Consider the following 144,179-nt stretch of genomic DNA (forward strand, 5'->3'; position numbering starts at 1 on the left):
CAATCCTCAGGAAAGTGAACCTTAAGACTGCGTACATGCATATGAAACCTAACCAAATGAAGAGCAGCATTGTCTTTCTTTTCATCTTTGAATATTGGAAGATCATCTAACCAATCAACCTTTGGCATAGGATTTGGAAAACCAGGGATATGAGACTGATTCATAGGAGCATACCTGGCATTCATTCTTGCAGTGGAACTCATCTTGTAACTTCATCAAGCTACTGATCTTCTAGCAGTGGAGTCACCTTCTAATTTGTTATTTGCTGTGTGGAGTCGCCAAGGTAGTTTTGCAGCCTCAAAAAGATGTCTGAGCTCCTGCTACCTTCAGAAGTTCAGCCTCTAAATTTCGGGAATGAATAGACTTCAGGCTCCCGGCAGACGCACCAAAATGTTATCACAAAATCAGGTACTAAGGGCTGCCACTTAGCAAGATCTTATGTAACTATTTCAAACCAGGCTTTAGACTAAGGCTTAGCCTCCTTAGTCAGAGAGGGCTCTCTCACAGATTATGAATATGGATTAATGACAAGGAAAGATGGCTAACTCTTTAAAAAACACATGAAAAATAAGCTGGTTGGACAAATATCAAATTAATCTCCATTGGGCTTATGGAGTCTCACACATCTCAGCAAACAAAAACACTATCTTTTCATGGAAATCAAGGCTCTTTACATCAGATGTTCAAACATACTTTACATAAAACACAGCTTGCAAAGCATACAGGAAGTCAGAGCATGAAACATGAATTCTGAGTGATTATGCTGTAACAAGACTGTAAAAGAACACTAAGAGAATAAACCACCATACATTTGAACAATAAGATCTATTGAGAATCTTGAGAAGAAACAACAGCTGTTTGTATTACTGAAATCTGCTTTTTTTACATAAACCAAAATAGACTTGTTCTTTATCAAAATCTCCAACCCCAATTACATCCAAGTCTGATCCATATATAGGAATATATGCTTAACCACCTCGAGCTTCCTCCTCCAGCATGAGGGGAGCATCGAAGGCTACTATTAACTATCCCTATCTACTGTGTAACTAATTCATTAATTACATAAGTGCTGAACTATAATTACAAAAGGTCCTAATTTATACAAAACTCAAATCTGTCCTCCTCGTAGCATGATCACTTTCTGATTCTTGACACCTGTATACTTTCTGTTTTGGCCGAGATAAGTTGGAGGAGAATACACTGAACAAGCTGGCTTTGGATACTGGCTGCGTAGATGGCTCATTAATCAATTAAGATAAGTGCCCTGTTTTCACGGTCCTTGTCTCCCACTATTCTTCACTACTTAAAGAACATGTTCCCAGCTCTTTAATTCTTCAAAAACAACGCATATCACCATATTCCCAATGAGCTGGAAGCCTTGTGGACTGAACAGGTGTACAAACCAAATCACCGGAAACCATAACCAGAACCCTAACAATTCGGTCATAAAGTACCTTTAACAAAGCTTTAGCTAAAGACAAAATATTTCACCTTTTCTCCAAAAAGTACACTTGTCACTCTCTGAATAGCTAGGAGAGTCTTGTATGGTCTCCCTTACGTTCTTGAGGCATTTCATTCAAAAATTCACTGACCCCATCATTAAACTCTTTGTTTTTCTTATAAAACAGCACCTACAACAGTTTCGTAGCGCGCTACGAAACTGCTGTTTTTGCTAAAACAGAGTGCATTTGTCTTAAGGCATTCTTTGCTTGAATTTCTGACTCTTTAGACTTCTTCCACAGGTATCAAAGACTTATATGACTTCAAAATAATGGAGCTTAAACAAAATTGACCCAAAACTAAGAATGGCACCTTTTTCTTCAAGTTAGTGAGCTAGTTGACCTAGCTGTATCTTCAAATTTACAACCTCCTTCTTCAAGGCTTTGTTTTCAGCTCTCAGGCTCACATTCATTGTCATCAAGGGTATCTTCAACAACAGCTTTAGTAGCACTATCATTTGAGAAAACTTCCTTCACTTCAGCTTCATATTTAACCCATAAATCTGCAATCGAACCAACTATTCCCATATGTTCTGGCTGAAAAATATGTCTTGAGACAGAGCTCGTAATTTCTCACAGAAGACGTATTTGGAAAAACTGAAGGAGGTTTTTGTGAAACAATCCGTACTTAACAAAAACATCTTTTGGTTTTTTTAAAACACTACTCCAGCTGCCCAGAATCTGTCTTTGAAGAAGATGTGTAAAACATGAAATTAAAAACTGCACCTACAGCAGTTTCGTAGCGCAACTTTAGTCACTCGTTTCTCCCAGCTCATAATCAATTTGAAGAAACTGAAAGAGGTTTTTCTAGTTCAGTATGTTAGCAATAAAAACCTCTTTCAATTTTCGAAAATATTCTTTCAGCTGCTCTAAATACCTCCTGGAAGTTGACAACTTAAAACAGAGAAATATGCCTTATTTGCCTTGTTTCAATATCATGATGACAGGTATTGCATGTGGTTACAAATGCAGGTGCTGTAGGATTATGTAAGTGATAAAGAACCATCATGGAAGAATGCTTGGCACGTGGCAAGGTATCATATTGATAGTGATTTCCTTGACAAAAGCTAAGAAAGGCCTGACGGGTATCAAAGGATTCACTCTCCACAATTTCATCTTTGTCCCTAGTATCTGCAGGAACATCTGTGACTTCAACAGAATTAAATAAATGATTTTTCCCTACTGTTGACAGGATGTCACTCCCTTTCATCAAGCTTTTGTTGTGCCTCGTAACAAATATCACATAATTGTCAACTCTTACATTGGCTGCAAGCCCAGCGTTTGCCAGAAACAATGAAGTGACAACAATGAGAACATGCATATTGCAAACGAACCATAATAAAGTCTTTTTTCATTGGAGATATGGACTCCCCGAGCTTTTGCATTAATAAAGCATCCTTTGAGGTATTGCTTGCAAGCTCAGCTTGTGATGCAACTTCTGATGCTCTTTTGGTTGCATCTTTCTTGGTCTTTCCTTTCGCTTGTTGAAGTTGCATTATCATATCTTTTGCAGCGCCTGGCCAATAATCACCATCAAAATATGACAAGCTTGACAAACCTCGTTTCCTGCAGTATTTCCATCAATCCGCTTTAAATATCTGTCATTTCCCAATTTCGTAGCGCAGCCAGTGCAAAATATGAATTATGCGCTACGAAATCACCTAAAACAGGTTGCGCTGCGAAACTGCTAAAGGATTTATGCGCTGCGAAAACACTTTGTCCTTAAGCTAGTCTGAGCAATTTTGGCAACAGAATTTTCAGTGATAACAGACTCTTCCAGAGAAATTCATGCACCAAGGAGACCTCATAAGAGTGGAAAACATAATCGAGAGGAGCCTACTTCACTTGCCGAGTTGTTGGCTTGTCCTCTTGCTGTCACATGCTTCCAACACCAACCTTGTTATCAGTTTTGTGAGATGGTGGAAAGAGTCAACTACCACCATGAGCTTGCCAGACTATTTGTGCTCCATCTTCACTGTGGCCAAGTCAATTTGGCAGGTGTGACATTCACCTTGACACCTGAGGCTATAGCTCAAGCAACCAATATTCCAAATGTAGGTGAGCAGTGGAATAAGGGGCAACTGGTAGACAGAGATCATTATGAGCCTTATATCAAGGCTGGTTTTCAGAGACATGTCAGTAGGGTCTTCCCATTCAGGTACCTATAGGACACATATGCTCCCTTGATGAAACTCATAATCAAATACTTCAGCTGTGAGGGCAGATTTTCTCGTCTGTACACCTATCATATCAGATTTTTGATGCACTTTACTAGGGTGAGGATGATGAACCTCCCCTATTTCATTTGCTGGAATTATTGAGAAGATGACCTCATTGGCGCAAAGGAAGCCTCCTCATCAACAGTATAACAACATCTATCGCTTTGCACTAATAAAAATTGTGGTTTTGCATCAACTTAGTCTACTGAATGTTTCATGGGAGGATTTCATTTCACGTGAGGTCTTCACAGGTCCTCAAGTTCCCCCATCAGTTTTTCATGAGGTAGGAGAGCCTTCACATCAATAGGAGGTGCATGAGACACAAACCACTAGTGTGCCGGTGTTTGTCACATACCAAAAGGGCACTAGGAGATTATTTGCAGTAGCAAAATGAGTACTATCTCCACCCGGGGTGGAAGGGGTCTTGTTTCCTCCATCAGCAGAGCAGGTACAGGACAAGGGTAAGTATCCATTACATGATGATGGGCCTTTAGGAGGTCAAGAGGCAAATTTCATTCTTATTCAGGATGATGACACTGATTTGAGCTTAAAGCTCAAAGAGATCATTCGGGAGGAACAAGATGACATTCATCATTTGTCTTTTAACCTGGAAAGAGCCAAGTGGATAATCAACTATTTGGAGCAGAGAAACAAACAGTTGGAGGATCAGCAAACCATTATGGAGCTCCAAAACATAAGGGCAAAGCAAGCTGCCAAGACGAGGAAAACCAAGTTGACATCACTAGAACAAGAAATTCAAGCTGATCGTGAATCTTGGCTTGAGAGGATAAAATTGCACTTGGAGAGGATGCTGGAGAAGGCCAAAAGAGAGAAAAAGATGTTGAGGCACATGGCCTACCACTACATGGTGAGAAACCAGGTGTGCAAAGCGAGAATTAGGACTTTGAAGGCCAAGTTGAGGAAAGCATTGAGGAAGAGAAAAGAGAAAGATAGACTCCAGATCTTGGCTGAGGCTTCCTTAGCTCAACACAACACTTGATGAAGGACACTCAGGAAACTTTTTGTAAATTTTGAATTTTTGGACTAAAAAACAGGTTTTTCTACCTGGTGCGTGCTTTTGCTAGGGACCTCATTTTGAGGAAAACTCAGTATTTTTGGATTACTCATGGAAAAATATGAATACCCTCACATGGCCAAGAAATTTTAACAAGTTTTGAGCTTCCAAAAAGGTCAAAAACACCTCAAAAATGACCTTTCTGCCCCTTTTTGACCACATAGGAAGCAGTGTTGGGAGAACTCATTTTTGGAGTGGAAAATGGAGAACAAATTAAGAAATTCTACTTGTTTTGGAAAGTAGATAGGTATACCTTTCTAACAAGCCCACTTGGAGAAAATTTGGTGCACGGGAAGGCCTCCAAAATCAGCTCCAAAGTAGCGTGGTGCACAGGGACAGGAGCACGGTGCACATGATGAAATTTTCTCATTTTGGCAAAAAAACTCTGTTTTTCGCCTAGTTTCTTCTCAGTTTGAATTTTCTCTTTCTAAAAGTTAAAATCATGATGAAATTTGATGTAAATATATGGATTTTGATGTAAATATGCCAAAATTTCACTCATGGAGGTAAATACATCATAAAAAGGTAGTTTGAAACTAAATGAATCAGTTTCCTAGGTTTTAGAGGCAAGCTCTTCCACTGCCTACTTTTCGGTTCTTAGTTTAGATTTTGTTGAAACAGCTCCTAAACTCATGAATTCGACCCCTAAGGCCTAGCATGAATTGTTTTTTGCCTATATCTAGTAGTTTTTCAGTCATTGGTAAAGGTTGGACTCTTGTGAATGTTTTGAGCATTATTGTACATTCATTTCAGCAGTTTGGCAAAGGAATAGACCAGGGTTTGCAGCACTTTATGGGATTCTTGTGGCAACTTGATTTGGTATTGTTTTTCCTTCTGTAATTGCAAGTCTACATGTGTTTTATGTATGCCATCATCTCTCTCTGTTCATCTTAACTAAATGAAACAAGGATAAAGGTAGAATTCATTGAAGTTGCAGTGCTCTACCTAGGGTTTGTTTAGTTATTTATGTTTTTAGCTGTTTGAAGAGGATCCCTGAGACTTTCATGCCCTATCCAACTCCTCACCAGTCTAAAAGCTCTCCATTACACTCAATTTGAAGTGCTAAACCATTTTCCTACCTCGCCCCATAGAGATCTCTGCAAGATTGTGCCCATTCCCCAGACCCAAATCTGCCTTTCACATTTGAGCCAGTAAAACAAAATTAAGTTCATTCAAACTCCTCAGCTCACATATCTAGCCTAAAATCAGTCTTAATATCAATCATCTCAAGCTTTACTGACCATATTTTTCTGAGATTGACAAGGAGAGAGCCCTCTCCCAACCTGGTAGGGGTAGCTACCAGGTTAAGCGTGGTTTGATGTTACCCTAGATCCTACCTTTCTCAGCCTAAGGTAGATTTAGGCCCTAACATAGTGGCAACCGTACTGGGGAAGAAAGTTTATTATCATTATTTTGCTTTTTAGACTACAAACGGAGCCTGAAGTTAGCCAGGTAGCCTTTGAAACGCTCTTGCTTTGCATTAGCGAAAGTAGATGAATGCTGCTTCAGTCAATCTCCGGTCTAGTTTATAAACTGAACATCTGATCTAAACGATTACACCAATATCATTAAGCAATTCTAGACTTTGGATGATGAGTTTAGAATTTGATAGGTTGAACAAGTTGATTTTTTTCGTTTGATTTTTGAGAATAATTCAACACATTGTCTTCCAGACGATACACCCGAGCCAATCCTTATCCTGATCCTCCTCCTGTGTATGAAAACCCAAATCTCATGCCAAGAATTCTTCGACAAGAAAGTTCTGTGATTCCTGTGTTCAAATCTCGTTCGTGTCTCGTTGTTTTTGAATATCTTGAAGATCTTGAATTTGATGAACATTTTGATCTGTCGTTGTTTAAGACTAAATCTGAAAGTGTTGTTGGTTCTACTGTCTTAAATCCAGATTTTTTTAAAGATCTTGAAACTAAAAGGGAAAATAGATCAATTGATAGTTATATATTGAATCTTCAGACTTCCATTGTGGCTTCAAATATTCCCTAGTTCTTAGAATCCGCATCAACAACTCTTGGTTCATCCACAATTGCATCTGGTTCAGGAATTCCTACTGAACCTCCTTTCATTCCCACCATTCCCGTGCAGCCCACTATATTAGATCAGAGACCTCCTGTCTCTTCTCCCCCATCAACCCCATCAACACCTCAAACATCTCGTATTTCATCTCCTCCTTCGACACCTCATACACCAATTACATTGTCAGCTGCTATCATTGTTCCGACTCCTCCTACATCCCCAAGGCCAGTTGTAAATCCACCTAGAGCAATGGCTGCCCGATATGCACCCCTTGTGTTGCCTCAAAACTTGGATGCCATGCCTGCTGACTACCAAAGCAAAATCCCATTGTTTTATGGCACTCCTCAAAGTATTGCAGCTTAGCAACATGTGGATAGGATGACTGATTTCTTTGAATTTCATGAGATTGATGCCGAAAATGTGACTATGAGACTATTTGTGCAAACTTTTGGAGGTGAAGTGTAGAAGTGGTTCAGGGCTTTTCCGGCTGCAAGTATCACTACATTGGCTAATCTTCAGAGAAAATTCTTGGATTGCTAGGAGGTAAAGAAAAACCCTCTTCAAATCCTTTCCGAATATGAGAACATCAAGAGGAATGTTGGTGAGAGTGTCCAAGATTGTTGTGTCAGATTCAATACTGTTTACAATGCAATTCCTGCTGATATAAAGTCACCTATGGGCTTGGATTTGATTAAATTTCCAGATGGTTTCGATCTCGACATGGCATATCAATTGAGAGAAAGAGATCTGGCCACATTGGAGGACATGCAGAAAATTGCAGTCAGCGTTGAGGCAAATCTGCTTGCCAAGAGAGCTAGAGCAAAGGCCGAAAAGAAGGTGACCATAAAAGAGGAAGCTTCTTCCTTTGATCATTTGCTTCGCAAGATTGAGAATATGTTTGATAGGCTCACAATTTCTGATAAGCCTGAAACAAAATTCAGAAATCCAAACTTCTGTGGTTAGCAGCAACCAAAATTCAGAATCAAGCAACGAGAACAAAGATTACAAGACCAAACAGCACAACAGCAAGTAAAGACACCCCTACAACAGAATTTTGTACATGGTCCAGAATCAGATGATGATGAGAACATAATTGGTGAGGAGAATCATTTCTTTACACTTGATGATCTGCCCATTTATATCACCAAAGATGAAGAGTATTCAGAAAGCCCAACTGTACAAAAAGACGAAGATTTCATCTTGGCAAATGAAACAATTCTTGAAGAAGAGTCTGATGAATATCAGAGGGGATACATGAATGCTTTGACAGCCCAGCAGTGACAATATTCACTCAGGAGTAGAGAAGTTCCCATCAATCCAATTCATAAGAAGAAGGAAGTGTCACTGCCAAAGAATGATTCCCCAAGAGTGAAAAGAAATGGAAAGGAGGCAGCTGATCCTACCACTAGCAAGACACAATCAACAAATGAAAGATCAAATTAGCCAATTGTATCAAAGGATAAGACTGAAAAGAAGGATGCTCCAGTCAAAGAGGTAGAGGAAACATCGGCCTTTAGATTAGAAAATGAAATTGCTAAGTTAAAAGTGTCAATTCCTTTGACTGAATTAATGAAGAACAACAACTATAAAGGTCAAGTGTCTAAGATTTTGAATTTGGATCCATTATCTGATATGGTAAATGTGGAGGATGATCAGCCCGAACTTATCTTTGGGCCAGCATTAGAAGGTCAGTCTGAGGATAGTGATGTAGCTCCTTTTTACATCAGCCTTAGATTGCATGATTATGTATTGCACAATGCCATGTTTGATTCAGGAGCCTCTCATAATCTCATGCCTAAAGCAATCATGGAAAAATTGGGTTTAGATATCACTCGCAAGTGCCAAGACTTATATTCCTTTGATTCTGGTAGGGTCAGGTGCATTGGGCTTATTAAAGATTTGGTTGTCACTTTAAATCAGATTTCGGCGAAGAATGTTTTGATGGATGTGGTTGTGGCAGATATTCCTCCTAGATTTGGTATGCTTCTTTCGAGATATTGGGGAGCAAAACTGAAAGGGACATTCCAACTTGATTTCTCCTATGCTACTATTTCTGTGTTCGGTCAGATAAAGAAATTATACCGGGAGAAAAAGATGAAGTACATAATCACTAGCAAGGAGAAACCTCTAAATCATCCAATCAATTATGTACATACTGATTTGGAATCTTTTGTTTTATATTCTGATAGTTTTAATGATGTAAATAGTCAAGTAGTTGAAGTAGAAGATATTCCAGAGATTACTGAAAATTTCAGAGCTATACTAGATCTAGAAAGACAAAAGCTTGATAGTAGCGCTGAGCAATCAACCTTCTGACAACAGCAAAAGGTTGATGGACAACAAGCAAAAGAAGAAGAGCAAACATAATTTCAGCATTTGGAGGATGAAGCCAGGTTGTGGAGTGTGGATTTTGATGGCGCGGTAGATAGGGAAGGTGTTGGAATTTGCATTTGGATACGCAACCCTGCAAATCTTCCAAACGAAGTGCCAAGTAATGTAAGGGTTTGTTCGTATAAATTGGCTTTTGATTGTTCAAATAATGATGCTGAATACGAAGCTTTAATTGCTGGTCTGAAAATCCTTAAGAAGTTAAATGCTAAAATAATTTCAGTATATGGCAACTCCAAGTTAGTTATCAAGCAAGTGAAAGGTGAATACCAAGCTAAGCATCCTCGCATGCGAGCTTACCGGAATGCGGTGTTAGATATTTTGAGATTGTTTCCAGAATACACTTTGACATGTGTCCCTCGTGTTCAGAATGTTATTGCAGATTCTCTTGCAACAGCTGCAAGTAATTTGAAAATTCTGATGAATTCAAACAATAAGTTTGAAATTCATGTGAAACATCGCCCCACTGTCCCAGATAATCAAAGATATTAACAGGTTTTTCCAAGATGATAAAGAGATCGAAGAATTTCTACAAAATGAAGGCAAGTACAAAGACACTTCTATAGATGGAGAACATGATGATGGTGAAGCATATATGGAATTGAATCAAATGGAAGTTTTGCAGCTCAAGGACAATGTCATTCCTAAAGGTCTAATACCTTTAGAGGAGTTGTTTGATCAAGATGATGTAGCCCGGAAATTGAGTTTGGTACCAATCGAGAAAGGAGTTGAGGATGTAAACATTGGATCAACAGAAAATCCTAAAATGGTCAAGTTATCAAAGGCCTTGCATCCACGGGTAAAGGAAAAATACATTAGTTTATTATCTTCTTTTACTGATGTATTTGCATGGGACTATTTAGATTTGAAGGCATATGATAAGAGCATAATTCAGCACATCATCTCGATCAAGCCAAATCAAAAGTCCTTTCGACAGAAGCTAAGAAGGATAAATCCAAAGCTGCTGCCCACAATAGAGAAGGAAGTGAATCGAATATACAAATTTGGTATAATCATTCCCATAAGATTTTTAGATTGGATTTCTAATTTGGTGCCCGCGCGCAAGAAAACATGTGAGATTCGATTATGTATTGATTTCATAAACCTGAATAAAGTATATTTGAAAGATAACTATCCATTTCCAAGATGGATCACATACTTCAAAGAGTAGTTGGAGCATCCCGCATGTAGCTACTCGATGGTATTCTGGTTATAACCAAATTCTGGTCCATGAGGATGACAGAGACAAAACAACGTTCACCACTCCGTGGGGAACTTTTCATTATGCCAAGATGCCTTTCGGATTGAAGAATGTTGGTGCAACCTTTTAGCGGGCTATGGATATCATATTTGCAAATGAGAAAGATGTATTTTTAGTTGTTTATCTTGATGATTTGATAATTTTTTCTAATTCAGATGAAGAACACCTTTATCATTTGAAGATTGTATTCAACGGTGTAGAAAGTATGGCATATCTCTCTATCCAAAGAAGAGCTTGTTTGCCATGGATGAAGGCAAGCTTCTCGGTCATATCATATCCAAGGAGGGAATCCGCATTGATCCAGATTGAGTGGAAGCCATTCAAAAGATTGATTTTCCACGAAGTAAAAAGGAGATCCAATCATTCAATGGTAAGATGAATTTCTTATGTTGTTTTGTGCCAAATCTTGCAGAACATTTAAGGGAAATCACAAACATGTTAAAGAAAGATAATGTAGTGAAGTGGACCGAGGAAGTCGTCAAGTCTTTCAATTTGGTAAATTTAGCCCTTTCTTCAGCCCAATTTTGATCAGCCTGGATTATTCCCAAGATTTTTTTTTTTTTTTCGTTTGCTTTGAATCATACTATGGCAGCGGTATTAATGCAAAAAAGCGACCAGCTTGAGAAACCAATTGCTTTTTTCAACAGAACGATAAGGGATGCAGCTTTAAAGTACAATATTATTGAAAAGCAAGCTCTTGCTTTAGTAAAGGCATTGAAATATTTTTGATTTTATATTCTGCATTCTCACATCCTTGCTTATGTCCCTCACACTACTGTTAAAGATATCTTAGTGCAAACAGATCCAGAAGGGAGATGAGGCAAATGGATAGCAGCTTTGTTAGAATATGATGTGGAGATAAAACTGACAAAGCTCATCAAAGGACAGGGGCTAGTCAAACTTATGGAGGAATCTAATTTGCATGCCTTGGACATAAATCTTATTGCTGCTATGTCCGAAGAAGATGAGGAAAGTTCACTTGTTCAGGTATCTGAAATGTTTCTTCTTTCTCCTTGGTATTCGGATATTGTTTATGTGCTCCAACATCTTTCACCGCCACCTAGAATGGCCAAGAACAAAAGTAGGATTCTGAAATTAAAGGTTGCCAAGTTTTGTATAATGAATATTGCACCCTATTGGAAAGATCCTGGCGGTGTCTTGTTGAATTGTTTGGTTGAAGAAGAAGCAAAATAGGTGACGGATGATTTTCACAAAGGAGATTGTGGAGGTCATATATTTTGGAAGACAACAGCCAATAAAATTTTGAGAGCGGGATATTATTGGCCAACCCTCTTTTCTAATGTGTACAAAACTGTTACAAACTGCCACGAATGTCAGATTTTTCAAGGTAAGAAAAAATTACAGCCTTTTCCACTCAAACCGGTTGAAGTAAGTGCTCCGTTTCAGCAGTGGGGTTTATATTTCATTGGTGAGATCCATCCTACTTCTTCAGCATAGCATAAGTGGATCCTTATAGTGACAGATTACTTCACTAAATGGATTGAGGCGATTCCTACTGGGCAGGCCACTAATTCGATAATAATTCAGTTTCTTGAGAACAATATTTTGTCACGTTTTGGTTGTCCTAATAAGCTAATTACAGATAATGCAGCAGCTTTTAAATCTAAAAAGATGATTGATTTTTGCAATAAATATCAAATTACCTTGGGGCACTCAAGTGCATACTATCCGCAAGGTAATGGTTTGGCGGAATCCTCAAATAAATCTTTAGTCAACATTATCAAAAAGTTGCTGGAAATAAACAAGAAGAGCTGGCACAAGAAATTGGTCAATGCACTATGGGTGGATAGAGTAAGTCAGAAAAATTCAATAGGTATGTCCCATTACAAGATCGTGTATGGTGTTGACACGGTTTTCCCTACATCTCTCGCAGTCCTGGTTGTTAAACTTTTGCAGGAAGCTAGCAGTGAGGAAGATCATCTGCATCAGGGAATCAATCAAATGATCCATTTACAACAGACTTGAGAGGAGGTTTTTCAGAATACCTTCAAGTTACAAGAGAGAATCAAGAAGATATATGATCGAAAGGCAAAGGCGGGCAAGTTTCAAATCAAAGACATAGTGTTGAAATGGGATGCCTGAAACAAAGACAAAGTCAAACACGACAAGTTCGAGAACTTGTGGAAAGGTCCTTTCAGAATTGATGCATACCAGGGTGATAATGCTTTCTTGCTGAAAGAAATTGATGGAGAAGATTGTCCAGGTCGGCCGGTCAATGGTCGGCTACTGAAATGGTACCATCTCTGAAATGTTTTCTGTTGTCATATGTATCATTATATATACCATTTTATTTCCTTCATTGCAAGTGTGTACTATTATCATTCATTCAGTTTGGGGCCCAAAGTGAAGGCTATAAAACTGAAGGTTTAATTTCAGTTTTGGTTTGGATTGTTTGAGTCAAATTTTCAATCGATTTCAGTCTTGAAATTGAGTCAGTTTTTGAGTCGGATTTCAGTCCTGAAATTGAGTCAAGATATTGGTTTTGGTTTGTTGAAGTTATTGACTCCATAGCCCAATGGGAGAAGGCACTGTCTACTTTCGAGATGCCTGTAGTTCTTGGCACCTCCAAGGGGTAACCATCCCCATTGGAGCCAATGTTAGTGTCAGTATCTTCATCCCTCAATTAGTGATCAAATTCTCTTGTTGCATTGCATGTTAGGTGTCTCATCCGATCAGATGCATTCCATTAGAGTCATGGATCATCTGATGGTAGTGGAATATTATACATTTTCCCTCATGTTCTTTACATGTTGGCCCATTTTCATACATCTAGATCATCTGCAGTCATTTTTTGTCTTTAAATATGCAAAAGTCATTTTTAGGGTTTTAGGTCTCATTAGGTATAGGGTTTCGTCAATAAGGTCTTATCAATGCTCAATAACGGTCAGAAGGCACATGAGGAGGTCAAATAAAGTCTCAAAAAAAAATAATTTCAATAATGACATGCTCAGTGATTGATTTTTCCTCAAAACCCTGTTTTGAGGAAAAACATAGTTTTTTATGTTTCATGTACAAATTCTCATGTAATTTCATTTTTCTATATGTAATAATTTCAAGAGGTAGCCCTGGTCACTTTTCCAAGCATGTGCTACTCCACTTCCTACACAAGAAACAAAATGTCAAAGCATTTAGTCCATCAAAGGCAAAAAGTAAAGAAAACTGCCCAAAAACAAAGTTTTAAATAACAAGTGAAAATAAAACATTAGGAAAGTGGGTTTTCTTGAGTCAAAAATTAAAACCATGGGTATATAAAGTGTATTCATATAAAATAGGTTCATTTTCATGTCAAAAGTGAAGGAGAGAAAGTGCATTTGCATCTTCAAAGCCAAGGGAGCGATTTTGCTGTCAAAGGGTGAGAAATTACAGGCGCGGCGCACCTGGGTCAAGGTGCGACACACTTGTGTTATAGACATATTTGGGCACTGCAACACCAATCACATATGTCCATAAACCAAGGGCTTATAAACCCCTAAAAGTATTGTTTCATACCCTAAAGGAACAAGGTCAGTTGATTACATCATCTCCCAGAAGTTCTCCATGTAAAACTACTCAGAACTGGTCAAAACTGGACCATACAGACTGCTCCATGCATAGGGTTTGATGCATCTCACCTATTACATACGGGGGTTGTGATGCATACTGGAAAGCCCTTCTGTGGGGTGCAATGAGCGAGAGCAGACAAATAGCAGAAACAGTTTGCTAGGTGGAAACCCAGAGAATATTCTAGAAACTGTTGATATGACACTTGCCTCTCTGAATTCGCCCAGGGATGAGTAAGAGATCTTAAATCTCCAAGTGGAACCAAGAACTATCAGTGAAATGACACTAATCAAAATCCTAGAAGCTGACTCACTTTCCTGTAAACATCTATATATGGATGCCTCATCCAAGAGATCCAGAGGCTGGAATTTTGTAATTTGCAAGAAAGTGCTGTTGGTTTCTCTTTGAAGACATTGTTGGGTGATCTTGCTTTATATGAGGTGAAGAGGGCTTTCATGCTGGGAGGATGATGCTGGATCAGATAGCCTGGTTGTAATCCTCTCTTCTACTACTTCTATCAATAAAGCTATTTGAGTTTTCCTCCATATGCTTGTATATCTCTGAATCTTGTACTTGTATATGCATTTTTATGGTTAATGTACATCTGATCCTACATTGTTTATGGTTATAGATCTCTATGCCTTGATGGTATTTTTCTGCCTTGACTCTACAGGTGTTCTTTGAAGCGGGACAAGTGAGAAAGGAGTGGTGAAAGCTCTATCAAGGGAGAGAGGAAATGAGCAAGGAGACTAGCGAAAGACTGAGGTTGGTACTCTCTGCTTCTCTCTCATCTATATTTCATAAAGGAAAACACAAGTGACTTTAGTTTGTTTGCTTCTAAGATAGCTACCTGTCTTAGTGGGACTAGCAGCTCAGAATGGACACTAGTTTTCTCGATAACAAAATGAGGACTCCACTGGGGAACGAATAGTTTGTTTGTTTTGTTACTGTTGCTTGCTTTGTAAACCACAGACGGAGCCTGAAGTTAAGCCAGCTAGCCTTCGAACTGCTTTTGCTATGCAACTGCAAAGTAGATCAACATTGCTTCGGTCAATCTCCGGGTTGGTTTATGAACTGAAAATCTAGCTTGTAAACATCCTAAGTGCCCTGGTGGTAGCTCAAATAACCTCATTAGATCAACCCCTATAGTTTGTGTTTACTGACAATCATTAGCTCAGCCTAAATCCCTGAACTTAGCTGCAAATTGTGAGTGAATACCAAGCTCAGTCTCGTCCCTAGTCCATTGCACTATCTCTTCTTGGCAACTTTGATACATCACACCTCTCATGTGTTGCAGGTGAGATGCATCCCTGTTTCCCTGTGTTACAGGTGCGATGATTGAATGAGACTGTTTTTGCCTCCAGATTTTGGTTTTTCCTTCATTGTCTTCAGCTTTATTCAGTAGTTTTGCTGTCTATGATCAGTATATCTCTGTTGAAACCATCTTCCTTTGCATTATTTAGCCTCCATCAGAAGGAATTGTGAATGTTTTTTTATGTATTTTTCATCATTTACAGTTCTCCTTTGCAAATAGTAGCTTAATCGAACTGTCATCCTTTGATTTGAAAGTGTCACAAGTGTCGTTTTCAGTCAAGAAAAAGAGTGTCACAAAGCATTCCTCTTTTAGATAGTCGATTACACTTTTTCCATTGTATTTGATTTGAATCATTAGTATTTAAAGTGTCAAAAGCAGTTTTAAATTCAAAATCGCAAAGTGTTGACTTGACCTTACTTTCGTTTTTTGAAAAGAAAATTGTTAGTACTATCGCTTTGAAAGAAAATATTTCAGATCTATACTTAGTTTTCTTTTTGTCATTCTCACATTAAGGAAACTGAAAAACAATACATGCATGTGCATTTGCATTAAGACTGCATGCTGAAGTTGATTTAGGAAAAGTGCATCTAGTGTGTGCTCTCTGCTCTATGTTGAAAGAATTTCATCTCTCTTTCCTTAGTAGCTAGGATTTTCATTGCAAAAAGAAAGTAAACGACTGTTTATCATCTTAGATTGAATATTTAGGAATTTTATATCTACATCACGTGGTGAACCTTAAAGGAAAATTCTTAAGAAAGATCAACTATAAAATAAACCTCAATGAACATAAAAACGCTTTGGAACCTAACACACAACATTTAGAAGTCTAGACTAGAGACATATTCCAGCGTCGTAAAGCCTGGTAACTATCGCTTTCATCGTAGGTTGGGTGATTCCTCCTCTTTGAGATGAAAAGTGATAATATGGACTTGTGCTCCCACATACCGTCAAGTATATATTGGGAGACCATAATAGTCTACATCCTTTATCCTTAGGAAGCCGTATCTGCCGCCCTATCGATCGCAATGCACTGAACACAACATTCGGGAAGATTGATTGCCGTACCGTAAAAAGTATTCTACAGTTTTGCAATTGGTTTGGTAATCCCTCTGTCTAGATTTCCAGAGTAGTCACTTTCATTCCTTTTCAGACTCCTTAAAAGAAAAGGTCCATCTGAGCACTTGTCACTTCAGGCTCATTAAAAATCGAAGGCGACTAGAGTCATCTTTAGCTTTTTCTCGACTCTTAAAAATTGAAAAAGCAAGTTGTGTCAAAGCGTCATAAAATTTATTTTAATCGAAATAACATCACTGTTCCCTCGTTGGTCTTAGGTTGGGAAAATGGAGTCCACCAATCAAGGATTTCCCCTTGGGGGAAATCCTAGTCCCTTCTCCTCTTGGGGGAATGTTGGTGCTCCACACATGGCTACATTGTCCCTTTCAGGACTCACAATTGGCTTGCCAATATGGCTTTTCTCGACCTCTGTTGTTCAAAACACCGCAATTCCTTAGCAATCCAATCAGAAACCAGATGAAGTTGCTCCCCAAACTTCTACTTCATTTGTTTCTCCCTTTCCTTCTTCCTCTTTGCTTGGTGAAGTTAGTCATGCTAAAAACCAAGTAACTGAGAAGAAGAAAGGGAAGGAGAAGAAGAAGAAGAATCCAACAACAAAAGGGGGCAACCATACATCATCCGGTGAAAATCCACACACTACACCTTCCAAACCTAAATCTCCATGTGTCATTTGCAAGGGATACCACTATCATCGAGATTGTCCCTACATCCCACGGATCTTGAGGGACTAGTCTCCCTGCTTGCACAATCCGGTGTCTTCAACCTCTGACGATCATGTTGAGAGCACATCATCAACTAGTGAAAACGAAGTCAATGGACAAAAAGGAAGATCCAAATTTCCTTGTAGACTATGTGAAGGCGATTATGCCCTCCATCGTTGTCCCTTCCTAGACGAAGCTAATAGAGTCTTGGATAACCATCCTGCTTCACCGTAGTGACTTCCTCATGGATACAAAAAACTCTTGCGGAGTCCATCGCTAGTTGAAAATCTAAATGAAACACCTTTGTTGTCGGTCGAAGCACCTATCATTGAAGATAAACCCTATGAGTCCACGCCAGACCAAAGTCAACAGGTCGAGATGACAGTCGATCCAATCTTGTCTTCAGAGGGTCCACCTTCAGATGATACTGTCACCAAGGAGAATGAGAATGACACCGTTCAAATTCTCTTCGTAAACATAGACTCTGATGAACATGGGGGCAATATACCCATTCCTTTACTGTAGGAAGGAATTTCATCAGAGATTTATCCCGCCGTTTATTCGGTCCCACCTCCAAGCAATCTAGTCGTTTCCTTCGATTGGAATCTACTAGGTAGACCCCGCCTACCATCTAATGTACCATTCCGAATCATAGTACAAGCCTAAAGAATTATCATGGTTGGTACTATTATAGATGAAGGGGCTTCTATGAGTATCCTTTCCTCAACTGCTTGGAAAGCGCTTGGTTCGCCATCGCTTCTGCCTGAGATTCAAAATCTGACAGGCTTCAACAAAGGAACCAGTTGACCGTTGGGGATCCTTCCAAATTTTCCTATAACTTTGATAAGGAAAATCGTTCACCTAAACGTGATGGTAGTCCAAGGGCCTCTAGATTAAAATCTACTCCTTGGGCATGACTACATTTATAGCATAAGAGCTATTGTTTCCTCACTCTTTCGAGTGATGTGTTTTCCACATGAAGGCAAAATGGTCAAGCTCGTAGACTAGCTTTCGTTCCCACGTTCAAACACAACTACTAGTCAAATGCAATCCCTAACTGGTCTTTTTTCACAAGGAATGTCTCATCAATCTCCAGTCCGTCCACCTAATGATCGCGGGTGATTCGGTGATTGTGACTGAAACCCAGGAGGCATACGCCCTGGTCTGCTTCGGCAGGAAAACCCCAGATATAAGGTAGGCTTCCGCGTAGGAATATGACTTGTTTGACAATCCTGTCCGTTTATGAAAATGGATCAGACTGGAAAAGGATTCCCTCGTCAAAGGTTATGTGATTGGCACTGACAACAGTCACCTTTGTCCATTTCGATGGACATCGCCAAGGAAGTGTTTTGTCTGCAACGTGGATGGAACAATATTGCTAATGCGAGAACTTCCATATGGTGACCTGGAAACTCTACTTTATACTTGGGGGCTTGCAAACCTTTTTGCATGCAAGTGAAAAGCGACCATTTATTTTCTTAGTTTGTAGGCTCTTAACCCTTTAAACTCGTAGGTTGGTCGTTCCTAGCTTGCATAATGAAAGGCTTAGGAGCAAAGTTGCGCATGGGGCAAGCTCCCTAAAAAATGAACTTATCGATGAGACATCCTTATTATACTACTGGAATGAACAGTTTTAAGCAAAGTTCAATCTCGTTAAAAAATAAACCTAACCTCGAGTAGTTTTACACAAAGTTCAAGCTTGTTAAAAAATAAACCTCGCCATGAGCAGTTTTACGTGAAGTTCAAGCTCGTTAAAAAATAAACCTAGTAATGAGCAAGTGTTCCCATAGAGTTTAATCTCATTAAAAAATGAACCCCACCTTCAGTAAATAACCATTGCAATCACGTAATTATCAGCTTTTGAACCTTGGTCGTGTTCTTATCGTCACCTCCACTCTTTTTTAGCTGATCATACGCCTCCATTTGATTGTTTACCCTTTTGAGGAATAGCTGTGATGAGTGATTCTATTAGCCACCTTCTTTATACTGCCGTGATTGAAAAGTTCCAAACCTTACTTGGAACCAGTTGCTATCTAAAAACATCACTCGTTCCTTAAAAAATGAGTCTCCTTTAAGCTCTTTTCATCTGACTCGTAAAATATGAAAATATTGCCGAGAAATTGGCCTCTCCATCTCGTTAAAGCGATCGGAAGTGCCATCCCTCCTCTAGATTTTAATATTTTTGGACCTGAGGGATTATTACACAAAAATATCGAGCGCTTGTCTTGTTCGACTCGTTAAAACTATCGAAAAGTCATCCCTTTCGTATTATTTTACACTTTTTCAGACTTAAGGGATTACATTACGAAAAAGGACCACTGGAGTTGCCTTTATGTCTCTTTTTAGACTCTCTAAAATTGAAAAGGACTGAGTTATCTTTGTTGTTAAACTCATTAAAGCAATAGTGACAAACTTGTCCATGCTGACAAGAGCGAGTTACGCTGTTGTTAGGCTCATTAAAACATAGCGACAGGTTTTCCCAAAGGGAAAATTATAGAACAAGCATATGTTATCCTCCTCAAGCTTGACAAAAATATGTTAGGTAAACTTGACTCAGGATAGAGTCAAAGTTGACCAAGTTAAACAATGATGGTTTTGGGGCACATGGTATTGTGCACCCATAGTATTCTGCCCATGGTATTATATGAAATGGAGCTCATACAAGGTTGGAAGGACTTCATTGTAATGCAAGACCTGGAGGTGAGCGGTGAAGGCTCACTTGGTCGGATTGGCCAAGGTTTTGGCCAATGCTAATGATATCTTATTAGATGAAGTTTTCCCTCGGATTTGGGGTTTTCCCAGGATAAACATTTGTGTTTATGGTTGTTGCTGGTTATTTTTATATTTATTCCTCTCAGTAATTATTTATGTTATGCAATAAATTTCTTAACAACTGGTATCAGAGCCAAAGGTTGTATGTTGGTTTCAAATGGATTCTTTGATGCTAGGGGTTTATAGTGCCTGATGAGATCAATGCAGCCTTTTTACAGATCTGGGTCTGAAAGATAATGGTGGAACAATCGTATGCGGAAGAACATCGAGGAGAATGTGTGGAAGATAGTGCCATAACTGCTAGGGATCGCAGTGCATTTGCGATATTTACCGGTTTGGAACATGTTGACGAATTGTTCAGGATTCATGCGGCTATTTAAAGAAGGTTGAGAGATATCTTCGGTAATATTAAAATTCAAGGCTGAGTTTGTTTGGAGCTTTTTTCGTAGGGAATCAATAAGGGATATTTCATGTTTGTTCTATGCCGTGTTAAAAGATGAAGTAGGCATGGGTTGCATGTAGGTTAGCAGAAGAAAATTGTTCATGCAGCTTCGAAAATTGTTCGTTTTCTGCTATGTGAGGCCACCGGTGCTGGAATCTACGAGGTTCTCGTCGGGCTCACAATTGGAGTGATTTGATAGAAGTTTTTGAGCAAATCAAATTGAGAGAGGATGGATCAGAATCACAACATCAATAAACAAAAAAAAAAAATTAATAAAGTCAAAATTATTGCATGTAAATGGGCATACTACTGTAAGACCTGGTAAGGCATGTGTACCCCTTGGTTATCACTGGTAAAGTCTGGGTTAGACCTAGGTGATAGGGGGGATGTCGGGTTAACAATACCCCAGGTAAAAACTCTGAAGGGGTTAAGAGCTAGAGTGAGTGGGATTGTCTCACTTAGCAAGTTTGGCTGGAGTTAGTCAAGGAACCCAAGTCAAGTTTAAGGGGGTAATTGTTAGGTAAACTTGACTCAGGATAGAGTCAAAGTTGACCAGGTTAAACAATGATGGTTTTGGGGCACATGGTATTGTGCACCCATAGTATTCTACCCATGGTATTATATGAAATGGAGCTCATACAAGGTTGGAAGGACTTCATTGTAATGCAAGACCTGGAGGTGAGCGGTGAAGGCTCACTTGGTCGGATTGGCCAAGGTTTTGGCTAATGCTAATGATATCTTATTAGATTGAGTTTTCCCCTGGATTTGGGGTTTTCCTGGGATAAACATTTGTGTTTATGTGTTTATGGTTGTTGCTGGTTATTTTTATATTTATTCCTCTCAGTAATTATTTATTTTATGCAGTAAATTTCTTAACAAAATAAAGAGGTATTGGTTAGCAATGACTGGGGAAAAAGGGAAGAAAACTTGAATAGCTTCATTGGTAGCAGGTCACTCTTAAACATGACACTTTCACTCTATCACCATGATTGAGTCAGGTTGGGTTATTCCATTTACCAATCATATCACCATTGGTCCACCGTACCATCCATTTTTGGGGTTAATGCTACCAATCCATTTCAATGTTGCCGATATGTTCAAGAGAAGTCGCTCAGAGAATTCACCAACTTAGCTAACGTCTCATCTGCTGCAATACCTTCACTCTCCATTTTTCATGACCGCCACCCTAAATCTTGTATCATCAGATTGTTTTCACCTCCACAAAATCATTTGTTCCATTCCATGTCATGGATGTGGGATTCATTAAGGCCCTCCTACGAAATCACTTCTTGTCGACATCAGCTCATTATCCAAGAAGTTGACTTAGGGACAACCCTTTCAGTACTTTGAAGCTTTCATGCCTCAATGGCAAGTTTCTCACTTCCGACGACAGGTTTACATCAATGGCCTTCAACCGAAAGATTTTACGTGGTGTTCGACATCAACTCATGTATTCACACCACGTGAATTGTACTGCAGTACCTTGAGGGTCATCATCATTATCGATGATTCCTCTTGCGCCTGTTAACAACTTACATCATTGGCTGGTAATCAGGCGATGTCTTTCCATGTTCGACATCAGAACATCTTTTCACATGGATCGTCTTGTACTTCGGGAGAAGATTGAACGAGTTTGAAGACCCCGGATCTAGTTTCATCGATCTAGGATGTGATATATTCAGGAAAATAAAGACATCAAATGTACAGCTGCACAGATAATCATCCAAACTAAAGGATGATAGCTCTAGCAGAATCATCGGTCTGCCACACAGACGATTGTCTATCTTATGTACATGAATATGAATTTATAAAGTTGAGCATGGGAATGCTCGCCTCAGCTAGATCATGAAAATATTGTGAAGATAACGTATTGTATTGTATCTTATTACAGGTCACCTTCCAATTCGAAAAACCTCGGATCCTCATTATAAATCATTTCACTCGACATCAAAAGATTTACGACCTCATGCTTTAGGGGGCAACTGTTATAGACATATTTGGGAACTGCAACCCCAATCACATATGTACATAAACCAAGGGCTTCTAAACCCCTAAAAGTATTGTTTCATACCCTAAAGGAATAAGGTTAGCTGATTACATCATCTCCCAGAAGTTCTCCATGAAAAACTACTCAGAATTGGTCAAAACTGGACCATACAGACTGCTCCATGCATAGGGTGTGATGCATCTCACCTATTACACACAGGGGGTGCGATGCATACTGGAAAGCCCTTATGTATGGTGCGAATAGAGAGAGCAGACAAATGGCAGAAGCAGTTTGCTAGGTGGAAACCCAAAGAATCTTCTAGAAACTGCTGATATGACACTTGCCTCTCTGAATTCGCCCAGGGATGAGTAAGAGATCTTAAATCTCCAAGTGGAACCAAGAACTATCAGTGAAATGATAATAATAAAAATCCCAAAAGCTGACTCACTCTCCTATAAACATCTATATATGGATCCCTCATCCAAGAGATCCAGAGGTTGGAATTTTGTAATTTGCAAGGAAGTGCTGTTTGTTTCTCTTTGAAGACATTGTTGGGTGATCTTGCTTTGTATGAGGTGAAGAGGGCTTTCATTCTGGGAGGATGATGTTGGATCAGATAGCTTGGTTGTAATCCTCTCTTCTACTACTTCTATCAATAAAGCTATTTGAGTTTTCCTCCATATGCTTGTATATCTCTGAATCTTGTATTTGTATATGCATTTGTATGGTTAATGTACATCTGATCCTACATTGTTTATGGTTATAGATCTCTATGCTTTGATGGTATTTTGCTGCCTTGACTCTACAAGTGTTCTTTGAAGTGGGACAAGTGAGAAAGGAGTGGCGAAAGCTCTATCAAGGGAGAGAGGAAATGAGCAAGGAGACTAGCGAAAGACTGAGGTTGGTACTCTCTATTTCTCTCTCATCTATCTCTCGTAAAGGAAAACACAAGTGACTTTAGTTTGTTTGTTTCTAAGATAGCTACCCGTCTTAGTGGGACTAGCAACTCTGAATGGAAAATAGTTTTCCCGATAACAACCTGGCCCGCGCGGCACACACAGAGCCCACTCCACGTTATAATTTTGTACTGGCACGACGCACTGAGCCACCGTGGCGCACCTGTGAGGTGGCACGGCACACCAGTCTACAAGGCCCGAAATCGTTCACATCTTCCTCCAAAGGCTCTCAAATTTCCAATTCCTCATTGCACAAAATAGTTCACAATCGAAATATGCCCAATGTATGAGTTTGCTTAGCGTTCATGGTGATTCAATATGGAAAAATTGAAACCCTAGTTATTTGCACAGTTTGTTGAGAAACACTGCCTAGGGTTTACAAATCTTTGTTTTGGCTGTCTAAATCCTACCCCTATCATTTTCACTCCCTCACTTCATTTTATTCATTCCTTTTCATTCGTATTTACCCATTCCCTATTCCCCATATCCCTAAACTACTAACCCTAATCCCTACCTTCACTTATCCCAAACCCTAATCAAACAATCCCAAACCCTAAATATTATTCCCTAAACCCTTTCATTCCCCAAAAACCCTACCAGTAGCATCCCCAACCCCTCATACACAGTCCCTCCACAGTCCTTATCATCATACCCTATCTTTTTGCAGCAAACACCCATTGACACCATAAAATCTCTTCATACTCATCTAAGAAAAGCATTGGTAAACATGGAGTCAGATTCTTCTTATAACAAAAATGAGGAAACAGTCAGTGACTCTTCCAGAGAAATTCATGCACCAAGGAGACCTCATAAGAGTGGAAAACATAATCGAGAGGAGCCTACTTCACTTGCCGAGCTGTTGGTTTGTCCTCTTGCTATCGCATGCTTCCAACACCAATCTTGTTATCAGTTTTGGGAGATGGTCTAAAGAGTCAAATACCACCATGAGCTTGCCAGATTGTTTGTGCTCCATATTCACAATGGCCAAGTCAATTTGGCAGGTGTGACTTTCACCTTGACACCTGAGGCTATAGCTCAAGCAACCGGTATTCCAAATGTAGGTGAGCAGTGGAATAAGGGGCAGCTGGTAGAAAAAGACCATTATGAGCCTTATATCAAGGCTCGTTTTCAGAGACATGTCAGTAGGGTCTTCCCATTCAGGTACCTACAGGATACATATGATCCCTTGATGAAACTCATAATCAAATACTTCAGTTGTGAGGGTATATTTTCTCGTCTGTACACCTATCATATCAGATTGTTGATGCACTTTACTAGGGTGAGGATGATGAACCTCCCCTATTTCATTTGTCAGAATATTGAGAAGATGACCGCATTGGTGCAAAGGAAGCCTCCTTATCAGCAGTATAACAACATCTATCACTTTGCACTAATCAAAATTGTGGTTTTGCATCAGCTTAGTTTACTGAATGTTTCATGGGATGATTTCATTTCACATGAGGTCTTCACAGGTCCTCAAGTTCCCCCATCAGTTTTTCATGAGGTAGGAGAGCCTTCACATCAGCAGGAGGTGCATGAGACACAAACCACTAGTGTGCCAGTGTTTTTCACATACCAAAAGGGAACTAGGAGATTATTTGCAGCAACAAAGCGAGTACTATCTCCACCTGGGGTGGAAGGGGTCTCGTTTCCTCCATCAGCAGAGTAGGTACAAGACAAGGGTAAGCAGCCATTACATGATGAGGGGCCTTCAGGAGGTCAAGAGGCAGATTTAATTCTTATTCAGGATGATGACACTGATTTCAACCCAAAGCTCAAAGAGATCATTCGGGAGTAGCAAGATGACATTCATCATTTGTCTCTGAACCTAGAAAGAGCCAAGTGGATAATCAAATATTTGGAGCAGAGAAACAAACAGTTAGAGGATCAACAAACCATTATGGAGCTCCAAAACATAAGGGCAAACCGGCAAGCTACCAAGAGGAGGAAAACCAAGTTGACATCACTAGAATAAGAAATTCAAGCTAATTGTGAATCTTGTCATGAGAGGATGAAATTTCACTTGGAGAGGATGTTGGAGAAGGCCAAAAGAGAGAAAAGATGTTGAGGCACATGGCCTACCACTACTTGGTGAGAAACCAGGTGTGCAAAGCGAGAATTAGGACTTTGAAGGCCAAGTTGAGGAAAGAATTGAGGAAGAGAAAAGAGCAAGATAGACTCCAGATCTTGGTAGAGGCTTCCTTAGCCCAACACAACACTTGATGAAGGGCACTCAGCCCAAATTTCAAGGAATTTGGGAAACTTTTTGTAAATTTTGAATTTTTAGACTAAAAAACAGGTTTTCCTGCCTGATGCGCCGCGCCACCTAGCGCACGCTTTTGCTAGGGACCTCCTTTTGAGGAAAACTCGAGATTTTTGGATTCCTCATCGAAAAATATGAATTCCCTCACATGGCCAAGAAATTTTGACAAGTTTTGAGCTTCCAAAAAGGTCAAAAACACCTTAAAAATGACCTTTCTGCCTCTTTTTGGCCACACAGGAAGTAGTGTTGGGAGAACTCATTTTTGGAGGGGCAAATGGATACCAAATTTAGAAATTCCACTTGTTCTTGAAAGTAGATAGGAAGATATTTCCAACAAGTCCACTTGGAGCAAATTTGGTGCATGGGAAGGCCTCCAAAATCAGCTCCAAAGTAGCGCGGCACACAGGGACAAGAGCACAACGCACAAGATGAAATTTTCTCATTTTGGCCAAAAAAAACTTTGTTTTTTTCCTAGTTTCTTCTTAGTTTGACTTTTCTCTTTCTAAAAGTCAAACTCATGATGTAATTTGATGTAAATTGATGGATTTTGATTTAAATATGCTAAAATTTCACTCATGGAGGTAGATACATCATAAAAAGGTAGTTTGAAATTGAATGAATCAGTTTCCTAGGTTTTAGAGGCAAGCCGTTCCACTGCCTACTTTTCAGTTGTTAGTTTAGATCTTGTTGAAACAACTCCTAAACTCATGAATTCGACCCCTAAAGCCTAGAATGAGTTGTTTGTTGCCTATATCTAGTAGTTTTTTAGTCATTAGTAAAGGTTGGACTCTTGTGAATGTTTTGAGCATTATTATACATTCATTTCAGCAGTTTGGCAAAGGAATAGACTAGGGTTTGCAACACTTTATGGGATTCTTGTGGCAACTTGATTTGGTATTGTTTTTCCTTTTGTAATTTCAATTCTACGTGTGTTTTATGTATGCCATCATCTCTCTCTAGTCATCTTAACTAAATGAAACAAGGATAAAGGTAGAATTCATTGAAGTTGTAGTGCTCTACCTAGGGTTTGTTTAGTTATTTATGTTTTTAGCTATTTGAAGAGGATCCCTGAGACTTTCATGCCCTCTCCAACTCCTCACCAGTCTAAAAGCTCTCCATCACACTCAATTTGAATTGCTAAACCATTTCCCTAAGAGATCTCTGCAAGACTGTGTCCATTCCTCGGACCCAAATCTGCCTTTCACATTTGAGCCAGCAAAACAAAATTAAATTCATTCAAACTCCTCAGCTCACATAACTAGCCTAAAATCAATCTTAATATCAGTCATCTCAAGCTTTACTAATCATATTTTTCTAAGATTGGCAAGGAGATAGCCCTCTACTGACCTGGTAGGGCTAGCTACCAGGTTAAGCGTGGTTTGATGTTACCCTAGATCCTACCTTTCTCAGCCTGAGGTAGATTTAGGCCCTAACAGCTAGCTTCCACCAGCAAGTGCAGAAACAGTGTGAAAAGGCATGGCATGATTGGCATATTAAGGTGCATACTTTTAAAGAGAATGATTTAGTACTACTATATGACAGTAAATTTGAGAAATTCCTTGGAAAACTATGAATGCACTGGTTGGGGCCATATGTCGTCAAAGAAGTCACCGAAGGGGGCGCGGTTCATATAGCTAAACTTAATGGGGATCCCTTCCCGGGCTGAGTGAATGGTAGTCACCTGAAGCTCTATACCGGTAGGTTGGCCACCTGACTAGCCGCTCACAGGACAGTCTCACCACTCCAACCAGTTGAAAGAGAGCGCGGGACGGTAAAGCAGTATGGGGATAAGGGGTGCGAATTCTAGGAGATGCGTGGATTGGGCTCATCAGCAACACCGTGGTCGCATAGTTAGATGCACGCTATTGTGTTACCCCGAGTAGGGGTGACTGTTCGGATCACTATTCATGATAAGACGTTTGCATTACGGTGACAGGGAGCGGGCGGCGGACAATTAAGAGTAGAAGTATGAGCCAGCTATGGCAGAAGCTACCCCTGGATGATCACGGGAATGTTCAAAAGGTGGGAATCAGGGGATTTGAAATTCGGCATGCTTATAAATCACCAAGGAACATCCATCAGCACACCATAGGCTAACTATTGATATGGCGCTAATAATTATCTTTGCACCAGGTGCAAGCCCGAAGGTGGTAACATGGCCATTGCGGCAGCCGGACTCTCTAACCAGCATGATGATACCCGCCGTAGACGTATTGGCTATAAAGTAAGGAGGGAAACACGAAGCAGAAGTGGTTCGGATGCCGCAGGTTGGTTGGTCAATTACACTAATTCACCGAAGGGAGGGAAAAACAGAAACCATGGGCACAAACGAGGTTACTAAGAAGTCTTTGACAGACCGAAGGAAGACGGGTCTCATGAAGAGCAGCCATGGTCTTGAAAAATTTAAACACAAGCTGCAGCAGATAGGGCGAAGAGTAGATACGAAGGTTCAAAGTAGCTATGGTGGTACGCGAAAGTCCCGTACACGGCTCCCCTACTCGAGCTAACATTCTATGAGGGGGTGTTCTGTGTTAACCAAGTAGAGCAAAATGAGCATCATCGGTTGTAGGAAGGGGTCAAAACATTGAATTAGGATCCATAAGATGCACTGTAGGAGACCACATGGAAGCAGTAGGATGACGAATGTCACTCAAAGGAAAGTGAACCGTGAATTCAAGGCAGCCCGTTTTTCCGCACCGACGAGTGATTCGAGACGAGTCATGATGATTGTGTTGGGGGACTGTGGGTAGTGAAGGTCCTGCGTAACAATTTTGGGCTTGTTAACCTAGAAATTAGAATAAAAGTATTGTAAAACTCCGATATATGTAGAGCACGAAGGGTAAAAGGTCAAGACAAAGGGCTGTCAGCCCGAAAAATAATATAAATTATTTAGATAGGAAGTCAGTCCACGGACCATAGATAGGTATAAATAGAGCGAGGCTCTATGGGGGAAAGACAATTTTTTTTGGGTTTTGATAGGATAATTTGGAATTTGTCATGGGTATCTGAGGAAGGAAGTCGAAAGTGTCTATAAGTCCGAGTCAAAGGGTTGGGTAATAGGTAGAGGCTCTGTAGCTGTGTGCGTAGAGGCCTGGAAGAGTCCACAGTTGTGTGCGCGGACCCCTGAAGCTGAGTATGCAAGGCGAATCTGGATATATTGGTGAAGAAAATAAAGATAAGTGTTTTCGGAATTCTGTATTAAATCTGAATTATCGCGATCTGGCTTTTACTTTCACTCTTTAATTCCATACGCATCTGTCTCTATTATGAATGTATGAATTGGTGTTTATTTTGTACGTGAACGGGTTACATCTAATAAATGCTTGCTTAAAGACCATAATAAGTAAATAAAATACATAAACAACGTAGTAAGTAAGTAATAAAGAAAGTCCTGGGATCAGACCTGCACGAAGCAGAAGCAGTGCGAAGCTGCGGAATAGTGAGCGAAGCAGAAGCAGTGCGAAGCTGCGGAATAGTGAGCGAAGCCCCCAAAACCCCACCTAGACATCCCAAGGGTGTGGAAACCTGGTTCCAGCACCCTCCCTTGCTACCTTGGGTGAGATCTCAGTTCGTGCTTCACGGATTATTTCCGAAAGGGTCGGTAGCTGCAGGATTTGTTTGGCTAAATAATTCTTCCGAACCTAGGTTAGGCCCAATTGAGCTAACACAGCCCAACTAGATCTAGATCTCAGTAGTGCACAAAAAGAGAGATTGCTCCAGTTGAATGGTTTGGATGAGTTCAGAATGCAGGCCCTCCTACATATAGAGGTAATTCAACTTCAAATGAAGAATTGGCATGATAAGAACATCAAGGAAAAGAAATTTCAAGAAGGTGATTGGGCTTTGTTATATGATTCTAGGTATAAATACTTCAAGGGAAAGTTAAGGACATCATGGCTAGGACCTTATATTGTAGAAGGATGCCATGGTAATGGTTCAGTACAGATCAATACCATAGATGAAGAGGCCATTCCTTTACTTGTTATTCGACACCGACTGAAGATTTACAAGAGACCATTATCAAAAAAAGAATTCATTGATGATATCAATAAAACAATGATGGTAGTGGAGCAAGTTTCAACTCCTACCTCATCAAATCACTGAGAGAAAAAAGAAAAAGAATAAGGACTCAGGTGAAAACCTCCATGAGGCGCCTGAGTCCCACTATCGGGTTGAAAACCTCTTGGGGCGGCCCAATGGTGTCAATATAAAAAGAGAGAGAGAGAGAAAAAATGAGAATAAAAAGATCCCTGGGTGAAAACCTCTCTTGAGGCGCCCAGGGAAAACAACTAGGATGAAAACCTCTCAGAGGCAGCCTAGTTGTTTAAAAAAGAAGAAGAAGAGAAAAATCATGAAAAATTATATTTTGCAGGTCAACAATAAGGATGATCAAAGAGCAAAAAGGGATAACCAAGAGACATATTTAACTCACATTTTATTTTTCCACTCTTTTTCATTCATCACTCTACCATTTCTCTCATTTTTTCCACTCCTTTCCTTCAATTTACAATGGGTCTGTGCTTTCTACAGGATCCCCTGTAAACCTATAGGATCCCCTGAAAAACTACAGGATAATCCTGTAGGAATCACAGTCACCTAGAAATCCTATAGGAAGTGACCCTAAAGGAAAAAAGGACCTACTATGTCAATAAAATAGCACCCCTACATCATCATTCCATGACCATACATATGTCCACCTTCAACACCCCTGCGTTCACCCTTAAAAAATATATCAATTTCAAAAAAAAAAAAAATCATAGTCTTCAAAAAGAAGGAAACAAAGAGAAATAGGGAGCATTACATGAGTATTCCTTATCCTCCACACTCCCAGTCTCCCTCTCCATCCATGTCACGATCCTCAAACTCCCAGTAGAAGGTATGATTAAGAGTTCTGAGGGAGAAGCAGCTATAGGACATCCTGTAGTAGCCTATCCCACATAATAAAAATCATAAGAACAACAAGCTTCCAGCATGATGATCCAAGAGTAGAAGGGACTCCAAAGCAGCAACAACACCATCATCTTCAACACTAGGTACCTGCACCACAAAAAATCATCATAGAACAACAGAAAAGGGAAGAAGAACAACATGCAGCCAATACACACAGCAAGCACCTCCAGTCTTCAACCACTGCAGCAAGGTATTAAGCACCACATGTAAGTATCCCGATCACTCTCTCATGTGCATAATGTAGTAAAAATATTTAAAGGTTACGAGTAAGTTGGTTTATAAGCGAAAGGTGGCCAGTTAACTTGGCCACCTTCAATTAGTCAAAAAAGACAAAACAATTTGTTTTCTAACACGTGGCAGCAGTCAATTCAAAAACAGAAAGGAGAAGGACAAAATTAGTTAAGGCTACGGAAGCATGAAGTGGGAGTTGATTACGAGGAAGTGGGGAATGATGAGGTGGTAGTGGGGACCAACAGTCCAAAAATGGAAACCGTACCTTGGCTGCCAACACACCACCTCAACCCAAATGACCATAAGAGGAAATAATCATCGTCCCCATGGATTCATGCATTCACCACCTCGAGGCTCGCTCTCACAAGTCGCTCTCATACCCAAGAAACCTACAACAAGGAAGACACCATCGTTTATCTGCACATGAATTCCTACAGGATTGCATAGGAAATCCTATAGGATTGCACACAGGATTCCTACAGGATACACAAGACAATCTACATGTTAGGCCGAGAGGAGTTTCAGAGGGGAAAACTCGGGGTTTGACCACATAAAACATTATGAAGAGGTAGGATCTGTAATTACATTCCTCTTTCCAAGTAAATTGAACAAAAAGATCCTCTAGTTTGAGTGAATTTGGTAGTTGTGCAAGAGAATTGTCCACACAGTCATCTCAGTTTTTTACTTTTGCATTTGAAAATTGTATCAACCATATCATCTCCTCAAAACCTCACCAACCAAGGTGACATGAGGGTTTAATAATAGGGATCCCACTAACACTGTGAGAATCCAACAACACCCTTAGGTACTAGAAATCTTCACAAGGCATAATTGGATGGGGTTTTTCGAAAAATTAAGGGGGTATGAAGGTGAGGTGGCCTGAGATTTTTCTCTCTCCCTCATTCCACCCACCAGAGTCCATGCCACTATTATGGTAAGAGGCATCTCCATAGAACTCACCCCTGAACTCATCAACAGATTTACCACACTTCCCCTAGGAGTACCATAGAGGAAGGAAGATAAATGACATAGCCAGGTTTCCAAAAGGAAATTCTTTTTAGAAGGTGAAGAACCCACTGAGGACAAAAATGGAGTAAGGAGAGCAAGCATGCCATATCCCTGGAACGAGGCAAGCTACCAACTTATCAAATACATTTCATGTGAGGGTAGGTATTGTTATCACTCTAGTAATTCCTTTGAAGTAAGAAAAAGGAAAAACCAAAGGTAACCACTATCAACTTTTGGAGATCAAGACCTAACCTTCATGATGCTTAGAGAGGGATCTCTCTTTGAGATTTAACTTTGTTTAGTTAAGATGTTTTAGGCTAGCTATGATTGTTTAAGGGGTTTTGATTTTGTTTGAAATTGGTGGTGGGATCTCTTAAATAGATGGATAAATTGATGTCTTTCAGACCATTGGGATATGGAGTCAACTGATAAGGAGGCAAGGTTGGATAAACTCACTAAAGGGGGTATTCCAAGGGCATGATAACATGGTGTATTTCAGATATTTTGAGACAGAGGGGTGGAAGGGTTTCACTCAGGGTGAGAGAGAAGTTAAGGGTTATTAGACCCGGATAATGAATGATGAAGGTAGGGGTGATTGAAATCAAAGGGCAATTAAGAATCCTTTAATATGGATTATTTGTGAAATCAATTTAAACTAAAGAGAAATTAATAATTCTTTAATTTAAATTACAGAAGAAAACATTCAAATGCTTAACTGTTAAAACAGAGTGTGATTTAAACAAGTTCTAAAACATATATTTCCAGTTATAGCATTTAGATTGAAACACATATCAGATTATGAATAACTTTGAGAAATTGACAAAGACATATGAAAATACTTGTTTGATATATGCTCAACACATGAATCCTTGGATTATTCTGATACTTATTAATCAATCTAGCTTGCTGGCTCATCAACTAATACAAAAACCTTATCAAAAAGTCTATAGAAATGTCTAATAGAGTCCACTTTACATGCTTTGAATTGTGAAGTATTTATACAAAAAATTATTACAAAATATCTCAAACTAACTTGAGATTTAATCTAGGAAATAAAAATATCTTCTTGCAAGAAGATAGAGACAACTATTAAACTGTTTTATGTTGTCCCTTTTATTTTAGTACTGCTGGATTTTATGGTTTTATTTTAGCCCTTTACACTGCTTTGCTGTTTGATATTTTACGTTGGAACCTTCATTTACTTTTGTCTTTCATCTGATACACTTTTACACTGATACACTTTGACTCTGCTGTTCTGTATTCATCTTTTTACCTGGTTGTTTCAATTTTACTGTACATTAACTTTTTTACTGCATATTTCTCACAGTAAATCAATCAATTTCTCCCATGTTTCAGCATCAGGTAATTGGATCTTAATCATCCTCCTATATATTTCATCTGCCTCGGTGTACTTGGAAAAAGTAGGCTTATTGATAAACAAGTGTTTTACCTCATGTTGGAGGTAAAACAAGTTTTCAAATGTTTGATAAAGTACTTTGCCTGTTGGCAATGCCTTGATTGATGATGTATTGGCCTGTTCTTTTGCTAGCTCTCTGATTTTGTTGTTGTAATCCTACTGTGTCATGAGCTTGTCATTTATTACTAAGGGACTGGGTAACCCTTTCTCTCTCAAAATTTGAAACTTAGCCATAAACCTATCAATGACTACCTACATATTATGACATTTGTCCTCTAGTTTTAGCATTAAGTTTCTCTTGGAAAGGACTTTTCTCACCTCCAAAATAGTCTATATTTTTTCCTCTATATCCAATTCTTGAAGCTCATACTTATTTTTACTGTTACGGAATTGGATGATTCTGGTGGCATCTTTAGGCATCTATCCTAATTCTTCTTTTACTTTTTGGATGGCCTCTGTAGCCATCTTTATTAAATCTATCTACTCAATTTTTTTTTGAATAGATGGCCAAATATCATTAACAGAGTCAATTATATTGGCCCATAGTAGTTCCTTAGCCTACCCAAGGGGTTCTTTCAGTGTTAGGTCTCTCTCCATGGCTTTTAATCTCTCACTCATTCTGGCAGCTTTCTGCACTTCTTCTTTGTGCATGATTTTGGAAAGCTTGTAATCAGTTTCCAAGCTTGTCATCTTCTCTTTCAACTTATTCATCTCTGTTGCCTGTATGGACGTCTCTTCCATAGTTTAAACTAACTTTGCTGCTTCTTCTCCTGATGTACCTACTGCTGATGTAAACTCTGTTGAAACCTGTTGTGCTATGGTCATAGGAGCTGTGGGAGCCAATGAGGTAGCCAATGTGGAAGGAACAACTGTTGAGACTATTGGGATGACATTCACTGAGGTTGTGGCAATATCAGTCTACTTCAATTGGATTAAACTTTCCAATTCCTTCTCTGTCTCCCTTAACTGATTGTTTAATTTTAGGATTAAGTCCATGAATTCTTCATGTCTGTTTTTGTTTTCCAAGACTTCCTGTGTCTGGGGATGCTACAACTGAGGTACCTTTAATTGATTTTTGAGTGCTGCAATGTCATCATTCTTTTTCTTAATTAGTTGCTCAGTGGCTTTGATATCTTTGGGATCATGTCCCAATTCAATCACTAAGTCTTCCAAAGACTTGATTCTGGTGTCTTTGGCTTGTGAGGAGGCCTTCTCCAACTGATATTGAGCTGAGATATTGGTCAATGAATTCTGCAATTGATGGGAAGCTATGGCTTTACCTGTAAGGGTGGAGTAAATCATTTCTCCAACCTATTTATGAAATTCAATTTGGTTAATGGGATGAATATCCCTTGCCAATACCTCAAAATCAATCTTTTTGTAATCTGTTGATGTCCTTGGTGGTTGCACAATTGGCTTTATGAAAGAAATTTGCATCTTTCCTTCCTTGATGTCAAAAGCTGACATCAACTTGGTTTGATTGGTAGGTGTAATCTTGAGATACTGTGCATAAGACTATGCCTTCAGTTTCTCATTTCTCATCTTGATTTTTTTGAACTTGTCCTTATTATCCTTATATTTATCAGTAAGCCTACTAAATGAGGAGACTTCTACACTGAGCTATCTTTCTAATATTTGAGTGTGTGAGGTAGATGGCTCCTATGTTTCTCTAGATGGAGTTGTGCCCTTGCTCATGTCAAACTCAATATTAGTTACTTCTGTTGAGCCTTATGTGTCTTCTTGTTCTGAAACAGGATTGAGCCTTGGCCTTTTGCTCTAGTTGCCTTCATACTGCACATTGGATGTGTCCATGCCTGAAGTGGAGGCTCCCTCTTTATTCCTCTTGGGATTCCTTTCCTCATTCTGAGGAGTCTGCAAAACTGTAGGGGTACTCATGGTTGCTTCTTGCTGTGGTACCTATAGGAATGAGTTTTCATCAAGCTGTCTCTCTAGATCAATCAAGGTATTTTCAACATCTACCTTTGTACTATCCCTGTCTATGAGAGTGTTCTCCAACCACTCAGATTGGTTGGCATATCTTTCTATCTCTGGTATGAGGTGATGAATGTAAGGCCCCAATTTGACCTTTTGTCTAAGTTTGGTCATAAACCCTTAAGGGTCATATCTCCACATGAAACTGTTTTGGAACTTCATTTGTTGCAGAATCAGATCTACTTCCTGCCCTGCTTCTCTAGAATTGCAAATGAAAGGGCCTAACTGATTTTTGACTTTGAACTGGGTCCTTTTCTTGGCTGAGACAAAGTTGACTTCATCAGAGTTCATTATCTGCCTATAATACTCTAGATAAAATAACCTCATGGGGAGGTATTTGGGGAGTTTGTATGGGGCAAGTTGGCACCCATAGATTCTTATTTCAATATGGTTTTGGTAAAGGTACCAATCTCCCACTTTACTTTGCTTGGACGACTGGAGGAATCTTTTGATCTCTTGGCTTATTCTGGGTGGAGGACTTCCTGTCATCATAGTCATGACTGGATGGACAAAAGATTCAATGAAGTCTGTATAGGTGTATGGTGAGGAATACATGTGGAACAATGCTATCCAAAATATGACAGACCTGGGCTGGCCTCTAGTATCAAGCTTATGAAGGGTGAAGGGAAGCCTGTCGAACTGATAATACAAAAACATATGGTATAGTACAGATGAGTATTTGAATACTCTCTCATTGTGCATTCTAGTAAACTGTTCATGCATCCTCTCAGTTATGAACTGGGCATAATTGTACAAAGTAGCAGGAAGCTTTCTTGGGGTGAAAATAGACATGAAGGCCAGGATGAGCTCATCAAAAAATTCATCAGTGGTGCAACCCAAAATGCATGATATCATAGTCACAATATGCTTGCCCCTTTTAGAGAAAATGACAGAAACATATGGAGGGTCATCTTTAGGAACGTGCTTGTCTTCAACAATGAAAGTTTGAAATATTTGGGCTAGTCTAGAGGGGGTCAACTTGGTGTACAGGTCTAACAAATCCCCAATGGAGAGTGGGGTCAGGTCAGGACCTGGTTGGACTTGCAACATCTCATTAATTGATTCAACTGTAATTGTGAACAAAACCTTTTGGTCATGGGACATTATAGCTCTCTGGCTGGGAATGTAATAGGCATGGCACATATGGACAATTTCAGGAAATATATGAACTTGGGGAAACTGGTATTTGGGAAAATTGTTGTCCCAAAGGCCAATATCATTAGAATGGTTCAGATATCTGTCTTTACTCAAACAATGAATTTTGAGAAGCACCTCATATGCACTTGTGTCTATGATTTGAAAATCCCTGTCCACTAGGGGGAGGTGGTCTAGCTCCAAATGGGGAGTAGTGATAGGTTTGACATCCATGGTGACAGGGGTAGCCATTATTTAGTTCTTGTGGATTTGAATTTGGCTTTCACATGTTTATTCAGAGGTTTTTTTATTGAAACTGGAAGTTTTCATAAGGGTTTGGGCATAGAATTTTAAATTTAAAGTATTTTCAATTAATTTTACTTAATTAAAATACTTTACAGATTGAACGATTTCCAATTGGAAAGGGTGACTGGTAATTTACCTTTAAATACCTAGAATTGGGTGAATTAGCTTCAAATTCGAGGTTCACGACAACTGCAGATGTTTGAATGGCTCTGGTACTGACTGAGAGGTTGATTGAGGTCTCTACAGCTTCTTCAGGAGTGGAATTTGAGGTTAATTGGTAAATTCAGCATTCGCAGGTGTCGCATTGGTTTGCAGAGTTTCACTAAGAAAATGAGCGAAAAAATGCGAAAAAGGGCTTCGCAGGATTTTTATTGAGCAAATGTTATTTTTTGGCGGGTAAATTCACATATGAAGAGTAGGCAGTTTTTCGGGTTTGGCGGGGAGGCGGTTTCCCAAGCTATCACATCGCTTTTGTGGAGGGAGTGGTATTAGGGAGGGATCACCTAATATACTCCATCACTCGACACATAGCAGTTGGGGGGCCTAGGAAAACCACCTTATCAGGCGGGTAAAGGTCGACCATCGGGTGCGGATGATATGGCTGTGGACCATCGGATGAGTGTGATGATGATCAGACAACAGACAGGTGAGGGAGGTGCACGGGTGATAAGAACATGGGCTTCGGGGGGCCCAGGGCTTTAATCTTTAGCGGCTTGGGATTAATTAGGACTTAATAATGGGTTAAAACGATCAGACAAGGCTTAATGATGGGATTTATTGGTTTTGTCGAGATATGGGGTATTTTATATAGTTTATATTGAAACTAAGGGTTGGGATATTTATATAAGGAAAAGGTATATGGGGATTTATATAATAAATTTAAAAATTAATATGAAATGAGCGGAGTGAGCGTACCCTTAGCATAAATGTAAAATTTTCACATTTTATTCACATACATTTCATACTTAGGATAAAACACTTATGTGGGTTTTTTGAGTGAAATAGAATTTAACATGGGGGTTTTTACTTTTCCTAAGCAAATGAAATTTATCCTTAGGAAAAGGGGTTTTATTAGGGTAATGAAGGGAAATGAATTTTATGAAGGGGATTCTAATACTTGATGTCCATAAGTCATTAAGCCGAGGGTCTGGTCCCACCAAAAGTCAGATAAATGCTATGAGCCTTTATGACTTGAAGGATTTAAGTACTAGAACTTACTCGTGAATGGGAAATTAGTAAGTAAAGGGGTAAAAAGAATGAAGGGGAGTTAATAAAATAAACCTGTAAACCATTGTCTTTTTTCCTTCTTAAATAATCATGCACATTGAAACATATAGTCAATCATGATAAATGTGCTTTTATCCAATCAACTTTATACTTCAACAACCTTTCTTCTACTTATCCATTACTTACCCTACCATTTTTTCTTCATTTTATTTGGGTGCTTATAGACTAGCAAACCCTTATCATCCATTTTTCTTTTGAAAAGTAAACTATCTCTTTTAGCCTTATATCATCCAAGGGATCAGATTAAACTGATGAGCTCCTTTTATTTTCTCTACCTATCTAATGATCTGCCAAGATTAAATTGTTTGGTCAGATTTTATTCTCTAACTATAAACATAAAAATTGAAAGCATCAAATAGCCGAGATTAAATAGTTTTACTATCATGGGTTGTGGCATGTATGACAAGCTGCACACAACCATTATTTAAAACAATAAATCAGTAAAATAGTAGTGCCATTTAGACTTGCACACTTTCATGATCTATTTTCAGTTTTTTTTTTTGGGTTCATATTTTTCATTTTTTGATCTTTTCTTATTCTTTTTGTCCTTTTATTATTATTTTAGGACATACCCTCTTTACATTTTTAAAATTTTTAATATGGAAAACATTTGCAGAAAGCAAAGGTATGCACAATATTACAAGGCTCAAACTTAGCCAATTCAAAATTATGAATCCTATCACTATAGGACCCTAACAGTTGCTCCACTTGGGGGTGGTATTTCCTAGTGAAATTTCAAGAACTCTAAATATCAGCAGCCTTTGAATTGTTGCTGATGTTACCTTGCAAAGTGTCCTTCTATGAATCTCCATTATTGATACTTATGACAGTAAATATTTTAAAGCTTAGGGCCTTCTCTCCAGGCTTCAACTTCAAAGGATTACCATCCAATCCAATCTACACTCTTGCAATGTTATGTACAATGATGGAAAATAAAATGAACTACTGTAAGTCAGTGGAAAAGTAGTGCTTCAGCATCCTACCATTAACAGGTCCTCCTGGTAGATCTGAACCATCTATGTTTCTCAAGAAAAAGGCATTGTTGCCTTTGTAGCCAAAAATGACATAAGGCCCTTGCCATAGAAAATCAAATTTTCCATGCTTTCCTTTATCTTCCCTCCTTGAATCCCACTTGAGGACTTGGTCTCCTATGTGAAAATCATCTGCTTTAGTCTTTTTATCAAAGACTTTCTTGATCTTTTCCTGGATTATCTGTGATTTTACATAAGCCTCTTCTTTGGTCTGCTTCAGGTGTATAGTTTGGTTTATTCTTCTTTAAATGTCATTCGGTTCCACTTGTTGTTCTTGGAGGATTTTCATGACTGGCACTACTAAGGATGATGAGAAAACTGCAACCATCCCATAAACCAGCTGATAGGGTGATGTTCCAATGGAATTTTTAGTAGTTAGTCTATCTACCCATAAGGCATTGGCTAAATTCTTGTTCCATGTCTTTTTATTATCCTCTATTAACTTTTTGATAATATTGACTAGGCTTTTGTTGGATGATTCTGTTAGTCCATTAACTTGAGGGTAATAGGTTGTGGAATGACCAAGGGTGATATGGTATTTATTACAGAAATCTATCATTCTTTTTGACTTAAAGGTGACTGCATTATCAATAATGAGCTTCTGGGGACATCGAAATCTTGAAAGGATATTACTCTCTAGGAAGGTAATTATGACAGTGTCTGTGGCTTGCCTAGAAGGTGTGGCCTCTATTCATTTGGTAAAATAGTCTGTGGCTGTTAGAATCCACTTATGCTGAGCTGAGGATGGGCGGTGTATTTCTCCAATGAAGTCTAGCCCCCATTTTTGAAATGACATCTCAGTGGAAATTGTCTTCAGGGGTAAGGGTAACAATTTCCTCTTTCCCTCAAACATCTAGCATTTGTGATAGGAGGTCACATGGTTTTTGACATCTGCAAACAAATTAGGCCAGTAGAAACCAACCCTCAGAATTTTATCAGCAGTACTCTTCTAGTACAAGTGTCCTCCATAGTCCCCTGCATGAAAATCTTGTAAAACTTTGTCAGCCTCATCTTTTAATAAACATGTTAAGATAAAATCACTATTGTCCTTCCAAAACAATGTTATATCTAGCTTTGGTTATTGTCAATCCAAGAGGAGCTTGTAAATTTTGTAATAAAAATGTAATATTTGCATACCATGGTGATTCAGTGTTAAATTGGAAACTAAGGCCAAACTCCATGTGGGTCGGCTTATTTATGGCAACTGATATTTTTATTGGATCCCTCTCATCGAGAGGTGTAGGATTGATCCAAAGATCATCCGATTCCGATAATTATTTATGGAGATATGAATTTATTTTGTTTATGTAATTATTATCAAGCCGACCAGCTCTTATGTAGGCTCTAGAAGCCCAAACGTCATGTCTATTCAATCATCTGCTTTTAGTATAAATAAGAGAGGATTTGGAGTCATTAGCACAACACATTCTTCAAGTGATCTCCTCCTCTCCATGTCTTGGGTTATTGGTGAAGGAGAGACACTAAGAAGAATACGTTGGCCTTGGATGATGCCCTAGTTGCTGTACGTTGTTGAAGGAGATTTGGCCGCGGTAAAGGAGGCCTCATATGCAGCTAAAGGGAAGGCCCTATCCGCAACAAAGGAAGGCTTGGATAAGGCTAGATCTGCAGACATTGAGGAGACCCTATACACAGTTCAGATGATGTCCTATACGCAGTTGAGATAATGATTTAGCTGCAGTTCAGTTGTGCCCTAGCCACAGTTCAGATGTGCCTTAGCCACAGTCAAGGGAAGGCTCCTATCCACTAAATAAAGAAGCTCCATTACACAGTCAAGTGTGCACTAAATACGCTATCCAAGAGTTTAATATGGAAGCACTAAATACGCTGCCTAGAAGTTTAATATGGAAGCACTATTACATTGTCTAGAAGTTTTATACGGAGGCCCTAATATGCTGACCTATAGACTTATATTCAGGCCCTAAAACGCAGCCTAATGCAGTCCATCTTCGCTGGCCAAAGGAGGCCCTAACCATAGAGAAGAGAGGCCTAATACACACTCCAAGAATAGACACTATCACAACTAATCAAAGCCTGTTGACAGCGTAAAACAAGAAGGAAAGTTCGAGTTGCTGTAGGTGACAGCATCGTCATAGAGACAGGACTGTCTGCGTATTCTTTTGTGACTGCATAAAGTTGTTCTCTTCTTGTAGGAGAATCGAGTTAGAGGAGCTAAGGGATAGATCTTTTGGGATCTCGTTGGAAGGACAAAAAGCAAGGTTTATGTTGCCTGGAAGCCATAGAAAGATTGTGTGTTAGGTCGCAGGCCATAACACCACAGTCTAGGATTGTGTATGAGTTTTGAGGACTTGTACATATGCCCAAATCAACAGCATAACCAAAGAAGTGTCCTAGTTTGTTTGAAGGATTGTTTCAATAGTGCTTGGTACCCTAACCAGTTATCATGATGACAACAACAAAATATGTACAACATGATGATGGAGGGCAGTAAAGTTGTATACAACAACTCAACAATAGAACAATATGATGCGCATGATGGGCATGCATAATGATGATTGAGACAACATGGTGAGATCATGGGCAGCATGAAGCATGATGATGCATGAGCAGCTGAAGTATGAAGTCATGGACAACTTGATGTATGGGCAGCACAGTGATCATGAGCAGCATGATGATGCTACACGGTAAGGTGATGCAAATGAACGAAATGGATAGGTGAAGTTGTCACCTAGGAGATTTAGGTGAAGTAGAATGTCTTCAAATGATCTCATCTTATAGGAAATGATCTATGCTCAGATCCAAATAAGTCAAAGTGTTGACTTCTGTTGTAAATGTATTATCTCTCTCTCTCTCTTTCTCTGCTAAACTTTGAAGATAAAAGAAGATTTTATCAAAGGGTTTCCCCACACATTGTGGGGTTTGTCCCTGGCATGCGCCACATCTTGTGTCCTCTTGTCTTGGCTTGTCTTCTGCAATTTATATTTATGTTCTATCTGCAGTTTACTTTATGCTGATGTGATTGCTAATATGGAAAAGAAATTAAATAAATTGCTCCAGCATAGAACATACCCAAAATTAACATGGTATCAGAACTTAGGTGAAGACAATGCCCAAGCAAGAATGAAAGAGAAATTACCGAAGACAATTGGGACAAGACAAAAGGATCAATGGGTTCTTCAAAATTCACTTAGGGTGAAGTTGAAACAGAGCATATTATCAGAATGGCGCAGCAGAACTTCTAATGGCATACCTTAAGATCACTTCATTAGGAAGTTCGGATCTAAGGGTGGAAGGAAAGGTAGATGTATTGGTTATGAGTTCGGCCCTTATGCGGAGTGTCTGAATGACAGAGATGCAGGTCATCAAAGACACAGCCGACTCTTCAAGGAAGAAAGGAACCCCAGTGCTTCAAAGCATTTCATTGGATAGAAGGGTGCACTCTCTAATTTGATAGAGATGGAAACAATCGTGGGATTACACTTGGAGCCGATGCCACCTATCCCAAAAAGGGAGGAAGTAAAAGGTTTTATGGTGGAATTCGTCAATGGAAAGGTACATGTTTGAAAATTGAATTTTTGAAGATGTTTTTGAGTTCAGGGTTGTATCAAGTTGCAGGAAGTCCACTGGGGACCATGTCCATTGACATAGCACCGGAGGTCTGTGAGTCAGATGGTGACAGAGATGCCTGAATTCAAAAAGAGCATGAAGGTACATGTCTAAGATGTACCAAAGGAAAATATTACAAGGGGACCATTCCCCCTCATGTAGCAGGGGTCCATAGGTTTGGAACAACCTATGGAGTTTTAGATTCATGAACAGGAATCTCATGTATATAGGTGGAAGAAAGCCATCTATCTTGAAGCAAAACACCCCAGGCATAGTATGAGAGGATTGATAGCTGTCTGATGAAGCTGAGATTCACTAGAAGTGAAATTGATCCAAACCATTACTCAAAGGTTGTGGATGATAGACCTCTCATACCGGCACCTATGTCTGACATGTGTAGACCCTCTCATTTGTAGGAAACAGAGGGAGTTGGATTCCGTATGTGGAATGATAAACTGCAAGCCTGTGACTACCTCAAGGATATTAACTTTCAGAAGCTACATGATAGTGATGTCGGACCAGATTTGGGAAATACCTCTAAGTTTCATAAACTAAATCACGTTGATGTTCTTGGTGAACTTCCGTCCGAACATATGCTTTGCAGTTAGCATGGTGAGCTCATATTTGGTTGAGCCTCACTGGATTGATGCCAAGAATCCTCTGAGATATCTACGGGGCATAATCTCTCATGGATTGAGATACACTACCGGAAATATGAAAACTACATAATTATTCGAATGCTGACTGGGCAGGCATTGTGGAGGATCACTAGAGCACTTCTCAGTGTTGGTTCTCTTTGGATTCTGCTTCAATATCATGGATGAGCAGGAAGCAGAAATCGGTTGTTATAAGTATCGTCGAGACCGGATACCTAACTACGAGTATGACCTCGTATGAAGTTACTTGGTTGTGGAAACTCTTAAGTGAGTACACATTATGAAGACCACTGTGATTCTCTGTGACAACCAGAGGCGAGATTCAATTATTGAAGAATCCCTTATTCAATGATTGCTCCAGTAGATAGACATCAAATATTGCCTTATCTGGGATGTGGTAAGTCGATGAGCAAGGAGGCTCCATCGCATTGAGACGATGTACATGTCAGAGCCCTGGGGAAAGATCAAATTTTTGATTTTCCCAAACGACTTGGAGTCATCGAGAGACCTTTGTAAAAAGGTCCTGCATGTTGCATACATTGATCTTTGGGAGCTCTGGGGGCCTTGCCATTCTTACTGGAGCAACATACGACCACAGGGTGACTCACCCTCCCCTGGTGGTGCGCAGTGGAACAAGATGATTCGCTCTCTTGTGGGACAAGATGATTCGCTCTCCTATGTAGCAGGATTGATGTGTTCTCCTGTGTGGCCTAGATTGATGTGTTCTCCATGGCGATTGTAACATGATTGATGTGTTCTCCTGTGAGGACAGGATTCAAGAGTTCTCCTATCGAGGCATCCTACCCATGTAGTTTGGGACTCATGGGAAGTACCTCTCATCTTATCAATGAGCAGGGAAATGAAGTTAGGGACCATAGTGGTATCGATGGATGCATCGTTGTATCTACTGTACTCCCTATGCTAGGATGACCTCCACTGATATGGGATCAATGATACTGGTCTGGGACCAGTAGAAGGAGTTGTACCATATTATGATGCTGACTTCGGGTCGGTTGAAACTGGTCTGGGACCAGTGGTACATACTCCGAGATTGACTTCTTGTCAGTGCAGGACTGGTTTTGGACCAGTGAGAGTGGTACATACTATGACGCTGACTTCGGGTCAGTTGAGACTGGTCTGGGACCAATGGTACACTCTCTGAGCCTGCGATACTAGTTTGGGACTAGTGAGAGTGGTACATACTATGACGCTGACTTCGGGTCGGTTGAGACTGGTTTGGGACCAGTGGTACACTCTCTGAGCCTGTGATACTGGTCTAGGACCAGTGAGAGTGGTACATACTATGACGCTAACTTCGGGTTGGTTGAGACTAGTCTGGGACCAGTGGTACACTCTCTGAGCCTGCAATACTAGTTTGGGACCAGTGAGAATGGTACATACTATGACGCTGACTTCGGGTCGGTTGAGACTAGTCTGGGAATAGTGGTACACTCTCTGAGACTGCGATACTGGTTTGGGACTAGTGGTAGGAGTGGTACATACTATGGCACTGACTTTGGCTCAGTTGAAACTGGTCTGGGACTAGTGGTACACACTCTGAGACTGAATTCGGGTCAGTGGAGAATGGCATGAGACATTCTCGATCAATTCTTCTTCTTCATAGTTTAGCAGAGCTAAGTTGATCAAAGCAGAGCAGAGCTAGCAGAGCTAAGCAGCAAAGCAGAGCCAACAGAGCTAAGCAGAGCAGAGCTAGGCCGAGCAGTGCAGGGCACTGATGGCAGAGATAGTACAGTCGGACTTATGGATCTACAGATGGAGTTCTCCCTAGTTGGGAGGGAGTGTTAAATTGGAAACTAGGGCCAAACTCCATGTGGGTCAGCTTATTTATCGTAGCTGATATTTTTATTGGATCCCTCTCATCGAGAGGTGTAGGATTGATCCAAAGATCATCCGATTCCGATAATTATTTATGTAGATATGAATTTATTTTGTTTAAGTAATTATTATCAAGCCGACCAGCTCTTATGTAGGCTCTAGAAGCCCAAATGTCATGTCTATTCAATCATCCACTTTTAGTATAAATAAGAGAGGATTTGGAGTCATTAGCACAACACATTCTTCAAGTGATCTCCTCCTCTCCATGTCTTGGGTAATTGGTGAAGGAGAGACACTAAGAAGAATACGTTGGCCTTGGATGATGCCCTAGTTACTGTACATTGTTGAAGGAGATTTGGCTACAGTAAAGGAGGCCTCATATGCAGCTAAAGGGAAGGCCCTATCCGCAACAAAGGAAGGCTTGGATAAGGCTAGATCTGCAGACATTGAGGAGACCCTATACACAGTTCAGATGATGTCCTATACGCAGTTGAGATAATGATCTAGCTGCAGTTCAGCTGTGCCCTAGCCACAGTTCAGACGTGCCTTAGCCGCAGTCAAGGGAAGGCTCCTATCCACTAACTAAAGAAGCTCCATTACACAGTCAAGTGTGCACTAAATACACTATCCAGGAGTTTAATACAGAAGCACTAAATACGTTGCCCAAAAGTTTAATATGGAAGCACTATTACATTGTCCAGAAGTTTTATACGGAGGCCCTAATACACTGACCTATAGACTTATATTCAGGCCCTAATACGCAACCTAATGCAGTCCATCTTCGCTGGCCAAAGGAGGCCCTAACCATAGATAAGAGAGGCCTAATACGCACTCCAAGAATAGACACTATCACAGCTAATCAAAGCCTGTTGACAACGTAAAAGAAGAAGGAAATTTCGAGTTGCTGTAGGTGACAGCATCGTCATAGAGATAGGACTGTCTGCATATTCTTTTGTGACTGCATAAAGTTGTTCTCTTCTTATAGGAGAATCGAGTTAGAGGAGCTAAGGGATAGATCTGTTGGGATCTCATTGGAAGGACAAGAAGCAAGGTTTATGTTGCCTGGAAGCCACAGAAAGATTGTGTGTTAGGCCGCAGGCCATAACACCACAGTCTAGGATTGTGTATGAGTTTTAAGGACTTGTACATATGCCCAAATCAAAAACATAACCAAAGAAGTGTCCTAGTTTGTTTGAAGGACTGTTTCAATAATGCTTGGTACCCTAACTAGTTATCATGATGACAGCAGCAAAATATGTACATCATGATGATGGAGGGCAGCAAATTTGTATACAACAACTCAATAATAGAACAGTATGATGCTGCATGATGGGCATGCATACTGATGATTGAGACAGCATTGTGAGATCATGGGCAACATGGGCAACATGAAGCATGATGATGCATGAGCAGCTGAAGTATGAAGTCATGGACAACTTGATGTATGGGCAACACAGTGATCATGAGCAGCATGAAGATGCATGATGCAACATGATGATGCTACACGGTAAGGTGCAACAGATGAATGAAATGGATTGGTGAAGTCGTCACCTAGGAGATTCAGGTGAAGCAGAATGTCTTCAACTGATCTCATCACTATAGGAAATGATCTATGCTCAGATCCAAATAAGTCAAAGTGTTGACTTCTGTTGTAAATGTATTATCTCTCTCTCTCTTTCTCTGCTAAACTTTGAAGATAAAAGAAGATTTGATCAAAGGGTTTCCCCACACATTGTGGGGTTTGTCCCTGGCATGCGCCACATCTTGTGTCCTCTTATCTTGGCTTGTCTTCTGCAATTTATATTTATGTTCTATCTGCAATTTACTTTATGCTGATGTGATTGCTAAAATGGAAAATAAATTAAATAAATTGCTCTAGCATAGAACATACCCAAAATTAACATTGAATAAAGGATTCACTGATATGTGGAGTCGCCATCTCCTCCTGATCATCCAAGCACTAATGATGTTGATATCAAGGGCCCGACAGTTCGATTCAGCCATGATTTTGGCTAAACCTTGGCCTTTGATGAGCATGATATGTTTTATCTCTATGTCATATTCCAATATTGTGGCAATCCACTTGCCTCTTTTTCCTTTAGGACCATTTTGAGTCAAAATGTCCTTAACTACAGAGTTTGGAACATAAGCAATGATGTGAGAGTACAGAATGTATACTCTAAAATATTTGATAGCTTTAACCAAAGCCAATGCCTGTTTTTCCATGATATTTTATTTTAGTGTGGCATCTCTCAAGGATTTACTAAAGAATGCTATTGGTTGTTCATATCCTTGATTGTTCTTTTGCAGCAAGACTGTTGTAATGGTGTGTTTTGAAGCAAATGAAAAAATAATAAAATCTTTGCTAAAGTCAGGACTAATCAAGATTGGAGTCTTGGTTAATGCTTCCTTAATAGCTTCGAAGGATTGTTTGGCCTCCAATTTCCACTTGATTTATGAGTCCTTTCTAAGCATGTTATTTAATTCCCTAATTAATTCTACTAGATTTGAGATGAATCTCCTAAGAAAAGTAATCTTACCTAGAAATTATTGTAGCTCTTTTATGTTTCGGGGATGGGAAATGGTCAAAATGGCTTATATTCTAGCAGGGTCTCTCCTAATCCCATCTTTAGATATGATGTGTCCTAATGCTTTCCCTCTTCTAGACCCAAAAGTGTCTTTTTAGGATTTAAAGAAAACCCAAACTTCGTGTATTTTATAAATACTCTTTTGAGATGGTCTAAGTGTTCATTGTCTGATTTAGAGGAAACTGTGATATCATCTTGGTGTACTACCAAGAAATCAGGGATTTCTTTGGCAAAAGCTAAACCATAGCTCTCTGAACTATGGCACCTGCATTCATTAATCCAAAGAGCATCTTCAAATATATGAAGGTACCCGAAGGAGTAGTAAAAGCAGTTTTAGGTTGGTCCTCAGGTTGGACTAATACTTGGTTATAGCCAGAGAATCCATCTAACAGTGAAATCCTAGATGAGCCCATTACCATTTGCAATATATGGTCCATTTTTGGTAAGGGGTAGTTGTCTTTTAAAGAAACCTTGTTCAAGTTTCTAAAATATACACAAAGTCTAATTTCACCAGTCTTTTTCCTAGTTGTAACTAAGCTTGAAATCCAGTCTGAGTATCTAATGGCGCTATTGTCTGAGCATCAAACATTCTTTTAACCGCTTTTTCTATGGATGGCATAATAACTGGGTTTATCCTTCTAAGTTTCTGTTTGAAAGGTTTATGGTCTTCTTTTAGAGGTATTTTGTGTTGGACTATGCCGGTTTCATAAGATTTTAATTCTTCATAACTCCAAGCAAATACATCATGGAACTCTTTAAAAAGATTTATATATTTGACCTTTTCCTTTAGGGCTAAGGCTTAAGATATCTTAATAAGCTTTGGATTATCTTCAGTTCCTATATTAACTTCTTCTATGTCAGCTCTTAGAGGTTCCATCTTGGGTTTTCTAGCTACATCATTAGAGTCAAACGAGTCCTCTAAAGGTACTAATCCTTTAGGCAAAAAATTATCTTTCAAATTAAGAATCTCAGGATCATCATCCATTATTTCATCTATCTCTACATTGTCTAAACTATCTATTTCTACTTTAGTAAATTTAGTGGGTGTATGTACATCAAAAATATTTACATCTAAGCTATTTTCTACATTAGTGTCTATTGTACAATCAATATCTATCTTACAGTTCCGAAATTCATCTTCATTGTTCATGAAATCATAGATCTGGGAGTCCTGGGAAAATATCTGCCATTACTTAAGGTTGTTTGGTATAACAGGCCTATGTCTGAACTCTGCAGTGTACTGGTGGTTTAGTTGAAATGGAAATTTACAAATGTACTAGCAAATGTAGCCAGACTGTGGGCTTGCATGTTTTGCTTCCTGGGAATGGCAGTAAAGTTTGACTCCAGGAGATCCTTGACCAAGTCTAAAAAAATATCCCTATATCTACCAAGCCTAGGGTTGTCGAAAAAATATTCACCATTGATCTGTTTCATAATTAGCTCAGAGTCTCCCATTACAGAAAATATTTTGGCTCCCAATTTCCTAACCAATTGTAACCCTAGAATCAGGGCTTCATATTCGGCCATGTTATTGGTACATTTGAAATTCAATATGAAAGAATGATTCTCAACATGGTTATTTTCCATATTATGGATCTAGACTCATGCACCAGCCCCCAACCTATTTACAGACCCATCAAAGTCTAAATTCCAAAGTGACTCATGGAATATGTTCTCACTATCAGCGATTCTGTACTTAAGGTCTTTGGTTGTGATTTCCTTTTTATCAGTTTTTGCATTGTATAAGATGAAGGAGTGCATGGAATATATGGGAAATTTTTGGGGCTTCTCCTCACTACTAACCATGTACTTCATCAATGTTTCGCTATATAATTTTCTTGGTTGGCCAAAAACAGATATGGTGGCATAAGACATATCCAACTGCAAAGATCCCTGCAGTTTTTCTCCTCATGAGCAAGATAGTAGCATTCTATATTTTGGTGGGATATTTGCAACTACAATGTCCATTAGAGTGCTCTTTGCAGGGCAGTGGACAAGAGTCACACATAAGTCTTTGATGAAACCAAGGCATTTAACCTAGCTGGAGTCAAAAGAAAATAAATCCTTGTAAGGTCTGGTTATGTCTAGGTTCAGTCTTTACATTATTGCTTTTGGCATGAGATTGTGGGATGCTACTGAGTCCAGCATAACATTATGAAAAATTTTATCATGAATATTTAGGCTGATGTAAAACGGAGGAACTCCCCCTTGCTGATGAATTCCATTGGCATCAGGGCCAAATAACAATTCATGTTGGTCGTCATTTAAATTAACAGAATCCTTTCCCTCTCCTATGTTCAAAGTCTTAGTTATATGTGACTTGTAAGTTTCATTCTTTACCAATTCGGTCAGAGGAACTGGTATCTTTAACTTAGCTATCTCATTTTTAAAATGGAAAGGGGGTTGAGGCTTATTTGTTTGATTTAGATCTTCCTTAATGTGTGCAGTTTGAGTGTCTTTATCCTGTTTCTCAGTGGTAGGCATATCAGTTTGTGTTTCTACTGTTTTACCTTGATATCTTTTATCTTGATTGTTTTCAATGATTGGTTCTATTTGGGTTTCATTAGAGGTTATATCTACAATCTTAGGGGCTAAATTTTTAGGTGTTGCCCTAGGGAGAATTTGCAAAAACTATTTAACTGGAGTTTCTTTTATTATGTTAGTCTGAGTTTGGATGGATATTTTAATCGGAGTTTCATTATTCTTCTTACTTCTCAAGCTATATTGTTTATGCACCTCATATATAGTTGATTCATACCCTTGTTTAAAATCAAAAGATTCACCAAATTCTAACTATAATTCCTGAAGCATATATAACTCCTGTTCTTCTTGAGTAAGAAAAACAATGTCTTCCTCTGTGGTCTCTAGTAAATTAATCTAGGTATCATCCTCTGCTTCTTGGTTTTGTGATTCCTCAACATAATTTTCTTGGAAGGGTGGCCTAATTTGATGGTATGGTGTAGTATTTTTTGCAACATTAGGGTTCTTCCTAAAATCTGGGTTTCTTATTGGAGGTTGTTGCTGTTGATTTTCCCATTGATTTTTCCTATCCATGATATCTAACCTATCCATAATTATTTCTAAAATTTTAGCTAAAACATCTACTTTTCCATCTGAAGTTGAAGCTTCTTCTTTAAATATAACTTTCTTTTCATTCCTCATTCGTGCTTTCCTAGTTGACAGGTTGGCTTCTACACTGACAACATTACTTTGCATTTGTTCAAGGGTTTCAAGATTTATCTCCCTTAGCTGGTATGACATATCAACATCAAAACCATCAGGGAACTTAATCAATGCTAGGTCAGGTGGGGGCTTAATGTTGGTTGGAATTGCATTATATATATTATTAAACCTAGTGCAATAGTCCTAAACTGACTCGCTGGGAACCCTCCTAATATTGTCATATTCAGAAAGCATTTGCAATGGGTTCTTTTTCCTTTCCCATCTATCAATGAATAGCCTTTGAAAAAGTGCTAGGTCTACAATGTGGTTGGTAGGAAAGGCGTTAAACCATTTCTTGACATCACCAGTTAAAGTTTGGGCAAAGAGTCTCATTTGGGCATCTGTCTCATGTATTTCATGCAATTCAAAAAAGTCAGACATCTTGTTTACATGCTGCTGGGCAGTGTAATGACAAGTAGCATCAAACAAGAAAATATTACTTTGATAATATGCAGGCATGGCATGAAGTTCGGCAGATAGAACAAGGGGAGCATATCTATTTTCCATTGCTGTGATTCTGGTTTGACTGGGGGGTAAAGTTGAGGAGGTTGAAGAAGGGCTTGAAACCGATGCAAGTGAACTAGATGATGATAAAGATGATTGATTAATAGGTGATTTAGGTGATTGAATGGTGGTAGATACAATTGATGAAGTTGTGGTAAAGGAAGGTGGATTTACAGTGAGTGATGATTGTGAGGAAATTTGAGATGCAGCAGTAGTAAGGGCAGCTAGCTCTACAGATTACTAAAGAGAAGCACTATCTATATTACTAATCAATGTAGAGGTCAAGGCTTCTAATTTACCAAAAGCATCTAAGACAAATTTGTCTAAATCTGGATGAATAACCCTTTTTGATTCGATGGGTTGAGTAAAATTAGGGTCTAAAACTGTTTCATGGATATCATTCTTAGATTTGGTTCTAAATATTGAGAGGTCAAATGACAAATCAAAAGGGACTTCTTATAAAGTTGAAAACTCGTCAGGGAGTGAATTGGATTTGTTTAGCTGAATACTACTGGCTTGAGTTTCTTTGTTTTTTGGCTGTCTTAAAATCCTCTCTGGATTATCCACTACAGTTACAGGATTTGGATCTGGATTAGCCCTAGTGTAATGAATCTTTTTAGGAGCCAGAATTTTAAGTTTTTAAATTGTTTTTATGAAACTTTCTGAAAACTTACTTCGGGAAATGACCTTAAGGGGATCTAGATCTGATTGAAAGTTTGCTTAAATTTTTTATGAGACTGAGGATCAAAGTCCCTAGTATGGTTGGCAGAAATGTTATCACTCTAGTAATTCCTTTGAAGTAAGAAAAAGGAAAAACCAAAGGTAACCATTATCCACTTTTGGAGATCAGGACCTAGCCTTCCTAATGCTCGGAGAGGGCTCTCTCTTTGAGATTTAACTTTATTTGGTTAAGATGTTTTAGGCTAGGTATGATTGTTCAAGGGGTTTTGATTTTGTTTGAAATTGGTGGTGGGATCTCTTAAACAGATGGATAAATTGATGTCTTTCAGACCATTGGGTTATGGAGTCAATTGATAAGGGGGCAAGGTTGGATAAAACCACTAAAGGGGGTGTTCCAAGGACAAGATAGTAGAGTGTATTTCAAATTTTGAGACAGAGGGGTGGAAGGGTTTCACTCAGGGTGAGAGAGTAGTTAAGGGTTCTCAGACCCAGATAATGAATGATGAAGGTACGGGTAATCGAAATCAAAGGGCAGTAAAGAATCCTTTAATCTGGATTATTTGTGAAATCAATTTAAACTAAAGAGCATTTAAGAATTCTTTAATTTAAATTATAGAAGAAAAAATTCAAATGCTCAACTATTAAAACAGAGTGTGATTTAAACAAGTTCTGAAATATATTTCCAGTTATAGCAGTTAGATTGAAACACATATAAGGTTATGAATAACTTTGAGAAATTGAAAAAGACATATGAAAATACTTGTCTGATATACACTCAACACATGAACCCTTGGAACAGTGTGATCCTTATTAATCAATCCAGCTTGCTAGCTCATCAACTGATACAAAAACCTTCTGGTTCTTGTTGATCAAAAAGTCTATAGAAATTTCTAATAGAGTCCACTTTACATACTTTGAATTGTGAAGTATTTATACAGAAAATTATTACAAAATATCTCAAATTAACTTGAGATTTAATCTAGGAAATAAAAATATCTTCTTGCAAGAAGATAGAGACAACTATTGAACTGTTTTATGTTGTCCCTTTTATTTTGGTACTGCTGGCTTTTATGGTTTGATTTTAGCCCTTTATGCTGCTTTGCTGTTTGATCTTTTACGCTGGAATCTTCATTTACTTTTGGCTTTCATCTAATACACTTTGACGCTGATACACTTTGACTCTATTGTTCTATATTCATATTTTTACCTGGTTGTTTCACTTTTACTGTACATTAACCTTTTTACTGCATATTCTCACAGTAAATTAATGAATTTCTCCCATGTTTGAATATCAAATAATTGGATCTTAAGCATCCTCCTATATATTTCATCTGCCTCGGTGTACTTGGCAAAAGTAGGCTTATTGATAAACAAGTGTTTTACCTCATGCTGGAGGTAAAACAAGTTTTCAAATGTTCGATAAAGTACTTTGCCTGTTGGTAATTCCTTGATTGATGATGTACTGACTTGTTCTTTTGCTAGTTCTCTGATTTTGCTGTTGTAATCCTGCTGTGTCATGAGCTTGTCATTTATTACTAAGGGACTAGGTAACCCTTTCTCTCTCAAAATTTGAAACTTAGCCATAAACCTATCAATGGCTACTTGCGTATTCTGACATTTTTCCTCCAGTTTTAGCATTAAGTTTCTCTTGGAAAGGACTTTTCTCACCTCCAAAATTATCTCTGTTGTGTCATTTATATCCAATTCCTGAATTTCATACTTATTTTTACTGTTAAAGAATTGGATGATTCTGGTGGCATCTTCGGGCATCTCTCCTAATTCTTCTTTTACTTTTTGGATGGCCTCTATAGCCATCTTTATTAAGTCTATCTGCTCAAAAATTACTTGAATAGATGATATCATTAACAGAGTCAATGATATTGGCCCATAATAGTTCCTTAGCCTGCCCAAGGGATTATTTCAGTGTTAGGTCTCTCTCCATGGCTTTCAATCTCTCACTCATTCTGGCAGCTTTATGCACTTCTTCTTTGTACATGATTTTGGAAAGCTTGTAATTAGTTTCCAAGCTTGTCATCTTCTCTTTCAACTTATTCATCTCTGTTGCCTGTATGGACATCTCTTCCATAGTTTGAACCAACTTTGCTGCTTCTTCTCCTGATGTACCTGCTGCTGATGTAGACTTTGTTGAAACCTGTTGTGTTGTGGCCATAGGAGCTGTGGGAGCCAATGAGGCAGCCAATGTGGAAGGAATAGTTGTTGAGACCATTGGGATGACATTCACTGAGGTTGTGGCAATATCAGTCTGCTTCAATTGGATTAAACTATCCAATTTCTTCTTTGTCTCCCTTAACTGATCATTTAATTTTAGGACTAAGTCCATCAATTCTTCATGTCTAGTTTAGTTTTCCAAGACTTCCTATGTCTAGGGATGTTGCAACTGAGGTACCTTCAATTGATTTTTGAGTGCTGCAATGTCACCATTCTTTTTCTTAATTAGTTGCTCAGTGGATTTGATATCTCTGGGATCATGTCCCAATTCAATCACTAAGTCTTCCAAAGACTTGATTCTGGTGTCTTTGCCCTGTGAGGAGGCCTTCTCCAACTGATACTGAGCTGAGATATTGGTCAATGAATTCTGCAATTGATGGGAAACTATGGATTTAACTGTAAGGGTGGAGTAAATCATTTCTCCAACTTGTTTATGAAATTCAATTTGGTCAATGGGATGAATATCCATTTCCAATACCTCAAAATCAATCTTTTTGTAATCTGCTGATGCCCTTGGTGGTTGCACAGTTGGATTTATGAAATACATTTGCGTCTTTCCTTCCTTGATGTCAAAAGCTGACATCAACCTGGTTTGATTGGTAGGTGTTTTTAGGTTCCTATACCAATGGGAGTCTTAATTTTGAATTACTGAGGTTAAGCCTTGTAATATTGTACATACCTTTTCTTTCTTCAAATGTTTTCCATATTAAAAAAAAAAATGTAAAGAGGGTATGTCCTAAAAAAAAAATCAAAGGACAAAAATAAAGAAAATAGGTCAGAAAAAAATGAAAAATATGAACCCCAAGAAAACAAAAATACCATGAAAGTGTGCAAGTGAAAATGCCACTACTATTTACTTTTTATGCTTAATGAATGATTGTGTGCAGCTTGTTACTCATGCCACAATCCATGAATAGTCAAAATGTTTAAACTTGGATATTTCATGTTTTCAATTTCATGTCTATAGATGGAGAATTAAATCTGACCAAACATTGTAATCTTGGGAGAATTAGATGGGTAGAGTAAATAAAGGAGCTCAATTGTTTAAACTGAGCCCATGGATGAAATAAGGTTTGATTTGGATAGTTTGCTATGTAAAGAAAAGAAATATTGATAAGTGTTTGCTAGCTTAAATGCACCCTAATAAAGTGAAGAAAAAATGGTAGAATGAGTAGATGGGTAAGTAAAAGAAAGGTTGCAGAAGTATGATGATCGATTAGACAAAAACCATATTAATCATTTTTCATCATATGCTCCAAATATGAATGGACAATCAAGCATGTAAATGGATTTCAAAGTCAATTAATTAACTTCCCCCATTCATTTCACCCCTGTACTTAACTAATTTCCCATAATAAAGTTCTAAGTACTCAAAAACCTTTAAGTCAAAGAGGCTCAGAGCATTTCTCTGACTTTTGGAGGGACTGGACCCTTGGCTCAAAGACTTATGGATATCAAATACTAGATTTCCTTCATAAAATTCATCCCCCCCATCAGTTCATTCATTTTCCTAATAAAACTCCTCTTCCTAAGGGTAAAACACTTTTTGCCTAGGAAAAGCACTTTTCCCCATATAAAGCACTTTCATACCATAAACCCACAAAAATGCTTTCCCCTAAGTATTAATGTCGATATGTGAAAAACATGTAATTCAAAAAAAGCATTGTACTTAGTGTTTTCCCTTTTCCGCCCATTTTTCATATTAATTACTAACTTTTATTAATATATACAAAATCTCCGAAAAACCCAATTTTTGTATATATTTAATTCCCGTGTATAAATTAGTCCTATCCCTTAATTTAATTATAAACTATATTACTACCCATATCCCACAAAAATAAATAACCATGCCTTATCCCTTAATCCCACATTAAAGCACCCCAATGAGTTTAAACTCTAAATTAATCTCATACCACTGTAATTAAGTGCCTGCCGGGCCCCCCACTAGCCTCTGTGCAGCTTCCCTACCCAATCACCATGCAATCATCCCCCTCTTCATCCGATGGCCCTCGTCCATATCGGGCCAACCCGACATCCGTCTTTTACCCACTCGATAAAGTGGTTTCCCCCCTGGCCCCCAATGTTATGTGTCATCTGATGAGTGGAATCGGGCGGTCCCTCCCAAATACCACCGAGTGCCCAAAAGCAGTGCAAAATAAACTACTTACCGCCCTCCCGCTACACAACAAATTAACCACTATTCACCCCCTACCCGGAAAAAAATAGCTTTTCGCATATAAAAGCCAAAAGCCCCAAAATTGTTTCTTTTCATTGAAATTTCATTTGCAAACCTCTATACGCATGCACAACACATGCAAACGTGGAAGTCGTCAACCCATGTACAATTTCACTCAAAATACGCCGCAAACAACCCAGTCAGCCTTGCAATTTATACAAAGCCATTTGACCACTTGCAGTCATCAGCCATCCCGCTCAGAGCCAATTCACCCCAGTTCTAGGTATTTAAACTAGAATTCACCAAATACCCTGTCAATTTCGAAAGTAACTAGTTGCTGAGTGTTTTAGTTAAGTAAAAAATTAATTAAAAACTGCACACCTTGCTCAAACACCGTTGCCCTAAATACTGCAAATTACCCTCCCCCATTACTCAAATCCACAAGAACTGAGAATGGAGGCCCCTATTTCTATGGATGTGAGACCCATCTCCACACCCCATTTGGACCTAGACCACCTTCCCTTAGCTGATAGAGATTTCCAGATAAAATATACCACTGTTATAGAGCTCCTGCTCAAAATACATTGCCAAAGTAGGGACAAGTTCCTGAACCATGCTGATGAAATTGGCCTTTGGGAGTCAAATTTTCCCAAGTACCAGTTCCCCCAAGTCCACATTTTTCCTGAAATTGTACATATGTGCTATGCTTGCTACGTCCCTAGCCACAGAACCATCATGTCTCATGACCAGAAAGTCCTTTTCACCATCACTCCAGAGTCTATCAATGAGATGATGTAGCTCCAATCATGGCCAAACCTTACTCCCCTCTCAATTGGAGAACTATTATACTTATATTCCAAACTCAACTCTGCGAGATTGGCCCAATTGATCGAAACCTTCATCATAGAAGAGAAGTACACCCCCAAAGACCCCCCTCCATATGTGGCAACTATATCTTCTCCTTGGGGCCAAAATATTGTATCCATGATATCTTGTGTTTTGGGTTACTCCACAAGTGAGTACAATGATGAAATCATCCTGGCTTTCATGTCCATCTATACCCCAGGACAACCTCCAACTATTTATGACTTTGCCACATTCATAGCTGACAGAATGCATGAGCAGTTCACAAGAATGGGAAATGAAAGGGTTTTCAAGTACTCCTCAGTTCTATACCACATGTTTTTATATTATCAATCAAAGAAATTCCCATTCACCCTTCAAAAGCTGGACACCAAGGGTCAGCCCAGGTCAGTCATTTTTTGGACCCCATTGATCCACCAGTACCAATCTCCATACTCTTACTCTGATTTTATTGATTTATTTGTACACCCAGTCATGACAATGTTGACTGGAAGCCCTCCTCCAAGGATCAATCCAGAAATAAAAAGAGTCCTCCAATTATCTAAACAGACCAAAGTTGGTGACTGGTACCTTTACCAGAACCATACAGAAATCAGGATTTATGGTTGCATGTTGGCACCATACAAGCTACCAAGGTACCTCCCAATGAGGTTGTTTGCATTAGAATACTATAGGAAAATTATAAATGCAGATGAAATAAACTTTGTCAATGCCAAGAAGAAGGCCAATTTCAAAATAAAAGACCAACTAGGCCCCTTCATATGCAACTCTAGAGAGGTTGGCCAAGAGGTAGATTTAATATTACAAAGGATGAAGTTCCAAAGAAGTTTTGTCTGGAGATACGATCCTTTGAAATTCATCACAAATAAAAGATAAAAGGTCAAGCTAGGACCTTTCATTCACCATCCCATACCTGAGATAGCAACTTATGCAAATCAAACAGAATAGGTGGAAGGTACCCTAGAAGAGTAGGACAGCATGAGAGTAGATATTGAGAATGCTCTTATTGATTTAAAAAAACAGCGTGATGACATCTCTTTTTTGCAGGTACTAGAAAAAACAAAAACTACCATGAGCACCCCTCCAGTCTAGCAGACTCCTCAGAACGAGGGGAATGCCCCAAAAAGAAATAGAGAAGGAGCTTCCACTTCAGGGATGGCCACCTCTGATTTAAAGCAGGAATCAAACAAGAGGAAAAGGCTAAATCTAGCCTCTGAGTAGGAATACACTGAAGGCTCAGCTGAGGTTACCAATACAGAAGTAGAAAGAAGTAGGTCTGCCACTCCATTTGGAGGCATACAAGAGCTTGCCACTTCACAAACAAAGATGTTGGAAAGGCAACTAACTGTGGAAGTATCTTCCTTTAGAATTCCTGCAGACAAAGTCTAAGATATCAAGGAAAGATACAGAGAAATAAAGCAAGGAATAAGAAGCTTAAGGTCCAAACTTATGCCCAATACCTGAAGATGACCCCTGCAAATCAAACAAGGTTAATGTTAGCCTTTGATATCAAAGAGGGGAAATGCATATGACTTTCATAAAGCCTACAACTCAACAACCAAGAACAACCTTAGACTTCAAGAAAATAGATTCTGAAGTGCTGGCAAGGGTCCCATAGACCAGATTGAGCTGAACAAACAAACAGGGGAGATGATATACTCCACTTTGACTGGAAAGGCCATAGCTGACCACCAACTATAGAAATCCCTAAACAACATATCCACACAATTCTAGTTGGAAAAGGCCTCCTCACAGGCCAAGGAAACAAGAATCAAGTTCTTGGAGGACTTAGTAATTGAATTGGGACACAATCCCAAGGATATAAAAGCCACAGAGCAGCTAATTAAGAAGAAAAACGATGATATCGCTACACTCAAGAAGCAGCTAAAGATACCCCAATTGCATCATCCACAAACATTAGAGGTCCTGGAAGCCCAGCAAGGACATGAAGAGCTCATGGACTTGGTCCTGAAGCTAAATGACCAACTCAAAGATACAGAGAAGGAGTTGGACAGTTTAATTCAATCGAAGCAAAGTGACTTGGCCACAACTTCCAGAACTGTCATCCCCACGATATCCACAACAGTTCCTTCTACACTGGCAGCATCACTGGCACCCACAGCTCCACCTGCAACAACATTGCTAGTAACAGAAGAATCTACTACAACAATAGGAGCACCAGGGGACAAAGCAGCAGAACTTGTGAAAGCCATGGAAGATATGTCTATCTAGGCTACAAAGATGAAAATATTGAAGGAAAAGGTGGCAATTTTGGAAACTGACTGCAAACTTTCCCAACTCAAGTAGAAAGAGGAAACACAAAGGGCCCAGAGAATGGGTGCTAGGATCAAAATCTTGGAAAAGGATTTGACACTTGAGAAGCCACTTGGACAAACCAAGGAAATGCTATGGGCCAATATCATTGGCTCTGTCAATGATATTTGGTCATCAATCCAAGTTATTTTTTAGCAAACAGAGCTAGTAAAGATAGCTACTAAAGCTATCTAGAAAGTGAAGGAGGAAATGGGAAATAAGCTTGAGGATGCAAATAGACTCATCCATTTCCTCAATAGAAAAAATGGATATGAGCTACAGGAGCTGAAAATTGAAGACAAAACTGCCACCATTTTAGAAATAAGGAAGGTTCTTTCCAAAAGGAACCTTATATATGCTTAATTTGGAAGAAAAGTGTGATAATATGCAGGTAGCCATTGATAGATTCATGGCTAAATTTTAGATTTTGAGGGAGAAAGGTTTGCCCAGTCCTATGGTCATCAATGACAAACTCATGACACAGTCAAACTATGGGGATAGACTTAGAAAATTGGCTAAGGATCAAGCCAGTTCCTCATCCATTAAAGCCTTGCCAATGGGCAAAGTATTATATCACACATTTGAGAACTTGTTTCTCCTTGAGCATGAGGTAAAACATTTGTTCCTCACCAAGCCCAATTTCGCAAAGTATACTGAGGCTGATGAGATTTACAGGAGGATGATAAATGTAAAATTACTAGATCCAGAATGGTGGGGAACTATGATCTAATTACTGTGATAAATTAACAGATAAAGTTACCACACAGTAAATATGAAGACAACAGGATGAAACATGTAAAAATTGCACAACAGGGTCAAAGAGTAGCAGGGTTAAAGAGTATCAGATGAAAGATCAAAGTAGTGAAGACTCTAGCATAAAAATTCCAAAACAATCAGCGAGCATAAAGGGCTACATCTCAACCATAAAGGCCAGCACAACCATAATTAAAGGGGTAGCAAGAAACAGTTCATTAGCTATCTCTATCTTCTTGCTAGAAGATATTTGTATTTCCTAGAATAAATCTCAAGTTGTTTGAGGTATTTGTAATAAGTTTTTGTATAAATACTTCACAATACGAAGTATGGGTGTGGATCCCAAAACATTTCTATAGACTATTTCTGTCAAATAATAAATTCTATTGTATCAATGAGTGGATTGGCTTACTGGATCAAGGAATAAAGATCAGATATTTTACAGGATTCTTGTGTAAACCAAAATACAAATAAGTATTTTCTCATGTTCAATGTTGTTTTCTTTCAAATTTTTCATAATCTTTATGTATCTATAAAATTTAAATGTTATAACATGGAATGATATTTCAGAAATTGCTTAAATGCACTATGTCTTGACTGTTATGCATCATTATATGTTTTCTTCACAAATCTAAGTTAAGGAATTCTTGATTGCTCCTTAGTTTAGGTGGATTCTTGTGATCTATAGCAAAGGATTATTAATTGCCCTTTATTCATGATTACCCTTTGTTCTCCATTCTGATCCCAATCTAAGGATTCTTGAGTTCCCTTTCACCCTAGTTACAATTACTTTACCCATTAGGCCTAAATATTTTCACTTCGCTCTGCTAGCCTGGCTTGTGAACATTCCCTTTAATGAATTGGTCCAGTCCTGCTATCCATTAGTTGACTCCATAGCCCAATGGCTTGAAGACCTAGCTCTATTCATCTGCTCTAAGAATTCCACCACCCAACCTTCAAAACAAAACCAAAACCCCGAAGAACACTAAGAACTAGCCTAAAATCCCATAAGAAACAAAGGTAAATTATATAGAGAGAGCCCTTTCTATGTCATAGGTTGGCTAGAGCCTATACTTAAAAGATTGGTTTGTGGCTACCTCGGTTTCTTCCTTCTTTTGATAACTTCTAAGGAAAATTTTGAGTGATAACATTGGTGACTCCACTGGGGATTCAAACCCTTAGTCTTATTAAACCTTTAAGAAAATTTTAAATCTTTCTTTCAAGCCTCTTAAAGAAGTTATTTACAAAATCTCACAAAAAGAAAGTAATTAGAAAAATCTTGAAATTCTAGCTTCAAGGAGAACTCACTACACTAGGGCTAATCCAGATCCAAACCTTACCCCAGTAGTTGTTAATCCCAACCTGATTTCAAGAAGACCCAAAAGAGAAGAAAATTTAGTCAGTCAAACACCTTTAATCAAAGTCGATTCATGCCCTAATGTGTGGTTGTTTTTACAAGACCTTCCCTTTGACGTGCCATTTGATCTTTCCCTATTTAGAATAAGGTTTGAAAGTGCACTTGATGAATTTGTTCTAGATCCAGAGTTTATTGCAGACCTCTAAGTCCAAAAGGCCAATCAGTCAATTGATCAATATATTCTAAATTCCCCACAATCATCCCTTATTACTGTTAAGAACCCTTAGCTTTCTGAACCAATATCCACTATTCTTAGTTCACCATTATTCCCTTCAACCTTTGAAGTTCATTCCCCACCTCCATTCATACCCTCACTCCCTTACCAACCTATCATATCCCAGGTACCACCTGTTGGTCCTAGTTCATCCTCCACTACTGCATCATCTTCCAGTGCCTCAACCCCACATTTTAACCCATCCCAACTTATAGCCATGGAAAATAGATATGCTCCCCTTGTCTTACATGCCCCACTTGGTGCCATGTGAGCAAACTACCAGAGTAAAATCATCCAATTTGATGGCGTAGGACACTACACTGCAGAACACCATGTTAATAAAATGACAGACTACTTTGAACTTCATGAAATTGATATTGTGGATGTCCAAATGAGATTATTCGCTCAGACTCTAGTTGGTGATGTTAGAAAATGGTTTAGATCACTGCTTGATAATAGTATTGATAGTTTAGAATTATTTAAACATCAATTTTTGAATAGATGGGAAAAGAAAAAGAATCCTCTACAGATCCTTTTTGAATATGAAAATATTAGGAGAGGACCCAATGAAACCATTCAAGATTACTACGCCAGATTTAACAATATATACAATGCAATTCCAGTTAATCTTAGATCACCACCTAACTTAGCATTAATAAAATTCCCTGATGGTTTCGACACAGACATGGCATTCCAGCTTAGGGAAAGAAACCCCCCAACCCTAGAAGATATGCAAAGTGTAGCAGTAAGTGTAGAGGCCAATTTATTAGCTAAAAGAGCTAGAGTTAGGAATGAAAGAAGAGGATCAGGTAAAGATGAGCCTTCACCCTCTAACATTAAAATAGATAGCTTAGCAAAAGGAATGGACAAGTTAATGGATAAAATAGAGACTATAGAGAGAAAACCCCAGTGGGATAATCAACAAGCACCTCCAGTTAGAAACCTGAACTTTAGGAAAACCAAAACCAAAATACTAGAAAAAATGGACCTGATCAGAATATAAGACCTCCTTTTTAGGAAAATTATGCAAAAACATACCATATTGAAGACCTAGAGCAAGACATACAGATTAACCTGATGGGATTAGATGATGAAGATACTATTTTTCTAACCCAAGATGATCAAGAATTGCATATGCTACATCAATTGAAAATCTAGTCTGGAGAGTCATTTGACTATAAACAAGGTTATGATTCTGCCATCTTTGAAGTACATAAGCAGTATAACCTAAGGAGTAAAAAGAATTTTGATATCTCTGACCAAACCAAGAAAACAGTGCCAAATCAACCAAAGAAAATAAAGGAAGCCCCGATTTCCAAAATCCTCCAGATTCTCCCTAGACAAAACCAGAATTCTTCTAGTCCTACCATTGAAGATATTACCCCTAATCAACCTTCTGATGATCAACCCTCTTCTTCAATTTCCCCCAAAAAACCAGTGGACACGCCTCAAAATACTACGTTGGAAAATTCACAAAAATAAGTCCCCAATAAAGGAAAAGAAGACCATCCCACTCAAATCCCTACTGTCAAAAGTACAAACCCTCAAAAAGAGAAAGTCCCTTTGCCTTTTAATTTGGGAGCAGAGGTAGCTAAGCTAAATATTTCAGTCCTTTTGACAGAGTTAATCAAGAATGAAGCCTACATAACACAGATAAACCAAACCCTGAACCTTGCTGAAAATGAAGATTATGTTAACTTGTTTGATGACCAACCTGAACTTATATTTGGTCCAGATGTTAGTGGAAAACCATTAGAAGGAGGGATACCACCTTTCTATATTAGCCTTGGCATCCATGACAAAATTCTTCATAATGTAATGTTGTATTCTGGTGCCTTCCACAACTTAATTCCCAAATCAATAATGGAAAAATTGAACCTAGACATTACAAGATCTTACAAGGACTTATTTTCATTTGACTCAAGTCAAGTAAAGTGTCTGGGGTTGATTAAAGACCATTATGTTACCTTAGTTCAATATCCTGCCAAGGGCATCCTTATGGATATTGTAATTGCTGACATCCCACCGAAGTATGGCATGCTATTATCCAGGTCATGGGGAGCCAAACTTCAGGGATCTCTACAACTTGATATGTCATATGCAACAATTTCTATTTTTGGACAACCCAAGAAGCTGTACCGAGAAACTTTAATGAAATACATGGTGAGTAGCCAGGATCGGCCTCAAAACTTTCCTATCTACTCTGTACATTTAGAAATTGATTCTTTTATTTTGTATAATACTAATGAAACACAAGGAACTCTTTTAGACAATATTGATACAGAACCAAAAGAAATTGTAGTTTCAAAACAAAAGGAAACTATCCAAACTTTAGAATTTTCCACTAAACAAGGTAGTCAAGTTGAGGAAAAATTGGTGGAAACAGATGATACTAATTATGAACACAAGATATTGTGGAATCTTGAGTTTGATGGGCCAGTCAATAAGTTTGGAGCAGGAGCAGGAGTTTGGATATACAATCTAGAGAATGACTATTCAGAAGGCCATGCATACAGACTAAATTTTAAATGTACTAACAATATGGCTGAGTATGAAGCACTACTTTTAGGTCTTAAATTAGTTAGGAAGCTAGGAGCTATAAGAGTTTCTGTTATGGGAGACTCTGAATTAGTGATAAAATAAATTAATGTTGTATATATGACCAAAGATCCTAGATTAAGTTGTTATAGAGGAACCATTGTAGAAATACTAAACACTTTTTTAGAAACCAAAGTTGTTGTAATTCCTAGAAAGCATAATATGCAGGTTCATAGTTTAGCAATGTTTGCCAACACCTGCAAGTTACCCTTTCAGCCTAACTATCAGTACTCTGCTGAAGTAAAGCACAGGCCCGTAATCCTAGATAATTTGAAGAACTAGAAAATATTTGCTGATGACAAACAAATAAACAACTTTTTGATTTCAAAACAAGAATTTGTAAATATAAATATAGATATTGATACATCAATAGACCTTAACACGAAAGATAAAATAGAAATAACCGAGATATAATGTGAAGAGAGATAGATTCCATCCCACTAAATTCACAAAATCAGATGTAGAAAACCTAGAACAAGTTGAGATTGATGAGATAATTAACGAAGACACAGAAGTAATTAATCTCAAGGACAATTTATTACCTAAGGGATTAACCCCATTAGAAGACCTGTTTGATTCAAATGATGTTCCTAAAAAGCCCAAAATGGAACCTTTGAAATCTGATATGGAGGAGTATAATATTGGCACTGATGAGAATCCAAAATTGATCAAACTTTCTAAATCATTACCTCCCACTGAAAGAGTAAAATACATCAAGTTATTAAAAGAATTTCAGGATGTATTTGCTTGGAGTTATGAGGACCTCAAATCCTATGACACCAGCATCATACAACACAAAATCCCTATAAAAGAAAATCAAAAACCTTTCAGACAAAAAATTAGAAGGATAAATACTGTCTCATTACCTTCAATTTAAAAAGAAATCCAGAGGATGTATGATGCTAAGATAATTGCACCAATCAGATTTTCTGATTGGGTTTCAATCCTGGTGCCAACTAGGAAGAAAACTGACGAGATTAGACTCTGTGTGGACCCTAGAAACCTCAACGAATTATCCCTTAAAGACAATTACCCTCTCCCCAAAATGGACCATATTTGGCAAAGGGTAGTTGAATCAACCAGGATCTCATTATTGGATGGGTTTTCTGGTTACAATTAGATTTTAGTTCATCCTGATGACCAAGCCAAGACTACCTTCAACACTCCCTGGGGCACATTCATGTATGTGAAAATGATTTTTGGATTAATTAATGCAGGAGCTACTTTTAGGGCTATGGATATAGTCTTTGTCGAAGAAATTCATGATTTCCCAGTGATATACCTAGATGACATTACTGTGTTTTCAAAATCTGACAACCAACATTTGGATCATCTAAGGCAATTTTTTGTTAAATGTAGGAAATATGGAATTTCTTTGAACCCTATGAAGTCATCATTTGGATTAGAAGAAGGAAAGTTACTAGATCCTATAATTTCAAAAGATGGTATCTGAATATACCCTACAAGAATAGAAGCCATCTTATAGATACAACATCCAAGGAACATTAGATAATTACAAGCTTTCTTAGGGAAAATTAACTTTCTTAGGAGATTTATTTCAAATTTAGCATAATTTATTAGATCACTAAACATTATGTTGAGAAAAGATTCGACCATAAAATGGACTGTTGAGGCCAAGAAATCCTTTGAAGACATTAAACTGGCCTTAACAAGAACACCAGATTTGATCAGTCCAAAATTTGACAGAGATTTCATCTTATTTTCCTTTGCTTTTGAGCACACAATTGCTGCAGTTTTACTGCAGAAAAAATGACCATGGCTATGAACAACCTATTGCTTTCTTTAGCAAGGCCCTGAGAGATGCCTCTTTAAAATATAACATAATGGAAAAACAAGCTTTTGCTTTGGTCAAAGCTATCAAGGACTTTAGAGTATATATTTTATATTCTCATATAATAGCCTATGTTCCCAAATTAGTTGTAAAAGACATCTTAACTCAGGGTGGTCCAAATGGAAAGAGGGGAAAATGGATTGCAACTATTTTAGAATATGACATAGCAATTAGACCAACTAAGTTAATCAAGGGCCAAGGTTTAGCCAAGCTTATGGTTGAGTCAAACTGTCAGGCGCTAGATATAAACTTTATTGCACAAATAGATAATGAAGAGGAGATGGCAACTCCACTAATCAGCCAAGCCTTTATTGAATCACCGTGGTATGCTGATATCATTTATGTTTTACAAAATTTACAATCTCCTCCGGGATTATCTAAGACCAAAAGTAGATTTTTGAAGATGAAGTCCTTAAAAATTTTCATATTAGACAATGATTTGTTTTGGAAAAATCATGAAGGCATTCTTCTAAACTGTTTATTAAAATATGAATTTGACAAATTATTACAAGAATTTCATGCAAGGGACTGTGGAGGACACCTTTACTGGAAAACCATTGTTGATAAAATTCTCAGAGCTGGTTTTTACTGGCCTACCTTGTTTTCTGATGTAAAGAAATTTGTTACCTCCTATCACAAATGTCAAATTTTTGAGGGAAAGAAAAAGCTTTTACCCTTACCCCTTAAGCCAATCTCTACTGAAACACCCTTTCAACAATGGGGGTTAGACTTCATTGGTGAGATTCACCCACCTTCCTCTGCCCAACACAAATGGATCCTCACTGCCACAAACTATTTCACCAAATGGATAGAGGCCACACCTTCAAGGCAAGCCACTGACACTGTTATCATAACCTTCCTTGAAACCAACATTCTATCAAGATTTGGATGTCCAACTAAGCTTATTACTGATAATGCCGTAGCCTTTAAATCCAAAAGGATGATAGATTTCTGTAACTAGTATTATATAACCCTGGGCCATTCCACAACCTATTATCATCAAGGAAATGGACTGGAAGAATCCTCAAACAAAAGCTTGGTGAGCATCAATAAAAAGATGTTGGAGGACAATAAGAAAACATGGAATAAAAAGCTAGGCAATGCCATATGGGCAGATAGACTAACCACAAAGAAATCAATTGGTACCTCTCCCTACCATCTAGTTTATGGGTTGGAAATTGTTTTTCCATCTTCCTTGGGAACACCAGTAATGAAGCTGCTCCAAGAATTGCAGGTTGAACCAAATGACATCCAAAGAAGAATCAACCGAACAATTCATTTACAGAAAATTAGGGAAGAAGTGTACACCAGATCTTTGGTTGTGCAGGAAAGGATCAAAAAGATTTTTGATAAAAGGACCAAGGCTAAGGATTTCTACCTTGGTGACATAGTCCTAAGATGGGATTCAAGGAGGGAAGATAAAGGTAAACATGAAAAATTCGATTTCCTATGGAAAGGCCCATATTTCATTTATGATTTAAGAGGTAATAATGCTTTCTTCCTCAGAGAAATGGATGGTACAGAAACAAAAATTGGACCAGTAAATGGTCGGATGCTCAAACACTATTTTGAACATGACCACTGATTTTTACTTTCCAATGTACATATTTCGTTTTTTTCAAAAAAGTTTAGTTTGGATTGGATGGTAGCCATTGAATTTGAAGCCTGAAGAGAAGGCCCTAAGCTTCGAAGGATTCACTATCATAAGTATCAATAATGCAAAGGCATAAAGGATAATTTTGCAAGGTAACATCAACAACAATTCAAAGGTTACTGATTTACAAAGTTCTTAACATTTCACCAGGAAATGCCATCCCCAAGTGGAGCCACTGTTAGGTTCCTATACCAACAGGAGTCATAATTTTGAATTACTGAGGTTAAGCCTTGTAATATTGTACATACCTTTTCTTTCTTCAAATGTTTTCCATATTAAAAAATTAAAAAAAAAATGTAAAGAGGGTATGTCCTAAAAAATAATCAAAGGACAAAAAGAATGGAAATAGGTCACAAAAAAATAAAAAATATGAACCCCAAGAAAACAAAAAGACCATGAAAGTGTGCAAGTCAAAATGCCACTACTATTTACTTTTTATGCTTAATGAATGATTGTGTGCAACTTGTTACTTATGCCACAATCCATGAATAGTCAAAATGTTAAACTTGGCTATTTCATGTTTTCAATTTCATGTCTATAAATAGAGAATAAAATCTGACCAATCAGTGTAATCTTGGCAGATAATTAGATAGGTAGAGTAAATAAAGGAGCTCAACTGTTTAAATTGAGCCCATGGATGAAATAAGGTTTGATTTGGATAGTTTGCTATGTAAAGAAAAGAAAATATTGATAAGGGTTTGTTAGCTTATATGCACTCTAATAAAGTGAAGAAAAAATGGTAGAATGAGTAGATGGGTAAGTAAAAGAAAGGTTGCAAAAGTATGATGCTTGATTAGACAAAAAGCATATTTATCATTTTTCATCATATGCTCCAAATATGAATGGACAATCAAGCATGTAAATGGATTTCAAAGTCAATTAATTAACTTTACCCATTCATTTCACCCATGTACTTAACTAATTTCCCATAATAAAGTTCTAAGTACTCAAAAACCTTTAAGTCAAAGAGGCTCAGAGCATTTCTCTGACTTTTGGAGGGACTAGACCCTCGGCTCAAAGACTTATGGAAATCAAATACTAGATTTCCCTCATAAAATTCATATCCCACATCAGTTCATTCATTTTCCTAATAAAACTCCTATTCCTAAGGGTAAAACACTTTTTGCCTAGGAAAAGCACTTTTCCCCATATAAAGCACTTTCATACCATAAAACCACAAAAATGCTTTACTCATATTAATGTCAATATGTGAAAAACATGTAATTCACAAAGAAGCATTGTACTTAGTGTTTTTCCCTTTTCTGCCCATTTTTCATATTAATTACTAACTTTTATTAATAGATACAAAATCCCCGAAAAACCCAATTTTCGTATATATTTAATTCGCATGTATAAATTCTCCCTACCCCTTATTTTAATTATAAACTATATTACTACCCATATCCCACAAAAATAAATAACCCCGCCTTAGCCCTTAATCCCACATTAAATCACCCCATTGAGATTAAACTCTAAATTAATCTCATACCACCGTAATTAAGTGCCCGCTGGGCCCCCCACTAGCCTCCATATAGCTTCCCCACCTGATCATCATGCGATCATCCCCCTCTTCATCCGACGGCCCTTGTCCATATCGGGCCGACTCGACATCCATTTTTTACCCACCTGATAAAGTGGTTTCCTCCCTGGCTCCCAATGCTACATGGCATTTGATGAGTGGAATCAGGCGACCCCTCCAAAATACCACCGAGCGCCCAAAAGCATTGCGAAATAAAATGCTTGCCACCCTCCCGGTACACGACAAATTAACCACTATTCACCCCCTACTCACCAAAAAATAGTTTTTCGTGTATAAAAGCAAAAAGCCCCAAAATTGTTTCTTTTCACTAAAATTTCATCTGCAAACCTCTATACGCATGCACGACACCTGCAAACGTCGAACCCATCAACCCACGTACAATTTCACTCAAAAGACGCCGCAAACAACCCAGTCAGCCTTATAGCTTATACAAAGACATTTGACCACTTGTAGTCGTCAGCCATCTCGCTCAGAGCCAATTCACCCCAGTTCCAGGTATTTAAACCAGAATTCACCAAATACCCTGTCAATTTTGAAAGTAACCAGTTTCTGAGTGTTTTAGTTAAGTCAAAAAATTAATTAAAAACTGCACACCTTGCTCAAACATCGTTGCCCTAAATACTGCAATTACCCTCCCCCATTACTTAAATCCACAAGAACTGAGAATGGCGGCCCATATTGCTATGGATGTGAGACCCATCTCCACGCCCCATTTGGACTTGGACCACCTTCCCTTAACTAATAGAGATTTCCAGATAAAAGATACCATTGTTATAGAGCTCCTGCTCAAAATACATTACCAAGGTAGGGACAAGTTCCTGAACCACGCTGATGAAATTGGCCTTTGGGAGTCAAATTTTCCCAAGTACCAGTTCCCCCAAGTCCACATTTTTCCTAAAATTGTACATATGTGCTATGATTGCTACGTCCCCAGTCATAGAACCATCATGTCTCATGGCCAGAAAGTCCTTTTCACCATCACTCCAGAGTCTATCAATGAGATGTTGTAGCTCCAATCAGGGCCATACCTAACTCTCCTCTCAATTGGAGACCTGTTAGACTTATATCCCAAACTCAACTCTGCAAGATTGGCCCAATTGATCCAAACCTTCATCATAGAAGAGAAGTACACCCCCAAATTCCCCCATCCATATGTAGCAACTATATTTTCTCCTTGGGGCCAAAATATTGTATCCATGATATCTTGTGTTTTGGGTTACTCCACAAGTGAGTACATTGATGAAATCATCCTGGCTTTCATGTCCATATATACCCTAGGACAACCTCCTGCAACTATTTATGACTTTTCCACATTCATAGCTGATAGGATTCATGAGAAGTTCACAAGAATGGGAAATGAAAGGGATTTTAAGTACTCATCAGTTCTATACCACATGTTATTATATTATCAATCAGAGAAATTCCCATTCACCCTTCAAAAGCTGGACACCAAGGGTCAGCCCAGGTCAGTCATTTTTTGGACCCCATTGATCCACTAGTACCAGTCTCCATACTCTTACTTTGATTTTATTGATTTATTTGTACACCTAGTTATGACAATGTTGACTGGAAGCCCTCCTCCAAGGATCAGTCCAGAAATAAAAAGAGTCCTCCAATTATCTAAACAGACCAAAGTTGGTGACTGGTACCTTTAATAGAACCATATAAAAATCAAGATTTATGGTTGCATGTTGGCACCATACAAGCTATCAAGGTACCTCCCAATGAGTTTGTTTGCATTAGAATACTATAGGAAAATTATAAATGCAAATGAAATAAAATTTGTCAATGCCAAGAAGAAGGCCAATTTCAAAATAAAAGACCAACTAGGCCCCTTCATATGCAACTCTAGAGAGGCTAGCCAAGAGGCAGACTTAATATTACAAAGGATGAAGTTCCAAAGAAGTTTTGTCTAGAGATACGATCCTTTGGAATTCATCACAAAGAAAAGACAAAAGGTCAAGCTAGGACCTTTCATTCACCATCCCATACCTGAGATAGAAGCTTATGCAAATCAAACAGAATGGGTGGAAGGTACCCTAGTAGACCAGGACAACACCAGAGTAGATATTGAGAATGCTCTTATTGATTTAGAAAAGCAGCTTGATGACAACTCTTTTCTGCAGGTACCAGAAAAACTAGAAACTACCATGAGCACTCCTCCAGTCATGCAGACTCCTCAGAATGAGGAGAAGGCCCCAAAAAGAAATAGAGAAGGAGCTTCCACTTCAGGGATGGCCACCTCTGATTTACAGCAGGAATCAAACAAGAGGCAAAGGCTAAATCCAGCCTCTGAGCAAGAATACACTGAAGGCTCAGCTAAGGTTACCAATACAGAAGTAGAAAGAAGTAGGCCTGCCACTCCATCTGGAGGCATACAAGAGCCTTCCACTTCACAAACACAGATGTTGGAAAGGCAACTCAGTGTGGAAGTATCTTCCTTTAGAATTCCTACAAACAAAGACCAAGATATCAAGGAAAGATACAAAGAAATAAAAGCAAGGAATGAGAAGCTTAAGGTCCAAACTTATGCCCAGTACGTGAAGATGACCCCTACAAATCAAATAAGGCTAATGTCAGCATTTGATATCAAAGAGGGGGAAATTCAGATGACTTTCATCAATCCTACAACTCAACAGGCAAGAAAAACCTCAGATTTCAAGAAAATAGATTTCGAAGTGCTGGCAAGGGATATCCATCCCATAGACCAGATTGATCTACACAAACAAACAGGGGAGATGATATACTCCACTTTGACTGGAAAGGCCATAACTTCCCACCAACTACAGAACTCCCTAAACAACATATCTGCACAATTCTAGTTGGAAAAGGCCTCCTCACAGGCCAAGGACACAAGAATCAAGTCCCTGGAGGACTTAGTAATTGAATTGGGACATGATCCCAAGGATATAAAAGCCACAGAGAAGCTAATTAAGAAGAAAACCTATTATATTGTTGCATTTAAGAAGCAGCTAAAGATACCCCAACTGCATCATCCACAAACATTAGTGGTCCTAGAAGCCCAACAAGGACATGAAGAGCTCATGGACTTGGTCCTGAAGCTGAATGACCAACTCAAGGAGACAGAGAAGGAGTTGGACAATTTAATTCAATCAAAGCAAAGTGACTTGGCCAAAACTTCCACAATTGTCATCCCCACGATATCCAGAGCAGTTCCTTCTACACTGACAGCATCATTGGGACCCACATCTCCACCTACAACAACATTGCCAGTAATAGCAGAATCTACTACAGCAGCAGGAGCACCAGGGGACAAAGCAACAGAACTTGTGAAAGCCATGGAAGATATGTCTATCGAGGTTACAGAGATGAAAAGATTGAAGGAAAAGGTGGAAAGCTTGGAAACTGACTGCAAACTTTCCCAAATCGAGCATAAAGAGGAAACACAAAGGGCCTAGAGAATGGGTGAGAGGATCAAAATCCTGGAAAAGGATTTGACACTTGAGAAGCCACTTGGACAAACCAAGGAAATGTTGTGGGCCAATATCATTGACTTTGTCAATGATATTTGGCCATCAATCCAAGTTATTTTTGAGCAAATAGAGATAGTAAAGATAGCTACTGAAGCTATCCAGAAAGTGAAGGAAGAATTGGGAATAAGCCTGAGGATGCAAATAGACTCATCCATTTCCTGAATAGCAAAAACAGATATGAGCTACAGGAGATGAAAATTGAAGACAAAACTGCCACCATTTTAGAAATAAGGAAGGTTCTTTCCAAAAGGAACCTTATGCTTAATTTGGAAGAAAAGTGCCACAATATGCAGGTAGCCATTGATAGGTTCATGGCTAAATTTCATATTTTGAGGAAGAAAGTTCTGCCCAGTCCTATGGTCATCAATGAAAAACTCATGACACAGTCAGACTATGGGGATAGACTTAGAAAATTGGCTAAGGATCAAGCGAGTTTCTCATCCATTAAATCCTTGCCAATGGGCAAAGTATTATATAACACATTTGAGAACATGTTTTTCCTTGAGCATGAGGTAGGACATTTGTTCCTCACCAAGCCCAATTTTGCAAAGTATACTGAGGCTGATGAGAATTACAGGAGGATGATAAATGTAAAATTACTAGATGCAGAATGGTGGGGAACTGCAACTAACTTAATGTGATAAATTAACAGCTAAAAGTTACCACATAGTAAATATGAAGGCAACAGGATGAAACAGGTAAAAACAACACAACAGGGTCAAAGAGTAGCAGGGTTAAAGAGTATCAGATGAAAGATCAAAGTAGTGAAGACTCCAGCGTAAAAATGCCAAAACAATCAACCAGCATAAAAGGCTATGTTATCACCAAAATAGGACCCTGATAGGCTACTGATCAGACTATCTCGGTGTAACTATTTCAAACCAATCTTTTAGCTAAGGCTTAGCCTCCTCAGCCTGAGAGGGCTCTCTCAAAGGGTTAATGATTTAGATTAAAGACATGAATAGATGGCTAACTCTATGGTTTGCAATTGTATATGTTTATAGGTTGAAAGGTGAAGGTTGGCTACCATTGGGCAATGGAGTCAAAGTATGTTTCAGTACCACAACAAGATCAGCTTAACATGAAGTCAGGGCATAGAGAGTTTTTATGCATCAACAAAACAAAGATACAATGCAAGGAAACACAATTTATAAATACATGAAGGAAGTTAGAGCATGATTGATGAGTTCTAAGTAACATGTATTCATACCACTGCAAGTAAGTGAAAGAGGAAAGCCATGAGACAATATTACATTAAAAACTCTCTTTGAATCCTGAGTAGTGAAGCCAAAACATTCTACCTAGCATGGAAGTCAAGGCATTATAGAGTTCAAGTGCAGAAATGAAAATACAAAACAGTGAAACATAGTTAGTTTATCTATGAAGGAAGTCAGAGCATCATTGATGAGTTCTGAGTATCATAAGTAAACACCACTACAATGTAAGTATTGGAAGATGCCATCATAACAAGAACATACAAGAACTCTTCATGAATCTTGAGTTGTCTAAGTAGAAATCTGCATTAGGTTAAAAATATACACAGTCTGCACATAGAGCAGCAGCTGAGCCAAAAAGTCTCCAACCCCTTGCTAATTCGACCTCTTGCTCTATATATAGCATTTAAAATTAGGATTCCATCATCCCTCATCAAGAGAATTCGAATTTTCCATCAGTGACACCTATTCTAACCATAAAACAAACCTTTAAATGCATTTGACAGCTAACTAGCAGTCCTAGAGACCTAATACAACTAGGAGTGTAACTCCTTATTATGATTACAACAACCTTATCTAAACATTTAAATGCATTCTTTGACATCTGCAACCTCATGAAGTCGAATTTGATGAAGCCTCCCACGTGGTCACCCAATTGCTGATGACAAACCCTAGAAATTAGGGAACATGTTTCCCTGTTTTTAGGTTTAGATCCTTGAAAATTGACACATGGGACAGAGCCTTTATCTCCTCACCCATGACACATTTTATGAAACTGAAGGAGGTTTTTGTAGCCCATGTTGTCTGAACAAAAAACTCTCCTGGTTTTTTAAAACATTCCTCCAGCTGTCCAAAATCTGTCCTTGAAAAACACGTGTCAAACGGGAAAAATCCATTTTCTGAAATTAGGGTCTCAATTAAAGCTTATTGTCTTCCAACTGAAAACACTTATGAAGAAAGTGAAATAGTTTATTGTAGCTGGAGAGTTGATGAATATAAACCTCTTTCCGAATTCCAAAATACCTTTGCATGTGACCAGAAACTGATCTTGAAAACGATTACTAAAACCAGAAGACCAAGCTTGACTTTCAGCAATTTCGTAGTGAAAGTTTAACCATAAATTCCTCTCACCTCAGAATGGATTTGAAGAAACTGAAAGAGGTTTTTGTATTTAAGCATGTTAGAAAGAAAAGCCTCTTTCAGTTTGCAAAATTTAGTTCTCAGCTGCTCAGGAAATCTTCTGGAAGTTAACTAGTAAAAACAGTTTTTCTGCTAAAACAGGTTGCTTCAGGGGTTTCGTAGCACGCTACGAAAACACTAATTTTGTAGCGCAAAGCAGGATTTTTACACTGTCTGCACTACGAAAACGTGGATTCATAGCTAGTTTGAAAATTTCTCCAAAATGATGTGAGATATGACTTCTAAACTCATGGTGAGGCTTCTAGGACATGGAATGAGGTTGTCAAACTTTATTTGGAAAAGAGATATGACCTTGAAAGACTTCTAACCTTATGACCTAACCCTTAAAACATGAAATGACCTAGAGACCCTTTAGCACCATGACTAGAAGAAGGGTTTGTAAATGAGAATGACACTAATTGTGATGAGATGACTCAAAACTTATAAGACTATGACTAGAAACAAGGCAACTCTCCAAAGCTTAGAGACAAAGATTTTAGGGTGATAACAGGTTACATCTCAACCATAAAGGCCAGCACAACCATAATTAAAGGGACAACAAGAAACAGTTCATTAGTTGTCTCTATCTTCTTGCTAGAAGATATTTGTAGTTCCTAGAATAAATATCAAGTTGTTTGAGATATTTTGTAATAAGTTTTTGTATAAATACTTCACAATTCGAAGTATGGGTGTGGATTCCAAAACATTTCTATAGAATATTTCTCTCGAATAAGAAATTATATTGTATCAATGATTGGATTGGCTTACTGGATCAAGGAATAAAGATCATATATTTTACATGATTCTTGTGTAAATCAAAATACAAATAAGTATTTTCTCATGTTCAATGTTGTTTTCTTTCAAGTTTTTCGTAATCTTTATGTATCTCTAAAATTTAAATGTTATAACATGGAATAATATTTTAGAATTGCTTAAATGCACTCTGTATTGATTGTTATGCATTATTATATGTTTTCTTCATGAATCTAAGTTAAAGAATTCTTGATTGCTCCTTAGTTTAGGTGGCTTCTTGTGATCTGTAGTAAAGGATTCTTTATTGCCCTTTTTTCATGATTATCCTCTGTTCTCCATTCTGGTCCTGGTCTAAGTATTTTTGAGTGCCCTTTCACCTTGGTTAGAATTACTTCACCCATTAGGCCTAAAGATTTGCATTTCGCTTTGCTAGCATGCCCTGTCAACATTCCCTTTAATGAATTGGTCCAGTCCTGTTATCCATTTGTTGACTCCATAGCCCAATGGCTTGAAGACCTAGTTCTATTCATTAGCTCTAAGAATTCCACCACCGAACCTTCAAAACAAAACCAAAACCCCAAAAAACACTAAGAACTAGCCTATAATCCGATAAGAAACAAAGCTAAATTATATAGAGAGAGCCCTCTCTTAGTCATAGGTTGGCTAGAGCCTATACTTAAAAGACTGGTTTGTGGTTACCTCAGCTTCTTCCTTCTTCTGATAACTTCTAAGGAAAATTCTGAGTTATAAGAAGTGTAATCTTGAGATACTGTGCATAAGACTGTGCCTTCAGTTTCTCGTTTCTCATCTTGATTTCTTTGAACATGTCCTTAATATCCTTATCTTTATCTGCAGACTTACTGAATGAGGAGACTTCTACATTGAGCTTCCTTTCTAACATTTGAGTTTGTGAGGTAGATGGCTCATGTGTTTTTCCATATGGAGTTGTGCCCTTGCTCATGTCATACTTAGTATTAGTTGCTTCTGCTGAGCCTTCTGTGTCTTCCTGTTCTGAAACAAGATTGAACCTTGGCCTCTTGCTCTGGCTACCTTCATATGCACATTGGATGTGTCCATGTCTGAAGTGGAGGCTCCCTCTCTGTTCCTCTTGGGATTGATTTCCTCATTCTGAGGAGTTTTCAAAACTGTAGGGGTACTCATGGTTGCTTCTTGATGTGGTACCTGCAGGAATGAGTTTTCATCAAGCTGTCTCTCTAGATCAATCAAGGTATTTTCAACATCTACCTTTGTAATATACATGTCTATGAGAGTGTTCTCCAACCACCCAGATTGATTGGCATATATTTCTATCTCTGGTATGGGGTGATGAATGTAAGGCCCCAATTTGGCCTTTTGTCTAAGTTTGGTCATAAACCCGTGAGGGTCATATCTCCACATGAAACTGTTTTGGAACTTCATTTGTTACAAAATCAGATCTGCTTCCTGCCCTGCTTCTCTGGAATTGCAAATGAAAGGGCCTAACTGATTTTTCACTTTGAACTGGGTCCTTTTCTTGGCTAAGACAAAGTTGACTTCGTCAGAGTTCATTATCTGCCTATAATACTCTAGAGCAAATAAGCTCATGGGGAGGTATTTAGGGAGTTTGTATGGGGCAAGTTGGCACCCATAGATTCTTATTTCAATATGGTTTTGGTAAATGTACCAATCTCCCACTTTACTTTTCTTGGACAACTGGAGGACTCTTTTGATATCTTGGCTTATTCTGGGTGGAGGACTTCATTTTAGCATAGTCATTACTGGATGGAAAAAAGAGTAAATGAAGTATGTATAGGTATATGGTGAGGAATACGTGTGGAACAATGGTGTCCAAAATATGACAGACCTGGGCTGGCCACTAGTATCAAGCTTCTAAAGGGTGAAGGGAAACCTGTTTGACTGATAATACAAAAACATATGGTATAGTATGGAAGAGTATTTGAATACTCTCTCATTGTGCATTTTAGTAAACTGTTCATTCATCCTCTCAGCTATGAACTAATCATAATCATACAAAGTAGAAGGAGGCTTTCCTGGGGTGAAAATAGTCATGAAGGCTAGGATGAGCTCATCAAAAAATTCATCAGTGGTGCAACCCAAAATGCATGATATCATAGTCGCAATATGCTTGCCCCTTTCAGAGAAAATGGTAGAAACATATGTAGGGGCATCTTTAGGAATGTGCTTGTCTTCAACAATGAAAGTTTGAAATATTTGGGCTAGTCTAGAGGGGGTCAACTTGGTGTATAGGTCCAACAACTCCCCAGTGGAGAGTGGGGTCAGGTCAGGACCTGGTTGGAATTGCAACAACTCATTAATTGATTCAGTTGTAATTGTGAACAAAACCTTTTGGTCAAGGGACATTATAGCTCTTTGGCTGGGAATGTAATAGGCATGGCACATATGGACAATTTCAGGAAATATATGAACTTGGGGAAACTAGTATTTGGGAAAATTGGAGTCCAAAAGGCCAATGTAATTAGAATGGTTCAAATATCTGTATTTACTCAAATAATGAATTTTGAGCAGGACCTCATATGCACTTGTGTCTCTAATTTGAAAATCCATGTCCACCAGGGGGAGGTGGTCTAGGTCCAAATGGGGAGTAGTGATAGGCCTGACATCCATGGCGACAAGGGCAACCATCATTCAGTTCTTGTGGATTTGAATTTGGCTTTCACAGGTTTATTCAGAGGTTTTTGACGGAAAATGGAAGTTTTTAGAAGGGTTTGGGAATAGACTTTTAAATTTAAAGTATTTTCAATTAAATTTACTTAATTAAAATACTTTACAGACTGAACGCTTTCAAATTGGAAATGATGACTATAGTTTATGTTTAAATACCTGGAATTGGGTGAATTAGCTTCAAATTCGAGGTTCATGGCAACTGCAAATGTTGGAATGGCTCTAGTATGGACTAAGAGGTTGATTTAGGTCTTTGCAGCTTCTTTAGGAGTGGAATTTAAGGTTAATTGGTAAATTCAGCGTTCACAGGTGTCACACTGGTTTGCAAAGGTTCACAAAGAAAGTGAGCGAAAAAAGGCGAAAAAGGGCTTCGTAGACTTTTTATTGAGCAACGATTATTTTTGGGTGGGTAATTTCACATATGAAGAGTAGGCGGTTTTTTGGGTTTGGCGGGGAGGTGGTTTCCCAAGCCATCACATCATTTTTGTGGAGGGAGTGGTATTTAGGAGGGGTCACCTGATCTACTCCATCGCTTGACACGTAGTTGTTGGGGAGCCGGGGAAAACCACCTTATCGGACGGGTAAAGGTCGGCCGTCAGGTGCAGCCGATATGGATGTGGACCGTCGGATGAGTGTGATGATGATCGGATGACAGTTGGGTGAGGGAGGTGCGTGGGTGATAAGAGCATGGGCTTCGGGGGGGCCCATGGCTTTAATATTCAACGGTTTGGGATTAATTAAGACTTAATCATGGGTTAAAACGATCGGGCGGGGCTTAATGATGGGATTGATCGGTTTTGTCGGGGTATGGGGTATTTTATATAGTTTATATTAAAACTAAGGGTTGGGATATTTATATAGGGGATTTATTTAATATACAAGAAAAGGTATATGGGTATTTATATAATAAAGTGAAAAATTAATATGAAATGAGCGAAGTGAGCATACCCTTAGCATAAATGTAAAATTTGCTCATTTTATTCACATACATTTCATACTTATGATAGAACACTTTTGTGGATTTTTTGAGTGAAATAGAATTTAACATGGGAGTTTTTACTTTTCCTAGGAAAATGAAGTTTATCCTTAGGAAAAGGGGTTTTATTAGGGTAATGAAGGGAAATGAATTTTATGAAGGGGATTCTAATACTTGATGTCCATAAGTCATTAAGTCGAGGGTCCGGTCCCACCAAAAGTCAAAGAAATGCTCTGGGCCTTTATGACTTGAAGGATTTAAGTACTAGAACTTACTTGTGAATGGGAAATTAGTAAGTAAAGGGGTAAAAAGAATGAATGAGAGTTAATTAAATAAAATTGTAAACCATTGTATTTTTGCCTTCTTAAATGCTCATGCACATTGAAACATATAGTCAAGCATGATAAATGTGCTTTTATCCAATCAACTTTATACTTCAGCAACCTTTCTTCTACTTACCCATTAGTTACCCTACCATTTTTTCTTCATTTTATTTGGGTGCATTTCGACTAGCAAACCCTTATCATTCATTTTTATTTTGAAAAGTAAACTATCTACTTTTAACCTTATATCATCCAATGGCTCAGATTAAACTGATAAGCTCCTTTTATTTTCTCTAGCTATATAATGATCTGCCAAGATTAAACTGTTTGGTCAGATGTTATTCTCTAACTATAAACATAAAAATTGAAAGCATGAAATAGCCAAGATTAAACAGTTTGACTATCATGGGTTGTGGCATGTATGACAAGCTACACAAAACCATTATTTAAAACAACAAAGCAGTAAAATAGTAGTGGCATTTAGACTTGCACACTTTCATGATCTATTTTTTGTTTTTTTGTTTTTGTTTTTTTTTGGGTTCATATTTTTCATTTTTTGATATTTTCTCATTATTTTTATCATTTGATTATTCTTTTAGGACATACCTTCTTTACATTTTTAAAACTTTTAATATGGAAAACATTTGCAGAAAGCAAAGGTATGTACAATATTACAAGGCTCAAACTTATCCCATTCAAAATTATGAATCCTATCACTATAGTACCCTTACAGGTATAGTGTGTTCTATGGCTATCATTTTAGGCTTCTTGAAGAATTGAGATTTGGAGCAGAAACACCCCCTCACCATAGGCTCAATATACCATACTTTCTGCTACAATCACTGATAGACTCAAGCATCAAAGTGAAAGAGGGAGATTCCCAACAATTTGCTCACCATGGGTTAATTAGAATCCTTATAGAATATTCCCTCCAAATCCTCAGAATTCCTATACAATGGTCAATTTTTAGAGACATGCAGGTAGAGGAAGACATCAAGGCTCTCACATATGATGTTAGTCTTATTGTCAGTGAAGAGGAAGAGGAAGAGACTGAAGCAAAGGAAGAAGAAGTAGAGCAGGAGGAAGGAGAAACATAAGGAGATGAAGATGAGATGGAGGAAGAAGAAGATGAAACAAAAGCAAATGAGGAAGATGAAGAAGAATAGGAGAAAGAGAAGGAGGATGATGAAGAAACAGAGGAGGATGTTAAGGAGGGAACTAATAAAGATGATGAGGATCTACAAGAGGAAGAAGAAAGGAATGACATAGGTGAAGAAAGCAATGGGAAGGAGGGGGCAAAAGACAAGGAGGAGTCACCTAGGGTGTCTCCAGAACCCACTGAGAGAGAGGCACCAACTTCCCTCACTGCTCTTAGCACCTCCGTTAAGCAAAATGGAAAAAGACAGAAGCAGACCCCCTTATATTTCAGGACAAGGAAAAGCACAAGAATAAGGTAGGGGGAAACCCCAAACACCAACCAAAATTCCCATTTTGATTGAAGATTCACCTAAAAAAGGGATAAAATTCCTTCTCCTAAGTCTCCTATCACCTATGTGAGAAGGCCTATGACTAGATCAACCTCCTCCAAGGGAAAAGCAATCCTATAGCATACAGAGCAGAATCTATAGGAAGAAAAAGAAGTCCTACATGATACTCTGCTAAACCTACACGAGACACAAAAATTGGAAAGGAGGTAGGCCAGCAACAAGGAATTAAAGAAGAGGACCCAGAGTCAAAAGAACCTAGCCCCCAACCTAACCTTGACTCCTACTACAGGTTTTTCGAAGGAGGTAGGGTCATACCTCAAAAATTTTCTATTCCACTATTCTTCGAGCTTGAGAAGGAGAGAGACAAAACTCATTGATGGATGTAGATCGCTAAATTCAAGGGGGTGGAAGACATTGGGCACATGGAGGAGAAGCTCAAGGATATGGGCAAAGAGTTAAGTATCTTGAGAGATAAAGAGGCCATAATGAAAAATCAACTAGAAACAAAAAAATGCATGGTTGAGAGTACAACTGTAAGAAAGAGAGAATCAATTGGCATGTATGGCCAGTCTCTCTTTGGAAGCAATCCAGTGTAGGATTCCAGCTAAATCTTATGCCCTATACCTCAAGGAACAGTGGCTACAGTTCCAAATCAAGACCCTAGCAGAGAGAGGCACCATGCCATTTCAGGACTACTGGCAGTTCATTGATCTTTGTGATCAGAGCACACTAGAATATAGGGCCAAGATGTCTGAGTTTTATTTGCACAACATGGCCTTAACAGACATGAATGTATGGGACACTAATGCCAAGCTAGGGGATTTGCATTTGATGGATTTGGAATCATGGATGAACCATGAGGAATCAAGGGATGCAGAGATGAAGAAGATATTGGTAAGAGAGAAAACTGAACCTCTTATGATCAGAGCTAAAAAGTCAGATCCCATGGCCCTCATCAGTACACATAATTTGATTACCAATGATCCTCATCTTGCGCCTAGATATCTTGTTGCCCAAGAGCAAGAAATTTCACATTTTGAGGACATGTTCAGGCTGTTAGGGGATGATATCATACATGCTTGCCTGAGGAGATGGAACACATTGCCATACAACTTAAAGATAAGAGAGTACCACTCTCCTCAAAGATTGAGAGAAGCACTAAACAGGACATCCATGTACAAGAAATCTACGCAAAGGTTGAAAGTCAATTGGATTGGCCTAAAACTTAGTCCACCACTACTCTTAGGATTGCTACAAGGAAGGAAGGAAGAAGAAGAAAAGAGGTAGTGGGGGGAGGTAGAAAGGAAAGCAGGCTTCTATGAACAAGAAGAGGAAACCAAAGCAGAGGGATGGGATGTCAGGGATGCCACTAGAGCTATGGAGGATATGGATATTGATTGAGTTGCTCAAAGGATGAGCAACACTTTAATTAGGGGGTGATGATGAGCCTCATCATTTGGTAATTATATGGGCCTTAATTCACCTACTAGCTTAGTCAAACCAACTTTTCTCACAACTTATTACATGATTTTTATTATATTTTGTTTATGAGATAAGTTAGAGTTGGATATGATGCCTAATGGACTAATATGCATTGAATGCAGGATTGAAGGAGAAAATCAATGAAATTTGGCAAGTACTAAGGTTAAAACTCGAATGGGACAAAGAAGAGGGATTGTAGGAGGTAAATCCTGCTCATTTACTTCTCCCCCATTCAAATATTCCTCCATCCATCACACCAACTCGGAGTGCAAGTAGCCAATCCATGAGGATTAGAAGGCAACTGAGCAAGTGAGAGACAAAGAGCTATTTTATCTCGAGTTCAGAAGCCGAGCCTCCCTAACTTTAAGGAAATCGTTGGGGACTTCAGTTATATAAGTAGAGAGGCCTAGAGCCTCATTAGGATTCAAATTGCTGTTGTAAAACTCTAAGTTATTTTCAAGCTCTAGACTCATGAATCCCTATGCCCCATGCACTTCCCCAAGCTTCAGGAAACCCTTGTTTCCTTGATTATAGATATCCTTCCTTTTGCTTGAGATATCATGGTGTTGGTAATGGAAGAAGAATGTTGAAGGCTGGGATAGGACGAATCTGGAGGACGGTTCCGGTTGGATCTACAGAAAGACTTAGGTGAATTCTCTCCATGTTATTTATAGCTTACTACAATAAAAGAAATGTTGTCTTTTTTTCCGAAATTAACTATGTTTATGCATCAAATTATGTTTTAATTCATATATTAATGTCGTTTTTATGTATGATCAATCATTTGTTTATATGAAATAAAGTCAATTTCATGAATATGCTTTACTTCTATACTACTATGTATGTTTGAATTGAATGATTTTTAGGTTTGAAGAACATCGGGAGTTATAGAGGGTCTAAACCCTGTGGTACCTACTCGAACGAAGGAAATCCGGGAATGGTCACTGTTACGTAGTTTGATAATATGAGCATCTTGCCTCAGATGTATGAGTATTTCTTGTTGTAGTTTTCTTCTGCACTATTGTGGTTCTAACCCAAAGCCCTAGGGTGCTTTCACCCGAAACAGAATTGGCGACTTCGCTGGGGATAAAAATCTTGTTATTCCTGGTTTGGATTGTTCATTCTCAATTAGGGCTCAGTATTTGGTTTTCTTGTGGTTACAGTCTTATTTGGTCTACTAGACTCCTAGGCATCAAGTCTGATCTTTTGGATCAAATTTTTTTTTTTTTTTTCTTGCAAAGCTTTGTATACGCTTTTTACTTTGTTTACAGTAGCGTATACACGCTACTCAGTCTTTGGTTTGCTTGTGGTTACAGCCTTATTTGGTCTACTAGACTCCCAGGCATCAAGTCTGATTTTTTGGATCAAACTTTGTTTTTATTTATTCTTGCAAAGCTTTGTATACGCTTTTTACTTTGTTTACAATAGCGTATACATGCTTGTTTCTATAAAATGAACTCGCATATACGCGATTTTCCTATGTCAGAAGCGTGTGTGCACACTTCTGTGTTTGAACACAATGGTGTATGCAAATTTTTGCATCGTTTTTTCAAATCTTTCAGCCCAGATAGATTCGTTGCCTAGTCTTTTCAGTCTCTGTGTGGTCAATTGTTGTTTGAAGAATTTAATTATTCTGCAAGCTTACTGTTTCGGAGTCTCTTCCTCATTGAAAATACTTTGCTTCTTTAGCGAGTTTGTAATTTGTGTTTTGGCACACAAGACTTCGTTCTGAAGTTCTTGATTGTTTTGGTTCTCTAGAACATGAGATTGTTTTCAATTTCAGTGTCAAGCACAGATTTCAAATCTACTTGCTTTGCTCTCCTTTGTTTTGGGGCCTCATAGCTTTTCTTGCTTTTTGAAAGTCTTTTTGATGAATTTGGAACTATTTCTTTCGTGGCTTCTTGGTCAATTTGTGCTATAGGATAAAATGCAAGGTGTATGAAGAATGGAGATACCCTCAAGGATCTTCTCGGGACCCTTAACAGACTGTAAGATTATCTGTAGCCATCACAAAGTTACATGCATGTCCATAAACATTAACTAACTATCAAAGCAAAACAAATGGATTACCTCAAGCCTCCGTGTAGATTTTCTTGAGAGAAAAATGCAGCTAGGTGGAAGTCCCCTGAGCCGGTTCCAGATCAAGTCTTGCACATAGAAGAGACAAGCATAATCACAGCATACAACCTTCATAACTAATACATGAATACATAAAAGACATCTAGTTAAACATAACTAAGCTACTCATGCTAAAATGTATTGGACAAACAAATGAATGAATGATAGTACCAACACCACGGAGTAGATAGTACAACTACAGTTCTATATTAATGTCAGAAGAGTGATTACAAGCATCTGTTGCATTAGCCTTCCCTTACCCCTCCAACTTCTCTCTCTCTGTCTCCCTTCTTACCAACTTCTAATGCTTAGTTTTGAGACTATGCTCAATAATCAAGTAAGCTATCCTTTCAAATGACCTGACCTCTATCACCATAGCCCTAGCTGTGCTTATGTAGAAATTGAGTTAGGGTTGCCAAGTTCCTCCATGAGTTCCTTAGGGTAAAAGAAATGAAGTTGTCATGCTTTTTAGCTCTTTCCCATTTGCCTCCTTCATTAGGATTAGAAATCCCCCAAATAGGTTGAACTTGAGATGTTTCCTTGCTTTTCTTGAGTATATTTAGGAGAAAATATCTAGATATTTATGAATCAATTCACTCCTTTGACCTTTAGAACTTCATTAGGATCCACTAACATTGTTCCCGAACTAACAACTAGAGTTAGTAAGGTCACTAACGCACCCTTAGGCTTACTGAGAAGCTTTATAAAGTCGGTTGTCAGTGTATAGACAACGCTAGTGTGGAAACAAGGCATGTGATCTTGGTCTTTGCTTCAGCTATCATGTCTTTCCCCTCTGAGCTGATGAGGGGGTTATTTTGCTGTATAACAGATGCCCCCTAAAGTGTGAGATCAGAGGCTACGACGATGGCCGAAATACTTTAATTAACTGTAATTTTCCTTCTTCGACAAAAAGAGTGAGAGGATCAGAGCTTCAGGTGGTACAGGAAACCTGATACAACACATATATATAAAAAACTAAAATCATGTCCTGAGTCGGGAATTCCTATGCTCAATAGCTATGTCAGAGTGATTTTCTCATAAAAGAGATATGACAATGTTGGTCGCCGATAAGCACAATGCAGATCCGGTGTAATAATAAGATCATTCTGATGAGCTATCTCCAAAAAAAAATATACGCAACTTGGGAGAGGAAGCAAGGCTGATTGATGCAAGCCTCTAGCCAAGATCTTGATTTTCGCTTCACCGAACAGCATAGATCGATACATGTGAATATATGTGTTGATGTCAAACATGTACTAAATCATCTGATTACTAGTCAATAAAGGAGACCGTTAACATATGCGAGGAAGGCCACCAATAATGGTGATGGTCTCTAAGGTGCACAATATAATATAACGAGTGTGAAAGATGTTTTTGTCATCAAAGACCCGTAGAATCACTTAACCATGAGCGAATAATGAGAACCCCTAATCAAACACAAGGCAGCCAGGCACTAACGTCTGCAAGGACCAAGGCACTGAATGTGTTTCTGGGTTGTCTTCCTAGATAGAGTGTTGAAGTCGATAGGAAGATACCTGTTGAAAGGTAGGCAATAATGATCCAGGTGGATGTTGGTGGCCAACCACCTATCCCATTTGGACCCCCACAACTGTCTCTTTCATCTTTTTCAGTTTCCTAAATTGTAGCACAGTTTACTATTTTTACCAGTTTTTCGGGTCCTGAACTTCCGGAGCCATTTTGAGGCCCTAAACGACGGTTTTTGGGAAATCCGAGGCAACATGGGTCTATGGACCCATGTTGCCTCTCAAATTGGTAGTGCTCAGATAGATCTTTCTAATGAGTTATTGTACACGTCAAATAGAGATCGTATGCCAAAGTTACGACCCCGGGAAATTGATGTACCAATTTACCCAAACGGGGCCCACAATTTGGCGTTTCATCTTCTAGGGTTAGGTTTCAGGATGTGAAAGGTTTTCCATTGTTTCTCAACAATAAATAGGCCTTCGAGCCTCATTGTAACACAGTTCAGAACAGTTCAAAGGCATGTAGCCACCACATCTCTTCTCAGAGATAAGCTACCATCACCCTAGCTGGTTTATTTCCATTTCTGGTTGTAAGCATATTTCAGTATTTTCCATTAATGAAATGAAGTATTATTTCTATTGCATCTGTGTGTATATGGTTATCTCTGTAATTTTTTGCGTTCTTGTTTAAGTCTGGATCAGTGGTATCAGCGCAGTTTTCTTTTTCTCTGTTTTTCTTTGCATGTCCCTAACGAGGTAGGGGTATAAGGAGTTAGGGCTTGAACTGGTCGAACCTTTGCAAGACCAGCCTCACAAATCCCGACGGCCTCCCATGGCGAATGAGAAGAAAGACGAGGGAGCCGGAGATCCTATCAAAATCTTTCTCGAAGAAGCCCTCGAGCGACAACGGAACGCGATGATGGACAGCTTTGCCCAGATCCTTCAACGGCTACCCAAAAGTGATGCATCGGCTTCCAGCAGCTACTCTAGAAATGCCACACCCTTTAAGGTACAAGTTAATTTTGAAATCCCCATATTCGAGGGTCAAATAGACGCAGATGCCGTAGATAAATGGTTAAATCTTCTAGAAGGATATTTTTCTGTTCGTGAATTTTCAAGTCGGGAAAAGATTGTTTTCGCTCTTCTCAAAGCAGTCCCCCACGTCAAGGACTGGTGGGAAACCTACTGCGAGCAGAAGGATGAAAGTACAGGCTCACTATTTTCAACCGCACCCACTTGGGATTCATTCTGAGATGCTGTCAAGGAGCAGTACTACCCTGTCAAAAGCTATGAGGAAAAATACATCAAATGGACCACACTGCGGCAGGGACGGGACCAAGATGTGCCAGAGTTCACAAACATTTTTCATACCCTTCGCACACAGTTGGGTATCAAAGATTCTAAGCTACATGTAGTACTCAAATACCGCGGCTGCCTACACAAATACATCCAGGAAGAGATGGAATTCTTGAACATCTCCTCACTCGGCACAGCATACCGATATGCTGTCAAAATCGAGCAAAAGTTCAAACAGAAGAAGCGAGACTTTGGATCTGAAAATCCAAAGCCCAAAGGACAAAGCCAAGGCGGGGTGACCCAAGACAACCCGTCAAAGCCGCAAGAAAAGAACAACAGCACAAAGCCGAAGAAGGTCACAGGAAAGTGGTGTGAGTTCCACAAGAGTCCCACTCATAACACAAGTGAGTGTTGGACCAAGCAGTCGCTAGTGGCCGAGTTGAAGGCTTCTGAATCAGATGCATGTTCTGACCCTGAGCTAGAACCCGACAAGGGGAATGGAAAAGGGAAGCAAATCATTGATGTGAATCCCAGCGCCACTGTTTCCACTGCTAAGATCCAGAAAAATGAGCCCGAAAATCCAGATGAAGGGGAGCGTCTTTTACACTCACATATGTGGGTGAAGGGTTCACCGCTGCAATTCATTGTCAACAGTGGCAGCCAAAAGAACCTTATTTCAGCAGAGGTCGTGAAGCGGTTGGGCCTATCGACTAAACCACACCCCCAACCGTACAGTATTGATGGCTTCATGAAGGACGATATCTCAAAGTTCGCCAACAGTGCCACCTTCCCTACAGCATCAAGCCCTTCATAGACGAGGTATTGTGTGATGTTACACCTCTGGATGTTTGTGATGTATTACTAGGCCAACCATACTTATGGAGGCGACATGCTGTGTATGAGTCAAGGCCTCGCACTGTCATTATTTCTTTGAATAATTCATTATATAGGATACGAGAGGTAGCCCCACCTACCACCACCTCTTTGATCACTGCTAAGAAAGGCAGCAAGCTCATATCACAGACTAGGAAATTTATTTTCTGTCTGGTTCGCTCCCAAAGTAAGGGGAAGATCGTTGCTACATCCATGACCTCCGCAAAGGGTTCCTCCACGCAGCAGCAGCAGCAAAGGGATACGGTCATGACAGAACACAGGAACAACTTCTCCTCACCCACAGGGGTACCACATAAGTTTCAGGTGGGCGACAAAGTTTGGTTACATATGTAGAAAGAATGCCTTACAAGAGCCCATCAGAAGCTCCAACCACTCCGACATGGTCCTTACACCAGTACCAAGGCTACGGGAAACAATGCTTTGAAGCACAACATTCCTCCATTCCTTCGCTTGCACTGAGTGTTCAATGTGGACCATCGTCGACCGTGCTTCCCACCATTTCTGATCACAGTAGAGATTGCAGAACAGCTAACCAGAGAACTAGCTCAGCAGAAGCTTCCTCATCTCAGGGAGGAACCCAACGCAATGGGGACCATTGCTTCCTAAGGGGGGAGGAATGATCCAGGTGGATGTTGGTGGCCACCCACCTATCCCATTTGGACCCCCAAAACTGTCTCTTTCAACTCTTTCAGTTTCCTAAATTGTAGCACAGTTTACCATTTTTACCAGTTTTTCGGGTCCTGAACTTCCGGAGCCGTTTTGAGGCCCTAAACGACGTTTTTTGGGAAATCTGGGGCAACATGGGTCCATGGACCCATGTTGTCTCCCAAAGTGGTAGTGCTCGAATAGATCTTTCTAATGAGCTATTGTACGCGTCAAATGGAGATCGTATGCCAAAGTTACGACCCCGGGAAATTGATGTACCAATTTACCCAAACGAAGCCCACAATTTGGCGTTTCATCTTCTAGGGTTAGGTTTCGGGATGTGAAAGGTTTTCCATTGTTTCTCAACAATAAATAGGCCTTCGAGCCTCATTGTAACACAGTTCAGAGGCATGTAGCCACCACATCTCTTCTCAAAGATAAGCTACCATCGCCCTAGCTGGTTTATTTCCATTTCTGGTTGTAAGCATATTTCAGTATTTTCCATTAATGAAATGAAGTATTATTTCCGCTGCATCTGTGTGTATATGGTTATCTCTGTAATTTGTTGCGTTCCTGTTTAGGTCCAGATCAAATAATGTGTCCTACTTCAATCGACACAAAACGGGACAAGAATGATTGGTTTTTTGAGGAATCTTTGAGCATTGGGTCTAAACAATAGAGGGCATGATGAAAGGATATTCTTGATGGGTTGATGGAGGAAACAAAAGGTTAACTTTTGAACAATAGAAGGCACAACAAGGTTTTAACCATGCAACACTAGACTCATGAACACCAAAGAGTGTTAGGATACAGAGATGTAAGAACATTGGGGTATTTAGGCTAAACTCATAGGATGGTAGGATTCATATTGAGAGGTCGTCACAAGAAATGTTTATTTGAGGGAGGGCCATGTTCAAGGGAACGACTGCTGCCAAACCATGATTTCTAATACTGAATGTAATTGTATTGTCTACTTTCCCTGTCTGATTAGTTTAGTGAGTCCAGACGGGTAAAATCATCGATATTTTCATATTTCTAAGAGTCTGAAAAGGACTGCGAAAAGAGAGACTCTATGCCCTATCTGATTCGTTTAATGAGTTCAGACAGGAAAACTCGTCGACCTTTTCATGTTTTGAGAGTCTAAAAAGGATCATAAAAAGAGCGACTCTATATCCTGTCTATGTAGTTTAATGAGTCCAGACTAGACAACTTGGTGGTCTTTTCATATTTAAAGAATCTAAAAATATCGCAAAGAACGACTCCATGGTGGTCCCTTTGCCATAGTTATTAACCGAGTGCGACAAAAGGTTAATAGTATACCTGGATCGGTTACTTTTCCATGAGTTAATCTATTGAATACGGATAAAGAGAAACCTATGTTCAATAGATGTTGACTTCATTTTGCTACAAGTACGAGGAGACAAGACTAATCTTGTTTTTCATCGCGAAGTTTTAATGACTCACGTGACGACAAACTCAATACCTTCATCAAATTTTAATGAGTATGAAAACTCAAGGTATCTTTTTCAGTTTATTGAGCAAGGAAAAAGAGGTAAAAGAATTGCTCATTCCTTCTTCGTAGATTTAACGAGCCCGAAGAAGGGGAAAAACTCGTGGTTTTTTTGATTTAAGAGCGAGAAATCGTCCCAAAAAAGCAAGTGCTCTTGTTGTTGTTGTAGATTTTTAACGAGCCCAGTGACAAAAACTCGGGATTTTTCAGTTTAACGAGCAAGAAAAGTACCTAAAAGAATGCTCAGGTTATATTTATAAATATTTAACAAGCCTAAAGAAAAACTCAAGATTTTTTCAGTTTTATGAGTGAGAAAAAAGCGCCTAAAAAGAATGCTCTAATGATATTTTTCAGTTTAATGAGCTAGAAAAAGAGCGAAAAAGAGTTGCTCATGTTGTTGTCGTATGTGTTTAACGAGCCCAACGATGAAAAACTTGAGGAGTTTTAAGTTTTTTAGAGTGAGAAAACATCCCATAAAAGAAAAGCACTCTTTGAGAATTGCATGCAGCTTTGACTGTTTTTCATTCCTAAAGGTACTTACATCAAAAGCAGAAAAAAGTATAAAAAGCAGCAATTCCTATCCATATGGGTTCATGCATGATAAAAAATCATGGGGAATGGACTACTTTCTCTTTAATGATTTTAGAAAATTATGTCTCCAAAAATAATTATAAGGAAGTGTTTTGAGCTTTCACATTCACCATTTTCACTATTTTGAGAATTGTGAGAGCATTTTGGAGCTAAAGAGGAGCAGATTTTCTGCGGACCATTGCAGGAGATCCGGTTGACCATTCGACGTGTCGTCAGTCCCAGGTAGAGTCTAAGGCCTTACTCTATGCATTTCTTAACATTTATTGATAGTTTTAGGGGTGGATTTTTGCAGATCTGAGGTTCCCTAAAGCAGTGTTTACACACTAATGCCCTCTAGATGGCCTGTAGGGTGTGTTAAACACCCTGTAAAACCTACTGGAGGGTGTTAATCCTCTCTATGTACTATAGGGGGGAGCGCTAGAGCTTAAGGGCGCAGTTTAAAACCTCATGCAAGGATTCATGAAGCTATTTTGCCCCATTTTTATTGTTTTTAGGGTTATTTGCGCAAGTTTCAGGCCATAATGACTAGTCTATGGAGAGAATGGGCCCATGATAGCTAGGAATTGCTAATGCGAAATGATCAAGCATGCATACTTTCATTGCGCCGTTGTGTTTTACTGAAGTATGCAAAGTTGGAGCTGATGAAAGGGCAGGATGATTTATTGAGATGGATTATCCAGTGCTGGGATGAACACAAGCAAGTGTCCAGGATTGCAGATCAAGAGTTGGCTATTGACCGTGATCACATATACTTTTTAACTAGTCTATCATGCCATGGGGCACAGGAAAACCTCACTGGGGGTAGGCCAGATCCGATCTACCCTAGAGCTGGTGCAATCCTACTGCGTCCCTGAGAGCGGACTAGTCAGTAACAGAGTCCCCATAGAGAGGATAAGGTTCAGGTATATGAGGGAAATTCTATGGTTGATTGTATGGTTGGTGGGGTCAAAGAGTCCCCATGTTGTGAAAAAGGCCCAATTGTTGCTTGCAGTTGACTCTGTCCAGCCACAGATGTTCAACTGCTATGAAGCAGTGCTTCACCAATTGAAGGCAGAGTTAATGACATGCAAGACTCATACCCAACACAGTTTTGGGTATGGTACTCTCATAGTTTCATTCATTCTTGAGAGGGTACCTGTTATGTGCCCAAGGATGAGCTTAGGTCCCTTTGATCTGAGGGAGCCGAGGCAAGGGTGATGGTCATCACTTGATCCTCGCACAGGAGGAGGACTGATTGAGCATTTCTTCGAGGAAGATTTCTTCCAGTGGCTTCATGGCCAAATTGTGATGTTTGAAGACTATGCTTATGAGGGCATGGACTTCACCGGCGACTTTGACTTGATGCTGCTGCCAAGGACCAACTGGGGTCCTCAAGGTGAGAATGATTTTTGAAAGTACTTCAAGTATTTTTTAGCTTTTGAATGTTTATGTAATGTTTTTATAGGTGAAATAAGTACTGACATGAAGCTTTATGCTTGACACAGATGTGGCGCCATTACGACCTGCAGGCGAAACTCACCATATGTGACTAGGAGGCCAACTACCTACTTAGGGGGGGGGGGGGGGGGTGATGCCGAAATTCTTTGTGAGGTTCTGAGGAACCTGGAGGGCTTGAGCATAGGTGTCCCCCCCCTTCCTATGAGGGAGTTTCCCGCTCATATGCAGCGGCACATATTCAGTGTACCTGAGCAGTTTCTTGTTCCTTTTTGGAGGATAGCTAGAGCAGTTTTATAATTTCAGGAGCAATAGGCTCTTTTTAGCAAGTGTTTTGGTGTAGCCAATGGGTGTTTGTAGTTGGGCTTAGTAGCCATTTTGTACTTAAAACATCCAAGTTTTGGAATATTTCGATGTAAAAGACTGGATTTTGATATATATATATACAAACATTTTTGTATTTCGATGGTTTAAATGTTTTTTAAATGTTTTTGTAAAAATTTTAACTCAGTAAATTTTTACTTTTCATGCATGCTTCTATACTGAATGAGACAGATGCCAATCTAATACATAGTTAGCTAATGAATCAGCCACCGCATTAAATTCTCTATGAATGTGTTCATATGTGATTATTTCAAACTGATGTTCCAGGAGTCGTACCCTTAAATAATGACGTAACAAGGTTGGATTACGAATATGATAATGATTTGTCAATTGCATAACAACTAGCTTGGAGTCTAACCTAACCATCAGATTGGAGATGTCCCTTGATGACGCTTTGGTGAGAAGTGAAATTATGGACACATACTCAGCAATATTGTTGGTGGTGGTACCAAGAAAGACTCCTCTGGAACAGAATAGTTCGGACTTAGGTGTGTAGATGACCCAAGTAGCTGATGCAATGTGCCGTGTTTGACAACTGGCACCATCCGCGTATCCTACATATGCTAAGGGTAATGAAGACATTTGCATTGCGAGAAAGATGTATGAGATAAATACTCCAATAAATATCAAAACAATCCAATCACACCAAAAAGGGAAGCAAAACTTATGAATACATAAAATTACAAAGCACATGCCTAGTGCAATACTAGGCATAATACTTTTTCAGATAGAGCCCATTTATGGGCTTAGCGAGCGGGACTCCTTCCCAGTCCTGTAGTTCATATGCCCCTTTTGAGAGGACTTTCTTGACGACATAGGGACCTAGCCATAAGGGTTGAAGTGTTCCTGCCCCCAAGAGGTCATGTTTTTTATCATAGAGCAAAACAAGATCTCCCTCTTGGTAAGAACGAGGCTTGACCTTTTTGTCATATTGGGTTTTTACCTGACGCTTGTGAGCTCTGAGTGCCGATTCAGCATCTCGACGGGTTTCATCCAGTTGATTAAGGTATAGTAAGCGTTCTTCTTCGGTAGTAGTGCTGGACAGGAGTTCAACGACTATTTGCAGGGAAGGAATCTGGCACTCGATGGGTAAAACTACTTCCAAGTTGTAAGTGAGCTGAAAAGGTTTAAAGCCCATGGCAGTTATTACTGAAGTTCAGTATGCCCATAGCACCGAATATAACATTCGGTGCCAATTAGTTTTATGATTTTCTACCAACCTATAGATCATGGCTTTTAAGACGCCATTGACGGCTTCTACTTCACCATTAGCTTAGGGGTAGTAGGAGGATGATTGATCCTAACGGAAACCAAGCAAAGATGTTAAATCAGACATCATATGGTTCTGGAAATGAGATCCATGGTTTGTAACGATTGTACGAGGTACACCAAAATGACAGATAACCTAATTGAATAGGAATAGCATCGCGGTTTCTCCATCGGCTCTATAGGTGGGAAGGGCTTCAACCCATTTCGTGAAATAGTCCACAACTACTATGATATAGTTGTGTCCAGCAGAGGAAACAGGATTGCAGGTTATGAAGTCTATCCCCCATTTGGAAAAGGGGCCAACAGAGATCACCAAGTGCAGTAGGGCCGGAGGAGTGCACATTTTCTTGGTGAACACTTGACAAGGATGGCATTGCCGAATGGCCTTGACACAATCTTTGAACAAGGTTGGCCAGTAATAGTCTGCGCACAAGATTTTCTATGCAGTAGATATGCCAGAAAGATGACCTCCACATGCCCTAGCATGGCAGTCATTTAAAACATGTTTTTCCTCTTCATGAGTGAGGCAACGTTGAAGAACTGTATCTGCACCACGATAATATAACATATCGTTAATCACTAGATAGTGTCGCGCTTGGTGGCGGATGCGACGACGGTCACCTGTCGATAGTTCGGGGTGGAACCATTGTGCTTGGAGGTAGACAAGAATGTCACCATACCAAGGGTCAGTGGTGTTGATAAGATAGATAGCCTCATTCGAAAGAGGATCGTAGGCTATCTTGTTAGGATCGATGATGGGAAGGTCTGAAAAAAGTTCGGCGAAGACTAAGGAGTTCTTTGCCTTGGCAGCTATGAAAACCAGATCAAATTGTTGGAGGATTACGATCCATTTTGAATATTTTCCTCCAATTACTTGACGAGACAAAATATTTCTCATGGGATTCTCCAAGGCGATGATAGTAGTCTATCGCAGCAGGATGTAGTGTCAGAATCGGTTGTCACCAAAGACGACTGCCAATGACAACTTTTCCACATGTGAATATCTGAGTTCGGGCTCAGCCAGACCTTTGGATAGATAATAGGTCACATGTTCACTTTGGCCATCATGAGTTTGAACCAAGACCATTCCGAGAGAGGATGGCGAGGCTACCAGGTATAGAAGCAAGTCGCGGCCATAGTTGGGAGCGCTAAGGAGTGGGGCTGATATAAGCGCCTTATATGAGTCAAAATATGACATCCATTATCTGTCAGAACTAGAAACATACCGTTGGGGAGTGATTCAGTAACCAAACCTTCCGCATGGATCAGATTCTATTTCTTCATCGAATCTCCTCCTCTTTTGATTCAAAAACTTGACTAACGTGCTTGAAGATCTTGTCCATCTGAACAACTCTGGGCAGGGTATTTGATCGGAGAGTCGTTGTTTAAAATGATCAAGGTTGTGGCTGTGTCGACAAGTTCGACCCTATTCGCTTATCATATATTCAGATTCGATGAATCTAGACCATTTGAACTTGTATCCTTCCTTCTTGTATTAGAAGGTATCAAGGCATCAAATGATTGTTAAGCTTGATCATCCCACAGATACGACACTTCCTTCTTAAGTAGGCGCATAAAGCCTTTTCTCAACTTAGCATAGTTTACGATGAACCGTCGTAAAAAGTTTGCTTTCCCTTGAAAACATTGGAGTTGTAGAACAGATTGTGGTTCATGAAATTGAGTAATTTGCTTTACCTTATCGGGATCAACCCTAATCCCATACTTGGAGACAATGAATCCATGTAAGCGTCTAGATTCGACAAAGAAAACCCATTTATGCAAATTTAGGTGGATGTTGTAAAGTTGACACCTTAGAAAGATTGCTCTTAAATGGTTTAGGTGTTGCGTTCATTGCTTGGAATTCGCTGAAAGGTCATCCAAGTAAGCTTGAACGATATGCCTGATACCATGAAATGTGTATTCCATGGCTCTTTGAAAAGTTGCTCCAGCATTCTTTAAACCAAATGGGAGTTTTCGATAGGAAAATGTACCCCATGTGCAGACGAAGGCGGTTTTATGTTGGTCTTTGGGTTTTATGGAAATCTAGTTGTAACCTGAGAATCCATCCATGAATGAAAATGATTCACAACTGGCGTAGTCATCGATGATTTGATCGATGAACGGTGTCAGATAATTATCCTTGGGACATGCAACGTCCAAGTCTCGATAGTTGACACATACACGGATAGTTCCTTGTTTTTTATTGACAAGAACTAGATTAGAAACCCATTCCGTTAAAGGAATAGGATAGATGAAACTAGCATGTAACAATTTTTCTACTTCATTTTTTATGGCTATCGTTTTATAGGGATGGACCAGTCAAAGCCTTTAATGGATAGGTTTAACATTGTCGTAAAGCTTGATCTCATTCTTGACAATAGATGGATCTATGCTGGGAATTTCCTCATAAGACCAGGCGAATACATCACAGAATTCCTTAAAAAGGCAGGTGAAGCTTGCAATTTCCTTAGGATTGCAATCTGCTCCAATCTGGATGTTTTCCATGATGCCTGTCTTGACAGAAATATTGATGAGAAATGTCTTTGAAATATTGCCCATGTTTCCTTCCACCTCCAAAGTTTGGATGGTCGTATAGGGTGAGGAAACGATTTCTGGTATGTCAGGGGACAGGATTTGAAGAGGCATCATGTCTGAATCAGATATCGAAACACGATGGTGTGAATCCTCCCAAGGTTGCTCTTCTAAACTCATGATTTATCAAATAGCTTCATCCGTAGGTAGGACTTGATTGAGTGGATCGAAAGAAGGAGAATTTATGGGAGGGGCCGTGGTACTGTTGGCCGTAACCAAATTGACTAGATATGCGGATGCAGATTGAATGTCTTTGTAGGCCAATTCTACTGGTGACAACGACATTTGTTCTCCGTATGTGTCAATGTCTGAAGGAGTCGGTAGGATCCATGGATTGGTCTGTTTATGAGGAACAGATGAAAGCATATTGACCGTCTATGAAATCTTGGGTAGCTGAAGTGGGAAACAACCCATGAGGGAAGAAGCCTTCAGTAGACTGGTATCAATACTGAAGTACGAGTCAGGTACACAACCTTCTAGGGGTACAAAGTCGCTTGGTAATGGGGAATAATTAGGAATGCAAAAAGACAGCTGGTCTACTGTAACTACCTTTCCATGCAATGGAAATACAATGATGCGAAAGACAGTAGATACAACGGACGTCATGGCATATGTCCAACTGCGACCCAGCAAGAGATTATGGCCAAGCTTTTTATCTACGACTTCTATTTCCACCATTACCGTTTTCCCATACAAAGTGACGGGGTAGCTAGCTATGTAACCTTTTGGGATGAAAGTGTGGCCGTCGAAAGATTTAAGGGAATTCGATGACAGGGATAGGGTTGGAGAACCCAGAGTGAGCCAACATGAAGCTAACATGACGCAGGTAGAAGCACCTTCGTCAATGATAGTTATGTGTATACCTTTACCTTTTGAAAAAAATTTCACTTGAAATGCAAGCTGGTGAGAAAGGGGAGGTTTACAGTTTTCCATGTCGAAAATTGCAAGCATGGAATCCTGTGGGTCGATACCACCAATAGCCAAAATCAAAGCTTTCCTTTGTGCTGGGCATGTTTGTAATACTTCGAGCACCGACATAGCGGATGGTGATTGCGCCAAGTCTTCTACAATGCTGTAGTTTTGGGTGGCATGTGCATATGTATTGTGCGTTGGGGAGAATTACAAGGTCAGCAACTAGCTGTTCGATATGAAAATCATTGGGCAACACTGGGTTTTGACTTGAGGAAGGTTCCTCTACATGAGCAACAAGAGCTCCATAGGATTTGGCTCTTATTTGTAGATCGACCGTTTCAAAGGTATAAATGGTAGAAGATCCTTCACCAACTGAAGGATGTTGTGAACCACTGTTGCCCCCTTGCGGGGGTTGGGGTTGGTTTGCAATAAGGTTTTTCTGTTGTTGAGCGGGGAAAGGATTATTAAGGACAGCGGGGGTCCTACCAATATCCTTTTTAGCAATGTATTTTGTGCATTCCTAAAGACGCGGGCATCGATAGGTCATGTGGTCTTCAACACAGATTTTGCAAGGAATTTGGCAGGTTTATCCTTTCCATTGTCAGGAGGCACATCGGCCTTCTATTTTGGGTTTTGCTGCTCCTTAGAAGGAGCAGCCTTTTTCTTATTCTTCTTGTTCTTACAACCGGGTTTTTTTGTAGACTGCACAGAGTTTATTGCGGTGGTAGGAAGATCATTCGATTTGGTAGAGGGGTCCATTGACATCTAGGCAATGTGACCGTTGAGTTGTTTTACAACAGCCCTAGAGGTTGCGCCGATAATCCCATCAGTGTGCGATCCACGGCGTTGAGTAGCGGAAACATTGGAGTTGTGAGGGGAATTTGGGATTATGTTGTAAAGAGTGCCAGACTGTGAATATATCAGATCTAAGTGTTGGGCACGACGTATGGATTGGTCTTCTATGACTACACCACCTAAAGTGACATCTTTAGCGATTTGCGGGAGTAGGGACTTGCAGAACCAGTCTGCTAAGAGATAGTCTGGGAGGGGAGCTTTGACTAACCTCTGCCTACGTCTCCATTCATGTATATGATTAGAGATGTGGGTGGTGGTATCATGACGTAATGAAGTGAGGAGCTTTGTCCTAGTCTCATAGCAGATGGGTAGCTGGAAGTGCTTTAAGAATTCCATCGCTAGAGCATTGAAGGTATTTATTGACGCACGTGGTAACTCAATGTACCACTTAGTTGTGTTGCTAGTGAGGGTGTGGGGAAAAAGATGTAACTGGACACTATTGTCCACCATGGAGTTGGAAACACAACAAAGATGATAGGTGGTGATATGGGTGCCCAGATCCTCCCCTTGTTTCTCTTCGAACTTGGGGATGTCTATTGGTATTTTATGCGGGATCGGCGACCAAAGTAAGTTATAATAGATGAGGTCGTTTGTAAGTTTGTACAAGTTGGGGATATCCAACGTTGCCAAGAAAGGCAGAGCGTGTGGTGCCCCCAACTCGGACCAAGGCGATGACATATGACTTGAGGATCCTTGCGGTCCTCCCATCGTTTGAGTCCCAATATTATACATAGGCTGCATGGTATAGTAGTTGCCTTGGGGTATGGTATTGTAGTGTGGATTTCCATGGGGAATGTGATGTTGGGGTATAGAATTTCCCCCAGGATAAGTAGTGCCCCCTTGACTCATTTGAATTTGTGAGTAGGGTACCCCCATGGATTGGTTGGGACCTCCTTCAGGATTCCCTCCCACCACAGAACTAACCATATGTCCTTGATTGACATAAGGAACGCTCATGTAAATCAATGACGGACCATGCATGCCTGAGGATGGAGGGGGAATTGTTACATTCCCGACCAGTATGTGCATATTGGAATGCCCCCAGATACTTGAATTTGGGGGTTTGAACTATACAATGGCTATTGACCATATTGTTGGTGGATGTGAACCACGCTAATAGTGTTATATTGACCATTATAAGGAGCGTTGTATGTAGCACTTGTCAAAGGTATACAATTTGACACTAAAGGGGTGGAACCTAGCATCGGCTGGGTTCCACTTGTTGAGGGTTTCATGTGAGTGGTTGTACCTGGGAAAAATGGGATAGTGGTGTTCGCCATCAATGGTGTGGTGGTGACTGTCAACTGGGGAAGTGGTGGAGGACAAAAAGTTTCCACAAAGTTCCACGACCCGTTAGTCGTCGACGGGATGGATGGAAATGTTTGAACTAAAGAGACAAGGAGTATAGGTGCCACGAGAACCAAGAGTGGGTCCAACGGATTCGTGAGCGGAGGGTTAAAAGGAGGAAGAAATCATTCGGTAAAGAAATCCTCCGGCAGACTTGAATCGTCGGTTGTCCAAACAAATTCCGTGTGAGATCTAGGAGATTGATTCCCCGAAGATGGGGAATCCAGTTCACTAGAGCTCGACGGATCTTCCACAATGAGTGGAGGAAGTCCTAACAATTGTCTAGATTGATGATGAGGGCTGGATATAGCCACGGTGACCATTAATTTTTATCAATAAATTTTATCGTGATATTTTGCTAAAGTCTCAATGCTAGCACACGGGTACCTAAAAATATTTAAAAAATACACTAAGTCAATCAATCAACAAACAAAGGGAAATGACGCTATCTGATAAGCACCGATCATTGGAGATGAAACCCAGTATCACAATGAATAACAGAGAGGGTTGGCCAAATGTACACTTATGGTTACTCTAGAGCTTCGCTTGAACCACGGATTAAGGGGCCAAGTACTCTCGTGAAGACGAGCACCCTCCCAAAAATTGAAGATAGAGTAGGTCTGTCTGTGTTAGGTACCAGGGCAACCCACCCCAGTTACCTTGTGTAAGTCCCTAAAAGCTTGGCCACTAAGGATACCTCAGATCATAGAAACTACCAGGGGGGAAATAGTCACAGACAATATGTTGTGTGGGCAGGATACCTAAGTCCCTAACTGAGCTCTGAAATCCCCGAAGGGATCCACAATACACAGAATACCCAAAGGAGTTGCAAGAAAAGGTGGGCTACCTTCACTTGCAGTCTGATGTTGTCTCGTATTTAGCTCCGCTTTGACTGTAGTGGTCCCGGTAGTATGAGTGAAGAAGGAATTTTCTCTCTTTTAATGACACTAGTTTTGGTTTCTAATCCTGGGCAGTTTACTCACACTACATATCCCAAGATCCTAGCCTGAACTAATGTTTGTTCGCTCAATAAAGAGTTACTGATTGATTTTAGGTAAATTTTATGTGTACTTTTTTAGTATCTTCGGTAGGGGAGTTGACATATGAAATGTGATGGGACTTTGACTCAAAAATCATGCACAAGAAAATGCTTTAAAAATATTCAATTTGATGAAAACAAGCTGTATTCTACAGGTGAGAGTCTTTCACATATTCATATTTGTTCCATGCATCCTAGTCATTATAACACATGTATAACCAATAGAAATCTTTCCAATGCTTTCCTAACAACTATTTGAAACCAAAATAAAGCAGCTTTTAACCAACTAAACAGAAGAATGAATAAAAAATGTGGATCTTTCTTTCATAAAAAATGTTTTAAGAAAGAAAAATAATTATTTCCTAAAAAAAAATTCTTTTAGGACATCGATCTTGCTAACAAAATGTAGTTGCAGACCCTCTTTCAGTCCATGAGTAGGCTTCCTATCCCCTTGAGTTTGCAGACACAGTTGTGTATCAAGATTTAAGGGACTAACGCTCTGTAGTAGTGGCCACAGAGAGTTACTAGGTCCACTAATGCTCTGTTTGTGCAGACACAGAGCTTTATAAAGCACTATTTAGTCTGCTAACCTGCATTAGTGTGGGAAAATAGCTCAAAACAGGGCCTTTTGGATCAGATTCAAGGTTGAATATGTGAAGGCAGAATGCAACAAGGTTTTGGTGGGTCAGAAAGGGAATGCAGAAGTACAGGGAGGTCTTAGAAGGAGGAGGAAACTGAGAACTGTCCTGGTAAACCGGGAACTAGATGTATAGTCCCCAGCGGAGTTGCCAATTTTGCTATAGGATAAAATGCATGGTGTATGGAGAATGGAGATACCCTCAAAGGTCTTCACGGGACCCTTGGCAGACTGTAATATTATCTGCAGTCGTCACAAAGTTACATGCATGTCCATAAACATTAACTAACTATCAAAGCCAAACAAATGGATTACCTCAAGCCTCCATGTAGATTTGCTGGAGAGCACAATGCAACTAGGTGGAAGTCCCCTGAGCCGGCTCCAGATCAAGTCCCACACATAGAAAAGACAAGCATAATCACAACATACAACCTTGATAACTAATACATGAATACATAAAATACATCTAGTTACACATAAGTAAGCTACTCATGTTAAAAGGTATTAGACAAACAAATGAATGAATGATAGTACCAACACCACAAAGTAGATAGTACAAATGCAGTTCTATATTAATGTCGGAAGAATGATTACAACCATTTTTTGCATCAACCTTCCCTTACCCCTCCGGCTTCTCTCTCTCTCTCACTTCTTACCAACTTCTAATGCTTAGATTTGAGACTATGCTCAGCAATAAAGTAAGCTATCCTTTCAAATGATCTGACCTCTATCACCATAGCCCTAGCTTTGGTTATGTAGCAATTAAGTTAGGGTTTCCAAGTTCCTCCATGAGTTCCTTAGGGTAAAAGCAATGAAGTTTCCATGCTTTTCAACTCTTTCCCATTTGCCTCCTTCATTAGGATTAGAAATCCCCCAAATAGGTTGAACTTGAGATGTTTCCTTGCTTTCCTTGAGTAGATTTAGGATCAAATATATAGATATTTATGAGTCAATTCACTCCTTTGGCCTTTAGAACTTCATTAGGATCCACTAAAACTGTTCCCGAACTAACAACTAGAGTTAGTAGGGTCACTAACACACCCTTAGGCTTACTGAGAAGCTTTATAAAGCAGGTTGTTAGTGTATAGCCAGCGTTAGTGTGGAAACAAGGCATGTGATCTTAGTCTTTGCTTCAGTTATCATGTCTTTCCCCTCTGAGCTGATGAGGGGGTCATTTTGTGTATAACAGTTTGTCAAACTCTTTACTGCTATTTGGATCATTTTGTACAAGTTGAAGTATTTTTGCTCAAGTTTTGTTCATTTTCGAGTTTGGAACTTGCAAAGACTCCTTGTGCTCTTTTTTTCGATCTTTTGAGTTTTAGTAGCATTTTGGTGATTTCAAAAAGTTTTTTTGGTTGCTTCTTTAAAAAAAAAAAGATCTCAGAAATATTTGTTTTTGTTTTTCTTTTGCCCAGTTTGGTTTATGGTTTCTTTTTGTTGCTGAAAGTGAATTGCAATCTTTTACAATTTTTCCTTGTTTGGAGAGAATTTTGTGTTCAAAATCTGTATCCTCTTTAGTACTTATGTTGGCTCATTGTTAGTTATAAACAATTTCTTTTGCTTTTTGAGTGTTATTTAGGATCTTGCATCTCCATTATATCTTGGATTAGGGTAGTTTGCATTGTTAAAGCATTCAGAGTCTTTTAGTTTTTGGGTGTGTGATGTGCACTTCAAGAAAAGAAGAGAAAAAGTACTTTGCTTTGTAGAAGCTACGTAGAACCTGTCTAGAGATCTCTTTTCATTGAAGAAAAAATGATTGCATTCACGTAGTTAGTTTTTCATTGATTTATGTTGCGTCACACAAACATCATTGGTTTCACTCCCATATTTACCCTTGACTTAAATAACAACCATTAAAATAAAGCGATTAATTAAAATAAACTAGAAATTTTATGTTGTCATCAGAATACACCAACAAGTTTAGGTTTATTAGGGACTTAGATTAGGTGAGAGGAGAGTTAACTCTCCAAGGCCGCTTAGAATGACAAAACATAGAAGTTTGATTAATGAGTGAAATCCAATAACATTAGGGAGAATGGGAAAGCTCCGTAACTGGGAGTAAAGCATGAGGGAGAGTGAAGATAAGGATGAGAGATACCCCCTCTCTTACTTTGTCGGATCCCGCCTCATGACTGTTCCGCCCGGCTTCTGATACAAGTTGGTGACCATAGTTTCCTATCCTAGGGATCATAAGTGGTTGTGGAGGGGAATCCCGTAGCACCTGAGGCTGACGTTGTATCACGTTCAGCAGTACTTCTGGAGGGTACCCTTCAAAAGCTTGGGTGCTTGCACCGGCAAAGGCTATTATCTGGAGGTCAGCCTAACTGCCTCTGATACCTTCGCTAGTAGGCCTGGGGCATAATTACCCCAGTCTATTATCGAAAGGCCCTTCTTATTAACTTTCTTGTATTTTGGTGTCTGGTCCTAATCACCCGAAGCAGAAATACTCGAGAGTTGTTTGATTGTTGATATCTTTACTGACTTTTTAGTGAGTGTTCTTTGCTCCTATTTGGCCTAGCTTTATAATTTTTTGAGTCGTTAAGTAGATCTTTTAAATAATTTAAAGTGGCTGATCAACCATCTTGACAGTCTAGGAGACTTTGTGGGCTATCACCTATGAGTCCTGAGCCTTCCCCTAGAAGGCATAGGAGCGAATTTGCCAGTGGTTTTCAACCAGTGGTAGTAGGTGCATCAGAGATTGATCCTCCGCTTTGGGTCATTAATTCACAAGATAGACCTGGCACCAATAGAGAGTTAGATAGGAACACACCAGTTCTTTCTCAAGTACTTTTTTAGTCGGAAGATAATATTGAAGTTGAAGAGCTTTTAGAGTCAGCTGCGGCTCCAAATTCTCCTCTTCCTCCTGGTCATATAGACATTCTATTGTATGTTGGAACTCTGACTCATAGGCCTTCGAGCCTAGGTTTACACCCATCTATTCCTTCGATGACCACTACTAGAAGCATGGCATCTACGATGAGTGTTGAGAGAATGAAGATCCCCATATCTATACAAGGAGGAGGAACTATTTCCATCCCTTCTATTACTCCCAACACGACTATATTTGGGTCTACCTCCATTCCATCAATGAGTGGAAGGTCTCAGACTACTGCATCTAGTTTTGGATTTATCCCTTATGGAATGTCATCTCATGGGATTCCTTCAGTTCCTTTGAACATACCATTGACCGCCTCTACATCCATGATGAGTGGATCAGCTTCTTTTCAGGGTTTCCCATTTGGAAGTGGTCATATACCACACTCCAATCCAAGAGTAAGTTAAATGCATTTTTCTTTTACAATTCAAGGTAATAACCCATTCCAGAGTTGGACAAACCCTGCGGTTAGTGGGATAAGAACTGGGAATCAATTTTTTGGCCAACAAGGGAATGTGCCATATTCTTTAGTTAATTCGTTTTAGAATTTTCCACCCTTTGCTAATGCATGGAATCTTTATCAGGGGCTATCAACTACTTTTAACACTTTTTTAGGGGTAACTTCACTGGTTACAGAGGATTTTCAGCAGGAGTTGGTCAAACTCTGAATTTTGCTGGACCACAAGGAGCACCTTTTGGTTTGGTAGGCTTTATGAGTTACTTCGGGCAACCTGGTGTTTTTCAAAATCCAGGTCATTCTTTTCAAACTTTTTGGAACCACGCTCGCATTAGATGGAATTCCTAAGGTCCGCCACAACTCCCTTTTCTCACCACGCTGAACTTACTAGAATTAACTAAATTGACAAATGATCTGATTCAGTACAATCTAACTTGGCCTCCAGTCCCAACTAAACTTCCCTCGGATATCCAAAAATTCGAAGGGAAGAGTGGTGAAGATTTGGGAGACCACGTAACCACATTTCACTTATGGTGCTCATCCAACTCCCTGATAGATGATTCGATCAGGTTGAGGTTATTTCAACGGCCCCTAACCCGAAATGTGGCCAAATGGTATATAGAGTTTCCATGGGGCACCTATAATTCTTTCTGTGATTTGGCTAATGTATTTTTTAACCATTTTCAGTTGCTTGTCCGATATGAAGCCGAAACTGAACTTCTGGCTAACTTTCAACAAGACACCACAACTCACATTTCGGATCACATCTAGGAATGGAGGAGGAGGAAAAGGCTTATCAAAGCTGAAATCCCACCAAAGTTCCTTCTTGAATGGTTTCTCAAATCATTACAACCTGAGATCTCAAAGGATGTGTCTCTCTCCAGTGTTTATACGGAAGAGCATGCCATTTTCAGAGCCCAGCAATTGGAACTGATATATTCTCAGTCTAGGGTTCTTCAAAAAATTCTACCTAATGCTCCTAGATCTAAGGTTGATTTAGCCAAACTGAAATTAGATCCCCATGTCGATGGTATAGTCGGATCGATTGATATTAATGCGGTGAACCTATTGAATCAATTACAACTCTCTAAAAACTACTTCTTCTACCCAGGTAGCACCGTTTGTACCTACACCTTCCCAACCTACCTCTATAAACGCCGGCCAGACCACTAACCCCAAAGGAAATCAACAATCCGATGGAAAGAGGAAGGGACAAGGTAAGAAGAAGAACTAGGAAGGGAAAGGAAATGCAAACAAACTTGGCAATGATGCCGGAGAGGGTAGGAAAGAGTCCAAGAAAAAGGTAAAATTTCCATGCAAGTTATGCAATGGAGATCATCTGACTCACCTCTGCCCTAAGATGCAAGACGCTCAACGCTTGTTTTCAACCAGTGGCAGTAGGTGCATTAGAGATTGATCCTCTGCCTGGGGTCATTAATTCATAAGATAGACCTGGCACTAGTAGAGAGTTAGAGAGCAACACACCAATTCTTTCTCGAGTACTTTTTTAGTCAGAAGATAATATCAAAGTTGAAGAGCTTTCAAAGTTGGTTGTCGCTCCAAATTCTCCTCTTCCTCCTGATCATATGGACATTCCATTATACATTGGAACCTCGACTCATAGGCCTTCGAGCCTAGGTTTACACCCATCTATTCCTTCGATGACCACTACTGGAAGCATGGCATCTACAATGAGTGTTGAGAGCATGCAGACTCCCATATATGTACTAGGAGGAGGAACTATTTCCATCCCTTCTATTACTCCCAGCACGACTATATTTGGGTCTACTTCCATTCCATCAATGAGTGGAAGGTCGCACACTACTGCATCCGGTTTTGGATTTATCCCATTTGGAATGCCATCTCACGGGATTTCTTCAGTTCCTTTGAACATACCATCAACCGCCTCTAAATCCATGATGAGTGGATCGGCTTCTTTTCAGGGTTTCCCATTTGGAAGTGGTGATATACCACACTCCAATCCAATATTAAGGTCAATGCCTTTTTCTTTTACAAGTCAACGTAATAACCCATTCCAGAGTTGGACAAACCCTGCTGTTAGTGGGATAGGAACTGGTAATAAATTTTTTAGCCAAAAATGGAATGTGTCATATTCTTCAGTTAATTCGTTTCAGAATTTTCCACCCTTTGCTAACACATGGAATCCTTATCAGGGGCTATCAGCTTCTTTTAACACTTCATTAGGGGGTAACTTCACTAGTTATGGAGGATTTTCAGCAGGAGTTGGTCAAACTCAGAATTTTGTTGGACCACAAGGAGCACCTTTTGGTTCAGTAAGCTCTATGAGTTACTTTGGGCAACCTAGTGCTTTTCAAAATCTAGGTCATTCTTTTCAGACCTTTGGGAACCCCACCTGCACTGAATGGAATTCCCAAGGTCTGCCACGACTCCCTTTTCTTGCCATGCTAAACTTTCCAGACTTAAGTAAATTGACAAATGATCCGATTCGATACATTTCGGATTGGCCTCCAGTCCCAAATAAACTTCCCTTGGATATCCAAAAATTCGAAGGGAAGAGTGGTGAAGATCCAAGAGACCACGTAACCACATTTCACTTATGGTGCTCATCCAACTCCCTGATAGATGATTTCTATCAAGTTGAGGTTATTTCAGCACACCCTAATCGGAAATGCGACCAAATGGTATATAGAGTTTCCATGGGGCACCTATACTTCTTTCTGTGATTTGGATAATGTATTTTTGAACCATTTTTAGTTGCCTGTCTGATATGAAGCCTGAACTAAACTTCTGGCTAACTATCAGCAAGACACCGCAACTTACATTTCGAATCACATCCAGGAATGGAGGAGGAGGAAAAGGCTTATCAAAGCTGAAATCCCACTAGAGTTCCTTCTCAAATGGTTTCTCAAATCATTACAACTTGAGATATCAAAAGGACGTGTCTCTCTCCAGTATTTATATGGAAGAGCAGACCATTTTCAGAGCCCAGTAATTGGAACTGATATATTCTCAGTCTAGGGTTCTTCAGAAAATTCTACCTGATGCTCCTAGATCTAAGGTTGATTTAGCCAAATCGAAACCAGGTCTCCATGTTGATGGTATAGTCAGGTCGGTTGATATTAACGCTGTGAACCTATTGATATCAATTACAACAGTTGTCTCTACAAACTGCTTATTCTACCCAGGCAGCACAGTCTGTACCTACACCTTCCCAACCTACCTCTCTAAACACGCTCTAGACCACTAACCACAAAGGAAATCAACAATCTGATGGGAAGAGGAATGGATGAGGTAAGAAGAAGAAGTAGGAAGGGAAAGTCAATGCAAACAAACTTGGCAATGATGCCAGATAAGGTAGGAAAGAGTCCAAGAAAAAGGTAAAATTTCCATGCAAGTTATGCAATGGAGATCATCTGGCTCACCTATGCCCTAAGATGCAAGACGCTTAGTGCTTGTTTTCAACCAGTGGCAGCAGGAGCATCGAAGATTGATCCTCCACTTGGGGTGATTAATTAACAAGTTAGACCTGGCACTAGTAGAGAGTTAGAGAGGAACACGTATGTTCTTTCTCAAGTGCTTTTTCAGTTGGAAGATAATATCAAAGTTGAAGAGATTTCAGAGTTGGTTGCAGCTCCAAATTATCCTCTTCCTCCTGATCATATAGATGTTCTATTGTACATCAGAACCCTGACTCATAGGCCTTCGAGTCCATGTTTACACCCTTCTATTCCTTCGATGACCACTATTGGAAGCATGGCATCTACGATGAGTGTTGAGAGCATGCAGGATCCCATATCTGTACAAGGAGGAGGAACTATTTCCATCCCTTCTATTACTCCCAGCACAACTATATTTGGGTCTAATTCCAGTCTGTCAATGAGTGGAAGGTCTCAGACTACTGCATCCGGTTTTGGATTTATCCCTTATGGAGTGTCACCTCATGGGATTCCCTTTGTTCCTTTGAACATACTATCAACCACATCTACATCCGTGATGAGTGGATTGACTTCTTTTCAGGGTTTCCCATTTGGAAATGGTCATATACCACACTCCAATCCAATAGTAGGGTCAATGCCTTTTTCTTTTACAAGTCAAGGTAATAACCCATTCCAGAGTTGGACAAACCCTGTGGTTAGTGGGATAGGAACTGGGAATCAATTTTTTGGCCAACAAGGGAATGTGCCATATTCTTTAGTTAATTCGTTTCAAAATTTTCCACCCTTTGCTAATGCATGGAATCCTTATCAGGGGCTATCAGCTCCTTTTAACACTTCGTTAGGGGGTAACTTCACTGGTTACGAAGGATTTTCAGCAGGAGTTGGTCAAACTCTGAATTTTGCTGGACCACAAGGAGCACCTTTTGGTTTGGTAGGCTCTACAAGTTACTTTGGGCAACCTGGTGCTTTTCAAAATCTAGGTCATTCTTTTCAAACCTTTGGGAACCTCGCCCGCACTAGATGGAATTCCCAAGGTCCACCACGACTCCCTTTTCTGGCCATGCTAAACTTGCTAGACTTAGCTAAATTGACAAATGATCCGATTCGATACAATCCAGCTTGGCCTCTGGTCCAACTAAAATTCCCTCAGATATCACAAAATTCAAAGGGAATAGTGGTGAAGATACAGGATACCATGTAACCACATTTCACTTATGGTGCTCATCTAACTCCCTGATAGATGATTCGATCAGGTTGAGGTTATTTCAGGGCACCCTAACTGAAAATGCGGCCAAATGGTATATAGTGTTTCTAGGGGGAACCTATACTTCTTTCTGTGATTTGGATAATGTCTTTTTGAACCATTTTTTAGTTTCTTGTCAGATATGAAGCCGAAACTGAACTTCTAGCTAACTTTCAGCAAGACACCACAACTCACATTTTGGATCACATCTAGGAATGGAGGAGGAGGAAAAGGCTTATCAAAGCTGAAATCCCATCAGAGTTCCTTCTCGTACGGTTTCTCAAATCATTACAGCCTGAGATTTCAAAGTATGTGTCTCTCTCTGGTGTTTATACAAAAGAGCAGGCCATTTTCAGAGCCCAGAGATTGGAACTAATATATTCGTAGTCTAGGGTTCTTCAGAAATTCTACCTGATGCTCCTAGATCTAAGTTCGATTTAGCCAAACCAAAACTAGGTCCCCATGCCGATGGTGTAGTCGGATTAGTTGATATTAACGCAGCGAACCTATTGAATCAATTACAATAGTTGTCTCTACAAACTGCTTATTCTACCTAGGCAGCACCGTCTGTACCTACACCTTTCCAACCTACCTCTATAAATGTTGTCCAGACCACTAACCCCAAATTAAATCAACAATCCAATGGGAAGAGGAAGGTACGAGGTAAGAAGAAGAACCAGGAAGGGAAAGGCAATGCAAACAAACCTAGCAATGATGTCGGAGAGGGTAGGAAAGAGTCCAAGAAAAAGGTAAAATTTCCATGCAAGTTATGCAATGGAGATCATCTAACTCACCTCTGCCCTAAGATGCAAAATTCTCAACACTTGTTAATATAGCAAGGGTCCTCTAGCTCCCAAGCTATTTTGACTAACCCCTTTCCCCAAGGGCACCAATTACTTGCTGGCATGAATTCTAATGCTGGTACCTTTGCTGGGGGCAACCAGGAAGGGGAAAAATCGTCAAATTTTTATATGATGAGCTCTCATATCGATGTCGCTACGCAAGCACATGATTATGGTGAATCAGAAACATCTAAGTTTAAATCTATTCCTGAAGCCTCAGAACCACTTCATATTGAGCAGCCCTCTATTGAGTCTATATCTCGAATACCGAAAGGCTCTGCAAAGTGCTCGACTGTTAACCCTAATGTTATGGCAACCCAGAACTACTCGATTGTAGAAGATCTGGCTCGAAGTCCTTGTGATATGTCTGCTTTGGAGGTACTCCAGTCATGCCCTACTTAGAGAAGTTCTTTGCTTTCATCAATTGACGCAGTAGATCCAAAGAATTATTTAGTTCTCACTTTTGATATGTTGAATTTCAAAAAGAGACTTCCTCACCATATGGCTTTCCAAATAAAGTCCACATACTAAAAGACCAATATTTTTCAGACTGTTATAGATGAGGAAGCTTCCACATGCGTGATGTCTATGTCATGTTGGAAGGCCATTGGATCACCTTTGGTTGTTCCTTCACCAACTCTTTTTACGGTATTTGATGGACATTCTCATAGGCCGCACAGGATTATCTCGACCTTTCCTATCTGTGTTGGGGGAAAGATAGTGAATATTGAGGTAGAAATTGTCGATGCGAACCTAGATTATAACCTCCTCTTAGGTAAGAATTGGATTTATGAGATGGATGCCATAGTTTCATTATTATTCCACATCCTCTTTTTTCCTCATGAGGGGAGGATTGTTAGAGTTGACCAGTTAGATTATTCTTCTAGTGACTCTCACGCAACTTCAGATGCTACCGTTCCATTGGTGGACAATCCCCGTCAACTTATTGAGAATTTAGGAGTTGGGATGTACTCTTCATTAATGGGTATATTTGACCTCCTTGTTCCTATAGCTAGAATTAATGTGATTTCATCCTCTAGGGGACCTTCTTGGAAAGAGTTCTTTCGAACTCATTGTTTTTCGGACCCTTGGCCCTTACCTTCATCTACCCACCACATTAGATGGAGGGAAAGTAGGTGGAATGGCATTTCCCATGTCTACCGTGGAATTCGCTTATCAATCTATCATTAAATCTGCAGACAGCCATCCCACTCCTTTTTCACAAGAGGATTTAGATGGCGACGTGACTCTAGCTTGGACCCTCGATTCTACGTCAGCTCTAGATTGCTTGGATACAGTCTTACCATCTGAAGGAGAAATTTTGGAAGCAATGATGGGTGTGCACTGACCATGGGAGGATTTACATCATCGTTCATATTTTTTCCCTCCATTGCATGAAGTTTAATCTAGTTTTTCCAATCTATTTACTAGTGATGTTTGTACAGTTTCAAACCCTTTGGCTCTAGCACAATTTTCTGCCGAAGGTAACATGTCGATTATCTCATGAACTGTACCTGTAAACATCTCTAGGAATCCTAACGTAATCGAAAATGTCTTCATCGGAGCTGATTATTCCGCTAAAGAAATTCAAATCTACATCGATCTCTTTAAATAATTTCGAGATGTGTTCGCTTGGTCTTATGAGGAATCCCTGGAATTGATCCATCTATAGTCCAGCATGAGATCAAGACATATGAAACTTCGACAGGTTAATCCTCAAAAAGCGGCAGCTATTAAAGCTGAAGTTGAAAAGCTACTTAAGGTAGGTTTCATATACCCCGTTCCTCTAACTGAGTGGGTTTCCAACCCAGTCTTGGTAGATAAGAAGCAAGGAATGATCCGAGTATGTATCAACTTTAGGGATTTAAATAAAGCTTGTCCAAAAGACAATTACCCCATGCCTTTTATTGATCAAATTGTTGATGAATGTGCAGGTAATGAAATTTTTTTGTTCATGGATGGATTCTCTGGTTACAATCAAATTTGTCCATCCAGAGGATCAACACAAGACAACCTTTATTTTTCCTTGGGGCACGTTTGCATACAAGAAGATGCCTTTTGGCCTTAAAAATGCTGGAGCTAGTTTTCAGTGGGTCATGTCTTATGATTTCCATGACATCAAACATGTTATCAAAGCATACTTGGATGACTTAGCTAATCGTTCTCGCAAGAGAATTGATCATCCTAGTCACCTTCGGTTAGTCTTTGAGAGATGGCATTTTTATAAAATCCGGTTGAATTCGATTAAGTGTTTTTTTGTGGTCACATCCGGTTGGCTGTTAAGATTCATCATATCGACTGAAGGGATTTGAGTTGATCCTTTCAAGGTTGAGGTAATAATTCAGTTTCCTCCCTCGTCTTCCATTCGTGAACTTCAAAGTCTCCAAGGAAAAGCAAATTTCTTGAGGAGATTTATAGCAAATTACGTCGAGAGTACCAAAGGATTTATGCATTTGCTTAAGAAAGGAGTTCCATTTTTATGGGACGATTTCGTGCAATGATATTTTGATGCTTTGAAAAAATAATTAACCTCTACTCCATTATTGAGTCCACCAGGTTATGGTAGATATTTCCTTTTGTATCTCGTTGCAGCATAATCAACCATCGGTATGGTTTTGGTTCAGGAGGATGGTGCTCTCAGTGAGCATGTAATCTACTACTTGAGTCGAAGCTTAGTAGGACCTGAGCTACAGTATTCTCCCATTGAGAAATTGGCCTTGGCGGCTGTCCATGCCATCCAACGGCTTCATCGTTACATTTGGCTTTCCAAAATGTTTGTCTTAGAGACTTTAAATCCTTTTCAGTTTGTCCTCAGTAGGCGAGTGATTGGGGGCAAGTATAATCGATGGATTGTTATTTTGCAAGAGTTAGATCTTGAATTCTTGTTAGCTAAATCTAAGAAGTCATTAGTTTTTGCGTAATTGATTTCAGAGCTACCTTGTGAGGAAGCTATTGTTTATGAGGAAAAATTTCCCGATGAACATTTATTCTTGATTTCTTCACAGGATCCCTGGTACAGAGATATCATTATATATCTCCAGACTTCGAAGTTTCCACCTGATTTCTCCAAAGATGAGTGTCGAAGGTTATGTCACCTTGCCAAAAACTATGTTATTACTGGTGATACATTATATCACAGAGGGGTTTCCTCAATCCTTAGGCATTGCTTAAGTTTGGAAGAAGCAGAGTAAGTACTTAATGATTGCCATAGTCGAGCTTGTGGTAGTCATCTATCAGGGCTTACAACGACCTAGAAAATTTTGCAAGCGGGCCACTTTTGGCCTTCAATTTTCAAAGACTGTATTGAAGCAGTCAAATGTTGCCGTTCTTGTCAATTTTATACTCGAAAAATGTGCACGCATTCAGCTCCAATTTTTCCTGTTATCACTGCCAGTCCATTTACGAAGTGGGGAATTGATTTTACTACTTGCAATCCACCTTCGGCAAGGAATCACAATTACATCATTGTGGATGTAGACTACTTTACGAAGTGGGCTGAGGCCATGCCTACTTTCAAAAACGATAGTGAGACAAAAACCTTGTTTCTCTTCAACCAGGTTATTTCACGATTTGTTATCCCAAGAGAGATTATCAATGACCATGGCAGTCACTTCCAAAATCAACTGATGACCGAATTGGCTCTCAAGTTGGGCTTCCGGCAGGAGCGTTCATCTCCATATTATCCTTAGGCCAATCAGTAGGTTGAAGCTATAAATAAGTCCCTTAAGACCATGTTGCAAAGGAAAATTGATAAAGCTCGATCCAATTGGTACATCATGTTGTACCCGATGCTTTGGGCATATCGGACCTCAATTAAGACTGCCACTGTTTTTACTCCTTTTCAACTAGTCTACAGTTTGGAATCTATCTTCCCTATCGAATGTGAAATTACGTCCCTTAAGCTAGCTATAGAACTTCTTCTGGAGACATCTAGTCTCGAAGAACTCCTCATTCATTTGGAACATCTTGATGAGCAGCGTCGAGATGCAGCCATAATAAACGAACCCCATAAGAAGAGGATTAAAACTCAATATGATAAAGTTGTTCGTCCTCGCAGATTTTTTGAAGGCGACTTTGTCTTAGTTTATGACCAAGATAAAGACACCCTAGAGGTAGGCAAGTTCAAATCTATGTGGTATGGTCCCTTTTTAGTCAAGTGTGTTTTGGAAAAAGAGGCTTATGAATTAATTTATTTTGAAGGGAACAAGCTGGCAGAGCCCAAAAATGGGCTCTACCTTAAGAAGTATTTTGCTTAGGCTTCGGCCGAGCAATTGCTTGTTTGTATATATTGTATCTTTGTATGTATCTGTTTGGCATTTTTGTGATATTGGTATTTTTTGATCTGCTTTGGTAGGTATTGATGGATGGTTCGATATATTTCAGATTCGCTGATGGTGCAAGTGGGCACACTCGGAATCTTGCTTCCACGGCTTGGGTGATTTATTATCCATCTGTCTAGTTGATGGTGTCGAGGGGAGTATGTATTTGCCCTGCTTCAAAAAACATTGCAGAATATACTGTCGTTCTTAATTTACTATCTGAAGCAATATCTTATAGGATTGATTCGTTGGTAGTTTATCTAGACTCACAATTGGTGGTGTTGCAGTTAAATAACGCTTATCGGGTTTGCGATTCTTATTTATATCACCAATTTTTGAGAGTGAGAGTGTTGAAACGATCATTTATTTATATCACAAATGTTCACATTCCATGATATGAGAATTCATTAGCATACTCTATTGCTAATCAAGCATTAGATTGGCACATTAATCATTCATCAAATTAAATAACATAAAAAATCGAATTTGTATATATATCAAAAAATTGCATGTATATAGATGGAGTGTTCAAAAATAATATACAAAATTGGGACAGGATGCCCTCAAAATTTAGGCTTATTCCCATAATCATGTTCAGTCATACATAGATCTATCTATCGAGCTAGCTCAGGATGAGTGGCTAAAAAGTTAACCACAACATTGACTACACGTTGAAGTATCTGGACCTAGTCCTATGGTACCCCTACCATAAGACGCTGCATCTCCTCAAGCAGATCCTCTACAACTATCATAGATACCTGGTGAGATAGTCTCACCAAGTTTCTCTGAATAGCATAAAGGAGTCTCTCTGTCTCGGCTGCTGCCTCTTCAGCCCCTCTTCTATGACTCCCGTGCCTCAGAAATCCATCAGGTCTCACCGGACCCACATTTGGAACATGGTCATTATATTTTGTCAGTATTTTGTCTCATCAAAAATATTCTTTCTAAGTTCAATTCATATTAAGAAATCCAAAAAAACTTTAAAAACTCAAAAAAACTTAAAAAGTGTTACCGATGTCTCCCCATGCCACATGGTGGTAACACTAAGTCTTGATCTCCTCGGAAATCGATGCCGACATATGGGTAGTCATCGACTGCGATGATCTGTTGATCCCACCAGGTGAAAAACTCATCATCGAAGGTTGTTTTGGGCACGTCATTACCCCCAAGGCGCTTCATCAGGTCCGCCCATCTACCCATTCGTGGATCTCTAGGGCTGCTGATGGGCACTGATACTTTGGGACGTAGCCCAAGTACCTTCCCGAAGAAGAATGAAGACAAGATGGTTCCATATCCAAAATTCTTTGTTTGACCCTTCTGTATAGAGGTCAATTGACTCTTCATATTAGTCAGAAGAGGCTTGCACTAGTCAAATACTCATTCCACTGCCAGGCTCATAGATACTTGTGATGCCTGGTGCAGGGAAGATGACACATTTACCTGTGCAATGGTAAATAGAAAAATCCTCAAGGATAGACTTTCCACATGTTTGATTGGAACTTGACTTCCAATCTTCTTTGGATGTCCAAGACAATATATATGGACATAGTCTTCCATTGAAAGACTACTTCTCGTTCTACCTGTCAAATTCACAACCTCCCCTCTTCGGGAGAGACCGGTAATGAAATAGATATCTTCAACCTTAATCTGTAGAGGCATCTGGTCAATCATGAAAGCATCGTCCTCTGCACTCTAGTAGTGGATCAAAAGTTCTAGCAAGCGCGTATTCACTTTCATATTTGGCATTTTGAAGAATTTGAGTAAGCCACAACCTCTCAGAGCATCCAATGCATTTTGGTCATTCATTACCTCATTATCTATAGTGGTATGCTCTCTTTCCCTCCAGTGATAGTCATCCTACAAAAAATTGAAGTTTCAACCATTAATTAATATGTTAAAACTTTAACTCGTGTACCCGCGAGTTCCCTTTACACACAGTGGCGCGTAGGGCCGTCGTATATGTGGGTTACTCACATCCAACCCACGTGTATGCAAAGTTGAATTTTTGGGCATGGTTTCCCATGGTCAAAACTTTGAAAAAACTTTTAAAAACTATGATAAAGCATTACAAGTAGGATTTGAGGATTACTTGGAGAATTTGGGGTGATTTGAATGGTCTAATTGTTCAGGGGAAAGCTTGCTTTGTTTTTCTCCAAACAGAAATGAAAAAACTGTGAGTCCAAAAGTCATTATATAACTTTGAAATTGCAAAATATTTTTTTCAAAAATTGATTTTAATCTCATGGATTTTTTGACCTGTGGGCTTGGATTTTCGAGAGTGGGTTGTTTTTATAGGAAATTTTGGAGACTTTATCGAGATGTTGTTTTGGTCCCATGACCACTGACCCGTCATGGCAGGTATCGTTCTCTCACTGGCGGTATCGTTCTCTCACTGGCATTTAGGTTAGGGAAAACCATTTTCCGCTACATCTTGCATACTAGCCTCCATTTAGTTATACATTAGCCATAGGGTCAACTCCATCGTATCTTGGTTATCAAACCATTTTCACTCGCCGATTTTGAAATCATGATCCGATGGTAGAGCCATCCTTTACATGGGAATCTTAGTTAGAACCTCGCTGACATTGGTTGCCATGCTACTATAATGAGTAGGCTCGGAGTCCTCTTTAGTCCCACCATGACTGATGCATTGAAGACACATTCTCCTTTCTTCTACACTAATTTATGGCCTTATACCCTAGAGGCTCCTTTGTGTTGAGTTGTACTACTGCATTGCATTTTGACTATTTGCATGTTTTGGCCTTGAGCCAACTTCACTTGTACTCATGTTTAAGCCACTTATTTGACCATGTCTTTTGCAAAGTCAACCATGCAATCACTTAGCTTCTGCAACTTGACGCATCCTTTTACCCATGGAAAGAGCATCCCTTTGAGTGTCCTTGACCAGTTTCGCCTCCTTGCATTGAGCATAGGAATGTTCCCCTCCCAGGAACTAGATCATTTGTTTCTCTGACACTCATTCTTTCCACTGTACTATAGCATTCTTTTATTATTTTTCCATCTTAAAGAAAAAGACAAAAAAATTATATATTCCAAAAAAGAGTGGGAACGGGACGACATTTCCATATTTTGTTGGCAGCTAGAGTCAGTCATGTCACCCTTGAACAAAGCACTCAAAAGAAAGTCTCTCCTCCATTTGGGTGGGATTTAGTTTGACTTAGGAGCACCTTAACCTTGTTATTGAGTCAGTACTCCTCTGATTGGTTACCTCTTCCAATCATATGGAGAGTTTTCTTATGCCTCTTGCATGACAAACTTATACAGAGTTATCATATGCTACCATATAGTCATCATTGAGTCGTGATTTTGTTCAAGGGAAATAAACATGAGTCGGCCTCTCTGCGGTGTCTCTTGACCTATTTTTCAGTCAGTTATCCCTGGTTGTCATTGTCATGTTTGTCATCACATCAATTATATTGGTCCTTTTCTCGTGCCGGTTTGAGAAGGTCTCTATTGACTTCTTTCTAGTGGGTCTTGTCCTTATCGACTACGACAAATTTCTCTGAGGATAGATTTAGAGCTGCACCCTGGACCTATTTTCATTATTGATAAGTCGCCTTATGCTCAAAATCGATCAATATCATGGGTCCTTGACTGAGTGGTTTCCCTTGTGTTCGACATCAGCTTTCATTATCACACATTGGGATTTGTGCAGTGCCCTAGTTTTCATTTGACCCTATTGGTGGATTCCTTGCCTTTTGTGTCAGCTTTCATTATTGGTTGGTTCAGAGGGTTTCTAAACGTGCTTCGGTTGGGTTACTACATTTTTTCATCTGATTCCTTCCACATTATTGGCATACGGGTTACACTCGCGCTAGATTGATGAAGGATGCCTTAATGCCTTCTTTCTAGAGGATCTTTTCCTATCGACTACAACTCATTTTCTCTGGGAAAAAGAATTAGAGTCCATTTGGTAGTGCCTTGGGGTTTGCAGTCATGAGTGGTAGATTCCTTCGGTATCGATAGTGGGAAACCATCATGTCTCCTGATTGATAGATTCTTTCAATTGTTTGACTTCAACTCATCCATTCGCACTTGTTAGATTGTACTGGGTACCTTGACTCTCATTATCATTATCGATGAGTAGTCTCACGTGTGTTAACGGTATACATCAATGAACGGTAATCAAACGATTTCTCACGTGGTTGACCTCAGATCATTTATTCCCATTGTGTAGAAATGTACCGCGGTGGTCGGTGAAGACCTCGGGTTGTATCAGCATGTTTTGGTTCACTTGTTAATTGCTCCTATTGTTGCTAGTTAACACCATCCACCTTATATGTTTCAATTCTTCACAACGACATCTTATATGCTGGCATCCGAGTTGTGATGTAGTATCATTTTATTCCATCATGTTCATTTGGTACTATTGGGATCATTTTTTGACATCAGTGATCAACTTCATCCTTCAGCATCATTGATCGTCTTCTTATATGTGATAATCATACATGTAATTTTTCGATCACAATCAGATGATCTATTATGTACTTTCAGTTCCTCTATACTAGTATACATATTGGATCCACTTGTACTTGATACGCAGACATGCTTTGCTTTCACTGAGCATGGGTATGCCCGCGTCAGACAACAATTTCTTTCTGATCTCTTATGATGGCTTGGCAGGCTGAATTCTGGTGAAGTCCTTCTCAGTGTCAGCATGATTATTTCCATACACTTAAGACATTTTGGCCATCATGTACCCCTTCTGACCTCATATATTAAGGGACATATATTATAGTGCCATTTACCATTCTTGGTATATGTGATGCTTTGTTTATGACCTAGGGCAACCCCTCCTTCCAAACTTGGTCCAAATATATAAAAAACAGTGTTTCATTCCCTGTATGATACTTTTCCCTGAGCTAAAAGCATGTACACGTGGGTCAATCAATACCCAACCTGCATATATGTATTAAAACACAAAAAAAAAAAAAAAATTCCTTAATTTTGGGTGGAGTTCATGGGTTTTACCTGTTGATTACCTCCTATTGCCCGTGGCATAATTGTTTCCCAACTAAAAAACTAATTGGGAGAGGTATAAATAGACCTCTACGGGAAGGCCTTAAGGAGGAGAAGAGATCGAGTTATTATACTGAGATTATCCCTGACTGAGTCTGATGAATCCCTATGCCCAATGCACTTCGCCAAGCTTCAGGAAACCCTTGTTTCCTTAATTATAGATATCCTTTCTTTTGCTTGAGATATCATGGTGTTGGTGATGGAAGAAGAATGTTGAAGGCTGGGATAGGACGAATCTGGAGGAAAGTTCCGCTTGGATCCAGAGAAAGACTCAGGTGAATTCTCTCCATGTTATTTATAGCTTACTGCAATAAAATAAATGTTTTCTTGTTTCCGAAATTAACTATGTTTATGCATTAAATTATGTTTTAATTCATATATGAATGTCGTTTTGATGTATGATCAATCATTTGTTTATATGATATAAAGTCAATTTCATGAATATTCTTTACTTCTATACTGCTTGTATGTTCGAATTGAATGACTTCCAAGTTTGAAGAACATCGGCAGTTGCAGAGGGTCTGAACCCTGTGGGACCTACTCGAACGAAGGAAATCCAGGTATGATCACTCTTACGTAGTTTGATAATATAAGCATCTTACCTAAGTTGTATGATTATTTCTTGTTGTAGTTTGCTTCTGATCTATTGGGGTTCTAACCCAAAGCCCTAGGGTGCTTTCACCCGAAAAAAAGGAGTACCACAAGGTTTTCAGTGGGTGTCTTGGCCTCATTTCCTCCCTTTGGGATCATGATTTGTGGAAGGGACCCTTGTGCAGCCCCAAAAACACAGATTTATATTTCTTGCATAACATTTAGATTTTACTATATTTAAGTTAGAATTTGATCAGTTTTGCAAAGTAGGATTTCATTTCCATCTCTTATATCTTCACTCTTGTAGTATATGTCATCCATTCTTTCATTCCCTTCAGCAACTTTCCTCATGCATCATGTAGGCAGTTAGTTCATTAATTCTGTTTTTTAGCTTATGAGAATGCTTCTTGTTTACATAACTTTTGGGAGTTATACATGTTTTATGTAGAGCAGGTGCTTCAGGAGGAGACAAATACTTCACAGCCAACAACCACCTTCCACTCCATCCACCATAGTCATTCCTTGTTTTCACCATTGCCTTCACTAGTTTTCATCATTTTTCATAGAAATTCTTCCAAGCACATTGAGCGAATCCAACCATCCTCTATCTTTGTTGTTGACTTCTGAGTGATCTTAGAACTTTCCTCACTTCATTCCACCCATCTACCACCTTCCCTAAGCCTTCCATCACCTCCAACACCTTCCAATTTGCTCTTGGCTATATCCTGTAGGTTTACAAGGAATCCAATAGGTTTCTAGTACACCCTGTAGGTTTTCCTAAAATGGCCTGTTTTGAGGCTAAATTGAGGAAAAACTCTAGGAAGTCACCAAAATCCTCCCAAGGGTCTCCCACACCATCCAACCATCTCCTAACCCTTCCAACCATCCTCCAACATCTTTAATTCACCTGCCATCACCAAAAGAAATTAGTTTGCATACTTGATTTTTCTTGAAAAGACAAAAAGACAAAAACAGATTTATTTTAGTCCCATTACTTGCACATTAGTGATGTTTGATGCTTCTTACTTCCATGCTTAGATAGTAGCATTTGGTTCATGTTAATTTAGCATTATTGCAAAGCATAGTTTCTTGGCAGTTAATTAAGAAATGGTGCGATTTAGCATTGAATTTCTGTCTTTTAGATTATTGCAGTAGAGCAACTCTCCCAGAGTAGATTTCCCTTTCTTCCATCAAGAAATCAAGCTTCTTCTAACTCCATAGGAGTCTGGCTTGAAAACCCCAGTGGTCTCTCGCCAGCTGAATTGTGACAAAAGGTAGAACCATCACTTTTACTTGTGTATACAACACTGTCATCTCCAAGTTTGTACGAACCGTGGGTTGACAAAGTAAAGCTAGTAGCCCAAGAGTTGCATCATTCTTGCTGCAATAATGGCGCTCATCACTAACATTGAAATTTATGTTCCTCAAGGATCAGGTAATGCAAAAATTTTACAAGGAAAGGGATCGAGTTGTCAAGATTTTATGAACCCCATTGAAGTGGAGCAAGGTCAATCTAATAACCACGTCAGTATATCATTCTTTCACCATTATGACTTTTTTTTTTTATTCAATCAATCTCCAGCCTCCTCATGATATTCTCTTACTATAGAAATTATTGTGTAGATTCGAAATTGCTCATGAAATTTACTAAAACACAAGACTCAAATCTAATCTACTATTATGTGGAATTCAATTCACGATCGAGAACACAAATCATAAACATGCAAGAATAATTATCACACATGCACAATGATTTATTTAGGGCAAAGCAACTTCTCAAAACTCCTTCCTATATGTATTGAATTAATCAAAGAATAGAGATGAATACATATGATTTCTTGAGCCTAAGAACAACCTGCAAATGTATAGTCTATCCCTCTGCCTAACTGACTAACTCTGGCCAACACTTAACCAATTTTCAAGCCCTCCAAGATCCTATTTCCTTGTGTTGTTCCTTGTGGAGTTAGGCCCCTATTAATTAGGAAATTCCCTCAATTAGATTGCTCAATTCCTCTAGGTCCTTGTTATAGACATTTTTGGGCACTGCAACCCAAATCATACATGTCCATAAACCAAGGGCTCCTAAGTCCTTAAAAGTGTTGTTTCATACCCTAAAGGAACAAGGTCAGCTGATTACATCATCTCCCAGAAGTTCTCCATGAAAAACTACTCAGGAATGGTCAAAACTAGACCATACTGATTACTCAGTGCTGAGGGTGAGATGAATCGCACCTACTACACATGGGAGGTGCGATGCATACTGAAAAGTCCTTCTATAGGGTACGATGGACGAGAATAGACAAGTGGCAGAGACAGTTTGCGAGGTGGATGATCATGGAATCTTCCAGAAACTTCTCCTGTGACACTTGCCTCTCAGAATCACCCAAGGATGAGTAAGAGATCAATGAGATCTCCAAGTGGAATCAAGAACTATCAGAGAGAAGGCACTAATAAAAAACCTAGAGCTGACTCACACCTCTGCAAATATCTATATATAGGTCTCTCATCCTAGAGATCCGGGGTTTGGAGGCTGGAATTTTGTATCTTGTAAGGAAGTGCTGCTAGTTTCTTGGTGTAACATCATAGTGTTGGGTGATCTAAGCTTTTCATGAGGTGAAGAAGGGCTATCTTGCTGAGAGGATGACGCCGGGTCAGAAAAATTGGTTGTAATCCTCTTTTTTATTCTTGATATTAATAAAGCTATTCAAGTTTTCCTCCACATTCTTGTATGATTTATGATATATGCATTTGTGTGGTCAATATATATCTGGTCCTATATTGTTTTTGGTAGTAGATCTTTGTTCTTGGATAGTGTTATGCTGCTTTGATTCCACAGGTGCTCTTTGAAGCTGGGTAGACGAGGAAGCGAGTGGCAAAGATCTATCAGAAGGGAGAGGAATCAAGAAAGGAACCAAGCGCAAGACAGAGGTTGGTCTCCTTTGTTCCCCTCTTATCTACTTCTCATAAAGGAAAACGAAATTAGTTTTAGTTTGTTTGTTTCTAAGATAGCTACCAGTCTTAGTGGGACTAGCAGATCCGAGTGGACACTAAATTTCCCGATAACAAAATGGCGACTCCGCTGGGGAGTGAATAGCTTGTTTGCTTTTCTATACTTGTTTGTTTTATAAACTTACAGGCGGACCCTGAAGTCAAGCCAGCTAGCCTTTGAACTGCATTTGCTATGCAAGTGCAAAGTAGATCAATGCTGCTTCAGTTATCTCCGGATTTTGTTTATAAACTGAACAATTGATTTGTAAACATCCTAATTTCCCTTGTGGTGGCTTTAGTAACATCCTTAGATCTACCCTTGTGATTTATTTACTGATTATCACTTGCTCGGCCTAAATGCCTGATCTGTGCTGCAAACTGTGATCAAGAACTGGATCAAAAGTCTCGCACTGTACCATTGCACCCTCTCTTCAAGGATATCAGTATGCATCACACTTCCTGTGTGCTGTAGGTGGGATGCATACTGGAATCCCTGTGTAACAGGTGTGATGATCAGAGAAGGCTAATTTTGTCTCCAGACTTTGGTTTTCTTCACTCTTTTCAGCTCTATTCAGGAGTTTTGCTGTCTGTAGTCAGTATACCTCTGTGGAAACCCCCTTCCTTGCCATTATTCTGCCTCCATTGTGCAAAGAACTATAAGTGTTTTTATGTATTGTGAGCCATTTTCAGTTCTCTTTTACAAAGAAGTAGCGTAATTGAACTGTCGTTTCTTGATTTGGAAGTGTCGCAAGTGTCGTTTTCAGTCATAGAAGAGAATCTGATTGTTCTTGATAGTCGATTACACTGTTACTCTTGTATTTGATTTGAATTAGTAGTTTTTCGAGTGTCGAAAGCAATTTTTCAATTCCAAATCGCAAAGTGTCGTCATTGTCTTCATTTTGCCTTGAAAAGAAGCTTGTTAGTAATGTCGCTTTGAAAAATAATTGAGATTTGCGCTTAGCTTTCTTTTTATCATTCACACATTAAGAAGGCTGAAAACAAATACATGCATGTGCATTTGCATTTAGACTATTTGTTGGTTTGATTTAGGACAGTGCATATAGTGTGTGCTCCCTGCTCTATGTTGAAAGAATATCATCTCTCTTTCTTTAGTAGCTAGGATTTTCATTGCAAAAAGAAGATTAAACGATTGTTTATCATCTTAGATTGCATTTTAGGAATTGTATATCTACATCACGCGTGAACCTGAAAGGCAAATTTCTTAAACAAGATCAACTGTAAAATAAATTTAATGAATCTAAAAACGCTTTGGAACCTAACGCACAACATTTAGAAGTGTAGGCTAGAGACGTATTCCAGCATCGTAAAGCCTGGTAACTGTTGTTTTCATTGCTGGTTGGGTGATTCCTCCACTTTGAGATGACAAGTGCCAGTACGGACTTGTGCTCCCACGTACCGTCGAGTATATATTGGGAGACCACAGTAGGCTATATCCTTTATCCATAGGAAGTCGTGTCTGCCGCCCTATCGATCACAATGCACTAAACACAACATTCAGGAAGATTGACTACCGTACCGTAAAAAGTATTCTGCATTTTTGCGATTGGTTTGGTAATCCCTCTGTCTAGACTTCCAGAGTTGTCTCTTTCATTCCTTTTCAGACTCCTTAAAGGAAAAGGTCCATCTGAGCACTTGTCACTTCGAGCTCATTAAAAATCGAAGGCGACTAGAGTCATCTTTTGTTTTTCTTGACTCTTAAAAATTGAAAAAACAAGTTGTGTCAAAGGATCTAAAATTTATTTTAATTAGAATAACGTCACTGTTCCCTTGTTGGTCTTAGAAGTTAGTCTCCCTTCATCGCAAGTTCTTGTAGAATCACTAGGAAATATTTTGGATAGACTAGATATGTCTAAACAACCATCGACATCCAGGACTATGTCTTCTAATGCAGCAGCAGCAGAACCTCCTGTTGCTACTCCAACAATGTTCGCTGATGTACCATCTGTCCCGGAAAGTTATCAACAACAAGCCGGAGTCCAATTAGGGACTGTTTCAACGACATGGTCAGTTCCTATTTCTTCATCCGAATTATCATCTGGTATTTCTTATGTTGAAACTCAACAAATTGATCCAACGTGTCTTCAAAGGCCAATCTACCCTTTAAGTATTGTATTGCCACCATATGGGGGGCAGTATGCCTTTTCATTGTTCCCTCCTGGAGAACAACCATATGGGAGTTTACAACAAAGTTCAGGTCAAATTAGAATTACATCCGGCGATTGGGTACCAATACTGCCTCAGCAACCAAGGGTTGTATATTCAATGCAACCAGTCCACCCTGTGTCGAATATTCCCGCTATACCTGCTATGGTGATTGCATCACAAGTACAAGCGCTACCTATTGTAAGTCAACCCCAAGTTTCTCAGGTTGCAATACAACAGCCTCTCGTCTCAGCAATTCAATCACAACCTCAGGTTAGTGCCTCTGTATCTGGAGTGACTCAGGCTCAAACAAGTACTATGACTCCTCATCTTGGTCAATCATCCAGTATTGGACAACAGCAAATGGTCCAACAACCATGGCCGGTTCAATCTCAACAACCGCAATTCCAGCAATCAGATCAAGGACCTGAGCAACAAGTCTTTGTAAGTAATGGGCAACCTCATTTCCAAAGCGGTTATCAACAACCATACTATAATGGTTATGCCCATCAACCTTATCAAAGTTACCAACATCAAATACATTATGCTGGTATGCAAAGACCCACTGCTCAGGTGATTCCATCTTATCCTGGGTATGCTTCGCCTAACCTGAATCAACAGTTTCCCTTTGTAGCAACTCTAGAATTACCAGATTTAAACTGGCTGACGAATGATCCAATTGCATATGCCCCTTGGTGGCCGACGATTCCGCATAAACTTTCATCAAATATTCCTAAATTTAATGGAAATCCGAGTGAAGACCTGTCGAATCATGTGATGACCTTTCATCTGTGGTGTTCATCTAACACTCTAAACAATGATTCGATTAGGCTTCACCTTTTTTAGCGAACGTTAACTGGTCCAGCAGCAAAATGGTATATTGAATTGCCTAGAGCTTCATTCGATAACTTCAGTACCCTAGACACGACCTTTTTAACCCATTTTTAGTTACCCATAAGGTACGAAACGGGAACAGAACTTCTTACCAATTTCAAGCAGACAACGGCCACTCACATATCTGATCATATTCATGAGTGGCGACGTCGTCACAGAATGGTAAAAACATATGTTCCTGATCAGCTACTAGTTGAATGGTTTATTAAGTCTTTATTACCTTCTATTACGGAAGATGTGGCAAAAGGAGGAGTCGTCACTGAAGAGCAAGTCATTGCTCATGCGCAATATCTATACTTGATATATACTCAGTTTGGCATGCTCTACGATAAAATCCCTGATGCTCCTAGACCGGAATTCTCCGTTCCTCCTCCTCCTAAATCAAACAAAGACTCTCATGCCGGTGATGGCGTGATAGGTATGACAAGTACGAAATCGACAAAGGCTACATCTAAGAAAGCTCGTAAGATTTCTGATCAAAATGCAAATGAAAAACTTCTCGCCTCGGAGGTAAATGCCATGTCGACCAAAAAGGGCAAACAACTGAAGCAACCAGGGGACAAGAAGAAAAAGAAAGGGAAGAAGAAGAAACAGGAGAAGTCGTCTCCTGAGAAATCTTCTCTAAACCCTTCTGGAAATAGGAAACCAAATCATCCATGCTTTATATGCGATGAGGATCATTGGACATCAGATTATCCATATAAAGCCGAGCTTAGAAAATTCTTCAAGAATACAAAAACCTCGACAGTATTGACTGATCCATTTCTGAATCCAGGAACAAATATGGTTGCTAGTGACAATGCTTCCCAATCCCAAGTACTTATGCTGTCCGTTTCGAAGCACCAAAATGATGCTTTGATATCGACAAGGAATAAAGATTACGGGAATCCGCAACTGTCAAACAACAAGGCTAATGATCAACCTAGTAGTTCGACAACAACTTCGACCGAAGTTGTGCCACCCATCATTCCTGAGCTAACGATAAAGCCGCCAAAGGCAGTAGTACACAAATCGAGATTTAATCCTCATGCCAGAGCAGCACAACATTATAATATAGTGGGGGACTTGGCCCAATCGTCGTCTGCTATATCGACACTTGGGGTACCGCAAAATTTCCCCTCCCAAAAGCAAGCTTTGTTATCAGCAATAGGTGGGATTGACCCAATGGATTCAAATCTTGTGGCCTTTGATCATAAAGGATATGACCCTCAGTTACCAACTCAACTAGCTTTCCTTATTCAAGTGAAATCCCTCAAAAAAACTGTTCATCGAACAATTATTGATGAGGGGGCATCTACATGTATTATGTCGATGAGTTGCTGGAAAAATTTAGGCTCACCACCCTTGTAGAGATCGTCAACGACGTTAAAAGCATTTGATGGACGATCATACACTCCATACGAGATTTTAAGTAACTTGCGAGTTGAACTGGGGGGCAAAACAGTAGAAATTGATGTTGAGGTTATCGATGGAAACCTCGATTACAACATCCTACTGGGAAGGCCCTGGATTTATGCTATGGCTGCAGTTGTGTCGACATACTTCAGAAAGATTGCATTTCCCTTTCAAGGAGGAATTACAATCGTCGACCAACAAACATTTCTCCCCAACAGTTCACAAGTTACGGGAAGCATTCCAATGATCCATGGAAGCAATCATTCACTTCAAAATATCATAGTAGGCCTCCTAAAAGACCCTGCCTTAATGGGTACTTTTTCCCTACCGCCTCCGAGTAATCTGGTGGAAGTGGCCACAATGGAAACCTGCAATATGAAATCTTCTATATCTAATGGATTCGGAAGATTCCTGAACATTTTGATAGCATGGATCATCGCCATTTTAGAAATATTGTAGCAATCAATTTTCTTGGCCTGGGGGGCAGACCCAAATCAACGCTCATCGAGTGTTTGGATAGATAGGTCTAAGGAATATGGTACCTCTTCAGATCCTTGGTCGCATGTACGTTCTACAGACAAAGGAATCATTCAGTCAATGATGATAGGAGAGGCACCATGGGAAAATCACCACCATCATTCCCGTCTTCCGGATTACCACGAAGATTATTCCAGCAACCTTAATCATCCTTCAGTTTTTTATTTTCTATCAAATACTGTAAATACGGTGGATACCAAGGACGGTTCTTATCTCGTGTCGACCTCGTTAAAAAATGAAACAAGGAGTCATGAGGATAGTTCTTTTACTGTGCCAACCTCATTAAAAAATGAAACAACTCCCTTTCCAAATCGAGTCTTTGATTATGATCTCGTAAAATCCAAGTCGAGACTTTCAAAGATCTCAGAGGTAAACCTTCATTCCAACCACCATTTTGAATGCAATGAAGCTTGGGGGGCATGCACCTCGATTTGCGTCATTATGCTAGGGGCATGCAAACTTATCACGAGTAGTGTTATCGCAGGGTTAAAGCTCGTTTAAAAATAAACCCGCCTCAAGCAGTTTTTATGTGGAGTTCAAGCTCGTTAAAAATTAAACATAAGCAATGAGCAAATGTTTCCCCCAGATTTTAAGCTCATTCATTAAAAAATGAACCAATTTCTGGTAAATAACCATCGTGAATGCATTATCATCAAACTTTGAGCCTTGGTCGTGTTCTCATCATCACCAGCACTCTATTTTGGCCGATCATTCACCTCCTTTTGATTGTTTACCCTTTTTGAGAAACAGCTATGAAGAGTGATCCTATTAGTCATCCTTGTGACACTGTCGTAATTGGAAAATTCCAAACCTTAATTGAAATCAGTTGCTACCCGAATTTATCACTCGTTCCTTAAAAAACGAGTCTCCTTAAAGCTCTTTTCATCTAACTCGTAAAATATGAAAATATTGCCGAGCGATTGGCCTCTCCAGCTCGTTAAAGTGACCAGAAGTGTTATCCCTCCTTTAGATTTTAATCTTTTTGGACCTGAGGGATTATTACACAAAAAGATCGAGCGCTTGTTTTGTTCGGCTTGTTAAAATTACCGAAAATTCATCCCTTTTGTATTATTTTATAATTTTTCGGACTAAGGGATTATATGACGAAAAAGGATTATTAGAGTTTTCTTTACGTCCCTTTAAGACTCTCTAAAATTGAAAAGGACCAATTTATCTTTGTCGTTAAAACCGAATAGCGACAAACTTGTCCATATAGACAAGAACGAGTTTCACTATCGCTAGGCTCGTTAAAACATAGCGATGGGTTTTCCCGAAGGGAAAATTATAGAACAAGCATATGTTATCCTCCTCAAGCTTGAAAAAAATAAAGAGGTACTGGTCAGCAGTGACTGGGGAAAAATTGGGAAGAAAACTTGAAGAAACTTTATTGGTAGCAAGTCGCTCTTGAACATGACACTTTCACTCCGCATCCGAGTCAGGTTGGGTTGTTCAGTTCACTGGTCATATCACCATTGGTCCATCACACCATCCACATTTGGGGTTAATGCTACCAATCCATCATGTCAGTGTCGCCGGTATGTTCAGGAGAAGTCGCTCAGAGAATTCACCTGTGTCTCATCCACTGCAATACATTCACGCTTCATTCTTTCATGACTGCCACCCTGAACCCTATATCATCAGATCGAAAAATCATTTACTCCGTTTCATGCTGTAGATATGGGATTCATTAAGGCCCTCCTACGGTGGGTCGCTTCTTGTCGACATCAGCTCATTATCCAAGAAGTCGACTTAGGGACAACCCTTTCAGTACTTTGAAGCTTGCATGCCTCAATGGCAAGTTTCTCACTTCCGGCAACAGGTTTACATCAATGGCCTTCGACCGAAAGATTTTGCGTGGTGTTCAACGCCAAGTCCCTTATTCACACCACATGAATTGTACTGTATTACCTTGAGGGTCATCATCGTTATCGGTGATTCCTCTCATGCCTGTTAACAGCTTACATCATTGGCTGGTAATCAGGCAATGTCTTTCCATGTTCGACTCCAGAACATCTCTCACATGGATCGACTTGTACTTTGAGTGAAGATCGAATGAGATTGAAGACCCCGGATCTACTTTCATCCATCCGAGCTGCAATATATATTCAGGAAAATAAAGACATCAAATGTACATCATTACTGCACAGATAATCATCCAATCTAAGGGATGATGGCTCTACCAGAATCATCAGTCTGCACATAAACGATTGTCTGCCCTATGTACATGTAAATGAATTTATAAAACTAATCATGGGAATTCCCCCTCAGCTAGATCATGAAAATATTATGAAGATAATGTATTGTATTGTATCTTATTACAGGTCGCCTTCCAGCTCGAAAAAACTTTGGATCCTCATGATAAAGCATTTCACCCGACATCAAAAGAATAACGACCTCATGCTTTAGGGGCAACTGTTATAGACATTTTTGGGCACTGCAACCCCAATCATACATGTCCATAAACCAAGGGCTCCTAAGTCCTTAAATTTTTTTTTTCATACCCTAAAGGAACAAGGTCAGCTAATTACATCATCTCCCAGAAGTTCTCCATGAAAAACTACTCAGAAATGGTCAAAACTGGACCATACTGATTGCTCAGTGCTGAGGGTGAGATGAATCGCACCTACTACACACGGGAGGTGCGATGCATACTGAAAATTCCTTCTATAGGGTGCGATGGACGAGAATAGACAAGTGGTAGAGACAGTTTGCGAGGCGGATGATCATGGAATCTTCCAGAAACTTCTCCTGTGACACTTGCCTCTCAGAATCGCCCAAGGATGAGTAAGAGATCAATGAGATCTCCTAGTGGAATTAAGAACTATCAGAGAGAAGACACTAATCAAAAACCCAGAGCTGACTCACACCTTTGCAAATATTTATATATAGATCTCTCATCCCAGAGATCCAGGGGTTGGAGGCTGGAATTTTGTATCTTGTAAGGAAGTGCTGCTAGTTTCTTGGTGTAACATCATAGTGTTGGGTGATCTAAGCTTTTCATGAGGTGAAGAAGGGCTTTCTTGTTGAGAGGATGACGTTGGGTCAGAACAATTGGTTGTAATCCTCTTTGCTATTCTTGATATTAATAAAGCTATTCAAATTTTCCTCCACATTCTTGTATGATTGATTATATATGCATTTGTGTGCTCAATATATATCTGGTCCTATATTGTTTGTGATAGTAGATCTCTGTTCTTGGATAGTGTTATGTTGCCTTGATTCCACAGGTGCTCTTTGAAGCTGGGTAGATGAGGAAGCGAGTGGCAAAGATCTATTAGAAGGGAGAGGAATCAAGCAAGGAACCAAGCGCAAGACAGAGGTTGGTCTCCTTTGTTCCCTTCTTATCTACTTCTCATAAAGGAAAACGAAAGTAGTTTTAGTTTGTTTGTTTCTAAGATAGCTACCAGTCTTAGTGGGACTAGAAGATCCGAGTGGACACTAGATTTCCCGATAACAGTCCTTCCTCCTACTACATGCACCACCTATACACATTGGAATAGTCTACATTTGATAGTACGCTACATTTTAATCTCCATCGACTCAACTGGGTATCTTGAATTCTTTGCATGCATGAGATAATTTAGGTTGATTGACTAGTTATCTGGATGATCACTGAGTGTGGTTGAAGTTTCACTTCCACAACTTGACCTTCCACTAATTCCTCCAATATCTAGAACTAGTTTAACTGACCATAACTCAATTTAATTGAATTAAATCATTACAACTAAAATTAACTCAACCTAGGCTCCTAAAATTTATGAATCATTACACACAGCTGAACTTCATGCCCCTAACTCGAATTAACTGAGCTAAAATCCTATTTTTTAAGAATCAATTCAAGTAAATTGAACTTCAACTCATTAACTCGAATTGAGTGTTCTTAACTAATTGAAAAGAGCCATGTCACGTTAGTTAACCCATCCAAGTTGTTTGTTGATGTGAAATTTTGAATTTCCTCAATTTAATTAAGGTAAAAATCAAAATTGAGAATTTTTTGTTGCATTTTCAACACCCCCTCTCAGCAAGAATGGGATTATCAACCACCCCTATCGTACACTTGTGGAATGTACTGCATGAAACACCTCTCTCTGTTGTTTATTCTACTACAACATTTGCAACTTAGAAGCACAAAAAAAACAAACTGAATCAACTATGTTTACAATTGTCTACTGGGAAAACTCTATCGTTGCTGACTCTGCTGCTGAGCCTCCCACTATGTTGTCAACACTCCTCTGCATTCCTCAATATCTGAATGAAATTGATCCTCATGCTATTGAATATTGTGGCCCCCCATAGAAATGTAATGATCCATGAGGAGAATACCTCAATGGACCCTGCCCAAATTTTCCGCAACTCTTCGACTAAGGATCTACATCGCTCCACCTGGCTCCTTGAGGTATAGCTGCATGTTCACCCTCTTCTCACTTGGATTGAATTTTCCCCTTACTAGAGCAATTTGCTTTAGTGTATGTCTCCACACTTCCTTCTCTCTACCTCTTCATTTGTGGTTGCTCCAAAAATTCTCGAGGCTTCTTTTGAGGCTGCATGTTTAGAGATCTAACATGCTCCATCTCAACCACCATATCTCTACTCTCTACCTTGCTATTCAATTTTTTACATTCATCTTCTACCTCAAGTGCATACATGTTCTTAACTCAAACTTCAATTTCTTTACTTGTCTCGTGACTATGTGTCCTAGGAATGCTTTCCCTTTGCTGAATATCACATTGTAACCACAGTGTTCCAACACTGCTATAGAGATGAGATTTTTCTTTAGTCCTGGAATGAACACGAAATCCTTGAGTCTAAGAGGAGATCCTAACTCCCTCTAAAAGGTCATTGTATAGATCCCGGTAGCATTGTACCTTCTATCATCTCCAAACTCAACGTTCATCTTGATATCTTTATCCTCCAAGTCACTGAAAATTTCTTTATTCCTCCTCATGTGGAACACGACACCACTGTCAAAGTACCAAGCACTCCCCATCATAGTGCTTGCCATTCATGTATTGAGAGTGAATTCTGTTGACACCTAATCCGAAACGGATGAGGTGAAGCCGGACAGTCATCTAGAAGATGAATTGATCCGTTTTGTATTTGTATAAATAAAGTGCTAGCTAATGAATAAAGATCAATCAGTGTTTTCTCTCATTCAATGAGGAGTTACCCTGGCCTGACATGGTATCAGAGCACAGGTCCCAAAATAGGTTGTAACTCCTGCCCTGAGCACTGTGCTGCTCTGTCCTGCGCCCTCTGTCCTGTCTGTCCTGCGCTGCTCTACCTCTGACCTGGCGCAGAAAGAATCAATGTCTGGCCATGCCAGAACGTTTCATTCTCTGCGCATCTGACTATGTGAAATTCCGTTTTTTTCCATACGCCCAGGTCTTGCTGCTGTTTTGTCTACTAAGGGCAAAGAAAACGTAATGTATCCCTGTTGAAACCATGAGTCTTATTACTGTAACAGTCATGAACTCAAGCCGGTTTACTCTGCGGAGGAATTTCGTTTCTGTCGTCGGCGCTTACAGTCATTAGAATTCCAGAATTCCTACCTTCTCTTCATCTACAGTCCTCTCTTTTCGCTTTGATTATTCAATAGCTTTGGTATCAATATTTTATTCACATAGTCCGATGCATGTTGCTCAATGTTTCTAGTCCAGTTCCTAATGTTGTTGAAAGAGGATTCGTCAGTCACATCATAAACCAGAAGAATGCCCATTGCACCACGATAGTATGCTGTTGCAATAGTGCGGAAATGCTCTTGACCAGCTGTGTTCCAAATCTGCAATTTGATACGCTTCCCATCAAGCAACCAGTCAAATTGAAAGCCGGTGAATGCTAAGGATTGGGTCGGGAATCAGGACCAGGTGCGTCAACACGATTTCACAATGAGAATTGAGGCCTAACGTTCAGAGATTCGGGCAGAAATTTCAGGAATGGGACTGCCCTTCCTATCTTCTCGTTCTACTTCAGCGTTTTGAATGATGTGCCCGCTGCCGCTACTTGCAAGATTTCGTGGTTTGTGGCTTTTGTTGTTGTAAGCCTGCTCCGGTTTTGGGTATGTCTGGCCTGACATGATATATGTTGAGCGCCCTCTCCTTTTTTAAAAACAGTGACATGATATATGTTGAGCGCCCTCTCCTTTTTTAAAAACAGTGACATGATATATGTTGAGCGCCCTCTCCTTTTTTAAAACAGTGACATGATATATGTTGAGCGCCCTCTCTTTTTTTAAAACAGTGACATATGTTGAGCGCCCTCTCTTTTTTTCAAATCAATGATATATATTGAAATGATATATATTACGTTGTCCTCTCTTATTTGAGCGCCCTCTCTTTTTTGTTCAAAAACAGTGATATATGTTGAGCGCCCTCGTATTTAAAAAAAAAAAAAACATAATATTATGGAAGTGATGGTGATATAAGAAATGCTCATGACATGCTGATGAAATGTTAGAAGAAGAATAAAATGCATAAGGCTATGATATAAGGATATTTTTACAGAAGTTTTTGGCAGAGATATTTTTTTCAGAAGGATTTTGTTTACAGAAGTTTTTGGCAGAGATATTTTTTTTTACAGAATGCATTCAATCATTTCTATGGTCGGAATAGTTCTCACTGGCAAGGAGAACTATTCTGAATGGTCTCGGATGGTAAAACACACCCTTATCTACAATGAGCTGTGGAAAGGAGTGTGTGTCGGAGAAGAAGACAAAGACCCTATGCAGCCCACATCAGACAAAGAACTCGCCATTTGGGAAAACAAGAACAGCAAAGCCTTTGCATTGATCGCAGCATCTATCAATGAGGAAGTAAGTCGTCATATTTCATGCTATTCCACTGCCTTTGAAGCTTTACAAAAGCTTAAAGAACTCTATGATACACATTCTGCACTTGAAGTTGTTCAGCTCATGATTAAACTCTTCACTCTTGAACTGAAAAATAATGATCCTTTTGCTCTTGCATCTGAAATAAAGTCTATAATGCATGATATAAAATCCACTAAGGTTGAGCTGGATATCTCTCTTATTGCCTTTCTCAAAGCACTCTATCCTACCTACTCTAATTATCTTGAGTCTTTACAAGCAAATGGAAACCTTAAAGATATAACCTTTGACTCTCTTGTGAAAAAGTTTGCTGAAAGAGAGAAAGCCTTTGGAAAGAAAACAGTCCCTGAATCTTCTGAAGAGACTGTTTGCCTTGCTCACAAAGAAAAGCATCCTGCTCAAGATTCTGCAAGAGGAAGAGGTGGACGAAGGGGAAGAGGAAGATACTTCAGAGGCAGGGGGGGCAGACATTCTCAAGCAGAAAAGTCAGATCTGCATTGCATTCGCTGCAAACGAAATGGATCACATGATGCTTCTACATGCAAGCTACCATGGGACAAGATTGAGTAGAGAAGAAATCAGCAGAAAGGTAAAACTGATGACTCAGACAAAGGTAAAGCACCTGAATCCGCTCACTATATTGAGGCACAATGTAACATTGGAGTAAATGAAGATTTGTTTAATGCTTCACTTGCTTCTTCGAAAAATGACTGGTTGCTTGATTCAGGAGCAACCTGTCATATGACTCATAGGAAAGATTTCTTTGAAGATTTCACTGACAATGTTGATGGAGCAGTATACTTTGCAGATCACTCAAAAATCAAGCCATCAGGGCTTGGCACAATCAGGCTTAAACTGCCTGGTCTTCCAGACTTTCTTCTGGATCATGTTCTATATCTCCCACAGCTGAAGAGAAACTTGTTGTCCTTGGTCCACATCCGCCAGCAAGGTCACTCCATTCACATGTTTGATGGCAAGCTTGAGGTAAGAAAGGCATCTAACCACTCACTTGTCATGAGGGGTATAGAAGAAGAAAGACTCCTTAAACTGCAAGGAACCTCTGCTCATGCACAACATTTCTCATATATTTCTCATCATGAAGAAGTTGCACTTCCATCAAGTTTATTATGGCATGCTAGATTTGGACATTTAAACTATGATAGTCTCCGCTTGTTGAAGAAAAATGGTGTTGCTGGTTTGCCTACAATTCCTAGAAAACATAAACAATGTGATGCTTGCATTCTAGGAAAGCATAGCAAACTGTCTTTTCATGATTCACATTCAAGAGCACATAGGAAGCTTGAACTTATTCATTCAGATTTATGTGGTCCAATTCATGTTTCTTCTGCAAATGGAAATAAATATATCATGACATTTATTGATGATTACACCAGAATGTGTTGGGTTTACTTATTGAAGAACAAATCTGATGCTTTTCAAACATTCAAGAATTTTCATAAATGGATTGAAAATGATGCACAATCTCATATTGGGTCTATTCGCACTGATAATGGAAAAGAATATACATCAAATGAATTTGAACACTATCTTCGCCAACATGGGATTAAACATCAAACAACTGTGCCTTATAATCCTCAACAGAATGGTGTAGCTGAAAGAATGAACAGAACAATTTTGAATATGGTACGATCCATGCTTTTCTTCAAAAATGTAAAGACAATGTTTTGGGCTGATGTTGTTCTATGTGCTGCATATATAAAGAATAGATGTCCATCTAGTGCTATAAGAAACAAGACTCCTTATGAATTGTGGTATGGACATGTTCTTTCGGTAAAACATCTCAGGATATTTGGTTCCACCTGTTATGCTTTAATACCAAAGGTACATAGAAACAAACTTGGTGCGAGAAGTCGTAAGTGTATCTTCCTGGGGTATTCAAACACATCTAAAGCATACCGCCTTTATGATGAAGTAAATAAAAAGTTTGTTTTATCTAGAGATGTCATTTTTCTTGAATCATCCAAATCTGACAGTGTTGTTGAGCGGCAACTTGATCGCTTGGATAGATTCACAAAACCGAAATCATTTCAAGAGTTTGATAATCAGATTCCACATCTTGAAGGGGGGATTCCTATACTAGATCAACATGTGGAATCTTCTTCTGAAGAACAATCTCCCCTGCATGACACTCCAATAACGGATGATGCTTTAAGTGATGTAATTGATAGAATTGGGAGACTCAATCTTGATTCAGACCCAACTCAATCAACAGAACAGCCTGGACCATCTCAGAAAGGTCCCCCAAAGTGGCTGACAAAGACACTTGAAAGTGTTCATCCTGATGAAATTGGAAAAAAAGGAACCAGAAATTCAAACCGACAAGATGGAGGTGATGTAGATAATTCTAATTCACCTGTTGATATGGATGTTACTTATGATTGTGAATTGAACTTGTCTACAGATTTTGAACCAACTTCCTTCAAAGAAGCTGCTTCTCATGATGAATGGAAAGAAGCGATGCAGAAGGAGTATGATGCCCTCATAAAGAATGGCACTTGGAAGCTGGTTGATCCTCCATTTGGAACCAAACCAATTGGCTGCAAGTGGGTCTACAAGAACAAGTACAAAGCTGATGGCTCACTTGACAAGCACAAAGCTAGGCTTGTGGCAAAAGGTTTTGCACAGAAGGAAGGGGTCGATTATGAGGAAACTTTTGCTCCCACAGCAAAATGGGCCACCATCCGGACACTCTTTGCACTAGCTGCTCAGAACGGTTGGAAAGTCCATCAAATGGATGTAAAAACTGCATTCTTGAATGGAGATCTAAAAGAGAATGTTTTTATGTCCCAGCCTGAAGGATTTGCTATGAAAGGACATGAACACAAAGTATGCAAACTTGTGAAGTCCTTGTATGGCCTCAAACAAGCACCACGAGCCTGGTATGAAAAACTAACTGAGCATCTTCTGAAACTCAACTTCAAACATTTTGATCTTGATGATGCAACTTTATTTGTCAAGAAAGTTGGCAAAACAGTTGTATATCTTGTGGTATATGTAGATGATCTTTTAATGACAGGGAACACTGAAAGCTATATTGCATCCATAAAGAAAGAATTAGGAAAAAAAATTGAAATGACTGATTTGGGCTATGTTCATTACTATCTTGGCATTGAAGTAACCCAACATCCAAAGTCCATATTTCTTTCTCAAAAGAAATACATTGGAGATTTGTTAAACAGATTTGGCATGACAGAGTGCAATCCCCTTTCTACTCCAATGGAACAAAACTTGAAGCTCACATCTATTGAAGGAAAAGAATTTGAGGATGCAACAAAGTATAGATAGCTTGTAGGAAGTCTCATCTACCTCACTACTACCAGACCAGACATTTCATTTGCTGTTGGAATCCTCTCCAGGTTTATGCAAAAGCCTTGTGAGGGACATTGGTCTGCTGCAAAAAGAGTTCTAAGGTACTTGAAGGGAACTCAAGACCTTGGAATCAAGTATACACAGGTGGACGACTTCAACTTGATTGGATACTCTGATTCAGACTTCGATGGAGACAAAGAAACAGGGGTATCTACTTCAGGATATACTATGAGTCTTGGATCAGGAGCTGTCTCCTGGAGATCACGCAAACAATCAGTACCAGCAGATTCCACAACAGAAGCAGAATATGTGGCAGCAGCTGAAGCAACGAAAGAAATTGTGTGGCTCAGGAAAATTCTTGAAGATTTGCAGGTAAAACAAATACAATCAACTCCACTCATGATTGATAACACATCTGCAATAAAGTTGGCCAAGAACCCAAAGTTCCATGATCGTACTAAGCACATCAATACTAAATATCATCTGATCCGACATCATGTTGAGGCCAAAACAATCCATCTTCGTCATTGTTCCACAAACGAGCAAATTGCAGACATCTTCACCAAAGCGCTTGGAAGAGAAAAGCTTGAAAGATTCAGAATGATGCTTGGACTCACCAACATCCCTTCAGATTAAGGGGGGGAATGTTGACACCTAATCCGAAACGGATGAGGTGAAGCCGGACAGTCATCTAGAAGATGAACTGATCCGTTTTGTATTTGTATAAATAAAGTGTTAGCTAATGAATAAAGATCAATCAGTGTTTTCTCTCGTTCAATGAGGAGTTACCCTGGCCTGACAAATTCAATCTCGAAATGTGAAGCCAAAGCTTCACCTGTTGCTACTACTGCAGGTTCCTTCTTTCTTTCCTTCTTGTGTGGACACTGCGTGGCATAGTGCCCGAATTCATGACAATTAAAGCACTTGATTTTGGACAAGTCTTTCTTCTTGTCCTCTTGGCTAGAATTAGCCTCACCTTGGGACTTCTTCCCCTTTTCCTTCATTACTTTTCTAACTAATGAAAATCCATCTTCCTCTTCTTTAGATGAGGTCCCATCTCTGGTATTCTGCCTTATTTCTTCCTACACCAATTCAGACCATAGGCGCTCCCAATTTGCTAGTTTCTCCCTCCCCTTCACTAAATTTGGTAATTGTGCCAGCTCTTGGGAAGGCCTAGAAGGGTTAGGCTTACTAAATCATATTTTGTGATAGTAACACCAACTTTACCAAGTTCATTATGACATTGTGTGAATGTTCTCAGGTAGTGTGGAATAGTCTCGTTCTTTTGCATCTTGATATTTCAAAGTTTATCCATGAGCGCTAGATTCCTATGGTCACTATTATTATGGAACAAATATATCAATGCTTGGCACATTGCATAAGGAGCCTCTTTCCCATGGATATTTGAGACAATATTCTCTCATACTCCCTCCAATATGATTCTCCTCGCCTTGGCTACATACTCCTTCCATTTTGCTAGATCCTGAGCATCAGTTGCTACTGGTTTCGCGATATCATTATCAATGAATTCATCAATCCATTATCTTCTAGCACTACCCCCATGCGGTCCTTCCAAGATACATAATTTGATATTGCCTCAAGTGAATACTCGAGTTTTAGTCCATATAAAGCCATCCTTCTAGCTCTAAATAATTGATCCTGTGAATTCAATCCTCCTACAATAACAACTTCGAAATTTCTGCTCTACTTTGAATCTTGTTCTAATACCATGTAGAAATTATTGTGTTTATTCTAATTTGTTCATGAAATTTACTAACACACCAGACTCAAATCTACTCTACTATTTCTCATAATTCAATTCACAATTGAGAACATAAGTCATAAACATGAAAGTAGAACTATCACACAGGCACAGAGATTTATCTAGGGGAAAGAAACTGCTCAAAACTCCTTCCTATCTATATTGCATTCATCAAATAATAGAGATGAATACATATTATTTATCAAGCTTGAGCACAACCTGAAAGTGTAAATTCTATCCCTCTACCTGACTAATTGACTATGGACAACATTTATCCAATTTTCAATCCCTCCAATATCTTATTTCCTTTCATTGTTCTTTGAGGAATTAGGCCCCTATTAATTAGGAATTTCCCTCAACTGGATTGCACAATTCCTCTAGGTCCTTCTTAAGTCACATGCACCACCTATATGCATTGGAATCATCTACAATTGGTAGTACATTGCCTTGGAATCTCCATCTCAACTAGGTGACTTGAATTCTCTACATGCATGAGCTAATTTAGGTTGGTTGATTAGTTATATGGATGATCACTGAGTGTGTTTGAAGTTCCACTTCAACAACTTGACCTTCCACTAGTTCCTCCAACAGTTAGAACTAGTATAACCGACCATAACTCAATTTAACTTAATTAAATTTCTACAACTGAAATTAACTCAACCTAGGCTCCTAAAATTTAGGAATCATTGCATATCACTAAACGTCATGCCCCTAACTCGAATTAACTGAGCTATACTCCTATTTTTTAGGAATCAACTCAAGTATATTGAACTTCAACTCATTAACTTGAATTGGGTGTTCTTAACTGAGTGACAAGAGCGATGTCACCTCAGTTAACTCCTCCAGGTTGTCTACTGATGTGGAATTTCGGATTTCCTCAATTTGATTAAGGAAAAAATCAAAATTGAGACTTTTTTGTTTCATTTTCAACACTTATATCCACTTCCCTTGGAATAGCCAAGGCCTTCTCTTGGGTGACAATAGGTGTTCAAGTAGTCTTGCAGAGCATAAAATGCGTAATGATCTATTATTGTTGCAGGATGATATGAGTGTCTAGGATCTGAATTTTGAATCTACTTCAGTCGCAATTGATGTATCCTCATATGGGCATTTTTCATCTTTCTTCACCTTAAATACACTTTCCATTACATCCTAGTGTGTTCAGTGAGTCTGTTGCACCTGCAAGTTCTCTCATTTCTCTAATTCTTATCCTAGTGGTTTTAATTTCATTCAGGTACAAGATAGTGTGGCTTCACAATTAGAAGATGAAAAGATCAAACTCGTTATCCTCGATTTGTTCAACTTCCAATCTCTCATAGGTCAGGAGGAATATTTCACAACTTTGGATGGTCATGGGGGTTCTCTGACTGATTCATTCAAATACTTTACCCATCAAGAGTCTCTTGTGTTAAATGTCAAATATGAGCTAATCATTGGCTATAACAACTATCATTTTATTAATAATGTTTTCACGGACACATCTAATAATAGTTTTCCTTATTCACTTGTTGATTCTTCCAAACCACCCAAATTTGATGATTCATATTTTGAAAGTTTATAGACTTTTCAAGGGCTTGAGGCACTTCGGATTTCGCTGATAGTTATGTTAGGTCCTCATGACCTTGGCAAGATCTTTGAGAACAATAAAAATCATTTTTATTCATGGGCCTCTTCCCCTCATACACTTTCACATAAAGCTTTCCTATCTTCGAATGATTTACATATCTCTCATGTTCATATTTTCAATTTCATGATAAATTTGTTGATTGGTTGGAGGAGTCTTATATAGTAATCTCTCTCGCTAATAATAAATTTCAATTCTACCTTGTACTTTCTATGAATAAAGTTGTAGATGGAGGTACATTCATGAGGAATTTTCAATATGCCTTTGTTTACCATTCTATTTATCGACATAAAGTATCTGTGTGGTTAACATGTTCCTTTTTTTACTAATTCTCTTTCTTGCGAACGTGACCTTCATTCTAATATGCAAGCTATTCAAGAAAATATTTTTTCACATTGTCTTATGTTGCTACTAAATGCCTATATCTTTGTGCTTGCATGTTGGAGGCAGCTTCTATGGACGCATTGGAAGTTTGATTTCACTTAACTCTAACTTCTTCCCAATTAGATTAGGATTTAGGATAATTTGTTTTCTTATTGGAATAAATTTGAATTGTTATTTCTCATGTACATACTTGCATTTGTTTTTCATTTCATGTCGCAATTTTTTCATTTCATACCTTGGGTTAAAAGTTCATGTCATAAAGTTAATAAAGGAAAATTAAGACCAAGGTCATGGGACATGTATTGCAAGTTGAATCTTGGGCAAAAAATCCTAGTGGGTGTTCATTTGGTTTAATTGGCATTTTATTTATGAAAATAAGGGAAAATGGGAGAAAATGAAGGTGAAAGGTTATAGAACTGCATGAGAAGGAAAATTAAAGGAAATTGAAGAAAATAGAGGTCTCAATAATAAAAAGGATTTTGAGGATCAATTCACATCCTTTTGATAGTTTTAACTTGGAGCTCTCTCTATTCTCTCATACTGTTACACACTTAGAGAATTCTTGGAGCACTCTAGCATTGGAGAAAGGAAGGAAAAGGAAGGACAAGGAAGCAAAGGAAAGCAAGGGAAAAGCAAGGAAAAATTGGATCAAGCAGCTTCATCATCAATACTTGTAGCTAATAGGTTGCATGTGTCATTTCCTATCTAATTTGTGAATTCATGGTACCTACATGTGTGTATTTGGTTCTCTTGTTGTCATTGGCATGGGTTTTGCCAGCGTGACAATGGTTTCAGCCTTGCCTTGCCATTTTCGGATAGCCAGGGTGTGATGGGGTTCTTTCATTTGGTTGAGCTTTTTATTTCCAAGTGGTTTTGGAACTAGGTGGGGTGGTCTCAAGAAAATTCCCAAGGGCATAGGAATCCCTTGACCGGTTTTGGAAGGATTGCAATAAATCCTAATGATGGAGACAAGAAAATTCCTCAAGGTATTGGTGAAGAAATTTTGAGGCATCCAATATTTTTTTGGGCCTATTAATCCCTCAACCATTTTTTGTGGGATCACAGTACGTCCTGGTTGTTTATGTGCTTGTTTTATGCCTAGGAATCCCTTGATTGATTTTGGTGAGATTGCAATGAAGTATGAGGGTGGAGGTGGTTTAATCTTCGGGAAACCTTGGTTGTTTTGTCTTGAGTCCCATATTCATGCTTGGAATATGGCATGATGGTTATTTTCCGAGAGAAAGATTTGGTTCAACTCAATCTATGGTCAGGTGGTATGTGGAAGTCTCTAACTTGGTTGGCTTTTGCATATGT

Source organism: Pinus tabuliformis, chromosome 7, assembly GCF_031772625.1.
Source record: "Pinus tabuliformis cultivar Carrire ecotype Pingquan chromosome 7, CPIR1, whole genome shotgun sequence".
Lineage (NCBI taxonomy): Eukaryota > Viridiplantae > Streptophyta > Pinopsida > Pinales > Pinaceae > Pinus > Pinus tabuliformis.